This window comes from Ranitomeya imitator, chromosome 4 (assembly GCF_032444005.1).
Source record: "Ranitomeya imitator isolate aRanImi1 chromosome 4, aRanImi1.pri, whole genome shotgun sequence".
NCBI lineage: Eukaryota > Metazoa > Chordata > Amphibia > Anura > Dendrobatidae > Ranitomeya > Ranitomeya imitator.
In genome coordinates this window covers 66268493-66412671 of record NC_091285.1, presented here as the reverse complement: position 1 = coordinate 66412671, position 144179 = coordinate 66268493, and the positions used below count along the sequence as shown (strand labels likewise).

Sequence of the window (144179 nt, the reverse complement as noted above, 5' to 3'; positions counted from 1 at the left end):
GAAGTGAACTATAAAGTGTACCAGCCGGGTAAGAGAAAACCGGAACAGATTTATCATGTGAATCTGATAAAATCCTGGAAAGACCGCTCTGCCCTAACGGCGGATCTGCCCCGTCCGGTTTGTTCACCTACTGTACCAGAGGTGCAGGTTGCTGAGACTCTCTCAGAACAACAAAAATCTGAGGTTAAGCAATTTTTGTTACAGAACCGACAGTTTTTCTCCGAAAAACCTGGCCGGACGAAGTTGGTGAAACATGAGATTGTCACAGAGCCTGGCGTCACTGTTCATGTGAAGCCCTACCGGATTCCGGAAGCCCGCCGTGAAGCCGTCTCCCGGGAAGTGATGGCAATGTTGGACTTAGGAGTCATTGAGGAGTCACACAGCGCCTGGTCCAGTCCAATTGTGTTGATACCTAAACCGGATGGCTCCATCCGGTTTTGTAATGACTTTAGGAAACTGAATGCAGTTTCTAAATTTGATGCGTACCCTATGCCCCGGGTCGATGAGTTGATCGACCGGCTTGGTAAAGCCCGAAACATTACGACCCTGGATTTAACAAAGGGGTACTGGCAGATTCCTCTGGCCGAGGCGGCCAGAGAGAAGACGGCATTTGCTACACCGGAAGGTCTGTTCCAGTATGTCTATATGCCGTTTGGACTTCACGGAGCTCCCACAACGTTCCAGAGATTGATGGATCGAGTCTTGAGGCCTCACAGATAGTACGCTTCTGCCTACCTGGATGACATCGTAATTTACAGCATGGACTGGGAAACTCATCTCCAGAAGGTACAAGCCGTGATTGATGACCTGCGAGATGCAGGTTTAACGGCAAACCCCAAGAAATGCCACATCGGGCTTGAAGAAGCCCGATACTTGGGCTACGTGATTGGCCGAGGAGTGGTTAACCCCCAGATCGACAAAATACAGGCAATTCAGGGCTGGCCACAACCAGTGAACAAGAAACAAGTGCAGGCTTTCCTGGGGATTGCCGGCTATTATCGCCGGTTCATACCCAATTTTGCAGCCATGGCTACTCCCTTGACGGATCTTACCAAGGGGAAGGGTTCCGTCATGGTGAAATGGACCTCAGCTGCTGAAGAGGCCTTCCACAGCCTGAAACGGGCTTTGTGCTCTCAGCCCGTACTAGTGACTCCTGATTTCAGCAGCGAGTTTGTGGTACAAACTGATGCCTCTGATACTGGTGTCGGAGCTGTACTTTCCCAGGTGAGGGACGGAGTCGAACACCCGGTCCTCTATCTCAGTCGGAAACTGAATGTACATGAGCAGAGGTATGCCGTGGTTGAAAAAGAGTGCCTAGCCATTAAATGGGCTCTCGACTCCCTCAAGTATTACCTGGCTGGTAGGAAGTTTAGGCTGGTCACAGACCATGCCCCTCTCAAGTGGATGCACCTCCACAAGGACCGTAATAGTCGGGTAACCAGGTGGTTCCTTGCCCTGCAGGCTTACTCTTTTACGGTGGAGCACCGACCTGGGGTGCAGATGGGGAACGCCGATGCCCTATCCCGAGTGCACTGTTTCAAAAGTGTTCTTGCTCGACCGGAGTGGTCTGAGCAAGGGGGGGGGATATGTAAGACTCATGCTGGTGTGGTAGATGGAGGCAGGTATATCTCGCCCAGGTGTTTGTCCTATGTGAATTAGGCCACTCAGTATCTTCAGGGTGCTAATGGGTTAATGATTGCAGGAATAAAAGATGACCAGCTGGGTGTTTCCAGTGTCTGCCTGGGGCACACAGATTGCCTGCCTGTGTGAGACAAACGTGAGTGAAGAGCTCTGCTCAAGATCTGTATGATGTTAGCTGGGTGGGAGAAGCCCCCCCAGTTGTTGAGATAGCAACGTATTTGTTTAGTTAGTGCCGGACAGGCTAGGGTTTATTTTTATGTTTTGTTTTTTGTGTTGCTTTCACGTTAATAAATCTGACCTGAGGTCAGCCTGCTCAGAAACCTGCTGTACGCCTCAGATTCAATGCACAAACCACGTGTCCTTTGACCCCAGCAAAGGCGATCCCAGAGTGTTTTGTCACAATATATATATATACACACACATATATCTATATCCCTTTTTGGAAGTGCATTTGGACAGCAAGTTGGATTGCTGTTAAGGGAACTAGAGAAAAAAAAAAAATCTTCAGCAGAGCGAGTGTGAGCGAGCTGAGTGTGATCTGAGCGTAAGTGTGAACGGCGGTAAGTGTGACTTGTGATTCAGTGAGGAGGTATTTGGAAAGCCTTTAACAGATACCTGTGTGAGTTGCTGAATTGGGGGTAGCTATATTCATAAGGGGTTAACTTAGGGTGGGGGCTCATAATTAAGGGTTTATAAGGGGCAGCTGTTTGGGGCTTCAGTCCTTTTTGGAAGTGCATTTGGACAGCAAGTTGGATTGCCGTTAAGGGAACTAGAGAAAAAAAAAAAATCTTCAGCATAGCGAGTGTGAGCGAGCTGAGTGTGATCTGAGCGTAAGTGTGGACGGCGGTAAGTGTGACTTGTGATTCAGTGACTTTGGATTCAGGGAGTTTCTAAGGGAGGAATTACTGAATTGCTGTGTTTTTTTTTTTTTTTTTGTTAATACTTTGTATTTATTTTTTATTTTTTTTAACTTTTCTGTCTGGTGCAATCCCCATTAGGAAATGTGCTCCACTATTGCTAATGCCATCCAGTGCACATCTTGCCACATGTATGCAGTCCTTGAGCAGCCGATCGAGGGTGCATACTGCTGAGCGAGATGTGAGCACGTTGTGCATTTGGAAACCCAGATTCTGGATCTAAATGTGCAGCTGGCAACACTGAGATCCATAGACAATATGGAGAGGAGTCTTCTGCTCACGGAGCAGACGCTCAATGGGACAGATGAGGGGGGGGGGGGGGATGGTAGGATGGAGCTGCAGGACGGTGAAGTAGCAAGCTGGGTGACAGTTAGGAAGCGGGGTAGAGGGAAGAGTGCCAGGGAGGCTAGTCCTGATCTGGAACACCCCAATAAGTTTGCTAAGTTGGCAGATGAGGGGGGTGCCAGTACAGGGGTAGCACTGCTGCAGCCAGGCATGTCCTCTGAAAGCCGGGGGAGTGACTGCTCCAGTAAGGAGGGAAATAGGAGAGCAGGGCAGGCCAGACAGGTGCTGGTAGTGGGTGACTCAATTATTAGGGGAACAGATAGGGCGATCTGTCACAAAGACAGGGATCGTCGAACGGTGTGCTGCCTACCTGGCGCTCGAGTCCGACACATCGCTGATCGGGTGGACAGATTACTGGGAGAGGCTGGTGAGGACCCAGCGGTCATGGTGCACATAGGCACAAATGACAAAGTTAGAGGTAGGTGGAAGGTCCTTAAAGATGATTTCAGGGAATTAGGCTGCAAGCTGAAAGCAAGGACCTCCAACGTGGTATTTTCCGAAATACTGCCTGTACCACGTGCCACGCCAGAGAGGCAACGGGAGATTAGGGAGGTTAATAAGTGGCTCAAGAATTGGTGTAGGAAGGAGGGGTTTGGGTTCCTGCAGAACTGGGCCGACTTCTCAGTTGGCTACAGGCTCTACGCTAGGGGAGGGTGCAGCTGTGTTGGGGAAGAAAATGGCTAGAAGGTTGGAGGAGTGTTTAAACTAGGGATTGGGGGAGGGTATTCATTTTATAGGAGGGGAAGATAGTGCAGATAGAGACCTGGGCACAAATAAGGAAGTTGGGGGTGGCGGTGGCATGGGGGGTGGGGTTAGAACAGTTAATAATTTAAGAAAGAATAGAGGTGCAGAGAGATACATAAAATGTATGTATACTAATGCCAAAAGCCTCGCCAACAAAATGGACGAATTAGAACTAATGTTGTTGGAGCATAATTATGACATGGTGGGGATATCTGAGACATGGCTGGATGAGAGCCATGACTGGGCTGTTAACTTGCAGGGCTATAGTCTGTTCAGAAATGACCGTACAGATAAGCGAGGGGGTGGGGTGTGTCTATATGTAAAATCGTCCTTAAAAACCATCCTGCGTGATAATATAGGTGAATTTAATGAAAATGTAGAATCCCTGTGGGTGGAGATAAGGGGAGGGGGAAAAAATAATAAATTACTGATAGGGGTTTGTTATAAATCTACAAAAATAATGGAAGCAATGGAGAATATCCTCGTAAAGCAAATAGATGAAGCTGCAACTCAAGGAGAAGTCATTATTATGGGGGACTTCAACTACCCTGAAATAGATTGGGGAACAGAAACCTGCAGTTCCAGCAAAGGTAATCGGTTTTTGACAACTATGAGAGACAATTACCTTTCACAATTGGTTCAGGACCCAACAAGAAGGGGGGCACTGCTAGACCTAATATTAACCAACAGGCCAGACCGCATATCAAATATAAGGGTTGGGGGTCACTTGGGTAATAGCGATCACAAAATAATAAGTTTTCATGTATCCTTTAAAAAGCTGTGTAGTAGAGGGGTTACAAGGACACTAAACTTCAGGAGGGCAAATTTCCAACGGATGAGAGAGTATCTTGGTGCAATTAACTGGGACAATATCCTGAGACATAAAAATACACAAAGAAAATGGGAGACGTTTATTAGCATCCTGGATAGGACCTGTGCACAGTATATACCGTATGGGAATAAACATACTAGAAATAGGAGGAAACCAATATGGCTAAATAGAGCTGTAAGGAGCGCAATAAGTGATAAAAAGAAAGCATTTAGAGAATTAAAGGAAGTAGGTAGTGAGGAGGCATTAAATAAATACAAAAAATTAAATAAATTCTGTAAAAAGCAAATCAAGGCAGCAAAGACTGAGACAGAGAGACTCATTGCCAGAGAGAGTAAAAATAATCCTAAAATATTCTTTAACTACATAAATAGTAAGAAACTAAAAAATGATAGTGTTGGCCCCCTTAAAAATAGTCTGGGTGAAATGGTGGATGAGGATGAGGAAAAAGCCAATATGCTAAATGACTTTTTTTCATCAGTATTTACACAAGAAAATCCCCTGGCGGACAAAATGACTAGTGATAAAAATTCCCCATTAAATGTCACCTGCTTAACCCAGCAGGAAGTGCGGTGGCGTCTAAAAATCACTAAAATTGACAAATCTCCGGGCCCGGATGGGATACACCCTCGAGTACTGCAGGAACTAAGTACAGTCATTGATAGACCATTATTTTTAATCTTTAAAGACTCCATAATAACAGGGTCTGTACCACAGGACTGGCGTATAGCAAATGTGGTGCCAATATTCAAAAAGGGGACAAAAACTGAACTCGGAAATTATAGGCCAGTAAGCTTAACCTCTACTGTGGGTAAAATCCTGGAGGGCATTCTAAGGGATGCTATACTGGAGTATCTGAAGAGGAATAACCTCATGACCCAGTATCAGCACGGGTTTACTAGGGACCGTTCATGTCAGACTAATTTGATCAGTTTCTATGAAGAGGTAAGTTCTGGATTGGACCAAGGGAACCCAGTAGATGTAGTGTATATGGACTTTTCAAAAGCTTTTGATACGGTGCCACACAAAAGGTTGATACATAAAATGAGAATAATCGGGATAGGGGAAAATATGTGCAAGTGGGTTGAGAGCTGGCTCAGGGATAGGAAACAAAGGGTGGTTATTAATGGAGCACACTCGGACTGGGTAGCGGTTAGCAGTGGGGTACCACAGGGGTCAGTATTGGGCCCTCTTCTTTTCAACATATTTATTAATGACCTTGTAGGGGGCATTCAGAGTAGAATTTCAATATTTGCAGATGACACTAAACTCTGCAGGGTAATAAATACAGAAGAGGACAATTTTATATTACAGGATGATTTATGTAAACTAGAAGCTTGGGCTGATAAATGGCAAATGAGCTTTAATGGGGATAAATGTAAGGTCATGCACTTGGGTAGAAGTAATAAGATGTATAATTATGTGCTTAATTCTAAAACTCTGGGCAAAACCGTCAATGAAAAAGACCTGTGTGTATGGGTGGATGACAAACTCATATTCAGTGGCCAGTGTCAGGCAGCTGCTACAAAGGCAAATAAAATTATGGGATGCATTAAAAGAGGCATAGATGCTCATGAGGAGAACATAATTTTACCTCTATACAAGTCACTAGTTCGACACCACACTTAGAATACTGTGCACAGTTCTGGTCTCCGGTGTATAAGAAAGACATAGCTGAACTAGAGCGGGTGCAGAGAAGAGCGACCAAGGTTATTAGAGGACTGGGGGGTCTGCAATACCAAGATAGGTTATTACACTTGGGGCTATTTAGTTTGGAAAAACGAAGACTAAGGGTTGATCTTATGTTAATGTATAAATATATGAGGGGACAGTACAAAGACCTTTCTGATGATCTTTTTAATCATAGACCTGAAACCGGGACAAGGGGGCATCCTCTGCGTTTGGAGGAAAAAAGGTTTAAGCATAATAACAGACGAGGATTCTTTACTGTAAGAGCAGTGAGACTATGGAACTCTCTGCCGTATGATGTTGTAATGAGTGATTCATTACTTAAATTTAAGAGGGGACTGGATACCTTTCTGGAAAAGTATAGTGTTACAGGGTATATACACTAGCTTCCTTGATAGGGCGTTGATCCAGGGAACTAGTCTGACTGCCGTATGTGGAGTCGGGAAGGAATTTTCTTCCCCAATGTGGAGCTTACTCTTTGCCACATGGGTTTTTTTTGCCTTCCTCTGGATCAACATGTTAGGGCATGTTAGGTTAGGCTATGGGTTGAACTAGATGGACTTATAGTCTTCCTTCAACCATAATAACTATGTAACTATGTATATACACACATATATCTATATACATAATTGTCTAAGGGGTACTTCCGTCTGTCTGTCTGTCCTTCTGTCACGGATATTCATTGGTCCTGGCATCTGTCTATCATGGAAATCCAAGTCGCTGATTGGTCGCCGCAAAACAGCCACAACCAATCAGCGACTGGCACAGTCCGGAAGAAAATGGCCGCTCCATACTCCCCGCAGTCAGTGGCCGGTGCCCGCTCCCCGCAGTCACTGTCCCTGGCGCTCCGCAGTCAGTCCCTGGCGCTCCGCTCCCCGCAGTCAGTGGCCGGCGCCCGCTCCCCACAGTGTCCCCGGCGCTCCGCTCCCCGTAGTCAGTGTCCCCGGCGCTCCGCTCCCCGCACTGTGTCCCCGGCCCTCTGCTCCCCCCACGCTCCATACTCCCCTCCGGTCACCGCTAACACAGGGTTAATGCCGGCGGTAACGCATTCCGTTACCGCCGCTATTAACCCTGTGTGTCCCCAACCTTATACTATTGATGCTGCCTATGCGGCGACGAGAATGGTATGTTAAGAACTACAAGGGGCCCTCGGATCATTAGGTGAGTATGTTTATTTTTTGAACCTGTGACATACGTGGCTCAGTAATATAGTACGTCACTGGGCAATATACTACGTGGCTGGGCAATATACTACGTGACTGGGCAATATACTACGTGGCTGGGCAATATACTACATAGCTGGGCAATATACTACGTGACTGGGCAATATAGTATGTGGCTGGGCAATATACTACATAGCTGGGCAATATACTACGTGGCTGGGCAATATACTACGTGGCTGGGCAATATACTACGTGGCTGGGCAATAAACTACGTGGCTGGGCAATATACTATATATATATATAAACAGTACAGACCAAAAGTTTGGACACACCTCATTTAAAGATTTTTCAGTATTTTAATGACTGTGAAAAGGGTACATTCACACTGAAGGCATCAAAACTATGAATTAACACATGTGGAATTATATACTTAACAAAAAAGTGTAAAACAACTGAAATTATGTCTTATATTCTAGGTTCTTCAAAGTAGCCACCTTTTGCTTTGATGACTGCTTTGCACATTCTTGGCATTCTCTTGATGAGCTTCAAGAGGTAGTCACCGGAAATGGTTTTCACTTCACAGGTGTGCCCTGACAGGTTTAATAAGTGGGATTTCTTGCCTTATAAATGGGGTTGGGACCATCAGTTGTGTTGTGCATAAGTCTGGTGGATACACAGCTGATAGTCCTACTGAATAAACTGTTAGAATTTGTATTATGGCAAGAAAAAAGCAGCTAAGTTAAGAAAAACGAGTGGCTATCGTTACTTTAAGAAATGAAGGTCAGTCTGAAAAATTGGGAAAACTTTGAAAGTGTCCCCAAGTGCAGTTGCAAAAACCATCAAGCGCTACAAAGAAACTGGCTCACATGAGGACCGCCCCTGGAAAGGAAGACCAAGACTCATCTCTGCTTCTGAGGATAAGCTTATCTGAGTCACCAGCCTCAGACATCGCAGGTTATTAGCAGCTCAGATTAGAGACCAGGTCAATGCCACACAGAGTTCCAGCAGCAGACACATCTCTACAACAACTGTTAAGAGGAGACTTTGTGCAGCAGGCCTTCATGGTAAAATAGCTGCTAGGAAACCACTGCTAAAGACAGGCAACAAGCAGAAGAGACTTGTTTGGGCTAAAGAACACAAGGAATGGACATTAGACCAGTGGAAATCTGTGCTTTGGTCTGATTAGTCCAAATTTGAGATCTTTGGTTCCAACCACCATGTCTTTGTGCGACGCAGAAAAGGTGAACGCATGGACTCTACATGCCTGGTTCCCACCGTGAAGCATGGAGGAGAAGGTGTGATGGTGTGGGGGTGCTTTGATGGTGACACTGTTGGGGATTTATTCAAAATTGAAGGCATACTGAACCAGCATGGCTACCACAGCATCTTGCAGCGGCATGCTATTCCATCCGGTTTGCGTTTAGTTGGACCATCATTTATTTTTCAACAGGACAATGACCCCAAACACACCTCCAGGCTGTGTAAGGGCTATTTGACCAAGAAGGAGAGTGATGGGGTGCTACGCCAGATGACCTGACCTCCACAGTCACCAGACCTGAACCCAATGGTTTGGGGTGAGCTGGACCGCAGAGTGAAGGCAAAAGGGCCAACAAGTGCTAAGCATCTCTGGTAACTCCTTCAAGATTGTTGGAAAACCATTTTTGGTGACTACCTCTTGAAGCTCATCAAGAGAATGCCAAGAGTGTGCAAAGCAGTCATGAAAGCAAAAGCTGGCTACTTTGAAGAACCTAGAATATAAGACATATTTTCAGTTGTTTCACACTTTTTTGTTAAGTATATAATTCCACGTGTTAATTCATAGTTTTGATTCCTTCAGTGTGAATGTACAATTTTCATAGTCATGAAAATACAGGAAATCTTTAAATGAGAAGGTGTGTCCAAACTTTTGGTGTGTACTGTATATATATACGCAATCACTATATACATTACCACATTTTGAAATTCCTTTCAGGAATATGACTGATCACATGCTGTGAAAGGTCCGTCAGCTACATAGAACGTGCAGTATCCTTGCAGGTCCCAGCATCATTTTCTCCAGTACCGCACCGATCAGATAGATCAGTGTGGGAGAGGCACAGAAAAACAGCTCTCCCTGTGATCAGGGTTTTGAAACATGCACACACATATCTGCTACAGACTAGAGATGAGCGGTGTTCGAGTCGAACTGTTCGCCAATTTCAAATTCGAGCTGTTTTGGGCGGTGTTAGAGTCGTTCGAAGAACTCAAACAATTTGCTTAAAATTCAGCTGTTCGAGTTTCTGTTCGATAACTGTTCGTTCACCAAAAGCCTAAGTTGATTTGCACATTAAAACTGTTTATCATTGTTAATAGACTGTTTCAGTGTATAGTGGGGGGGGGGGGGGAACAGGGGATAGATCTGTGCTGAAATAACGCCGATCTCCATTTTTTTTTTCTTTCCCGCATTTACAGTGGGGCAGTGCAGTCTCTCAGCCTATCAGAGTAGCCCGCCTGTGAAACTAACTACACTGGCTGTGTATCTCTATTTTTACTGCATCTAATTCAGTTAATAGTTTTGGGCCTAGGAAAAGTGTCTGCACGTCAGCAGAGTAGCCTGTTATGGCTGGCAATCAGGCAACACAGCGTGCAGTAATCAGCGCACATACAGAGATCTGGCAATAACCAAAAACAATAGGACGAGCTCTGAGACGTGGAATCTCTGTAGACTGCAGTACCTGATCTATCCTCACACAACTATAAGCAGCAGTGGATTGCGCCTATCACTACCTATGCAACTCGGCACTGCCTGAGGAGCTGACTAGCCTGAAGATAGAAATACAAGCCTGACTTACCTCAGAGAAATACCCCAAAGGAATAGGCAGCCCCCCACATATAATGACTGTTAGCAAGATGAAAAGACAAACGTAGGAATGAAATAGATTCAGCAAAGTGAGGCCCGATATTCTAGACAGAGCGAGGATAGCAAAGAGAACTATGCAGTCTACAAAAAACCCTAAAACGAAAACCACGCAAAGGGGCAAAAAGACCCACCGTGCCGAACTAACAGCACGGCGGTGCACCCCTTTGCTTCTCAGAGCTTCCAGCAAAAGTTAATAGCAAGCTGGACAGAAAAAACAGAAAACAAACTAGAAGCACTTATCTAGCAGAGCAGCAGGCCCAAGGAAAGATGCAGTAGCTCAGATCCAACACTGGAAAACATTGACAAGGAGCAAGGAAGACAGACTCAGGTGGAGCTAAATAGCAAGGCAGCCAACGAGCTCACCAAAACACCTGAGGGAGGAAGCCCAGAGACTGCAATACCACTTGTGACCACAGAAGTGAATTCAGCCACAGAATTCACAACAGTACCCCCCCCTTGAGGAGGGGTCACCGAACCCTCACCAGAACCCCCAGGCCGACCAGGATGAGCCACATGAAAGGCACGAACAAGATCTGGGGCATGGACATCAGAGGCAAAAACCCAGGAATTATCTTCCTGAGCATAACCCTTCCATTTGACCAGATACTGGAGTTTCCGTCTAGAGACACGAGAATCCAAAATCTTCTCCACAATATACTCCAATTCCCCCTCCACCAAAACAGGGGCAGGAGGCTCCACAGATGGAACCATAGGTGCCACGTATCTCCTCAACAACGACCTATGGAATACATTATGTATGGAAAAGGAGTCTGGGAGGATCAGACGAAAAGACACCGGATTGAGAATCTCAGAAATCCTATACGGACCAATAAAACGAGGTTTAAATTTAGGAGAGGAAACCTTCATAGGAATATGACGAGAAGATAACCAAACCAGATCCCCAACACGAAGTCGGGGTCCCACACGGCGTCTGCGATTAGCGAAAAGCTGAGCCTTCTCCTGGGACAAGGTCAAATTGTCCACTACCTGAGTCCAGATCTGCTGCAACCTGTCCACCACAGAATCCACACCAGGACAGTCCGAAGACTCAACCTGTCCTGAAGAGAAACGAGGATGGAACCCAGAATTGCAGAAAAATGGAGAGACCAAGGTAGCCGAGCTGGCCCAATTATTAAGGGCGAACTCAGCCAACGGCAAAAATGACACCCAATCATCCTGGTCAGCGGAAACAAAACATCTCAGATATGTTTCCAAGGTCTGATTGGTTCGTTCGGTCTGGCCATTAGTCTGAGGATGGAAGGCCGAGGAGAAAGATAGGTCAATGCCCATCCTACCACAAAAGGCTCGCCAGAACCTCGAGACAAACTGGGAACCTCTGTCAGAAACAATATTCTCAGGAATGCCATGTAAACGAACAACATGCTGGAAGAACAAAGGCACCAAATCAGAGGAGGAAGGCAATTTAACCAAAGGCACCAGATGGACCATTTTAGAAAAGCGATCACAGACCACCCAAATGACCGACATTTTTTGAGAAACGGGAAGGTCAGAAATGAAATCCATCGAAATATGTGTCCAAGGCCTCTTCGGGACCGGCAAGGGCAAAAGCAACCCACTGGCACGTGAACAGCAGGGCTTAGCCCTAGCACAAATTCCACAGGACTGCACAAAAGCACGCACATCCCGCGACAGAGATGGCCACCAGAAGGATCTAGCAACCAACTCCCTGGTACCAAAGATTCCTGGATGACCGGCCAGCACCGAACAATGAAGTTCAGAGATAACTTTACTAGTCCACCTATCAGGGACGAACAGTTTCTCGGCCGGACAACGATCAGGTTTATTAGCCTGAAATTTCTGCAACACTCTCCGCAAATCAGGGGAGATGGCAGACACAATGACTCCTTCCTTGAGGATACTCGCCGGCTCAGATAACCCCGGAGAGTCGGGCACAAAACTCCTAGACAGAGCATCCGCCTTCACATTTTTAGAGCCCGGAAGGTATGAAATCACAAAATCAAAACGAGCAAAAAATAACGACCAACGGGCCTGTCTAGGATTCAAGCGCTTGGCAGACTCAAGATAAGTAAGGTTCTTATGATCAGTCAAAACCACCACGCGATGCTTAGCACCCTCAAGCCAATGACGCCACTCCTCGAATGCCCACTTCATGGCCAGCAACTCGCGGTTGCCCACATCATAATTACGCTCAGCAGCAGAAAATTTCCTGGAAAAGAAAGCACATGGTTTGAACACTGAGCAACCAGAACCTCTCTGTGACAAAACCGCCCCTGCACCAATCTCAGAAGCATCAACCTCGACCTGGAACGGAAGAGAAACATCAGGTTGACACAACACAGGGGCACAGCAAAAACGACGCTTCAACTCCTGAAAAGCTTCCACGGCAGCAGAAGACCAATTAACCAAATCAGCACCCTTCTTGGTCAAATCGGTCAATGGTCTGGCAATGCTAGAAAAATTACAGATGAAGCGACGATAAAAATTAGCAAAGCCCAGGAATTTCTGCAGACTTTTTAGAGATGTCGGCTGAGTCCAATCCTGGATGGCCTGAACCTTAACCGGATCCATCTCGATAGTAGAAGGGGAAAAGATGAACCCCAAAAATGAAACTTTCTGCACACCGAAGAGACACTTTGATCCCTTCACGAACAAGGAATTAGCACGCAGTACCTGGAAAACCATTCTGACTTGCTTCACATGAGACTCCCAATCATCTGAGAAGATCAAAATGTCATCCAAGTAAACAATCAAGAATTTATCCAGATACTCACGGAAAATGTCATGCATAAAAGACTGAAAAACAGATGGAGCATTGGCAAGTCCGAACGGCATCACCAGATACTCAAAATGACCCTCGGGCGTATTAAATGCCGTTTTCCATTCATCTCCCTGCCTGATTCTCACCAGATTATACGCACCACGAAGATCAATCTTAGTAAACCAACTAGCCCCCTTAATCCGAGCAAACAAGTCAGAAATCAATGGCAAGGGATACTGAAACTTAACAGTGATCTTATTAAGAAGGCGGTAATCAATACACGGTCTTAGCGAACCATCCTTCTTGGCTACAAAAAAGAACCCTGCTCCCAATGGTGACGAAGATGGGCGAATATGTCCCTTCTCCAGGGACTCCTTCACATAACTGCGCATAGCGGTGTGTTCAGGTACGGACAAATTAAATAAACGACCCTTAGGGAATTTACTACCAGGAATCAAATCGATAGCACAATCACAATTCCTATGCGGAGGTAGGGCATCAGACTTGGACTCTTCAAATACATCCTGAAAGTCCGACAAGAACTCTGGGATGTCAGAAGGAATGGATGACGAAATAGACAAGAATGGAACATCACCATGTACTCCCTGACAACCCCAGCTGGTTACCGACATAGAGTTCCAATCCAATACTGGATTATGGGTTTGTAGCCATGGCAACCCCAACACGACCACATCATGCAAATTATGCAGTACCAGAAAGCGAATAACTTCCTGATGTGCAGGAGCAATGCACATGGTCAGCTGGGCCCAGTACTGAGGCTTATTCTTGGCCAAAGGTGTAGCATCAATTCCTCTCAACGGAATAGGACACCGCAAAGGCTCCAAGAAAAATCCACAACGTTTAGCATAATCCAAATCCATCAGATTCAGGGCAGCGCCTGAATCCACAAACGCCATGACAGAATACGATGACAAAGAGCACATTAAGGTAATGGACAAAAGGAATTTGGACTGTACAGTACCAATAACGGCAGAGCTATCGAACCGCCTAGTGCGTTTAGGACAATTAGAAATAGCATGAGTAGAATCACCACAATAGAAACACAGTCTGTTCAGACGTCTGTGTTCTTGCCGTTCTACTTTAGTCATAGTCCTGTCGCACTGCATAGGCTCAGGTTTACTCTCAGACAATACCGCCAGATGGTGCACAGATTTACGCTCGCGCAAGCGACGACCGATCTGAATGGCCAAGGACATAGACTCATTCAAACCAGCAGGCATAGGAAATCCCACCATTACATCCTTAAGAGCTTCAGAGAGACCCTTTCTGAACAAAGCCGCTAGTGCAGATTCATTCCACAGAGTGAGTACTGACCACTTCCTAAATTTCTGACAATATACTTCTACATCATCCTGACCCTGGCATAAAGCCAGCAGATTTTTCGCAGCCTGATCCACTGAATTAGGCTCATCGTAAAGCAATCCCAGCGCCTGGAAAAATGCATCAACATTACTCAACGCAGAATCTCCTGGTGCAAGAGAAAACGCCCAGTCCTGTGGGTCGCCGCGCAAAAAAGAAATAATAATCAAAACCTGTTGAATAGGATTACCAGAAGAATGAGGTTTCAAGGCCAAAAATAGCTTACAATTATTTCTGAAGCTCAGGAATTTAGTTCTGTCACCAAAAAACAAATCAGGAATCGGAATTCTTGGTTCTAGCATCGATTTCTGATCAATAGTATCTTGAATCTTTTGTACATTTACAACGAGATTATCCATTGAGGAGCACAGAGCCTGAATATCCATGTCCACAGCTGTGTCCTGAAGCACTCTAATGTCTAGGGGAAAAAAAAGACTGAAGACAGAGCTAAGAAAAAAAAATGCTGTCAGGATTTCTTTTTTCCCTCTATTGGGAATCATTGGTGTGGCTCCTTGTACTGTTATGGCTGGCAATCAGGCAACACAGCGTGCAGTAATCAGCGCACATACAGAGATCTGGCAATAACCAAAAACAATAGGACGAGCTCTGAGACGTGGAATCTCTGTAGACTGCAGTACCTGATCTATCCTCACACAACTATAAGCAGCAGTGGATTGCGCCTATCACTACCTATGCAACTCGGCACTGCCTGAGGAGCTGACTAGCCTGAAGATAGAAATACAAGCCTGACTTACCTCAGAGAAATACCCCAAAGGAATAGGCAGCCCCCCACATATAATGACTGTTAGCAAGATGAAAAGACAAACGTAGGAATGAAATAGATTCAGCAAAGTGAGGCCCGATATTCTAGACAGAGCGAGGATAGCAAAGAGAACTATGCAGTCTACAAAAAACCCTAAAACGAAAACCACGCAAAGGGGCAAAAAGACCCACCGTGCCGAACTAACAGCACGGCGGTGCACCCCTTTGCTTCTCAGAGCTTCCAGCAAAAGTTAATAGCAAGCTGGACAGAAAAAACAGAAAACAAACTAGAAGCACTTATCTAGCAGAGCAGCAGGCCCAAGGAAAGATGCAGTAGCTCAGATCCAACACTGGAACATTGACAAGGAGCAAGGAAGACAGACTCAGGTGGAGCTAAATAGCAAGGCAGCCAACGAGCTCACCAAAACACCTGAGGGAGGAAGCCCAGAGACTGCAATACCACTTGTGACCACAGAAGTGAATTCAGCCACAGAATTCACAACAGTAGCCCGCCTGTGAAACTAACTACACCGCCCTTGTATCTAATTTTTTACTGCATCTAATCCAGTTAATAGTTTTGGGCCTAGGAGCATTGTCTGCACATCAGCAGAGTAGCCCGCCTGTGAAACTAACTACACTGCCTGTGTATCTCTATTTTTACTGCATCTAATCCGGTTAATAGTTTTGGGCCTAGGAGCAGTATCTGCACGTCAGCAGAGTAGCCTGCCTGTGAAACTAACTATACCGCCTGTGTATCTCTATTTTTACTGCATCTAACCCAGTTAATAGTTTTGGGCCTAGTACCACAGTTTGGCCACTCAGTTCTGCTCGGTTTTCATCCATCGGTTGTTGTGCCAACAACTACAGATACAGAGTTACCAATTAGTTAAGCACTAAAATGAGTGGCAAAAGGCCTCCTGCTGGTGGAAAGGGGAATAGGCATGTTGGAAAGGGAAAAAAAGGTTGTGTCCGTGGGGTAGGTGGTAAAGCAACAGTAACATCTGCAGAAGAAAGACCATCTTCCAGCCAAAGTAAGATGTCTACTTCTTTTCGTGGACAATCTGATATGATCCCTTTCTTACGACCATCGCTACAAGCATCGCCAAAAATTCCAGATGAGGCACAAAAACAGCAGGTGCTTGAACAGATATCAAGTGCTCGTTCAAGTGGGCTCTCCTCCATGTCAACTTCAACATCACAATTACTCCAGTCCTCAGAGTTGTCACCCCAATCGCACTTGCTTCCTAACAGCTCCCAAGTCTCCAGCCACCCGTCTGAGCATGGGGTAACACACACGGTTGAGTCTGTAGAGCTGTTTACTCATACTATAGCCTGGAAATGAGAGGTCTGCTCCAGTGCTTCTGTGAATCCAGATGAGGAAATGATCTGCACTGATGCCCAGAATCTTTGTGAGTCAGATCCAGGCCCAGATGAAGAAGGTTCTGAGCATAATGTAGACCCTCGTTCCCAAACTGTAACTCCTGCTGGTGGAGACAATGAGGAAGATGATGATGAGACTGAGGTACCTGATTGGAACGAAAACTTGCGTTTTCGGTCAGGGCAGGAAGAGGTTGGCTCTGAGGACGATGGGTGTGAGAACACACAGGATGATGATGACGAGGTTCTAGACCCCACTTACTGTCAACCCCAAGTCCGCCAGTCCATTAGGTAAGCAGAGGAGGTGGAGGAGGATGCTAGTGACGAGTCTGACGACGAGGTAACGTTGCGCCTTCCTGGATAGAGACGGAGTACTGGGAGCACGTCAACAACTGCATCCCCAACCCCAACTGTGCCTCAGACCAGAAGTCGTGGTGGCTCTTCAGGTCGCACGGGCTCTAAGCCTTGCATAGCCTGGGCATTTTTTGACATTGCAATGAATGACCCAACTCATGCTGTCTGTAAGATTTGTCAACAAAATCTCAGTAGAGGACAAAAAATGACTAGCTTGAGTACTTCATGCATGTACCGTCACATGGATATGAGGCATAAGTTGCAGTGGGAAGCTCACTGTGCTACAATGCTGCCTAGTGGGCCGGGTCAACCATCGTCTGCCCCATCAAGTGCATCCGCGTCCTCTTCATCCTCTGTGACTGTGAGGACAGCAGTCGCACATGGTTTTGGACGCAGACCTTACACCTTTTTACCCGAAACAGCCAGTGTGATTGGCAGGTCGTCAGGACATTTGCAAGTGGAAACACCTGCTGTTGTTGAGCGCTCTCCGACATCGACACCACATTTTGATCAAGGCAACATAACATCTGCACCTTCCTCACAGACAAGCAGTTTGCCGGGGACACCCTACTCAACTCCGTCTAAGCACGGCAGCCATCCCTCAGTCCCTCAGATGCAAACAAGTAAAAGACAATTTACTCCTAGCCATGACAAAGCCAAGCGGTTGAATTCTCCATCTGCAAGCTGTTGGCTACAGAAATGCTGCCTTTCCGCCTGGTGGACACAGAGGATTTTCAAGACCTTATGTCCGTCGCAGTGCCTGAGTACCAGATGCCCAGTCGCCACTACTTCTCAAAGAAAGCTGTGCCAGCGCTACACCAGCATGTCACACACAACATCACCGCTTCTTTGAGAAACTCTGTGTGTGACAGGATGCATTTCACCACAGACACTTGGGCGAGTAGACATGGACAGGGGCGTTACGTGTCGGTGACTGGGCACTGGGTAACTACGGCAACATCAAGAGAAGGGGCTGCTGTCCAAGTCTTGCCGTCCCCACGAGTTGCTCGTCAATCCTCTGTATCTAGAAGTTCCTCCACTGCTTCTGCCTCCTCAACCTCCTCTCGGTCCTCCACCTGCACCCAAAGCCTGTCTGGTAATGCCACCCACGTTGTAACTGCGCAGAAGGAATCCTGCACACCTCCTCACTATGCTGTCACCAGGGCTCAATGGCATCAGGCAGTGTTTACATTGAAATGTCTGGGAAATGTGAGTCACACAGCTGAGGAATTGTGGTCAGCTCTGGAGACCGAGTTCCATCAATGGTTGTCTCCACTCAACCTGCAGCCAGGGAAGACTGTGTGCGACAATGCTGCATACTTGGGTGCGGACCTTCGCCGGGGCAATGTCACACACGTGCCTTGCATGGCTCACGTGCCTTGCATGGCTCTCATGCTGGAGCACACCTTACACAGTGTTCGGAGTCAGGTGGTGGAACAAGAAGAGGAGGAGTCGTATGCGGAAGGGATAATATCTCCAAGGTCAAGAAGGTTGGCAGCACCAAGGCGGCTGGCATTGGAGGCTGGAGGAGAGGGATTACCGAGGGCGCATGGTAGCAGCCAAACTGTTGAGGAAGGTGCAGGAGGCGAGGAAGAAGTGAAGGACGAACTGGCGCTGGGCATGGAAGACTCATTAGATGAGGGAGACCTTGATCAAATTTCTGTTGTGCGAAGTTGGGGGGAGAGGGCAGAAGAAAGAAGCATGATTCTCACCTTGCCACCACCAAGACAACAAGGAATTGGTCGTCCTGGATGTGCAAGACATATGAGTGCCTTCTTGCTGCACTACCTGCAACATGACCCTCGGATTGTCAGAATCCGAAGTAATGCCGACTACTGGGTTGCCACACTCTTAGATCCCCGATACAAAAGCAAATTTGGCGAAATAATTCCTGCCATAGAAAGGGATTCACGCATGCAGGAGTATCAGCAGAGACTGTTACAGAATCTAACATCTGCTTTTCCACAAAACACCAGTGGTGCACGTAGTGAATCTCTGAGTTCTAACTTGCCAACCGTGGGACTATCGAGTCATCACTCAAAACGTAACAGTAACATCGTATCTGGTGGTAACAGCAATTTTTTCCAATAGTTTCAAGATTTTTTTAGACCATCCTTTGCAGGGCCACAGGTGACAAGAAGTCTGACGCACAGCCAACGCCTAGAGAGAATGGAACTAGAGTATCTCCAAGATAACATTGATGCAATGACTGTGGAACTGAATCCTTGCTCATTTTGGGCTTCCAATCTTGAAAAATCGCCTGAGCTCGCCACTCACGCCTTGGAGATCTTGTTGTGCCCCGCAGCCAGCGTTCTCTCTGAACGTGTGTTCAGCGCTGCTGGTGGTGTGCTGACAGATAAGCGCACGCGGCTGTCCAGTGACAATGTAGACAGACTAACGTTCATCAAGATGAACAAATCCTGGATCCGCAAGGACTTTTCTACCCCTGTGTTATCTTGGGGAGACAAAAAGCTTGATGATTTTTGAAAATCACCTCACCAACCGTTTTAAAAAACTCTGGCGAATTTGATGCCACTTAAGTGGTGTCTGTGGCCGAATTTTTGGAAAAAATGGAGACTCTTTTATTTAGTTCCCTTGCTGAGTTTTACATGACGTTGCAATTGTCAATTCCAGGTGGGTGGGGTCGTCTGCAGAGTTGTTTCCTCATGCTATGGCCTGGGATTCAGAGGTCTGCTCCAAAGCTTCAGTGTCTGCTAGTCAGCAGAGTAGCCCAGCCACCCAACGCCTGTTTACCTAAGTACTATTTTTAATGGCATCTGGACCAGGAAATCCTTTTGGGCCTAGTAGAATGTGGTGCTACTCAGCAGCGTACTTCACCTATGAAGCAAGCTACACCACCTGCTTACCTAATTACTATTTCGTAACGGCATCTGGCCCAGGAAATCCTTTAGGGCTTAGTAGAATTTAGTGCTACTCAGCAGTAGGGTTGAGCGAACTTGACCTTTTTAGAGTCGAGCCGTGTTTCGCGAAACCCGACTATCTTAAAAGTCGAGTCGAGTGGAATCGGCCGATTATCGCGAAAAGTCGGGTATCGACCGAAACACGAAACCCAATGCAAGTCAATGGGGGAGCATAGTCGGCAGTGGAGGCCAGGAAAACACCTACACTGCCCATTTTAATGGCAAAAACATCCATTCTTGTTACAGAAGCTTGTCAATCGTAATTTAGCTTATAATAATTGGAAGGCATTTGAAATTGGGGATAATTTGGCTAAAGTTGTGGGGGGTAGGGCTGGTTCAAGTAATTAGTGGGCCCAGTAAATCTGGACCACGTCACGGCAGTGGAGCAGGGAGAGGTAAGTATTTCAACTTTGCAAGTGCTGTGATCCTGAGCAAGCAGGGGGGGCCCACTCGTTGGCATTGGCACCGGCACAGGCCCCCTCAAAGTACAGCGGTGTGTTTGCACGGCGGGGGCGCCTCCCACCGGCAGCAACACTTTTGCATACTATGAGAGGCCCTGTGCCAGTGACATCGCCAACTAGTATTCCTCCCCCCACCTGATGAAGGAACCTGCACTTTCATCTGCACCTTCCTCTTTGTCCCCGTGTAAGGTGGTATGGTATGCGGGAATAGGAACCTGACTTTCAGCAGGGTCACAATCTTGCTGTGTAGCGTGCATGGGGAATGTTGCGTTATGGGTCAATGTACCAGCAGACTCATCTATCACTGGCTGGGCAATGGGCAGGATGAGGAGGAAACACAGATATAGGCCCAAAGAATAAAGTGGGCTAAATGCAGTTCAAAATTGGTAACACAGGACTAACCAGTCGGCATTGCAGTGGAGGACAACTGGAATTAGAGGCTGACACAGAGAGTAGGCCCAAATCAGTAAGTAGTCGAAATGCAGTTCAAAATTGGCAACAGTAGTAAACAGGCGGCACAGCTTTGTTCAGTGGAGGAGAACAGCAAGGAGTGGCAGACACCGATAGTAGGCCCCAACCCAACTAGTAGGCCAAATGCAGTCTAACATTAACAACTACTTAACGAGAGCCTGAAAATGGAATTTCAGGACAGGAAACCAGGAGAACAGCAAGGAGCGGCAGACACTGTTAGTAGGCCCCAAACCAACTAGTACGCCAAATGCAGTATATTCACGTCTCCTCGTTCCATGGGGCCATAATTAATGTTTCTGCTGCATTATATGGGGCAAATATCTTTACGGAGCATCTTATGCGGTCATAATCGACGTTTGGCAGCATTATATGGGGCAAATATCTTTATGGAGCATCTTATGGGGCCACTATTAACATTTGTGCAGCATTATATGGGGCAAGTGTCTGTATGGAGCATCTTATGGGGCTATAATTAACATTTGTGCAGCATTATATGGGGCAAGTGTCTGTATGGAGCATCCGCAGCTGCCACTGTTGCACACCAGTTGTCCCATTATGGGGCAGCTACTGGCAAGCGTCAGCAGGCTGTATTGGCTATGAAGTGTTTGGGCGACAACAGACACACCGCGGAAGTTCTGTCTGAGTTCTTGCAGAAAGAAACGCAGTCGTGGCTGGGCACAGTAGATCTTGAGGCAGGCAAGGTAGTGAGTGATAACGGAAGGAATTTCATGGCTGCCATCTCCCTTTCCCAACTGAAACACATTTCTTGCCTGGCTCACACCTTAAACCTGGTGGTGCAGTGCTTCCTGAAAAGTTATCCGGGGTTATCCGACCTGCTCCTCAAAGTGCGCGGACTTTGCTCACATATCCGCCGTTCGCCCGTACACTCCAGCCGTATGCAGACCTATCAGCGGTCTTTGAACCTTCCCCAGCTTCGCCTAATCATAGATGTTGCAACAAGGTGGAACTCAACACTGCACATGCTTTAGAGACTGTGCGAACAGAGGCGGGCTGTAATGTTTTTGTGGGAGGATACGCATACACGGGCAGGCAGTAGGATGGCAGACATGGAGTTGTCTGGTGTGCAGTGGTCGAAGATACAAGACATGTGTCAAGTCCTTCAGTGTTTTGAGAAATGCACACGGCTGGTTAGTGCAGACAACGCCATAATAAGCATGAGCATCCCCCTAATGCGTCTGCTGATGCAAAGATTGACGCACATAAAAAATCAGGCGTCTGCAGCAGAGGAAGGGGAAAGCCTTGATGACAGTCAGCCATTGTCTGGTCAGGGCAGTGTACAGGACGAGGTAGCGGGCGAAGAGGAGGAGGACGAGGAGGATGATGGGGATGAGTATATTTTTAATGATGAAGCTTTTCCGGGGCCACTGGAAATTGGTGGCGTGGCAAGGCCGGGTTCTGGTTTTTTGAGGGACACAAGTGACGTAGATTTGCCTGAAACTGCCCCTCAACCAAACTCAACCGCTGATTTGACAACTGGAAGTTTGGCCCACATGGCGGATTATGCCTTACGTATCCTCACAAGGGACACACGCATTACTAAAATGATGAACGATGACGATTACTGGTTGGCCTGCCTCCTTGATCCTCGCTATAAAGGCAAATTGCAAAATATTATGCCACATGAGAACTTGGAACTAATATTAGCAACCAAACAATCAACTCTTGTTGACCGTTTGCTTCAGGCATTCCCAGCACACAGCGCCAGTGATCGTTCTCACACGAGCAGCAGGGGGCAGCAGAACAGAAGTGTTAGAGGTGCAGAAATCCAAAGTGGCGTTGGACAGAGGGGTTTTCTGACCAGGTTGTGGAGTGATTTTGCTATGACCGCAGACAGGACAGGTACTGCTGCATCAATTTAAAGTGACAGGAGACAACATTTGTCCAGTATGGTTACTAACTATTTTTCATCACTTATCGATGTTCTACCTCAACAGTCATTCCCATTTGATTACTGGGCATCCAAATTAGACACCTGGCCAGAATTGGCAGAATATGCATTGCAGGAGCTTGCTTGCCCGGCAGCTAGTGTCCTATCAGAACGAGTATTCAGTGCTGCAGGTTCAATATTAACCGAAAAAAGGACTCGTCTGGCCACCCAAAATGTTGATGATCTAACCTTCATTAAAATGAACCACAACTGGATATCGAATTCTTTTGCCCCACCTTGCCCGGCCGACACCTAGCTTTCCTATGAAAAGGTATTGCCTGTGGACTACTCTGAATGACTTTACCAATCTCGTAATTTGCAGCAGCTGATTGTCCAGCATACGACATGTTTACACCTCCCTAAATGGCCAAACTCCCCACACGGGGCCGTGGTATCACCACTTGGCGCAAGCACCCGTGAGAGTGCTGTTTGTCTGAAGAGGTGGGTGTGCCCGCTTTTGGTCTACGGCACTGCCACTGGGTCCCTCATAGTACAATAAAGTGTCTCTGGCGGTGGTGGTGCGCACCCAACGTCAGACACACTGATGTAACATGAGGGGCCCTGGGCATGTACCGCCGGCCACAAGAGAGTTCACCCACCCCCAGCTCAAACATTGCTCTACCACTTGCACAATTATCTATCACAGTTACACCTATGTTTAGTCTATGCGCGGACATCCGTAAATTACTGCCACTGACAATACCATTGTGTTGACATGTATGATGGTACTTAACATAGTCAGGGGCAGTGTCCTATTTTTACCCAAGTAAATACTTTGTGCAAAATTACTAGGTCTGAAACGACGCAGAGGAGCCCAACCCTGTACCCAAGGGTACAAAGCAAAGCAGTCCCACGGGTGGGAAAAACAGACTTCCATCAGGTCAGAGGACTCACCACTGCCGCCTGCAAGATCCTTCTGCCTAGGCTGGCGTCCGCCGAAGCGTAGGTATGGACCTTGTAGAATTTGGCGAACGTATGGATGGAAGACCAAGTTGCTGCTTTGCAAAGCTGTAGGGCGGAAGCCCTGTGGTGCACCGCCCAGGAGGCGCCGACTGCCCGGGTAGAGTGAGCCTTAATCCCAGGAGGGGGCACTCTGTTCTTGACCCGGTAAGCCTCCAAAATTGCCATTCTGATCCAGCAAGCAATAGTCGCTTTAGAAACCGGTTGGCCTCTGCTCGTGCCATCAGGAATGACGAAAAAGGAATCCGTCTTCCGGAAAGTGGACGTTCTGTCCAGATAGATCCTCACTGCCCTGACAAGGTCCAGCTTGTTCAACGATCGCTCCAAAGGATGAGTCGGAGCTGGACAAAAGGAAGGTAGAACGATGTCCTCGTTGAGGTGGAAGGTGGAAACCACCTTAGGAAGAAAAGAAGGTGGGGGCCGGAAGACCACCTTGTCCTGGTGAATGACCAAAAACAGAGGACGGCAAGACAGGGCCGCCAGCTCGGGAACGCGGCGAATGGACGTGATGGCCACAAGAAAGGCCACCTTCCACGATAAAACTGATAGAGGACTCTCCCTAAGAGGTTCAAAGGGAGAAACCTTCAGAACGTCCAGTACCAGGTTTAAGTCCCATGCCTCCACAGGGGCCCTGTACGGCGGGACAGCGTGGGCTACCCCTTGAAAGAAGGTCTTAACCTGTGGCCGAGAGGCCAAGGTCTTCTTAAAGAGGATGGAAAGCGCAGAGACCTGACCCTTCAGGGAACTAAGAGCCAGGCCCGAATCCAGTCCTGCCTGAAGGAAGGCCAAAAGAGAAGGCAGGGAAAAAAACATAGACGGAACGCGGTTGGACTCGCACCAACGGAAGTAGGCCTTCCAGGTGCGGTAGTAGATCCTGGAAGACGAAGGCTTCCGAGCCTGAATCATGGTGTGAATCACCCGGTCCGAAAGGCCGGACGCTCTTAGAACCGCGGTCTCAACAGCCACGCCGTTAAACTGAGCGACCGAGAATTCGGGTGGCAGATCGGACCCTGGGACAGCAGATCGGGCCTGTCTGGAAGCCGCCAGGGAGCGTCCGTGAGAAGGTTGACGAGCTCCGCGAACCAAGCTCTCCTGGGCCAATCCGGGGCGATCAGGATGACCGCCACCCCTTCCGCTTTGATCTTCTTCAACAGTTTGGGAAGTAATGGAAGGGGTGGGAACAGGTAGGGCAGCTCGAACTGTGACCAAGGAATGGCCAGAGCTTCGACGCCCACTGCGAGAGGATCGCGGGACCTGGAGACGAACTGCGGAACCTTCCTGTTGATTCGAGACGCCGTGAGATCCACATCCGGAGTTCCCCATCGAAGACAAATCTGATGGAAGACCTCCGGATGCAAGGACCATTCCCCTACCGCGAGGCCCTCGTGGCTGAGGAAGTCGGCGGCCCAGTTGTCCACGCCGGGGATATGCACCGCAGATAACACCGGAACCGTTGCCTCTGCCCAAAGGAGGATCTTGGATACCTCGGCAAGGGCCAAGGAGCTCCGGGTCCCCCCCTGATGGTTGACATATGCCACAGCCGTGGCGTTGTCCGTCTGGATCCGGACTGGAAGGCCCCTGAGGATCCTTTCCCAGTGGCGGAGGGACAGAAAGATGGCCCGAATTTCGAGGACGTTGATTGGCAGAGAAGACTCCTGCGACGACCAACGGCCCTGAACCGTCAGGTGGCGAAAAACCGCACCCCAGCCGATCAGGCTGGCGTCCGTTGTCACCACCTGCCAGTTAACTGGACAGGCTTTCGTGGGCCTGAGCAAAGGACGGAGCCTTGATGAGGATGTCGTCGAGATATGGAAATAGGACCAAGCCTCTGACTCTCAAGATGGCCATCAGCGCCGCCATGATCTTCGTGAACACCCTTGGCGCGGTTGCGAGACCGAACGGCAGGGCGACGAACTGAAAATGATCTAGTTGCACTGCGAAGCACAGGAAACGGTGATGTCCGGGAAATATCGGGACATGGAGGTAGGTGTCCTGGATATCTATTGAGCATAGAAACTCCTGAGCCTCCATGGAAGCAATTACTGAACGAAGGGATTCCATCCTGAAGTGTCTCAGGCGAACTCTCCTGTTCAGCAATTTGAGGTCCAGAATGGGGCGAACCTTGCCGTCTTTTTTCGGTACCACAAAAAGATTCGAGTAGAAACCCGTGAAGCGTTCTTTTTCTGGGACGGGAACGATTACCCCGGATTTGAGCAGAGAAGCGATGGCTGTGAAGAAGCCCGGAACTAGAGCGGGATCTCTTGGAGGACGGGATTGCAAGAAACGATCCCGAGGTCGGGAAGCGAACTCTATTTTGTATCCCGAGGATACAACTTCCCTGACCCATGCATCCTCTACTGCGGAAATCCAGACGTCCCTGAAAAGGAGAAGACGGCCGCCCAATCTGGGAGTTGGGCTGGAGTCCTGCCGAGAGTCATGCCGAGGTGGATCTTCCAGGGCTTGGAGGATCTACCCTGGGGGAAGCGAAGACGCCAGGACGGAGTGGGCCTAAAAGACACCACCTTCTTCTCTTGACGTGCCTGTGGCCTCTGTTGCTGGGAAAAGGAGTTTGACGCAGCGAAGCGACGAAAAGGCCGAAAAGAACGAAACTGTCGTCTAGGAGGAGAGCGACGAGGCTTAGCCTGGGGGAGAAGAGAACTTGTACCCCCGGTGGCGTCCTTAATTATTTGGTCCAGCTGGGAACCAAAGAGACGAGAGCCCTGGAAGGGCAGACTAGTGAGGGACTTTTTGGAGGACAAGTCCGCCTGCCAGGCCTTGAGCCAAACGGTCCGGCGGATGGCAACGGCATTGCTGGAAGCTTGAGCCGCACAAGACGCGACATCCAGGGAGGCGGAAACCAGGTATTCACCAGCGTGGGAAATCTGGTTGGCAAGTTCCGCTAATTGCGCGGGAGGCGCCCCGTCCAGGATACCTCGCCGAAGATCCTTGGCCCATTTTGAGATAGATTTTGAAGCCCAAGTGGAAGCAAAGGCTGGACATAGAGCCGCTGAAGCCGCTTCAAAAGCAGATTTCGCGAAGGATTCTATAACTCTATCGTTAGAATCCTTCAGAGATGCTCCGCCGGACAGAGGAAGCACCGTGTTGGTGGACAGCCTGGACACAGGTGGATCCACCGAGGGAGAGACCGTCCAATTGGCGGTAAGTTCTGGAGAAAAAGGATATAGCACACCCAGTCGTTTTCCCCTCTGAAAACGCCTAGTGGGGTTCTCTCTCTCTCTGGACAAGATTTCCTCGAACTCAGGATGAGGAGCGAAAAATTTAGACGGTGGTTTGGCCCGTCTAAACGAAACCGCCTGATCTGTGGGTTCCGTAGAGGGATCCTTGATGCCACAGGTTTGGTTTATTGCCCCAATGAGGTTCTGGACTGTCTCACTCATGGTGGCGATTTGGTTAGGATCCAGCTCCGAAATATCCTCCGAGGGCGCATCAGATAATGCCTCGCCTGACTCAGGGGAGGAGGATCGGTGGGACGCCAACCGCGGGGGAGGGCCGAGCGGCGAGATGGAACGAGAAGAGGACTCAGACCGACGTTCCTGTCTGGACCTTTTGTGGCTTATCAAGGAGGGCTCGGGCGGCGGTTCCTGCGACCCGCTGACCACTGCAGGGGTCTGCAGGGGTAACCGATCCAGCGCGGACACCAGGGTTTGAGATACCCGTGTTAAATCGGCCACCGATTGTGACAGAGAGGCGGCCCAGCCTGGGATGGGGGGATCACTCTCGGGCGGAACAGCCGGGGGATCTTGGGCGGTGGGAACAATCGGGTTGCTGCAGGACTGACACAGCGGGGAGGACTGACCTGAGGGAAGTTTGCTGTTACAGGACGAACATGCAAAGTACGTGACTAAGGCAGTAGATGAAGAAGAAGTAGGGGGGCGAGAGCGGCCCCCTTTAGAGGTCGACATTTTGAGGGACCCTGAAGATGCCAGTGGGTTAGGGGACAGTGGGCAGAGGGGGGTGTCAGTCTGCAGTGCAGCTACTCACGGACCCGGTCCTGGAAGATGTCCCACTTGTCGATGGAGTGCCCTGAGAAGCTGTATTCAGCGCAGATAGAGCTGTGCCCACAGAAGATGCGTGCGAAGGTGCGGGTGCGCTTGCGAGAGCTGGTGCTGCTGCCGGTACAAAGCGGTGCGCACACCAGACGAGTGTCCCAGGAAGAAGGGGGCGGAGCCAGACACAGGGGCGCCGGTAGGCAGGGCACAGTAAGTCGGGCGGGAAAAAGCCCGCCCGCAGAACCGGAAGTGAGGGAGCCGAAAACCGGAAGTAGGCCCCGACTGAAGCCGGGGCCTAAATCAGGGGCCGGCGGCCGAGGAAAGGAGCCGCGGTGCCGGAATAGAGCGCCCTAAGAGAGAGCTAGCGGCGCGGTCGCCCACCAGGCTGCGCCGCTGAGGGGCGCCCAGAGAAAGACCTCCTGCGGCGCCAGAGCAGAGCGCCGCAGGGAGAAGCGGCGCGACAGCCTGCAGGGCTGCCGCGCTGTGGATGGTGCCCCATGAAGAGACGCAGCACAGAGTGGTGCGCCGCAGGGGAGAACGTATGGCAGCCCAACGTGCAGGCATACAGAAGAACGGCGCAGCAGCCTGTAAGGGCCCCGCGCCGGAAAGAAGGCAGAGGGCCCCGTATCTGAATAGGGGGAAGAGGTGCTGGGGGGAAGAAAGCGCACCTACGGATGTCGCAGCGCGACACAACAATCCCGGCCGCATCACTGTATGGACGCAGGAGATAAAAGGTATGAAAAGAGGCTGGGAGCCCCTAACAAGACCCCCCCCTATAAAAGATGTGGGATGGGAATGGGGGAAATACTCACCTAAAACATCCCACGCCGATACTAACCTGACAGGAAGGGTATGAGACGTCCAGGGAGCTGATGGACGTCCTCGTCTCCTCCAAACCGACAGGCTCTGGTGGGCGAGTGGGTGGGGGACGGAGCCAGGACCGGACTTCTAAGCACTCTTGTGTGCTAGGATCTTGGTCCTGGAGAGGGATCTATGAGGATACGGGGTGGCAGTACACGCCGTACTCATAGTCCGCTTGTGGGAATACAGGTGTGACTGCTCACCCTGTATCCCTCCGGAAAAACCTGAAAAGAAACGACGCACATTGAGGTAGATAAGGGTCTAATGAAAGACCCGTGTCCACCTCCTACTGACACTAAGCTAAACTGAAGAGTATAATGCCAGTCGGTGGGGTGTACACTGCAAAGGAGGAGCTAACTTTTTTATTTGCATAGTGTCAGCCTCCTAGTGGCAGCAGCATACACCCCATGGTTCTTGTGTCCCCCAATGAGAGCCGATAAAGAAAGCGACATTACTGTGACAACCAGGACCCTGGGGCGCCACACATATTGAGATGTACTTAATTACTTGGGGCCCATTAAATACCATTGATGGTGCCCAGTTCAGGAGATTGATGGATCGTAAAGGTAAAGGTCTCGTCATTACATACTAATACCTACTAACAGAATGAAACTGTGTAGTTCAGGCATAGAGAAAATGGAAGTTTCGTAAATACATATATTACACATTTTATAAAATATGTAGATCGCAAACTCTTTATTGCAGTTGTTGCTGCTAAGAGCAGCCCAAACCAAAAATTTATTAGATATGGGACAATCAGATTTTCTCACAGGGCCCTGTATGTTTCTTTTTCCCTTAATAATAAAGACCTTCACTTAAAAAAATGCTTTTTGTGTTTACGTGTGTCATCTTTGTCTAATATTTAAATTTATTTGGGGAGCTGAAACATGTCAGCGTGACAAACTTGCAAAAGAAAAGGAAATTGGGAAGGGGGCACTTTTTCACACACCTGTATGTGATTTGGTCATGGTATGGCGGTATTTGTCCCTTGTATGTGGTATTAGTTAAAGAAATTCCTTTTGAGAGAAGGCACCCTCCAAATATGAGACTTATGGAGCAGTTTGCAAAAGAAAAGTGGTCCCAAATTCCAGCTGAAGTTTGTGAGAAGCTTGTTGATGTTTGTAGGAAGCGAACGATTGCAGTGATTTATTCCAAGTGGTGTGCAATCAAATATTAATTTGAGTTTGCCAACAATTTTGTCTTGCGTATTTTTGGAGTGTTATGTGAAATTATGTCCAATTTGTGTTTTTTTTCTGTTTCTTTTATGGTGTTCCAATACACACAAATAAATTGAACTTGTATACGAAATGGCAGTATCCATGGCCACTTCCTAGGCTATTAATATTAGCCCGCATCTGTCTGCATAGCCTTTGCTGGTTACTGATTATAGGGGGATCGTACGTTATTTTTTTTTTATTATTTAAAGTCCCCCATTTTAACAGCCAGTAAAGCCTAAGAACACAGTTGTGAGCTGATATTAATAGCCTGGAAAAGCAGTGGAAAAAAGGAACGTCTTCCGCTGCTACAATAAGAATTTGCTACAGCTCTGGAGAAGCTTTAGATGGGGAAGATCTATCCCCTGAAGAGAATATGGTATCTTTTGTCATTTTATCTACGTTATTATATCGAGACATTTCTGACACATCCAACAAATGTTATTATTGAAATGGAGAACAAACCAGGCAGATTAGAGAAATCTGATATGGACAATGATGGTTATAACTGATAACAAGTACACATCACAAAATATTCACGCTTCCAACACACCAGTTACAAAATTATTTCCGAAAAAACAGGATTTTTGGTTGCTTACCGTAAAATCTGTTTCTCGGAGCCTTCATTGGGGGACACAGGAACCATGGGTGTATGCTGCTGCTACTAGGAGGCTGACACTATGCAAATAAAAAAAGTTAGCTCCTCCTCTGCAGTGTACACACTACCGACAGGAAGTAGGATATTCAGTTAGTGAAAAAGCAGTAGGAGAAGCAACGTGTAAACGAGAAAGAGTAATAATATAATAATAACAATAATAATCTTTATTTATATAGCGCCAACAAATTTAAGCAGCGCTTTACAGTTTAACAGTTTCAAACACTCAAAGAGCGTTCAAAGAACGCAAAACGTTAACAGTATAACACAATAAACAGAGCTGTTCAACTTGGGAGGGTGCTGTGTCCCCCAATGAAGGCTCCGAGAAACAGATTTTACGGTAAGCAACCAAAAATCCTGTTTTCTCTATCGCCTCTCATTGGGGGACACAGGAACCATGGGACGTCCCAAAGCAGTCCCTGGGGTGGGAACAGCAGAAAAAAACTCCATTCAGGTCGGAGGAATCACCACTGCCGCCTGCAAGATCCTTCTGCGTAGGCTAGCAACTGCCGAAGCGCAGGTATGGAGCTTATAACCTTTGGCAACAGAGTGAACGGAACACCAGGTTGCCACCTAGCAAAGTTGTAGGGCGGATGCACCATGGTGTACCGCCCAGAAGGCGCCCATTGCCCGGGGCAGAGTGAGTCTTAATACCAGGAGGAGTCACTCTGTTCTTGACCCGATGAGCCTCCAGAATGGCAGGTCTGATCCAGAGGACAATTGTAACCTTGGAGGCTGGCAGGCATCTTGGCGTACCGTCTGGAATGACAAAAGGACAGTCCATCTTCCTAAAGAAGGCGGTCCTAGACAAATAGATCCTCACTGCCCTGACCAGGTCTAGCCTGGTCAGCGAACGCCCCAGAGAATCGATCGGAGCAGGACAAAGGTGGAAAGGACGATCTTATCCAAGTAAAAGGAGGACACAACCCTAAGAAGAAAAGGCGACGAAGGCCGTAAAACTACCCTATCCTGGTGAAGAACCAAGAAATGGAGCGACAGGAGAGAGCCACCAACTCCGAGATGCGTGGAGATGGCCACCAAAAACGCCACCTTGCAGGACAGAACAGACAGTGAGGCTCAAGGGGGGAACTCCACTGAGCCTCCAGAACAAAGATTAAGGTCCCAAGGATCCACGGGAGTGTGGTACGGGAGAGCCGCATGCACCCTTGAAGGAAGTTCTGATCTGAGAACGGGACGGATATAAATCTTCGTACTGTGATAGCCAGTAGCTAGGGACCTCTGAAAGGGACTTCAGAAAAATAATGGAAAAGGTTGCTAACTGACCCTTCAGAGAACTAAGGGCAAGGCTAGCATCAAGCCCCGCCAAGAGAAAACAGCCAAAATGGAAGGTTTCAACAGCAAAGCTGTTACTTGAGCCACCAAGAACTCTGCGGCAGATGAATGATCTCAGCGAACCAGAACCTTCTGGGCCAACCTGGTGTGGTCAGAATGACCGGCACGCCCCCCAAATTGACCTTCAACAGCCTGGGAAGAAAGGGAAGGGATGAACAGAAAGGGAAGTACAAATTGCGACCCAGGAATGTTCAAAGTATCAGTATCCACAACAAGAGGATCGCAGACTTGGAAACAAACGGTGGAACCTTCTTACGTAGTCGGGCTGCCAGGAGATCCATGTCCGGAGTTCCTCATCAAAGGCAAATTTGAAGGACGACCTCCTGAAGCAGGGACCCTTGTCCTGCTGCACGGCCCTCGTGGCGGAGAAAACACTGTGGACTAGTTGTCCACACTGGGGATATGCACTGCGGATAGTGCCGAAAACTGTCGCCTCTGCCCAGAGGAGGATCTTGGATACCTCCGCTATTGTCAAGAGAGCGATTCCCTCCCTGGCGATTGACATAAGCCACAGCCGAGGCATTGGACGTTTGAATTCTGACTGGCAGACCTCTGAGAAGCCTTTCCCAGTGGCTCAGGGACAAAAGAAAGGCCCCTATCGGCGGAGAGGACTCTTGCTCCGACCAACGCCCCCTTCAATGACGGATGGTGAGAAAATGCACCGCAGCCGGAAAGGCTGGTGACCGTCGTCACCACCTGCAGTGGGAGGACGGGACCTGGGGAATGAGAGGGGATGACAGCCACCAGTTGAGAGGCTATTAGAATCGGACGGAAAGTCGGATCGAAGGATCCAGAAACAGCACAGATGTGTCCCACTGAGGAAGGATGGTCTGCTGAAGTGGTCTCAAGTGGAACAGCACAAAAGAGAACGCTTACGGAGCTGTCACCATGCATCACAGGACCGTTAAGCTGAACGGAAGGAAGGCAGCCGAGGACCCTGCAGAGATCGAACTCTGTGTGGATAATTGCCCGCTTCTCGAGAAGAAAAAAAAACCCCGGCGGTGTAGAACAACATGCCTAAGAGGACGAGACGCTGACTCGGAACAAGACAAGACATTGTTCCGTTGGCCAGCCACCAGAAACGGGACAGGGAGTCGAGGACAATGGTCAGACTCTCCTGGGCCTGAGAGAGGGGCAGAGGCTTGATGAGGATGACTTTAAGGTATGACATGAGTACTAGGCCCCTGATCCTCAGGGAAAATCAGGACATGGAGCAAGGCATCTTGGATATCCATGGAGCCCAGGAATTCCTGTGGATCCATGGAAGCCAGGACTGAACAGAGGAACTTCATCCTGAAATGCCGCAGGCGGAACCCTCTGTTCACTAACTTCAGAGACAGAATGGGTCGAACTGTGCCACTCTACTTCGGCACTACAAGCAGGTTTGAATAGAAACCTGTGAAGCGTACCTGCAGAGGAACGGAAACAATAACCTATGAACAAAGAAGAAAGGTAATGGACGCAAAGAAATCTGGGATCAGAGGAGAATCTTTAGAGGGCGGGATTCGAAGAAGCGATTACGGGCCGCGAAGTGAACGCTATCTTGTATCCAGAGGTTACAACCTCCCTAATCTAAGCGTCCTCCACCGAAGCCAGCCAAACAGCCCTGAAAAAGGCAGGAGATGCCCGCCCAAACTGGAAGAAACGTTGGTCCGTTAGCACGAGTTATGCCGAGGAAGATCTGCCAGGTCTAGGCCTAGTGGACCAACCATGGGAGTTGCGGAAACGCCGGGAAGGGGTAGGCTTAAAGGAAGCCTTTTCTCTAGCCAGACGAAATCGCAGTCTGTGTTAGCTAGAGGAATCTTCCGACGCCGCAAAACAGCGAAAGGACAAAGGGAACTCGTGCCTCCCGTGACGTCATTAATAATTTGTTTCAGCATGTAGCCAAAGAGACAGGCCCCCTGGAAGGGGAGGCCGGTAAGGGACTTCTTGAAGACAAGTCCGCCTGCTGTGTGAAGAGCCGAATATTCCGTCGGATGGCCACCATATTGCTGGACGCGTGAAATGAACGAGCCGCGCATCTAGGGAGGCAGATACCAAATATTTCCCTGCATAGGAAATCTGGTCCGTCAGGTCAGTTAGCTCCTCCGGAAGAGCTCCAGCCGGGGTGCTCTTACAGGGCTGTTTGGTCCATCTATCTATGGTCCTTGAGACCCAGGTAGAGGCAATGGCCGGGCGCAAAGTAGAAGCAGCTGTTTCAAAGGCTGATTTATCCAGCTATTCATAATTGTATCCTTGGAATCCATGCCAAGTTGGTAGACCGTTTGGGAACTGACAAGTCCAGAATTGCCCGCTTCCTGCCGAGGAATCAGTCCAATTAGCGATGAGCTCAGGGGAGAAGGAATATAGGATGCCGAGACGCTTCCCTGTCTGAAAGCATCCGGTATGGCTCACATTTCCCCTGGCAAGTACCACCACAAATTCAGTGTGTGGGGGCAAAGACCTTGGAAGGTGGTTTGACCATCTAAACGCAACCGCCTATTCTGCGGGTTCCGTAGAGGTATTCATGATGCTTAGGGTTTGGTTGATCGCGACAATAAGGTTATGTACCTGTAGTGAAAACCAGTCTGAAACTTCCTCTGCAAACATGACCGAGGAGGCCCGTCTCTCTCTCTGGAGAGAGGAGGATAGGAAGAGGGATCTCACCGGTACAGACCGGAGGGCAAGATGGAGCAGGAAAGAGAGGTGTCAGAAATCCATGGGGCTGATGGTGGACGTCCTCGTCTCCTCCAACCGACAGGCTCTGGAGGGCGAGTGGGTGGGGAATGGAGCTGGGACCGAACTTCTAAGCACGCTTGTGTGCTAGGATCATGGTCCTGCTGTTGGATCTATGAGGATACGGGGTGCAGTACATGCCGTACTCATAGTCCATAAAGTGGGATTACAGGTGTGACTGTTCACCCTGTATCCCTCCAAAAAAAGGGAACCTAGAATTTTGCTCTGTATCTCTTGTGACCTGAGTTGAACAAGGCTGGACGGAGAATCCTGTGGCCCACTAGCAACTGCGGTCAGGCACGGACACCAAGGACAATCATCCTGGTGAGGTCCGCTCCAGACTGAGACAGCAGGAAAACCCACTCAGGGATAGGGGTCTCGGTCTCACCCGGGGTAGGGACTCCTGGACAGGGAGTTGCTGCAGCTGACAAGAGGAAGCAGGAAGACGGGGACGCTCTCCTTATAGGGTTAGGCCTGGGAGCAGACCCACTAAATGATGCCCGAAGGTTAGGGGAACAGGAGAGGGGAGTAATAGGCTGCATGGCAGAGCTACTCACAGTAAGAAGAGTCCTGTAGACTGCTCCTGGCTGTAGCTGCGACCAGCATCATGGCACAGGTCCAGGGCACCAGCGATGAGATGGCAACATAAGGAGGATGCAGGGGACCCCGCCAGAGAAAGCGTGTGCTGGGGAAAAAAGGACCCGGCTGCAGTCTGGATGAACCACAGATGGGCGCTGGAACATGCGCCCTGCTGCGATGTGGCGCCAAGCAGCGACGTAGAAGTCATGGGCCCAGGAGCACCAATATGGCGCCGGTGGGCGGGGAGTAAAGAGATTGTCGGGCGGGAGAAAACCCGCCCGATGAAAGCGGAAGTGGACGGAGCGCGCACCGGAAGTAGGCCCGTGCAGAAGCCAGGGCCTAAATTACAGGCCAGCGACCGCCGGAGGAGAGAGCCGCGGCGCCGGAGAAGTGCGCCGCAGTTGGAAAAAAACGGCGCGGCAGCCTGCTCAAGGCTGTCACGCAGGAGAGGATGGAGCAGCCACCATGAAAACCCACGGCGCCAGAGCAGAGCACCGCAGGGAGAAGCTGCATGGCAGCCTGACAGGGCTGTCACGCTGGAGAAGGTAGTGCGGCCCTATGAAAACCGCGGCGCCAGCAGTGCGCCACAGGAAGAACCGGCACGACTGTCTCACTGGGGAGAGTGATGCGGCGTAGGAAGCGGCGCCGCAGCCTGTAAAGGCCCCGCGCCGGAATAGAAGGCAGAGGGACCGCAGATGCTGCATGGGAACAGTAATCCCGGGCCGTGCTGCGCAATCTGGGTGCAAGCGACGACCAGGTATTCTGGGAGCCCCTAGCAAGAACCCCCTTGAAAGATTTGGGATGGGAAATACTTGCCTCAACTTCCCATGCTGATACTAACCTGAAGAGGAATGAGATGTCCAAGCTGATGGACGTCCTCGTCTCCTCCAACCGACAGGCTCTGGTGGGCGAGTGGGTGGGGGACGGAGCCAGGACCGGACTTCTGAGCACGCTTGTGTGCCAGGATCATGGTCCTGCTGAGGGATCTATGAGGATACGGGGTGGCAGTACACGCCGTACTCATAGTCCGCATTGTGGGATTACAGGTGTGACTGTTCACCCTGTATCCCTTCCGGAAACCTGAAAAGAAACGACGCACACTGAGGTAGATAAGGGTCTAATGAAAGACCCATGTCCACCTCCTACTGACACTAAGCTAAACTGAATATCCTACTTCCTGTCGGTAGGGTGTACACTGCAGAGGAGGAGCTAACTTTTTTTATTTGCATAGTGTCAGCCTCCTAGTGGCAGCAGCATACACCCATGGTTCCTGTGTCCCCCAATGAGAGGCGATAGAGAAAAAAAAGTGAAATCCTTATATACAGTCATGGCCGAAAGTGTTGGCACCCTTGAAATTGTTCCAGAAAACTAAGTACTTCTTCCAGAAAATGACTGGAATTATACATTTTGTTATACACGTCTATTTCCCTTGTGTGTATTGGTAACACACACACACAAAGGCAAATTAGACAATTTCACACAAACTCCTCAATATAGCCAGTACAAAATTGCTGACACCCTCAATATTTGGTTGCACACCCTTTGGAAAAAAATAACTGCAATCAGTTGCTTCCCTTAACCATCCACAAGCTTCTTACACTTTTCACCTGGAATTTTGGACCACTCTTCCTTTGCAAACTGCTCCAAATCTCTCATATTGAAAGGGTGCCTTCTCCCAACAGCAATTGTAAGATGTACTCACAGGTGTTAAATGGGATTTAGATCGACTCATTGCTGGCCACTTCAGAACTCTTCAGCGCTTTGTTTCCTTCCATTAGTATGTTTGGGATCATTGTCCTGCTGGAAGATCCAAGACCTAAGACACGAGCTCAGCTTTCTGACACTGGACACTACATTGCGACTCAAAATCCTTTGCTAATCTTCAGATTTCATGAAGCCCTGCACACAGTCAAGGCACCGATTGCCTGAAGCAGCAAAACCCCAAAACATCTTTCAACCTCCACCACATCTGACTGTAGGTACAGTGTGCTTTTCTTTGTAGGCCTAATTGCATTTTTGGTAAGCAGTAGAATGTTGTGCTTTTCCAAAAGCTCTATCTTGGTGTCATCTATCCACAAGGCGCTTTCCCAGAAAGATTTTGGCCAACTCATGTAGATTTTGGCAAACTGCAGTCTGGTCTTAAGCCTCTAACAGCAGTGGGGTCCTCTTGAGTCTCCAACCAGGGTTTTATTTTATTCTAATGTCAGATAGTTCACATTGACACTGGGGCACTCCGAGCCTATAGGACAGCTTGAACATCTTTGGAGCTGCTTATCCACCATCTGGATTATCTTATACTGCAACCTTACAATTTTTCTCTGCGTTTCACATCCACGAAGATTAGTGACAGTGACACTAATTAATGGTTCTCCAGCCTTCTCTTTCTGTTCTCCATGCTTAATGTGGCACACAATGCAAAGATTGAGTCAATTTCTCCCCTTTTAAGGGTATGTGCACACGTTTCAGATTTCCTTCAAAACAGCAGCGTATTTTTACACGCAGAAACGCTGCAGATCTGCAAGTGATTTACAGTATAATGTAATTCAATGGCAAACAAAAAATGCTGTGCTAATGGTGCAGAAAAATCTGCACAGAAAACGCAGATTAAAAAAAGGACCATGTCAATTATTTGTGCAGATCTGCTGCGTTTCTGCACCCATTCCATGATAGAAATCTGCAGGGGTAAAAAAAAAAAAAGGAAGAAATCTGCACAAAAATCTGCAACGTGTGCACATACCAAAAAAAGGTGCAGATTCTGATCTGCGTTTTCTGACGAGAGGAAGAATCTGCACAGAAAATGCCACAGTCAAATCTGCAACGTGTGCATATAGCCTTAATCAGGTTTCAGGTGCAATTTTCACATTGCCCACCCCTGTTAAGGCCCCTTCACATTAAGCGACGCTGCAGCGATACCGACAACGATCCGGATCGCTGCAGCGTCGCTGTTTGGTCGCTGGAGAGCTGTCACACAGACCGCTCTCCAGCGACCAACGATGCCGGTAACCAGGGTAAACATCGAGTAACTAAGCGCAGGGCCGCGCTTAGTAACCCGATGTTTACCCTGGTTACCATCCTAAAAGTAAAAAAACAAACAAACAGTACATACTTACCTACAGCCGTCTGTCCTCCAGCGCTGTGCTCTGCACTCCTCCTGTACTGTCTGTGTGAGCACAGCGGCCGGAAAGCAGAGCGGTGACGTCACCGCTCTGCTTTCCGGCTGACCGACGCTCACAGCCAGTACAGGAGGAGTGCAGAGCACAGCGCTGGAGGACAGACGGCTGTAGGTAAGTATGTACTGTTTGTTTTTTTTTTACTTTTAGGATGGTAACCAGGGTAAACATCGGGTTACTAAGCGCAGCCCTGCGCTTAGTTACCCGATGTTTACCCTGGTTACCAGTGAAGACATCGCTGGATCGGTGTCACACACGCCGATCCAGCGACGAAATAAAGTTCTGGACTTTATTCAGCGACCAACGATCTCCCAGCAGGGGCCTGATCGTTGGTCGCTGTCACACATAACGATTTCATTAACGATATCGTTGCTACGTCACAAAAGGCAACGATATCGTTAACAATATCGTTATGTGTGAAGGTACCTTTACTTGCCCCAATCAAGATTGATCAGGCATCACATGCTTGAAAGAAAAGTTGTTTACACACAATTTGGAAAGGTGCCAACAATTTTGTCCAGCTCATTTTGGGGTTGTGTGTGAAATGTCCAATTTCACTTTCCAGTTTTATTTTTTTGGTTGTGCATTGTTCCAATACACACAGGAAATAAACATATGTATAACGAAACGTCTAATCGCAATAATTATCTGGAACAATTTGAAGGGTGCCAGCAATTTCAGCCATGACTAATAACATTTAGCCACCAGTCTATCCAGTATTCCAATACAGTTACGCTCTGCAGAAGAGCATGGAGACATGATTGCCCTGCACTTTTGGTCTTTGTTCTGTAGACCTCACGTTGCTATAGAAAAGGTCAAGGCGCTGATGCATGCACAGGAGCTCAGGGTCTTATAAAAGTGTTGGGCCATTATACAGTGTTGGGACCCTCATACATTGTAGGGATCCTCAGTGTGTGGGGGCCATTATAGTGTGAGGTCTGCTGTGGAGGTAAATGCTGTGCTTTTTGGGGAGCAGTAGAGACATCTATATAAGGGAGCTGTGGATCCACCACACTGTGTGTAGTGGAGCTGTGTGGGCATTATATTGTGTATAAAGGGAGCTGTGGGCCCAACTTACTGTGTATAGGAGCTGTACATTGTGTGAGGGGGATCTCAACATATAATAATGTACACCAAGTGGGCACTTAAAAGGGGTTGTCTACTACTAGGACAACCCCTTAAACGAAATAGCTGGCTGCAAAAAAACAAAAACCTACACCCTTCCCGGGTCAGCACTGTTCCCACGGTGTCCGCACGTGCTTGCCCCGGAGCTGTGGTGCCCAATCAACACTGGCGTCACCGTCTCCGTATGAAATGAACATTAAACGTATAGCCCTGGATTCCTCTTAGTTAGTAGTGATGAGAGAATATGCTTCGGGTTGTATTTGTGACTGCTCGGTGATTTCGTTTTCTTTGCCTCAGCTGCATGATTTACAGCTGCTAGCCAGCTTGATTACATGTGAGGATTCCCTAGCAACCCCCACATGTACTCAGGCTGGCTAGCAGCCGTAAATCATGCAGCTGCATCAACAAAAACACCAGGGTTACTTACTGGTAACAGGTTTTTCCGGAACCCATGACGGCACACCTGAGAGAGGGGATCCACCCAGCCAGGACAGGAAACCCTACTGAAAATAAAAGGGCGGTACCTCTCCCTCGCTTCAGTTGGTTTTCAGAGCATGAGAGGCCCCCCTGGTTAGTACACATGGCAATCCAACACCACATCATATTAACTAAAAAAGCACCCAAAACAATAGTGCACACCGAAAGGGTGATAAAGGGGGGGAATATACAGGTGCCGTCATGGGTTCCGGAAAAACCTGTTACCAGTAAGTAACCCTGGTGTTTTCCCTTCCCCCATGACGGCACACCTGAGAGACTTTTGTAGAATGAAACCTTAGGGAGGGACCACCGCTTGGAGTACCCTTCTACCAAAGGTTAGGTCAGCAGAGGAGGAAAGGTCTAGCCGATACTGCTTGAAAAAAGTTGAGGGTGAGGACCAGGTAGCGGCCTTGCAAATTTGATCAATTGATACCTCAGCCTTTTCCGCCCAGGAGGTAGCCATGGCTCTGGTAGAGTGAGCCTTGATGCCTTCAGGAACCGGAGTGCCACCCGCAGAGTAGGATAAACTAATGGCCTCCCTAATCCATCTAGCAATAGTACTTTTAGCTACCCCACACCCTTTTGCTACCCTGAAAGGCTATGAATAGGGTTTGGTCTTTCCTCCACTGACTAGTCATAGATATGTACTGTAACATAGATCTTCTCACATCTAGCATGTGGAACTTTTGTTCCCCTGGATTTTTGGGATTACTACAGAAAGATGGTAAGGTAATCTCTTGACTCCTATGGAACTTTTGAACCACCTTGGGGAGATAAGCCGGGTCCGGTCTTAGAACGATCCTGTCATCAAAAACCTGAGTATAAGGAGGGGATATTGACAGGGCTTGCAAATCACTTACCCTACGTGCCGATGTTAGGGCTACTAGAAGAACTGTTTTAAGGGTAAGTAATTTAGGTCATAACTCCTGTAAGGGCTCGAACGGGTGTTTAGTTAGAGCTTCTAAGACCAAATTTAGATCCCAAGGAGGGATTTTTGGGATAACGACCGGCCGAGATCTACTGCAAGATTTTATGAATCGTGAAACCCATCTATTTGAGGCAAGATTACAGTTATACAGGGCCCCCAAGGCTGAAACCTGAACTTTAAGGGTGCTGGTTGCTAACCCAAGATGTAATCCTGCTTGCAGATATTCTGGGATAGGACCCACTGGAGCCACCTCCCCCAATGGTTCACCCAGGAAGTCAAGAAATTTTTTCCATGTCCTACCATAGATTCTAGAAGTTATGGGTTTTCTGCTTTTCAACAGGGTGGAGATTAAACCTGGTGAGAATCCATGGCGACTTAGTAACGCCCTCTCAAATTCCAGGCTGCCAGATGGAAGCCCTTCACCTGAGAGTGGGTTACTGGGCCCTGGGTTAGTAGGTCCGGAATTTCTGGCAAAATCCATGGATCTGTTAACGACATCTGTCTTAGAAGGGAGAACCATGGTCTCCTTGGCCAAAATGGAGCTATGAGGATAATCCTCGCCTGATCCTCTCTGATCTTCCGGATCACAGCTGGGATCATCACTATCGGGGGGAATGCGTAGGCCAGAGAAAACTTCCAAGGTATTAGTAGGGCATCTACTGCGAAGGGATGTTCTCTTGGATTCAAGGAGCAGAATTTTCTGACTCTTTTGTTGTGAGAATTGGCAAACAAGTCTATTTCTGGTGAGCCCCAGGCTTGGACTATTTGCTGAAATATCTGGGGGTTTAAGGACCATTCCCCCTGTCTTAAGCCTCTGCGACTCAGGAAGTCTGCTTGAGTGTTTTCTATGCCCCTGATGTGTAGTGCCGACAGAGATAACAGGTGTTGTTCCGCCAGTTGGAAGAGGAGTTTTGACGCATTCATGAGGCCTTTGGACCTCGTTCCTCCCTGATGATTGACATACGCCACCACTGCTCGATTGTCTGTTAGGATTCGAGTATGGCGACCCTGGAGTAAAGGGAGAAAATGTCTTAGGGCTTTCTCCACTGCCCATAGCTCTTTTTCGTTTGATCCATAGTTTTTTTCTCTTATGGACTAGGTACCTTGTACAGAGTGAGATCTCAGATGAGCTCCCCAACCTGTACCGCTTGCGTCGGTCGTGATGATGTCTATGACCGGATTTTTCCACCGGACCCCCTTTGTCAGGTGGTGTTCTACAGTCCACCAAGCTAGGGAATCCCTTACGCTCAGGGAGAGACATAGATTTCCTTCTAAATGCCCTCTTAACAGTCTTTGAGCTGAGAGAACTTCCCACTGTAGTTGTCTTAGGTGGAATTGTGCCCATTCTACTGCCGGTATACACGATGTTAATGAGCCTAGAAGGGACATCGCCTTTCTGAGAGTCATATTGCGGGTTGACGTATTGCTGTACTGGTCAGGTTTATTATCTTGTCCACTTTGTTTTGTGGAAGGAGGCAGAGCTGACGCTCGGAGTCCAGTATTAACCCCAGGAAGGACTGTATTTTTACTGGCAGTAGTCTGGATTTGGGGATGTTTATTATCCAACCCAGCTCCATTAGAGTTGATGTTACCACTGATATTTGATGAGTGCAGTGGGACTCTGACCTTCCTATTACCAGGAAATCGTCCAGATATGGGACAATTACTACATCCCGGGACCGGAGGTAAGACATCACTTCCACCATCACTTTGGTGAAAACTCTGGGGGCTGTAGACAGGCCGAATGGAAGAGCTGTATATTGAAAATGCTTTACCTGATTTTGAATATAGAGAGCTACCCTCAAGTATTTCCGATATTCCTGATGTATTGGTATATGGTAGTAAGCATCCTTTAAGTCTATTACTGCCATGAAGCAGTGCTGGAAGAGAAGTTTTATGGTCGTGTTTATAGACTCCATCTTGAAAGTGTAGTTCTCTATGGATTGGTTGAGCTTTCTTAGATTTATAATAGTTCTCCAAGAACCATCCGGTTTTTGGATCAAGAAGAGGGGGGAGTAAAACCCCTCTCCTTCTTCCTGAACCGGGACCTCCTGAAGAACCTTTTTGTGGACAAGTCCCAAGATCTCGGTTTCTAGGGCAGATTGTTCCTGCTGAGACTTCCGTCGGGGAGTTATTATGAAGTTTCGTCTGGGAGGACAGACGAATTTTATTTTTAGGCCGTCTCTGATGATGTTCGTGATCCAGATACTGGGGGAGATATTTACCCAGGCCGGAAAGAAGAGGGAGAGTCTTCCTCCCACTTCTGGCGTAATGTCATTGGGGGGATTTTTTTGCCGATGTGGAGGGCCCTTTAAACATATAGCCCGATCCTCTTTTATCTCTAAAGTCCCAATTTTTCCTCTCCCCTGGGGGGCGACCTCTATTATATCTTCTCCTCCGAAAAAAAGGTTTTTTAGGATCTTTAGGGATGTTGGGAAAACCTTTCTTCTTATCTCCTGCATGTTCCAGGATGTCTTCAAGTTTTTTACCGAAGAGAAGTTGGCCGTCACATGGGATAGAACACAGTTTGTGTTTAGATGGCAAATCCCCCGGGCAACCTTTGAGCCAGAGGGCTCTTCTTGCCGCGTTGGACAAACCCGCGGCTCTAGCTGTTAGTCTTGCGGAATCCGCAGAAGAGTCTGCCAAAAAAGCTGCTGCTCCTTGTAGCAAAGAAATATTTGCAAGGATGTCAGTTCTGGGTACTTTGTTTTTCAGTTGATCTTCTACCTGATGTAGCCAGACCATTAGGGCACGGGCCGTACATGTTCCCGCAATCGCCGGCTTAAGGCCCCCCGCTGAGGCTTCCCAGATGTGTCTCAGGAAACTATCTGCTTTTTTATCAAGCGGGTCTTTGAGAACACCAGAGTCCTCTAACGGAAGGGATGATTTTTTTTAAACATTTGGCTACTGCCCCGTCAATCTTAGGGATTTTCTCCCAGGACTCAGAGTCTTTATCCTCAAAAGGATATCTCCTTTTGGATGAAGAGGGCAAGGAACCCATTTTTTCGGGCTTTTTCCACTCTTTGTCAATTAATGCTTTTATTTTTGCATTAACTGGAAACATGCGTTTCCTTTTCTCTTCTAGGCCACCAAACATGACATCTTCTAGTGACCTAGGTGTCTTCACCTCTTTAAGCCCCATTGCAGATCTAACTGCTTTGACCAGTTTATCTACGTCCTCAGTTGGGAAACATGGACGACCTCCTGAATCACTGTCCGAGAAGGAATCTGAAGACTGGACAGAGGCCGAGGAGGTAGAGGGAGACCGGGATGTTTTATGACTCCCCTGTTTCTGAGAGGCATCTGAGTCTGTGGACGCCTTACGGCTTCTCCTTCTTGGTTCGCTAAGGGCCAATTTTAAGGAGTCTTATTTCAGCCTGTATTATGGCTTTTAGGCTAGTGGCAAAATTAGGGGTCTCTTCTTGTATGGTTTTCGTAATGCAGTCAGCACAGAGATCCTTCTGCCACTGAACTGCAAGCGGGTTTCTACAAAGGGCACACTCTCGGTTCTTTGTTTTACCAACCGCTTTCCTGGACCCCTAGTGATCAAAACAGACAAAAATGGACCCTGTTACCATAAGGGTTACATTCACGTAGATCACTCACCACCACCGACAATCAAGGGTACTGATTTTGGAGGCTGGACAGATGCACGTGAAGCGTCCCTCCTGGACGCCGACGAATCCTGCCGGACAGAGCGACTGCTGTTCCTACCACTTGAGCGGCTGCTCTTGGTATGCTGGTGGCTCGGCAAGGCATCTGGTGAGAGCTCCATTTGCTGCTGCTGCTGTGAAGGCAGCTGCTGCTGCTGCTGCTCCTGTTGTCCTACTTCCATAGTGAAGTTTATGGACATGAGCGCGTCTTCTGTGGTCTAACCCCCTTTTATGGGGGGACCACTGCACTCCCCGCCTCCTTCGGTGCCCAAATTAACCCCCTCCCACTCTCTGCCGTGCCGCCGGAGTTCCCTCTCACCGGCCGGCGTTCTCATCATGGGCGCCGCTATCTTGGATCCGGCACCCGCCCCCGACGTCACGCGGGCATGCCCATTCCCAGCGTGCCTTGCGCGTGACGTCAGGCGAGCGACCCGGAAGCGGCCACCGCACCTGGACGCCGGCAGAGAGGGGAGGGCGGCGTGGCAGCCATGGAAGGGAACACAGCCCTCTGACCATGCTGCTCAACGCCCGCTCGGACGCAGACCCGGGGGACCTGCGGACGGCGCTTCCAGACTCCCGAACCCGACGCACAGGCGCTGCCTGATTCTTCCACGCCGGGACGGGACCTGGGTAAGTGAACCGCCGTGTTCAGTAAGAGGGTCCCTGTCAGGACAGGAAACCCAACTGAAGCGAGGGAGAGGTACCGCCCTTTTATTTTCAGTAGGGTTTCCTGTCCTGGCTGGGCGGATCCCCTCTCTCAGGTGTGCCGTCATGGGGGAAGGGAAAACAAAGTCTCCGAGCAGTCACAAATACTCGGAGACCACCCGAGCAACGACTATATTCACTCATCACTGTTCGTCTGTCTGAAGGCAGAGACCGTGACTCCAACGCTGATTGGGCAATCGGCATCACATGTCATTCCACCGCATCACAGTCCTGGGATTGCAAGTGCAGACACCGCTGGAGCAGAGTTGGCACGGGAGGAGTGTAAGCTTTATTTTATCGTGGCGAACATTTAATTTAACAAGGGAGTTGTCCTAGCAGTGGATAACCCCTTGGAGCAGCATTGTTATAGGGGCATTAAGACTATTGTGGCGAACCTCAGCAGATGACAATTAGGTTGTACCACCATAGTTGCAATCAGGGTTACCAGTTAGGGTCTCACTCCGATGTTTTGCCAACTGACCAGAACCCCTAGCTATTCCTCTGGTGTAGATGAAGTATGTGGGAAGGTGCACTGAACAGTTTGGCCATGCCAATGGCGCATCTGTGTATGACGTGAACAGTCTTTGCGCTGATCAACTCGAGCACATGATGGAAGTCTTGATTTCATAATTGCTGGCATAACCACCTATGGCCATTATGCTAAAGCTAATTATCCTGACATGGGGAGAACAAACTCTGCAGATGTTGGTCCTGGTGGGATATGAACCAAGGACCACAGCGCTGTAAGACTAATGACTGAACCAATGCATTGCCCACAAGCTTTCTGGTCACATACAAGTTACTAGATATAAAAAAGGTTGCACTGCCATCTACACGGTGTTAATTGAGCAAAATCTAAAATCTGGTCAATGGTGCAGTACAGCAGCTGTTTTAAATTAGAGTCCGAGCACACAGAAGTGTTCCCGCTGTTAGATAGCCCAGTGTGTACGGTTTTTGAAAGTTTGTGGAGTTTTCACAGACCACATTGATGGCTGATTTGTAGTCTTTCATTCCTTGGAACATTGGGTCTTACACTGGAGAAGCTCCACTTTTGACAGGTTCTGATACCAGAGAGCTTCCTCCCCCTTACTTTCCATCATTAATAGAATGAAGGGGGCTGGCTGCCTGGCTCACTTCTTTAGTGAAGCCCTTTTATTCATCACAGACTGCACAGATATAGAAGGGGCTGGCTTCAGGTAACCCCTTTAACCAGTTTTCTATATCCATTTATCGCTTAGGCCATTCCCTTTAAAAAGGCCATTTTGTTCAATTGTGGACAAGCATCTATGAAGAGGTTATTGCTGTACAGAAAACAGTAATATGGACTTGGACCACTGGTGGAAAGTTTAGAGGGGGGATCAGGAGAGCCTTCATATACACAAGTGTTAGACGCACATCCAGGACAATCAGACATCAGGAATACAGAAATAAAATTTTATTAAAAGAAAAAAAAAAGGATTATTGTATAGGTATTCTATGCTCATTTCACGATTTATTAGTCATTATTGCATTTTATGTGACAATATACAGTACCACATTTAAAAAGATAAAAATACATATTGTACATGTAGAAATGGCTCCTCAGCACTTTTTTCTGTTTCCTGTAAAGAAGCAGAGAATAATGTTAACCTGAATCCAGTTGGACCAGTAAAAACACAATGTACATCACCGAAAGACTTTGATTCCAATGCTTAACACCGACCAAATCTAAGGGACCAAATCTTTCTTAGATGACTTAAGGTGGGAACCTCAGGCCCGTGGGCCGTTTAGGACCTTTTAGCCAGCTCTCAGGCAGATTCCTGGGGACCACAGTGCTTGGGCTAGCAGCTGTATTTTGATGGCCGCCATCCCAGCCTTAGTTTCTTCTTGCTCGGTGAGCACATGCACGCAGTGTTCACTACTGAACGGTGAGGCACAAGCAATGAAAGATTATGTTCTGACACCTGTGCCAGCCTCAGGACGTAATTGTGGGTGGAGATAGCGTGCAATTTGTATGGCCCTCGAAGGATGGAATAAATATCCAAATGGCTCTTGGAAAGAAGAGGATACCTCACCTCTGAGATAAAACAGCAGCTGCATTAGCACGTTGGCCAAGTGTCATGCATGGCCATGTATATAGCGCCATGACGCTCCCATATGGTTTCAGAGTCCTGCAGGCCCTTCAGTCAATCTTCTGACAAGCATTAAGGACACAAAAATCTTGTAAGGAAACCGTGCAATCATAACCCGTTCCCATTGTTTTATTGGAAATGGTTTTTGTCATATATTGTGTGTGGTCAAAAGTACGTGGCAAGATTATTTATCAGTCTGATTACAGTAATATAAAACAAGTGTGACTGACAGCCAGCTCCAATGCAGGGAGAGTCAGTCAGGGTTGGGGCGCAGTTACCGCGGCAGCTCTACACTCCGAGCAGTAACATCTTTTCGGAAGACATTACCTTAGGCCGGGGTCACACTTGCAACTGCAATGAGAGAAACTCACGCGTCTCACCTCAATACCCGGCACTGCCGCCGGCACTGGGGACAGGAGTGTTCAGCTGTAAAGAAATACATGTAGGCGCACACTCCGGGCCCAAGTGCCGGGTACTGAGGAGAGAGACTAGTGCGAGATTCTCGCATTGCAGTTACAAGTGTGACACTGGCCTTGCTTGTAGTTCTTCCTGTGAGACATACATACCCCCGTGACAATCACTTCAAATAGATCACACTACGCCACAAGTTTAATAAACCAAGCCTCATTAATAAAAGCTGACATGTCGTCAATTTATGAGGTAATAACACTGGAACGCTTCAATATATCCCAGTAATTCGGAGACAGTTTCATGACTAGGCTACAGTCAAATTTGGTTGATACGATTGTGAATATTTTTGATTTTTTCAGAAATAAACGCAAATCTTTAAAACTGAATTTTTGTGCCCTTAACCACTTAGTGACCGAGCCAATTTTTACAATTACACTTTGAGGTAATAGCTCTGGAACTCTTCAACGTATCCCACCGAATCGGAGGTTGTTTTTTTCGGGACATTATACTTCACGATAGTGGTAAAATCTTTGATAAGACTTGCGTTTTATTTTTCAAAGTTTCAATTTTTGTACTCTAAAATCAGAGGGTTATGTTACACTAAATGGTTAAACATTTCCCACAGGTCAACTTTATATCAGTACAATTTAGGAAACAATTTATTTTTTGTTATAAAGTTAAGGGTTAAAAGTTGACCAGTGATTTCTAAATTTTTTCTCAACAAAATTTACATTTTTTTTTTTTTTTTTTTTAAAGGGACCACATCACATTTGAAGTGACCGAGGGGCCTACATGACAGAAACTACCAGAAAGTGACACCATTCTAAACCCTGCATCCCTCAGGACGCGCAAAACCACATTCAAGAAGTTTATTAACCCTTCAGGTGCTTCACGAGAACTAAAGGAATGTGGAAGTAAAAAACTACCATTTTACTTTTTTCATACAAAATTTACTTTAGACCCAAACTTTAGTTTCACAAGGGTATTAGGAGAAATTTCACAATGAATTTTATGGTCCATTTTCTCCTGAGTACATCAATACCCCATATGTGGGGAAATCCAGTGTTTGGGCGCATGTCAGGGCTCAGAAGGAAGGGAGCACTGTTTGACTTTTTGAACACAAAATTGCCTGGAATCGATTGTGGTCACGATGTCCGTTTGGAGAGCCCCTGATGTGCCCAACAGTGGAAATCCCTCAATTCTTACTCCAGCACTAACCGCATAGAATAGAAACATACATCAAAAGTTTGGACACCTTCTCATTTAAAGATTATTTTTTTTTCTGTTTTCATGACTATGAAAATTGTACATTCACACTGAAGGCATCAAAACTATGAATTAACATGTGGAATTATATACTTAACAAAAAACTGTGAAGCAACTGAAAGTATGTCTTATATTTTAGGTTCTTCAAAGTAGCCACCTTTTGCTTTGATGACTGCTTTGCACACTCTTGGCATTCTCTTGATGAGCTTCAAGAGGTAGTCACCGGGAATGGTCTTCCAACAATCTTGAAGGAGTTCCCAGAGATGCTTAGCACTTGTTGGCCCTTTTGCCTTCGCTCTGCGGTCCAGCTCACCCCATACCATCTTGATTGGGTTCAGGTCTGGTGACTGGAGGCCAGGTCATTTGGCGTAGCACCCCATCACTCTCCTTCTTGGTCAAATAGCCCTTACACAGCCTGAAGGTGTGTTTGGGGTCATTGTCCTGTTGAAAAATTAATGATGGTCCAACTAAATGCAAACCGGATGGAATAGCATGCCGCTGCAAGATGCTGTGGTAGCCATGCTGGTTCAGTATGCCTTCAATGTCGAATAAATCCCCAACAGTGTCACCAGCAAAACACTCCCACACCACCTCCTCCATGCTTCACGGTGGGAACCAGGCATGTAGAATCCATCCATTCACCTTTTCTGCATCGCACAAAGACACGGTGGTTGGAACCAAAGATCTCAAACTTTGACTCATCAGACCAAAGCACAGATTTCCACTGGTCTAATGTCCATTCCTTTTGTTCTTTGGCCCAAACAAGTCTTCTGCTTGTTGCCTGTCCTTAGCAGTGGTTTCCTAGCAGCTATTTTACCATGAAGGCCTTCTGCACAAAGTCTCCTCTTAACAGTTGTAGAGATGTTTCTGCTAATAGAACTGTGTGGCATTTACCTGGTCTCAGAAACTTATCCTCAGAAGCAGAGGTGACTCTTGGTCTTCCTTTCCTGGGGCGGTCCTCATGTGAGCCAGTTTCTTTGTAGCGCTTGATGGTTTTTGCAACTGCACTTGAGGACACTTTCAAAGTTTTCCCAATTTTTCAGACTGACTGACCTTAATTTCTTAAAGTAATGATGGCCACTCGTTTTTCTTTACTTAGCTGCTTTTTTTCTTGCTATAAAACAAATTCTAACAGTCTATTGAGTAGGACTATCAGCTGTGTATCCACCAGACTTCTGCTCAACACAACTGATGGTCCCAAACCCATTTACAAGGCAAGAAATCCCACTTATTAAACCTGACAGGGCACACCTGTGAAGTGAAAACCATTTCCGGTGACTACCTCTTGAAGCTCATCAAGAGAATGCCAAGAGTGTGCAAAGCAGTCATCAAAGCAAAAGGTGGCTACTTTGAAGAACCTAGAATATAAGACATATTTTCAGTTGCTTTACAGTTTGTTAAGTATATAATTCCACATGTTAATTCATAGTTTTGATGCCTTCAGTGTGAATGTACAATTTTCATAGTCATGAAAATACAGAAAAAAAAATATCTAAATGAGAAGATGTGTCCAAACTTTTGGTCTGTACTATATAGATCGATCTATCTACAGGACATGTGACGTGACAGGTGCTATATATGAAAAAAAAAAAAAGGCAGAAAATACCCAAAAGTGACACCATTTTAAAAACTGCACACCTCAATGTGCTCAAAATCTGATTTAATAAAATTAAATTCCTCTTATGCATCTAAAGGGTTAAAACAATGTGGAAAGACATGAAAAATAAATTATATTCCCCCCCCCCCCCAAAAAAAAAAAATAAAAATATTACTTTGCCCCCAATTTCTTAATTTTCACAAAGGAAATAGGACAACAGACAACGTCCCACTTTCTCACGTACACCAATAACCCATTTGTGGTGGAAAACTACTGTTTGGGTGCATGGCAGGGCTTTGAAGGGAAGGAGCATGGTTTAACATTTGGAGTGCAGAATTGGCTGAAATCGATAGCTTATGCAATATCGCATTTACAGAGCTCCTGATGTGCCTGAACAGCGGAAATCCCCCCCAATTTCTCTCATAAAAGTGTTGCTTTAGACCCAAATTTTTCATTTTCATAAGGGTAAAAGGAGAAAGTTGTGTAAAGGGTCCCCCATGTGTGTCAAGACACTATTGTTTGGTCACATGACAGCTTGAAAGAAGAAGCGCCATTTGATTTTTGGAGGGCAAAATGGTCTGGAATAAGAATGGATACTATGTCGCATTTGGAAAGGCGCCAAGGTTCCGAAACCCCCAACAAGTGACCCCATTTTGGAAATACCTCCACAATGATTCCTCTAGGGGTATAGGGAGCATTTTAAACCCACAGGTATTTCACAGAATTGTACAACACTGGGCTGTGAAAAGAATACTAAAGTTTTTTTCAATAGTTGAAAGTTATCTATAAAAATACTAACTAGTTAATGCAAAAATTCTGAAATTTTTCTCACTTAAAGTAGCACTTCAAAAAAACACGAAAAGATGAGGAACCAGCGGGCCATAGTGCTGTTCACTGATTAAAGTCAATTCACGCTGAACAGAAATGATGACTGCCAACAATGTTGGAGAGCACTATGCATCAGCCACTGTTGTAACCAGATGAACCTTTGGAGGTGTTACAGTTGGCATGTGTGTAACATCATTACTCCAAAGTGTGGGGCGGTTCTCTAGCGACTAAAATAGTAGGGGCTTGTTACTATATCATTCACAGTCATTGTGCCTTTGCATGAACACAGGCCCAATGTCATCTTCGTTGACAACAATGCTCTAAGATCACCAAGGTCACATCATTAGGGAACAGCTGCTAGAGACTGGGGTACCTAAAATGTAGTGGCCTGCACCGACTCCTATAGAAAATCTATGGGATCAGCTGAATCGCTGTGTAGAGGCTCACAACTCTGTACCTCAATGACCTGAGGGCCATCTTTCAATTAGAGAGGAATACCATGCCTCAGCAGACAACAACTCGACTTCCAAACAGCATGAGAAGTCTGTCCAGATGTAATTGATGCTCAGGGACAAATGATAAGTTATTGAGACATTTACATTTTTAGGGTGAGTGTTCTTGGCTTTCGTGTCAATAAATGGAGATGAAGAAATCACCATTGCATGCTCCTACTTAACCCCTTCATGACCGGGGGATTTTTCGTTTTTCCGTGTTAGTTTTTCGCTCCTCTCCTTCCCAGAGCCATAACTTTTTTATTTTTCCATCAATTTGGCCATGTGAGGGCTTATTTTTTGCACGACGCGTTGTACTTTTGAACGACATCATTGGTTTTAGCATGTCGTGTACTAGAAAACGGGAAAAAAATTCCAAGTGCGGTGAAATTGCAAAAAAAGTGCAATCCCACACTTGTTTTTTGTTTGGCTTTTTTGCTAGGTTCACTAAATGCTAAAACTGACCTGCCATTATGATTCTCCAGGTCATTACGAGTTCATAGACACCAAACATGACTAGGTTATTTTTTATCTAAGTGGTGAAAAAAAATTCCAAACTTTGCTTAAAAAAAAAAAAAAAATTTGCGCCATTTTCCGATACTCGTAGCGTCTCCATTTTTCATCATCTGGGGTCGGTTGAGGGCTTATTTTTTGTGTGCCGAGATGACGTTTTTAATGATAGCATTTCGGTGCAGATACGTTCTTTTGATCGCCCGTTATTGCATTTTAATGCAATGTCGCGGCGACCAAAAAAACGTAATTCTGGCGTTTCAAATTTTTTTCCCGCTACGCTGTTTAGCGATCAGGTTAATACTTTTTTTTAATTGATAGATCGGGCGATTCTGAGCGCGGCGATACCAAATATGCGTAGATTTGATATTTTTTTCATTGATTTATTTTGATTGGGGCGAAAGGGGGGTGATTTAAACTTATGATTTTTTTATTTTTTTCACATTTTTTTTAACTTTTTTTTTTTTTACTTTTGCCATGCTTCAATAGCCTCCATGGGAGGCTAGAAGCAGGCACAGCCCGATCGGCTCTGCTACATAGTAGCGATCTGCTGATCGCTGCTATGTAGCAGAATTGCACGTGTGCTGTGAGCGCCGACCACAGGGTGGCGCTCACAGCGACGGGCAATCAGTAACCATAGAGGTCTCAAGGACCTCTATGGTTACCATTCACAAGCATCGCCGACCCCCGATCATGTGACGGGGGTCGGCGATGACGTCATTTCCGGCCGCCCGGCCGGAAGCGGTAGTTAAATGCCGCTGTCTGCGTTTGACAGCGGCATTTAACTAGTTAATAGGTGCGGGCAGATCGCGATTCTGCCCGCGCCTATTACGGGCACATGTCAGCTGTTCAAAACAGCTGACATGTCCCGGCTTTGGTGCGGGCTCACCGCGGAGCCCTGCATCAAAGCAGGGGAGCCGGCATCGGACGGTATAGTACGTCCGATGCCGGTAAGGGGTTAAATGCCCAACTTTCACGATAAATTGACACTGGTGCAAGCTAAGTTTTCTATAAAATTTTGCCAGAAAGCCATATTCTATATATTAAAACACACACAAAGGCCTGATAAAAAAAAAAAAAAAAAAAAAAAAAAAGATATATATCTTGGTACCGTGTTAGACAGTAGATAGAAAAATATTTAGAATTGAGAGTCCTCACTGGTTGATACCTTTTAATGGCTGACTGATGGGCAACATCTTTTAGGTTATGGTGAATGACTTTTTTTGCCTAAAGTACAAATGAAGAGTCCTTCACTTCTTGTTTGAGGGATTTTCATCCATTCTTCCTTGGAAAATTCTTCCAGTTCTGTGAGATTTTTGGGTAGTCTTGCATGCACTGATATTTGAGGTTTAGCCACAGATTTTCAGATCAGGGGACGGAGGGCCATTGTAAAACCTTCAGCTTGCCCTTTTGAGGGTGTCTACAGTCATGGCCAAAATTTTTGAGAATGACACCAAAATTATATTTTCACATGATCTGCTGCCCTCTGGTTTTTATTAGTGTTTGTCTGATGTTTATATCACATACAGAAATATAATTGCAATCATATTATGAGAACCAATAGGTTATATTGACAGTTAGAATGAGTTAATGCAGCAAGTCAATATTTGCAGTGTTGACCCTTCTTCTTCAAGACCTCTGCAATTCTCCCTGGCATGCTCTCAATCAACTTCTGGACCAAATCCTGACTGATAGCAGTCCATTCTTGCATAATCAATGCTTGCATTTTGCCAGAATTTGTTGGTTTTTGTTTGTCCACCCGTCTCTTGATGATTGACCACAAGTTCTCAATGGGATTAAGATCTGGGGAGTTTCCAGGCCATGGACCCAAAATCTCTATGTTTTGTTCCATGATCCATTTAGTTATCACCTTTGCTTTATGGCAAGGTGCTCCATCATGCTGGAAAAGGCATTGTTGGGCGCCAAACTGCTCTTGGAAGGTTGGGAGAAGTTGCTCTGGAAGGACATTCTGGTACCATTCTTTATTCATGGCTGTGTTTTTAGGCAAGACTGAGTGAGCCGATTCCCTTGGCTGAGAAGCAACCCCACACATGAATGGTTTCAGGATGCTTTACAGTTGGCATGAGACAAGACTGGTGGTAGCGCTCACCTCTTCTTCTCCGAATAAGCCGTTTTCCAGATGTCCCAAACAATCGAAAAGGGGATTCATCAGAGAAAATGACTTTGCCCCAGTCCTCAGCAGTCCACTCCCTGTACCTTTTGCAGAATATCAGTCGGTCCCTGATGTTTTTTTCTGGAGAGAAGTGGCTTCTTTGCTGCCCTCCTTGAAACCAGGCCTTGCTCAAAGAGTCTCCGCCTCAGTGTGTGTACCAGCCTGCTGCCATTCCTGAGCAAGCTCGGCACTGCTGGTAGTCCGATCCCGCAGCTGAAACAGTTTTAAGATACGGTCCTGGCGCTTGCTGGTCTTTCTTGGGCGCCCTGGAGCCTTTTTGACAACAATGGAAGCTCTCTCCTTGAAGTTCTTGATGATGCAATAGATTGTTGACTGAGGTGCAATCTTTGTAGATGCGATACTCTTCCCTGTTAGGCCATTTTTGTGCAGTGCGATGATGGCTGCACGTGTTTCTTTAGAGATAACCATGGTTAACTGAAGAGAAACAATGATACCAAGCACCAGCCTCCTTTTAAAGTGTCCAGTGATGTCATTCTTACTTAATCATGACTGATTGATCGCCAGCCCTGTCCTCATCAACACCCACACCTGTGTTAATGGATCAATCACTAAAACGGTGTTAGCTGCTCCTTTTAAGGCAGGACTGCAATGATGTTGAAATGTGTTTTGGGGGTTAAAGTTCATTTTCTGGGCAAATATTGACTTTGCAAGTACAGTAATTGCTGTTAAGCTGATCACTCTGACATTCAGGAGTATATGCAAATTGTCATTAGAAAAAATAAAGCAGTAGACTTTGGAAAAATTAATATTTGTCTCATTCTCAAAATTTTTGTCCATGACTGTATTATGGATAATGATCCTAAACACTAGTCAAAATCCACTTCTAGAAGCCATCTTCTTTTCAACTTCAGCTTTTTAACAAATGGTGTTCTGTTTGCATCAAGAATTTGTTGCAATTTAATTGAATTCATTCTTCCCTCTACCAGAGAAACATTCCCCGTGCTATTGGTTGCATCCCAGAGCACGATTGATCCACCCCCATGCTTAATTTTTGGCAAGTTATTTTCCTGAAATTCTGTGCATTTTTTGACACAGCCTTTGACCATTGTGGCCAAAAAGTTCTATTTTAACCTCATCTGTTCAAAAGATTTCATTCCATAAAGCATCAGGCTTGTTTAGATGTTAATTTGCATACTTTGGACGTGGAGTCTGTTAGTGAGGATGCAGAAGAGGTTTTCTTATGATGACTCGTCAAGAAGGCCAGATTTGTGCAGATGTCTCTGCAGTTGTGTTACGTTTTTCTGTTCAAAATCTGCTAAATCTTTATGAAGATCTTTTCCCAGGGGGTTCTGATTTGCCTCTCTAAGCAAACTTTGTGTGAGCTGCTCATAGGCTTGCTAGTCTTCCAGACTATCTTAACTTTCACTGTTCCTGTTAAATGCCATATCGTAATTACATTTTGAACTGAGGAAAGGGCAACTTGAAAATGCTTTCCCATCTTATAGGCTTCTCCTGGTTTGTGGACCTGCACCATTTCCAGAGTGCGAGACAGCTGCTCAAAAGAACCCATTGCTGCTGTTTTTTGGCACAAGGTTAGAGGAGGCTGGGTTTTTATAATGCTAGAAATGTGCATCACTTGGCCTTTCCTAACCATGATTGTGAACAAACCATAACCCCAAGACTATTTATGGTCTGAAAAATTGGTCAAAGTAATCTGAACACACATCTCAAAGGGTGCCCAATCTTTTCCCCATCTGTCCATTTTCCTTTTTGTAATTTTTTTTTTTTTTAAACGTAAAAAAAAACCTGCCCAAAAATACAAAGGAAATGTGTCCTCTAAACTTTAGCCCTTTTAGAGATAATCTCATCTTCAACTTAACTGTTACAATAATAGTAATTTTCACCAGGAGTGCCCAAACTTACATGCCACTGCACATATACATACTTTCATGGTTTTAATTTCTAACCTAGTCCCACTGTGGCACAACATAATTTTTTTTATTTTAACTTCATCGCTGGTCACATACACTGAAGACTCCTCCCGGTGCGATGGCAACCATCAGCACCCACAATTCTGATCAAGGGGGGCAGATTATGTTAAAGGGGGTGTTTTAACCCCCTTTTAACCACTAAAATGCCACCATTGTGATTGAAAGTAGCATTTAAGGGGTTAATCAGTTCAAAAACCAGTTCAGGCAGATGCTGCAGGGCGTCAGCTGTTAAATACAGAGAGCACCCACGAGATTTTCCTCTGCAGGGCAGCACTATACTCTTATTACGCAGCGCCAGGAAAAAGTGCAGCTGAGGAATAAGGCTCATTATCGGCCAGCCTGTAAAGGCAAACCAGGGGTTAGGGAGCTACAAAACTGGGCACTCTGATGTGAAGTTATTTTTGCCTCTATATTCCCATGAAGTTTGGGGAGTGATTTGTACTATTTTCTTACATATATTGCTTGATATAAACAAAAAAAAAAAAAAAAATGAGCATGAAGACAACAAGCAAAATGCATGTCCACTGAAATTCATTTTTAGATTTGTTCCCCTTCATGTAATAGAGATAATACATACACCATATACACACATCTATATCCATCTCAAACACCCCCACACAGGTTAAGCGGTCGCAATTTTTAGCAAACTGAATTGGTAGTGCTTTTTTTGCTTATTTCACAAATTGTGCCCCCCAGGAAGTGGAAAAAAATAAAATAAAAATGAATGTCTTAGGACCCAGAATCTCCTATTCCCTCCCTACACTAGCAAAAATAATTGGTCTGGAGGAGGGAGTGTAGTTCGTGCATTGTATATTACTGTATATACAGCAGCGGCATATCGCCAGTGGCAGCAGGCCACATAATTGCCATCGAGCCTTGGGGGGGCGGTTCTGGGGTTATCCCCTCCCCTCAGGCAACGCGATCAATGATGGAGGGAGGGTCAGCGGACTCCTCCACCCCCAGTTATTTTGCCTCGACGTCTGACGAGTTACAGCGATGGGCGCAATGACAGGATTACAGTCGCCCACTGTCCTAAGATGTGCTGTGCTTCACAACGCTCAGGAGACGGGGCATCGGGTGGAACGAGGAGAGGTGAGAATTGTATTTATTTAGTTTTTTTTTTTTTGTATAAATCATTTTTATTGGTCACAGCAGTAAAGAATAAAGGTAAACCGTACAAACTTATAAATCAGTGCAATGATAGGCAATAATTTTAAGTCAAACAAGAAGAGCATAGTTACATTTATCTCTTGCGATATACTTTTCTTATTAATAATGCTATTGACTATCCCGAAATTATGAATTATTAACATTAAAGAACTAAGATAAGTAAGATAGAGGGAAGAAAAGAGGGTAGAAAGAAGAAGAAGAGAAGGGTAATTGAGGGGGTGAGGAATTCAGGGAAGGAGTGTGGCTACCCCCGTAGCCCAGCGGACAGGATACATGCCGAGATACGGCCCGAAGGCATACGACAATAAGCTACATAGTGTGTCGGGTTCTGGAAACCCAGAGATCCAGTTCAGGAGCTTCCCTAAAAGCGATCCAAGGGGCCCATATGTTGTAGGTTTTCTCTACGTTACCTGGTGACTGGTTTATCAACTGCTCCATTCTATAGATGCTATTAAGTTCTGCCACAAATTCTGTACGGGTAGGAAATTTTTCTTGTTTCCAAAACCTAGGGATTAGATTTCTGACTGCGGTAAGAAAGTGTCTGAGGATACCCCTCTTGAACCTAGATATTGATAGGTCGCATAGAGACAGCAATGCTAGACCTGCTGAAGGTTGGATCTGTGTGATAGACAACTTATTATGAAGTTCAAAGACGGCCAACCACAGATCCTTTATGGGGGGGCAATCCCACCAGATATGCATGTAAGAGCCTATTTCCTTTAAACATCTCCAGCAAGTGTCAGGGGTCGTGGGGAACACCACATGCACCATGGAGGGGCATCTATACCATCTTGCTAGAATCTCATAGCTCCTCTCCTGTGATACCGCGCATAATGACGATCTGGAAGAGAAGAAGAATTTTTCCCCTGTCTTCAGATGACAAGGGCCTTCCCAGAGTATTTATTTAGTTTTTGTTTTAAAATCAGTGACTGATGGCTTTATAGTGTATGGAGGACCACAAGGGGCCCATTATCCTATATGGAAGGCTATGTGCGGCCATTATATTTGAAGAGCTATGTAGGAGGACATTCATATTGTATAATTGCTTGCATAAAGTAAGTTTGTGTGTGGTCCATGATACTGCATGGAGGGCTGTATGGGGGCCATTATACTGTATGCAGGCCCATGATACTGCATGGAGGGCTGTATGGGGCCATTATACTGTATGCAGGCCCATGATACTGCATGGAGGGCTCTATGGGGGCCATTATACTGTATGCAGGCCCATGATACTGCATGGAGGGCTGTATGGGGGCCATTATACTGTATGCAGGCCCATGATACTGCATGGAGGGCTGTATGGCGGCCATTATACTGTATGCAGGCCCATGATACTGCATGGAGGGCTGTATGGGCCATTATACTGTATGCAGGCCCATGATACCGCATGGAGGGCTGTATGGGGCCATTATGCTGTATGCAGGCCCATGATACAGCATGGAGGGCTGTATGGGGGCCATTATACTGTATGCAGGCCCATGATACTGCATGGAGGGCTGTATGGGGCCATTATACTGTATGCAGGCCCATGATACCGCATGGAGGGCTGTATGGGGCCATTATACTGTATGCAGGCCCATGATACAGCATGGAGGGCTGTATGGGGGCCATTATACTGTATGCAGGCCCATGATACTGCATGGAGGGCTGTGTGGGGGATCATATGGTGTTGGGGGTTACCATACTTTGCCTTGGAAGTTGAGGTTGGGTGCAGTAGGGTCATTATACTTGTCCATGTGGAGGAATTCACCATGGGGATATCATGCGGTGTTTCAAATGCACTTTTCTTGGCATACTTTATGGGGCAATGAAAAGAGGAATGTAGGACTTCAGCAGGAGAATTATTAATGTAAAGGCTGGAAAGTAGTGAGATCTGCTCTTCTGTGACCGACTTTGTGGGGGTGGTCCCAATTAGAACTTCTGCTATGGGGCCCCATGATTATTATGTATGCCTGTGATACACAGTGCTTGTTTAGCACCGTCTATACAGCGAGTGGAAGGCAGAGATTGCCACAGACTCCACTTTCTCTATAGGGAGTCTGGCCGTGTCTGACAGCCACATGATTGTGTGCAGCTGCTCTACTATGTAGTGACGTTTACAAGTCAGTGCCATCTGCACTCAAAGTAATTGGTCACTATGCTTTATAAAGGCTTCAGGTCTGGAGCTGAAAATATTCTTGGGTAGCTTAAACCATTGAATGCTACATTTTTCTTTCCACATTTGGAGGGACTTTGAACATCTGGGAGAACTTTTGCGCCCTATACTATTTAAAGGTGCTGCCATTCTTTATTTGCATACTAAACTATCAAATGTATATAAAATGTAGGTCTGACATTGCTACATGAAGTTTTACAGAAGGTCATAAGTCTACTTGTAATTTACAAATGCAGCATTCATTCCTTAGCTCGTCAGTGGTGCTACAGACTGCAGCAAACTAGGTTATAATCCCAACTAGTAACATAAGGTGGTCCCGACTAGGAGTTTTGGCTTACCATCTCTTAAAGGGACCTTTGGATAAACGTTCTCCTTGACATCATGCTGGAACGCTTTGGATGGATCAAATCTCCTTGCACCTTGCAGATCATTTAAGTGGGATTGAAGCTGCCTTTCTGTTTGTTTCTCCTTGGAAAGTTGCGTTTTAAGTTTGGTCACCTCCTTCAAGAAAAGGGGGAAAAAAAAAACAAAAAAACAAACACCCTAGAAAGTTAAGCAGTGGCAAAACAGAAGTCCAGCAGTACATGATCAGTCCATTCTTCCACTACTGAAGAACTATCGCTTGGATGGATATTGAAATGAGGCAGTAGATTTGAAGCCTCTGTCACTCCAGCTCCATTATTCACCCAGCGCCACCTTCTGCTTTACCGACAGCCTAAGGCTACTTTCACACTTGCGTCGCCAAGAGTCGGCGCGACGTACCGACGAACGTTGTGAAAATTTGGCACAACGTGGGCAGCGGATGCAGTTTTTCAACGCGCCCACTGTATAGTCCCGGGGAGGAGGGGGCGGAGTTCGGGCCGCGCATGCGCGGTAGGAAATGGCGGATCCGACGTACGAAAAAAACGTTTCATTGAACGTTTTTCACGCCGACGGTGCGCCAAAACACAACGCATCCAGTGCACAACAGACACGACGGATGGCCATCCGTCACTAATACAAGTCTATGGGAAAATGCAGGATCCTGCATTCTCAAAACGACGGATTGTGACGGAAGCTGAAAAACGCAAGTGTGAAAGTAGCCTAAATGCTGTGTGACTTGAGGCAAAAGGAGTCGTTATTCAAGCAAGATGCGGCTATCCTGGGTGGGAATAGAGCTGGAGTGACCACACATGCAACTTTATGAAAACAAAATTACATTTCACTTCCCTTGTAATTTCATAGCTGATATTCAGAAAAGTGCTTTGATGCCGGCAATTAGGGCATTCAGTCTAGAAGTGTGAGCAGCAGCACAGTTTTCAGTTAAAGCCTACTGGCAGATAGACAACACTGAAATGGTTAATAGCTCATCTCCAGCCACATCAGGGACCGATGGCGGCCAATTAATATCGCAGTATGGGCCGCGTGGAGAGAATCCCGCTCCCGTATAGGACATGGTTAGGGTCTTACAGACAGTACCTGCTTCAGCTGACAGTTCTCCGCTTTCAGCTTCATTACATGCTTAATCTTCTGCCTTTGGTTCTGATGCCCCAGCAGCTTGGCATACGCGTCACTAAGCTTGTTCAGTTCATCCTGAGCGGCGCCATGTTCATTAAGTAAGGCCGATTTTTCAGCTTCAAATGCATCCAATTGTTCCTGCAGGGAATTAACAGAAAATGTGAGCAGCAGCACAAAGCATGGAGCTTCAGTAACACGTGCATCTGGTCGCGTGAAATAACCGGGGTTTGTATGCCGCAGAGTCCAGGGGTCGGTCTTATTCAGCGGGAAACTGTCAATCACTGCATCGCTTATAAAATAAAGAATCTATAAAGAAAGGGTTTGGGGGAGATTTCCCATTCAGCACCTTGGAGCTACATCATTTTTTGTACATTTCTGCAAGAGGGTAAAATATTACAGAAATGCATTGTCATCAAGTTCTCCAAAATCCTTCCACTTACCTTAAATGGACGAACTTTATTCTGCAACTCCTCAAACATTGTGCGCCATTTGTTTGCTTCCAATAAAATTGCTTCATTAGATTCAGATTCTTTACTGTAGAAAGAAACAATTGTTTATAGATGCAAGTCTCAAGGTGTGCGATTAAAGGGGATATCCGGGACTTTGGGGAAAAAAGCAAAAAATGTGCCCGAGCACCAACAAGCAGGTAGTTCCTACCTACCTGTCGCCATTCATTGCTGGCACAGAGTGCTCCTGCTGGGAAATCAGATGTCTACTGACATGTCGACAGAGCGGCGGCTTCTGATGTTGTTCTGATTGACAGTCGGCTCCTCCAGTTACATCCAACACTGCGGAGACACCATCACGTGTTTCTCAACGCAGTGATTCCAGAACACTGCCCCCATCCCTTATGGGAAATATGCAGATGCATGTAAAGAAGCTGCGGAGACACCATCACGTGTTTCTCGACGCAAGCAGTGAATAGCCAGGCCTTTCCCCGGGAAGGAACAACCACGGGAAGGGCAGCATCCTATGAAGGAAAGCCACCTATGCCAAGCATGGTATCCATCCACAGACAGCTGTTTCGGGGTTTTGCCCCTCATCAGTGTGGAGTAGGAATCTGGCTATTAGGAGCAGTGCCTAGTAAAAAGGCTATAAAGGCACAGATGATTGGCCTCGGGGAGACCAAAACATCCAACACTGCGGAGACACCATCACGTGTTTCTCAACGCAGTGATTCCAGAACACTGCCCCCATCCCTTTCCTTCATAGGATGCTGCCCTTCCCGTGGTTGTTCCTTCCCGGGGAAAGGCCTGGCTATTCACTGCTTGCGTCGAGAAACACGTGATGGTGTCTCCGCAGTGTTGGATGTTTTGGTCTCCCCGAGGCCAATCATCTGTGCCTTTATGGCTCCTCCAGTTAGGCATTGGGAATCCAGCTGTCAATCAGAATGACATCGAATTCCTGCACCACCAACAGAGCAGAGCGAAAAAGAAGCCGACACTCAGCACAGGCAGCAGAGTCGCAGGCAGGAGCGGTCTGATGGCAATCAACAGCGGCGTGTACAACAGGCAGGTAGGTAGCAGCTGCTGCCTGTTAGTGCTTCGCCACATGTTTTACCTTTTCTCCAAGTCCTAGCTATCACCTTTAATTACCGAGAGCTCTGAACTAAAAAGGAGGATCTCTGTCAGAAGGAAACCTCCTGCACCAAACTGTTTATGTGGTCATATTAAAGGGAACCTGTCACCCCCAAAATCGAGGGTGAGCCAAGCCCACCGGCATCAGGGGCTTATCTACAGCATTCTGGAATGTTGTAGATAAGCCCCCGATGTATCCTGAAAGATGAGAAAAAGAGGTTATATTATACTCACCCAGGGGCGTTCCCGCTGCGGTCCGGGGCCTCCCATCTTCTTACGATGACATCCTCTTCTTGTATTCACGCAGCGGCTCCAGCGTACTCTTTCTGCCCTGTTGAGGGCAGAGCAAAGTACTGAAGTGCGCAGGTGCCGGGAAAGGTCAGAGAGGCCCAGCGCACCGCAGTACTTTGCTCTGCCCTCAACAGGACATACAAAGTACGCCTGCTCCAGAGCCACAGTGTGAAGACAAGAAGAGGACATCATCGTAAGATGGGAGGCCCCGGACCAAACCACGACGCCCATCGAACCGGACTGCCCCCCGGTGAATATAAGGCTGGCGTCATACTAGGCGTAAGTAAATACGGTCCATTTTTTATGGCCGTAATACGCAGTAATTGTCCCAAAGCACTGTTCCATATCCAATGCGAGGATGCGATTTTTACACACAAATTTATCCGTGTGTCATCCGTATGGCTTCCGTACAGCGATTTTCTCTCGCAGGCTTGCAAAATGGACATATCATGGATCCATATACTATATAATTGTTTAAGGGTCACTTCTGTCTGTCTTTCTTTCTGTCACGGTTATTCAATCGCTGATAGGTCTCGCCAGCTGCCCATCATGGCTGCCGCGACCAATCAGTGACGGGCAGAGTCCGGAAGAAAATGGCCGCTCCTTACTCCCTGCAGTCAGTCTTTGTCGCCCGCATACTCCCCTCCGGTCACCGCTAACACAGGGTTAATGCCGGCAGTAACGGACCGCGTTATGCCACGGGTAATGCACTCCGTTACCGCCACTATTAACCCTGTGTGTCCCCAACTTTTTTACTATTGACGCTGCCTATGCGGCATCAATAGTAAAAAATGTAATGTTAAAAAAAATTAAATAAATAAACCTGCTATACTCACCCTCCGTAGTCCGCTGAGCCGCTCCCGCCGGCCGCCATCTTCCGTTGCAGTTTCCGGTGGCAAAGATGGTATGGCAGAAGGACCTGCCATGACGTCACGGTCATGTGACTGAGACGTCATCACAGGTCCTGCGCTCTGATACCAACCCTGGGACCGCAAGCTGCCGTGGACTACAACAGGCCCTTGGAAAGAGGAGTATATGTTTATTTTTTATTTTTTCACCTGTGAAAAACCTGGCTGGGCAATATACTACGTAGCTGGGCAATATAATACGTGGCTCTGTGCTGTATACAATGTCACTCGGCAATATACTATGTGGACATGCATATTCTAGAATACCCGATGCGTTAGGATCAGGTATGTATGTATGTATGTATGTATGTATGTATGTATGTATGTATGTATACACACACATATATACATACATACACTGTGTACACATTTATTCTACCTATTCTAACCTGTCAGTGTGATTTTACTGTACACCGCACTGAATTGCCGGCTTTTCTATAGAACACCGCTGCGTATTTCTCGCAAGTCACATGCATGGTCTGTAATTTTCTCGCCCCCATAGACTTTCATTAGCTTATTTTTTGCGCAATACGCTGATAAAAGCAGCATGCTGCGATTTTCTACGCCCGTAACATACCGTATATTACGGATGCGTAATATACGGCCGATAGGAGCTGCCCCATAGAGAATCATTGGGCCGTGCGCAATGCGTATTTTCTGGACGTATTTTCTGCGCTCATACGTCCATAAAACTCGCTAGTGTGACGCCGGCCTAATCTAACCCTTTTCTCATCTTTCAGGATACATCGGGGGCTTATCTACAACATTCCAGAATGTTGTAGCTAAGCCCGTTGCCGGTGGGCTTAGCTAATCAGCGATTTTGGGGGTGACAGGTTCCCTTTAATAGCAACGAGGTCATCCACAATGTTACTTCATTGGGGGGAAAAAAAAAAAAAAAAAGTCTGGACAGGGACTAGAGCAGGGGTGGGGAACCTCAGGCCCCAGGGCCATTTACAACCCTCAATGGCCTTTTATCAGGCCCCCAAGCAGATTCTCAGGGATCGCATTCTTGGGCAGGGAGCTGTATTTTGATTGTTATCGGCTCATTAATTTCTTCTTGCTCTGTTAGCACACACACGCAGTGTTCACTACTGAACACTGAAGGGCATGCAATGAAAGATTACGTCCTGAAACCAGTGCCAGAGTCAGGATGCACTTTGTGGGTGGAGGTTGTACGGCCCCTGAAGGATGGAGTAAATATCCAAATGGCCCTTGATAGAAAAAAAAAAAAAAAAAAAAAAAAAGATTACCCGCCCCTGGACTACAGCCAGCAACTTGGGAAGGGCTTCGACAATCCTACAGCACTTTAGCTTTATGTTCATCTGAATTAACACAGCGAGCTTTCTGACGGAGCGACAGATTGCATAAGTAGTACAGGTAAAGAAGGCATGTTCCAGAGAATATTATGACTTAACATTTTGTGTGGGGGTGAATTGTAATCTGAGGGAAACATGAGGTATAAGTCAAGACACTGATTTCAGCGATGTGTCACTTAAAGGGAGTGTCCTATTTCCATACTGCACAATGAGTGTTTTATCAGCAGGTGATCATTACCAGGACTGATGGGCACATGAGCCCTGGTCCAAGCCTGCCCTTCAGAAGTGCTTAGCAGCTTGCTACCAACATACAATGTACACAGAAAGCTGTGGTGGGGGCAGGGTCAGCATTCTGAGCTCGGATACATATGTTTTCCTACATTACATTGCTCTCAGAGGAGGCAGCAAAGACACAGATTCCCTTAACACATAGATCTTTAAAGATATTACATCTAATAAATACCTTGTGTGTTCATCTTTGAACTCCTGAAGTTGGGATTTAAGACTTTCAAGTTCACCATTTTGCTCATCGGCTTCTTGTTTGGCCATCAGCAGGGACTTCTGTAGATCAGTAACTTGCTCCTCTAACCGTTCACGCGCCTTGTGTGAAGATTCTTGCAGCTCATGAAGCTGCTGCTCCAGTTCTTTCCGGATTATATCAGACACAATGCGCAGGTCATTGGTTTCCTTCTCCAGCGTTTCCATATTTTTTCTTGTCGTTTGCTCAAGTTGCAGAGCCATTTCATTGCGAGTTTTGGAGGATTCTTTCTGAAGCTCAAGGACTTGAAGCTCTAACTCAAACACAGTTTTGCTTGACGACACTTGCAGATCGAACAGTTGCTTTTCCAATATCTCCTTGGTTTTTATTGAGCTTTCCTGGAGGTCATAAAGTTGTTTCTCCAACATGTCTTTAGTGGTCTCTGCAACGTGCTGAACCTGCAACTGCTTTCTGGAGGTCTCTTGAAGCCCATACACCTGCTGCTCCAATATCTCCTTCGTGCCTTCCAGGACAGTAATCTGTTGTACTAACTCTTTACTCTTGGAAGCGGATTCTTGGAGCTCAAGGATCAGCTTCTCCAACTCCCCCTTCTTCCTGGCAGAAGACTCCTGGACCTCCAGAAGTTGCTGTTTGAGCCCATTCTCGGTTTCTGAGGCCTGTTGGATCTGTATTAGCTGTTTATTTAATCTGGTTTCCATGATGCTCAGTGACTCCTGAAGCTCAAGTAATTGGTTTTCTAGTGCGGCCTTTGTTTGGGTGGATTCGGCCTGCTGATGACAGCTTTGCACTTCTAACTCCTGCAGGACTTTTACTTTAGTCTCAAGGTGTTGCTGCAGAAGTTTCCGATCATCTTCTGCCAGAGAGAGTTTCTCCAGTAAGCAAGCGTTTGTGGATTTCAGTGAATCAATTTCTGTGGTTGCGGAAAACTGGATACTACAAAAAAAAAAAAAAAAAAAAAAAAAAAAAAAAAAGCATATATATAATTTTTTTTTTTTAAAGGAACTACACTGACCCAATTTCCGAACGCTTAATTGCTGTAGTCACGTTTGACAATTGCATCTAAAGGGTTAAAGTGCAGCTCTGCTCAGGTGCCAATTGCTGTGCTTAGGAGCAGCTACCTCCATGTATAATATGCAAAACAAATTTGCACTCCATCGTGCTAAAGCATGTCAATGTGAAATCTGAAATATGAATAGCAATATGGCTTCTGAAAACTACGAAAAAAATGGAGACGCTTTGTACACAATTTGGCCAAGTTATGTCTACCCATCAACCAACGTCAAGGTGGTCTCAGAAAAACTGATGTGTCCCTATCCATGCGAATACCTTTCTTAGGCTGATGACTGAATTCCTAGGTGAATGTGGACCTCTCAGCAATGCCTGCATTTATTGGTAGGTAGGAACCTGCTGTGATTAAAAATCACATGTTGAAGGGCGGAGTGCTCGGTCAGAGTTAACAAATAAAAATCTGAATGGCACACCCAAGCTAGTGTGAATAGGTGCTCTCTGACCAAGCACTCTGCCCTTCAATATGTGGTGATTTTAATTACAGAAGGGTCCTACCTACCCATAAATGCAGGCATTGCTGACAGGTGTCCACATTCACCTAGGAATTCAGACATCAGCCTAAGAGGTATTCACATGGATAGGGATTCAGTTTTTCTGAGACCACCTTGACGTTGGTTGATGGGCAGACATAACTTGGCTAAATTGTGTGCAAAGCGTGTCATTTTTTTTAGTATTCAGAAGCAATATAGCTATTAAATATTGACATGCTTTAGCATACTATACAAAAAAGTTGACCATTATACATGCTGTGCTGTATGGGGCAGTCGCAGATCTAGAGCACCCTCCATCCATGCAGTGTAAACATCGACCGGACACTTGGGGCAGATGTCACAGAAGTGTTCATGTTGCGCACCATTTCCCTTTCCCAGAAAAGTTGCACGATGGGCAACACGGCTTTCCTTTTGGAGGAGATCGTATTAGTATTGATTTATAATAAAACTAATGCAGGTACCTTTCATATTCAGAAAGCTTGCACAAGGTGCTCTTGTGTTCTCCTTCAAGCTGTGAAAGTTCTATTTTGTGCTTTTCTTTAGCTTTTTGTAGCTCTTGACTTTTCCTGTTAAATACATGGAAAGATTAGCATGAGGAAGGGCTATGGAATAAATACCAAAGTTATACAGGACGGACTACGAGTAGCAGATAGGAAGAGGACTGAAGCCATTACACCCTAGAGCAGGTGTGTCAAACTCAAATACACTGCCAACATTTTAAACTTGGAAAAAGTCAAGGGCCAACCTCCATATTTAAAAAAACAAAAGCAGTAAAGAGTAAATGGCCCAATCTAAATGTAATTGAAAAAACAAACAAAAAAACCTTTAATTAATAAATACAGGTAAAGTATGATGCCAACAAATGTGACCCCCCCAAAGTACGATATCCCCACACACTGTATAATGACCCTACTGTACCTCTGAACCCCAACTCAGTATGATGCTCCAACTGTGATCCCCACAGAGTTCTCCACACAGTATAAATGGGCCCCACAGAGTCCTCCACACAGTATAAATGGGCCCCACAGAGTCCTCCACACAGTATAAATGGGCCCCAGAGTCCTCCACACAGTATAAATGGGCCCCACAGAGTCCTCCACACAGTATAAATGGGCCCCACAGAGTCCTCCACACAGTATAAATGGGCCCCACAGAGTCCTCCACACAGTATAAATGGGCCCCACAGAGTCCTCCACACAGTATAAATGGGCCCCACAGAGTCCTCCACACAGTATAAATGGGCCCCACAGAGTCCTCCACACAGTATAAATGGGCCCCACAGAGTCCTCCACACAGTATAAATGGGCCCCACAGAGTCCTCAACACAGTATAAATGGGCCCCAGAGTCCTCCACACAGTATAAATGGGCCCCACAGAGTCCTCCACACAGTATAAATGGGCCCCAGAGTCCTCCACACAGTATAAATGGGCCCCACAGAGTCCTCCACACAGTATAAATGGGCCCCACAGAGTCCTCCACACAGTATAAATGGGCCCCACAGAGTCCTCCACACAGTATAAATGGGCCCCACAGAGTCCTCCACACAGTATAAATGGGCCCCACAGAGTCCTCCACACAGTATAAATGGGCCCCACAGAGTCCTCCACACAGTATAAATGGGCCCCACAGAGTCCTCCACACAGTATAAATGGGCCCCACAGAGTCCTCAACACAGTATAAATGGGCCCCAGAGTCCTCCACACAGTATAAATGGGCCCCACAGAGTCCTCCACACAGTATAAATGGGCCCCACAGAGTCCTCCACACAGTATAAATGGGCCCCAGAGTCCTCCACACAGTATAAATGGGCCCCACAGAGTCCTCCACACGGTATAAATGGGCCCCACAGAGTCCTCCACACAGTATAAATGGGCCCCAGAGTCCTCCACACAGTATAAATGGGCCCCAGCGTCCTCCACACAGTATAAATGGGCCCCACAGAGTCCTCCACACAGTATAAATGGGCCCCAGAGTCCTCCACACAGTATAAATGGGCCCCACAGAGTCCTCCACACAGTATAAATGGGCCCCACAGAGTCCTCCACACAGTATAAATGGGCCCCACAGAGTCCTCCACACAGTATAAATGGGCCCCAGAGTCCTCCACACAGTATAAATGGGCCCCAGCGTCCTCCACACAGTATAAATGGGCCCCACAGAGTCCTCCACACAATGTAAATGGGGCCCACACCGTACTGTGAAGCTCTGCATTGCTCGGTGCAAAACAGTGACATCATTTTCCCTTTTAACCTGATGCCTCAGTGCAATGGGCACAATGAAGGGAGGAGTGGTCCACTCCCTTCATCATTGCTTGCAACTATAACTGGCATCCAGGATGCAGATACATTGGAAAGTGCGATGCTGGGAGGTGCAGGTGTCGCAGGACAAGTATAATCACCCTGCGGGCCAGAGGTTCACATGGGTGCCCTATGGGGAGGAGGAGGAACAAGGAGAGAATGATAACTGCAGCATGCACCATTTGGGCCCTTTTGTTAGGTAGGTGCTGCACCCATCCATGATGGGGGAGAGTGCACAGCAACTTACAGCTGTAACCAATTCAATAATTTCAACGTTAGCATGAAGCAGGGCTTTCTTATGAGGCATCACCTTTCCAACAGAAGAGGCCATCAAAAACTGGTTAGGTCTGCCAAAATTTGTCATAGATAGGCCAATATTTTAAATAAAGTAAAGTTACATATTTGCTTCACATTTACTTTGAAAATTTGTGAAAAAGATCTGCAGCGCAATACAGTACCTGCTAAATGGAGGAGATTAAACAGAACTCATCAACATGAGAATTCTGTAGAAACCCCTACATGCTTCCATTTCATTCAGAAGGGTCAATCTGCCAGGAATTCTGCAGTTCACCAGTGGACAAAATACGAAATGGATTTTAAGGGCAACTCACCCTCGTAAAGTTTCTTCTAGACGGATCAGCTCCACAGCCCGTGCCTTGTTTGCTTGCTCTAGATGGAGGATCATTTTCTCGGCCTCCTCCTCCTGCTGTTGCAGTCTATCCAGCTCATCCAGAGCCCCCTCCAGCTCATCTTCCAGAAGGCTCCTCTCTTTCATCATTTCTTCTTGCACTTTCTGCAGTTCCATCTTGAGCACGCCGGAGGTCTCCTGAGGTGAATGAGGGGGACAACTTATGGTAGTAAGCAGATTTACATTTAAAAGGGGTTGTGTCAAGGGAAAAAAAAAGTAACATTGCAAAGACAAAATTCTGCAATTGACCCTTTTTAAAATCCCTACATTTGTAAGTGATTATGTATAAACTCTAAAATTAAAAATTCTTCCATTCTCATGTTACCATTACAGCCTTTAGTCCCAACCTGGTCGGTTACCTAGGCAATAAAAGAGCAAGCATGCAGCCTATGCTCTAGAGCGCCTACTCACCACCCAGAGTCTAGCGGGATCACTGGATTCAGTTCTCCTGTACTTCGCCCTAGCTGCAGAGACCAAGCTGCTTCTCGGCTGACAGCCCGGTTCGTACCAGTGCCGACTATCTTCTAAAACAGTGTTCCCCAAGTCCGGTCCTCAAGAGCCACCAACAGGTCATATTTTCAGTATTTCCTTAGTATTGCACAGGTGATAATTGCATCACCTGTGCAATACCAAGGAAATACTGAAAACATGACCTGTTGGTGGCTCTTGAGGACCGGACTTGGGGAACACTGTTTTAGAATGTCACAACCCAAAGCAAAGCAAGAAACTGGGGGCAGCAAGTTCCTGAAGTTGCATCTTTGACAAATTCAAGAACAAGGGCAGTGGTGCAGATCGGTTACCATTTCCTTCTGCAGGAGCATTTCCAGTTCTTCTCCTTGCTTCTGTAGGGTGTGACGCGCACCATCTCCTTGGCTCACATTCTGCTTCAGGGCTTCCAATTCTGCAGACAGACTGCTCTCTCGCCTGTTGCTTTCTGCCAAGAGACCTTCTGTAACATATGGAACAAGTCATCTTAGCACTGGCTTCCATATAAACAAGTCTTGGACACCATAGTCGGATGCTTACCCTTTTCCTGCAGCAGTTCAGTATACTTGGCCTCCAGCCCGCTCATTTTGCCCAATAGCTCCTCTTCCTTTTGGCTGAAGCTTTTCTGCTCCACCTCTTTCTGCTTTAATTCTTCTTCAGCTTTGTCTAGAAGCAGCTTGTAGTTTTCAGCTTGGAACATTATACCACTGAAAATAAGAGTTGCACGTTTGCTCCACAGTAGTAAACATTCTAGAAACTTCGTGACATCCTCCAAAAGCCCAACCTACCCTGAATCCAACCATGTAGTCACTTAGTTTACTGAGTGCAGCCATTCTGAGTTTAGATTTAGCAATGTGCTAGAGCTGAGAAAGCTAACCCTGCCCCCACCAGGCTCTCCATGTCTATAGACAATGAGATGCTTATCAAAGGAGGAGGCGGAGTTAGACAAGTGCCTGCAGGCTAGCTAGTCACAGCAATGATAATTACAAGGTGATAAAGCCTTTAGTGTTCGTGAACAGCACCTAGCTTCTCACAATGTTGAATTCTGCGTTTTAACATTTATATCATGCGGTCCTCAAATTACGCAGCAAAAACCTGCTGTCAGATTCCCATGTTTTGCTTCAAATAGACCTAGAGTGCATTGCCATGGTTTGGGCTCATTCACATTTTCGGTCTGATTGTCTTGTTTTTTTCACGGACAGCAGACTGGATGGCATATGGGCCCACAGTATAGCACCTGATTTTTACAGATACATTGTAAGGCTAGGTTCACATTACGTTATGTGAACCCGTTAAACGGACTACGTTACACCGTGGCATAACGTAGTCCGTTAACGCCGCTATTGCTTGTAATGGCGAACGCATCCCTAGCGCATGCCCACATTGGGCGTGCGGTAGCGATGTGCTGTCATTTGAGTGACAGACCTCGAACGCTGCTTGCAGCGTTCGCGGTCCGTTCCTCACTAGTGCAGATTGGACATCTGCGCTAGCGGGATCGGCACACGCGATCCCTTTTGGGACATTGCATTAGCGCAGTCCGTAGCGTTATGCGCTATTACTCTTCCTTAACATAGGAAACTGAAAATGGTCCGGTAAAAGGTTAATAGCTGCTGCAAAAAATCGTATTATACATGGATGACAAGTGTGAAAAAAAAAAAAAAAACTTTTCTGGATGAGACAGGATTTTTTTTGACTAATGTTAACTTACCCTTATAGCAAGATTCTCTCTTGATTTCCAAAAAGTGATTAATTTTTTTTTTTTAAATGCAAAGTTCAATTGTGTCACCACTTTCCAAGACCCATAACGGTTTTCATTTTTCAGGATCTGGGGTCTATGCGATGGCTTATTTTTTGCACTCTAAGCTAACAGTTTTATTGATACCATTTTGGGGTAGATCTGAGGTTTTGATCGCCCTTTAATGTTACAGCGAGGAAAAAAAAAAAAAAAAAAGTTATCTTGTAGTTTTAACTTTTTTTGTTATGCCGTTTATTAATAGGAGGAGTAATTTATTTTAAATATTGATCAGACTTATGAACGCAGCGATACTAAATGTGTATTTTTTTATGGTTTTATTTCTAATGTTTTAATGGGGCAAATGGGGATTGATTTGAAGAGGTTTTTTTTTTTTTTTTTTTTAAACACACTGAACAGAAATCACAATATCATTAGCAGACCCCCAGCAGTGATAACAACCCATCGGTGCACCCTGATCACGTGATCGGCGGAATGAATGACAGGTTTCAGGCCAGCGCTTGTTAAATCCCACTGTCTGATTGACAGGGGAATTTAACAGGTTAACAGCTGCAGGCAGAGAACTACTCCACCCATTGCTGTTAAAGGCACATGATGACTGATCAATTAAATCATTTGCTGGGAAAGTGTGGGCTTGGTATGCCCACAGCAAACACAGGGACAAGACCTTTGATGTAAATATATGTCAAAAGGTTCTGTAGGGGTTAAAAGGCGGCTGGTGTAGTATTCACAGAATACTTGTTTTGTCTACTGTTGTAGCAGAGCCAAGTCCTCTGCTCTGTATACACCTCCCCCCCCCCCCCCAAACCTTGACTCCCCGCATACACAGCTGCTGATCAGTAGTGGGGGCGGAGTAACAATGATTAGCTGGACCGCTGCTCCCGTGAGCTGCAGTCCGGCAGTGATAATCTACAGATAAACACTGTCTGCACTGAAACTACAGCACACATCTTGACAAGTGACATCCCTGAAATTCAGGCCATGTATTATGCTACTCTCCCATTAATAGATAAAACCTGCTGATCGTAGTAGATGGTATTAAAGGGAATCTAACAGGAGAGTTTGTAACTAGTTTCTTTAATGCTAGGACTATATGGAGACGTGTAGCACGACAGATTGCAGTGTTTGGTCGAGAGATCAAGTCTAGTCATTTCCTAAATCCATGCATTAATTTAGTTCTAAAGGTTTCCAATTCCATCTTTCTGTTGCACGTTGACCACAACTAACCTGCCACAGACAAAAAAAAAAAAAGGCCATTTTTATTTAACAAAAAGTTAGTTCTAATTTAGACATGCACCAGAAAAGTCACAATCAAGCTGGTGTCGCACAACACAGGCCACGGTGCAGCCATAGTCTAATACCGACTGCAGAAACTGACGTAACGAGCAATACGCAATATTAAGACCGTTCTACAGACCATGCACCGGCTATGGAAGGCGACAGTCCCTGCTCCCAGGGTTCCAGCTATTCTGATATTAACCTCATTTGCTCCAGCATATCGGAGAGCTTCTTCTCCGTCTCAGCTTTCTCTTGCACCAACTTCATCCTTTCCTCTTCGGCTTTGGCACTGGGTGAGGGAACATAAAACATGACTGATGTGAACGGAACCAAAAGACCATTAACATGTAGAAACATCTCCAATACCAAGTGCAAGACAAAAAATACTGAAGCTCTGAAATAGGAGGTTAGGGTGGAGTGGAGGGGGAACCCAAAGGAGTGAAGGGGGGGGGGGAACCCAAGAGGAGTGGATGGGGGGGGAACCCAAGAGGAGTGGAGGGGGACCCAAGAGGAGTGGAGTGGGGGGGAACCCCAGAGCTAGGACGGGAACTGAAGCAGTGGATGGGACAGTAGAGCCATTCCCTCCACATCTTAAGACGTTGCATCGACTAGAGATGTGGCATCACTGGCAGATTACATTGCACAAGTCTACTAATGTTACTGGCTCTACTTATTTGCAAGGCTTTGCACATATACAGATTTATCCCCTACATGGGGAGGTGGACACAACTTACAGCTGCACTTCCAGCTGGGTAACTTTCTGTAGAGCTTCTTCTAGCTTTGTTTGAGCCTCCAGGAGTTTATGTTCAATGTCTTCAAGTCTGGTGAGGGCCTGAAAGAGTTGAAGATATTTGGTTTAGAATATAAATCTGACAGTAGTGTGGACCAGGCATAGACCTGTGTGTGCACGGGTGACTTCATTCAGGCTCATCAATATCCAACACTAAATGGTTTACTTCTCTAAAGACCAGTGGCCATTGAGGAACACGTGCATTTGCTTACACAACTATGTATTTTTATAAAGTTGCAGTAATAAAGTCTCCATAGATAGCACTATGAGATGAGCAAAACTATAGGCAGGACCAAGATTTAGCAGCCAGGTTGGTAGCCTATGGTAGCCGGCCAGAGCCCTGCAAACCTCCCATGGACAGTATGCTCCATCATGGGAGGTGTGGGGCAACCTAATCAGAAGAGGTGCCCAGGATGCCAGCGGGTGGTAGTTAACCATGCTCTAGTCCAGCTGCCACAGAGGAACAACGTGGACATTGGATCAGGGTCCTACAAATCTGCTCAGCTCTAATTAGAATTAAGCATTTCACATTGATGGGGATGGACAGCTAGAAAAAATCAACCAAAAATTGATGCGCCAAGGGCTATGCATATTTAAGGGGGTTAGCCACCATTTCTAAAGATGTGTTAGGGGACATGTGGCAATTACTAATATACAAGTATTACAGATTTGTCTTTCTACCAATTAATGCAGATTTGGTCACACTGCACAGCCCTCTTGGCCATAGAATGGTGTCTGCTGACAGACCTTGATCACATACTGCTCCACGAAGACTGCACTGCTCTCGTGTCCATAAAATGGCTAAGGAGGAAAACGTGTAAATGCCAGAAAATCATGTCCAACCTGTTATCACAAATGACAACATACAAATGGTGAAGTGAGAACTGAACCCATCACTAATTTTCTAAAGGCGCTATTGACTTGAAATCACCAGATGTCAGTACCAACCCGTACAATCCACAAAGGCAAATAACTCAAAACCATAGAGATCCATAAATGTGTAATTAAAAATGACACCGTGAAAAAAAACCACGTATTGACCACATGAAGAAAGGTTCAGAACGTCATGACACTAGCTGAAATCAATCAGTAATTAGAAATCAATCCTGCCACAAACATATAATGGGTAAAACCAGTGAGCTGTAACAAGAGCTTTGCAACCTTATTGTTGCAAAACATGCTGATGGGGTGGACAGATGTGAGTTCTAAACTACTGAAGCTTCAGTAACAATTTTCAGGGGCCATTATACAGACGTGGAAAGAACATAATGTCACCATAAACCGGCCACCAGCAGGTGCTCCCTGAAAGATTTCAGACAGAAGATTGAAAGGAATCAGAAGAGTTGTCCAAGATGCAAGAACCATGTGGAGAGATACAGTAAGACCTGGAATAAGCAGGTACAATTGTTTCAAGACAAAACATGCTCAACCTCCATTGCCCATAAGCACGCTCACTACTCAAGACTCCATCGCTGAACAAAAAGCATGTTCAAGTACGTTTAGAGCAGGGCTGTGGAGTCAGAGTCCATGTTGGTGGAGTCGAAGTCTCTGTCGTGGAAATTGAAGACTCAGGGTTGGCTTACCGACTCCACAGCCCTGGTTTAGAGTTTGCTCAACAACAATTTTGGTCTCATCTGACCAGTCTGAACTCTGGATGCAATACTATGCATCATATTAAAAACAGTGAAGATTGGAGGTGGGAACATCATGTGGGTTTTTTTCCCCAGCATACAGCACTGGCAAGCTTCATATAATTAAAGGAAGGATCAAAGGACAAAAACTTAATAAAAGTCTGCTGCCATCTACCTGGATGATGAAGATGAAACGAGGGTGGACATTTCAGCAAGACAATTATCCAAACACAGAGGCAAGGAAACAATTGGTTTCAGAGAAATAAATGGCCAGACCAATCATTTGTCCTGAATCCAACAGAAAATTTATGGAAGGAACTAAAGCACAAAGTTCAAAGAAGGAGTCCACGGAACCTTCTGGATTTGAAGAGGCCAAAAATCACACCTGTGCAATGTCTGCGACTAGTTACTCCACACAGAAGGCATCTTGAAGTGGTCATCACCAACAAAGGCTTTTGTAAGAAGTATTAACCTCTTCACCCCAAAGCCTGTTTTCAACTTCCTGACCAGGCCATTTTTTTCCAATTCTGACCATTGTCACTTTATGACATAACTCTGGAACGTTTCAACGGATCCTGGTGATTCTAAGATTGTTTTCTCGTGACATATTGTACTTTATGATAGTGGTTACATTTCTTTGGTATGACTTGCGTTTGTGAAAAAAACAAATTTGGCGAAAATTTTAAAAATGTTGCAATTTTTAAACTTAGTTTTTAGGCCCTTAAAGAAGATGCCAACTAAAATAACTTTATTTCATAAATCTTGCTTTTATGTGCTACTGAAAAACATCCACTGTTTAATTTAGCAATATTACCTTTTATCATGCTGTAGCAGCACATCCTCAGTGCTGGATCCAGCTCTCATGGGGTTAATCGACAACTTCCTTTCTCCTGAGTTATTGTGCTCTAATACTACAAGTTCCATGATGCATTGCACTGGCCACTAAGCCTGAACCTACCACAGCCACTCCAAAAACACACCCAAACCTCTCCCTCCTCTCTCTTCAAAAAGATTTGTGGTGTCATTTCTGTCCAACCTCCTCTTTTACATTTGTCCAACCCACACTCCATTACACACAGAGATAGATAGATGGAATTAAATAGATAGATCTGTATGTATCTATCCCACATCTGTCTATTTCCATATATATGTCCATATCCATGTTCCTAAACCCCTTCACCCCTGGAGCTTTTCCGTTTATCGCTCCCCTTCTTTCCAGAGCCATAATGTTTCCGTCAATATGGCCATGTGGGGGCTTATCTTTTGTGGGACAAGTTCTACTTTTGAACGACACCATTGGTTTTACCATGTCGTGTAACAGAAAATGTGAAAAAAATTCAAAGTGCGATGAAATTGCAAAAAAAGTGCAATCCCACACTTGTTTTTTGCTTGGTGTTTTTGCTAGGTTCACTAAATGCTAAGGCTGTGTGCACACATTGGGGATTTGATTGCAGATCCGCAGCGTTTTTTGCCGCACAGAATTCCATCAAATCCGCAGTGTAGTGCACAACCAATGTAAGTCTATAGGAGACGCAGACTTGTTGTGCACATGCTGCGGAAAAACCCGCACAGAAAGGCAGCTTTTTTTTCCGCAGCATGTCACTTTTGTGCCAAACTGCAGCGTTTCTGCACCCATAGACTTACATTGACAGACACCCCACGTGTTTGCATATTGGCTGAAAAAGGATACCGCACTTGCAGACGCTTCTGTCCAGTGAATCACTTATCCGGACGTTCCCTGTCCGGGTGAGTGGCAAATGCTCTACGAGGGAGTTTAGTCTCCTTATGAGGGACACTGCGTGATCTAGAGTAGAACCAAAGTCCTCGTCAATTTACAGAGATTGGTTTGATATAAATCGGTGAATCCATCCTCTTCTGAAGTTCTAGTGAGTCCAGAACCAAGGCAATATCCGATCCATATTCAGAGTCTTGTTCTCAGCAAATCATTGGTGAGGGATCAGGAAATGAAACTTCGGTTTTCTAGGCGGTTTCTAGACGCCTGTACGTTTCTAGAATACTTGCGGCTCCTGCTAGCCGACAGCTCGCATGAAGGAAGGTGACTATATATCGGTCCTGCGAGCACTCCGAGCCACAGAGGTATTCAATCTCTTGGTCAGAGAATCCATGGGTTGCAGCAGTGACAAAGCCCACTCAGGGAACTAGGTACTCTGGGGGTCGGCGGCGGAGGGCTCCTGAGCTCATTTAGGGTGACCGGTTTCGGACTGGTCATGTGCCTTTAAGACCAGGGAATGCTGGCCATTGTGCCTTTAAGCACAGGGGAAAGCAATACTTTCTTACCTAGTTGAATGTGCCCCTTCAATGCAAAACCATCACCCCTGTGACTTCCATGAATAGGCCAAAGCCGGGGCCTAAAATTCTGCAGCCGGCGGGAGCAATACCAGGGGTAGAATAGAGGGACGTTGGTTGGTTGAGAAAAGCAATCGCTCCTGTGCCAGGTGAGAAGCGCCAGAAAAGATGGACGGAGCCGCCTTAGCGCCATAGTGCGGGCGCGGCTTTTGGAATGCGGCCTACACATCGGCCGAAGCCAGGGGCTAAATTTTTGCGGCCGGATCGTTACCTCAGGGAAGTGGGCCACAGGGAAGCTGAGGCTGCCTGTCAGCATGTGAATATCCCACTGCGGATGCCCACCGCTGACTGGATGCACTCACCATGGGTGCGTGCCCCGGCATGGAGCCGCAGCGGATGACTGGGTCTCAGCGCAGAGGAAAGCACGTGCACTCTACTGTTCTGCTGCAGGTCAGGTATTGCCGTGTGGACGGTGCAGGGATAAAGGTGTAAGCCTCAATCGACCATCCCTTTGTTAGGGAGGTGGAGAGGAACCGTCCGCCTCCTTGTGCCATCTGCTTTAACAGTGGTGGGACAGTGGGGGCTGCTTGGACGCCATAGAGATGGGCCTCTACATCCACGGAGTTCAGTCCCCGGGTGGACAGGGCCAGTTGTCCGGCAATAGGCCTGACTGGGGAAGAGGGAACGTGGAGGCGACACTCCATGTGCTCGTCCGTTCAGGGTGTGAGGAGGTTGGTGCCCTTGAAGGGACCCGTCACCCCTAAGTATCAGCCCAGGCGTGGCACGTCGCAGGAGAGGATACGGAGAGGCGACACTCTCCATGCTCGCCTGTTGATGGTTTGGGGAGACTGAAGCCTTGAAAGGATCAGTCGCCGCTTCGTTGTAAAAAGTAAAATCAAAAGTGTAAAAGGTAAAAATAAAATAAAAAGAGTTTTGGGTCTGAATAGCTGACCCGTCCGTGTGCCTCCTACAGACACTAAGCAAGAACTGGTTAGCTGGGAGCCAGCAGGAGGGTGTATACTGCAGGGAGGAGAGAACTTTCTGTGTATCACTTCGTGTCAGCCTCCTAGTGGCAGCAGCAGCAGCATACACCACGGTCTGTGTCCCCCAATGAGGCGAAGGAGAAAATTGTTTTTGCATCGCTTTATTCTGAGAGCTGTAACTTTATTTTTCTGCTGATGATGTATGGCGGCTTTTTTTGTGGGACAAAATTACATTTTCAGCGGTACCATGGTTATTTAGATCTGTCTTTTTTAATCACATTTTATTGCACTTTTTGCTCGGCAGTATGATAAAGCATTGTTTTGGTTTTTTTTTGCGGTGTTCACTGAAGGGATTAACTAGTGGGACAGTTTTACAGAGCTGGTCGTTACGAACGCGGCGATACCAGATGTGTACTTTTGTTTTGTTTGTTTTTTTATTTACATGAATGGATTTATTGGAAAATATTTTTTTTTTCTTTATTTGGGGATTTTTTTTAATTTTTATACACATTCTATTTTTTTTTTTTTTTTATAACATTGTCCCAGGGTGGGACATCACTGTTATATCAGATCGCTGATCTGACACTTTGCATAGCACGATCTCAGATCTGACAGGCAGTGCAGGTGGCTGTTCTCAGCAGGCGAAGGGAAGCCACCTCACTTCAGGACCCGGACGGAGTCCCACGGCCATCTTGGATCCGGGGACTCCTTGGAGAACACCGAAACGACGCGATCGCATCGCGTTGTTCCGGTGGGAGAGCGGAGGGAGCCCCCGTCCCTGCGTAATGCCCCTGTATGTCGCGGTCATTACTGACAGCGGCATCAGAGGGGTTAAATGTCCACGACTGGCACCAGTGCCGCTCGTGGGCATTGCTGCGGGGCGTCAGCTGTCACATACAGCTGACACCCGCATGCAATTGCCATGGTGCTCACCGTCAGACCGCACAGCCGTACTAGTATCGAGTTCCCGCAGAGCAGTACTAGTACGGCGCATTTCAAGAAGGGGTTAAATACATTTCAGTAAGCGTGTTCAAAACGTTTTCCCTGTGTCATTTCTCATTATTACACAACTTCTTTGGTTCGAAACATTTTCTCTGAATTTTTTATTTTGCAAACTGAAGTCCCACCAATCAGCGGCTTGTGCACATCCAGCCTCTGGGGTAGCAGCGGGGTACAGAGCCGGAGAGGTGCAGCTCCGAACACTGACTGCAGCTCCCACAGAAGGGACTGGAGGCAGAGCTGCCATTGCTGCAGGGTCGAGTGAGGAGGAAGCCGGCCACCACTGATCTACCAACATGCCATCAATATTCATTCTGAGCCTCGTCATTTCCACACTAAATAATAAAAATCTATGATGGCGTGTACTATACGGATATACGCAGACCTGCCTAGAAAACGAACTGTCTTCCTCCAAATAAGCATTTATGTAGTTAAAGACGAACTTCTAATAAATAATAACGTCGTCTGTGCCCTCACCAGACTCTGCTCAGATATCCGAGACGTTGCGACTTGTAATTTGCCTTCATATTCTTGTTCTTGAGCGCTCATCTGCTGTCCGAGATCCTGGAAAGGAAGTTGCAAGATTTAATTCAACGATTAAGTGACTGACGATCATCAGAGCCACTGATTGGCTGCAGCGTTGTCGACGTGGCATCACTGCTGTAAATGGAGGAAGCGTACCGGCTGTTTGTATCTATAGCAGAAAGCTAAAGAAGAAAACCCTTTTAAAAAATTACCTGCATCTTCTCATGGGCATGTGATAGGTACGCCTCAAGATTCTGATTTTCTCCTTTCAATTCTTGAATTAAGACTGAAAAAGAAGGAATATAAGCTCAGCCTTACAGAATAGCATTAAAAACAGGGATGGTGGCACGGTGACTGCTTAACGTACTAATTCGGTGGCTGTTTAAGAGCCGGCTTACACGGACAGACCAAAGTCAACGATCCGCAGAGCGAGTGAATAGGCCGCCGTCGTTCTCGGCAGCACGAGTTCTGCTTACACGACAACGCACCACTGAACCATGATCTTTGCCTCACGCGTGCGTGTATATACGGGGTACGTCATAGTAATTTTGCAGGCACAGGAGCTCTGCGTGATCGCCACTGGGTGCTTAGCTAACATAGCAGACACCCGATTCTGGCAGGTGCCTGCATCGCTCCCGACAGTTTAACCCCCTAAATACTGCTATTGATTGCAGGGTTTAGAAGGCAGGGAGAGGGAGGGGGCACCCTATCCCCTCCAAATTAGCATTCCCTATGACATGGCAAGGGCCGGATTGTTGCCATGGTGACCCAATGTCCTTGTGACGACATCCAGGTCACGGCTATTCCCTTAGACCATGCTCTGCAAAAAAAAAAAAAAAAAAACCCGCTCTGCAAAAGCAAAATTGCTTCTTGTCCCCCAAAAGAAATTCAGCGCACCAAATCCAAATGCCCCCCTCCCTTCTGAGCCCACAGTGTCTAACCCACACTTAGCGTCCACATGTTTGGCATTTCTATAGCCATGACAGCCAGCCTAATTTATCTGTGCGTGTCTCCAGAGGCATAAGCTGGGCATTACAACAGATTTGCAGTTTTCACTCAACAACATCCTCTATTACTTGTTTCTGGAAAACACCCATGGAGTCAAAATAATCACTACACCTGTAGATAAATTCCCAAAACGGGGGTCACTTGAGGGGTGGGTGAGGGGAAATTCTGCTTTTCTAACACTTCGGGGCTCTGTATATGGAGTCTGCAAACCATTATAAGAAATTCTGCGTTCCAGGAGGCAAATAAAGCTCCATCTCTCCCGAGTCTCACCATGTGGCTAAGCAGTACTGTACAGCCATACCTAGGGTGTGTCTACATTCAGCAGAAGTTGTAGGACAAATTTTGGTGCCATTTTTACTCATTTCCCAGAACAACAATTTAAAATTTGTCACATAGGCAAGTCACTTCAAATCGGTTGTGTTCAGTATCACATGTACCTGCGCCTGAGAAGAGCCGATACGGTTTGCACTGTTCTCAGACGCCGTGCTGAAGACCGCTCATATCATTGTCCCCTGCTCGGACCACAGAGAGAGTAGGGGACAATCTTGAGAGCTGCATTCAGGTGCAAAATTAAGAAGAAAACAATATCCCTCACCTTTCTGAAGTAGAAAGAACCCATAGTGTCCCACATTTGCTCATCAGCATCTCCGGTGGCTGGAGGAGACAGCGCATGCTGAAGAGCGGGGGCAGCAGTGAGAGCAGGCCTCAGTCAACTGCGGTGACCTCAAATGAGATCATGTCTAGTACTGTGAGAAAAAAAAAGGCTGGTAATGCAGAGCTCATTGAGGTCACCACAGATCAGGGGCCCCACTGGGAGTGCAGCCTCGGTGAGCTGCGATAACCTCAAAGCCAACGCCGGTCACTGAGGCTGCACTTGCAGAAGCTTTCTCCCGGTGGTGATCAGCCTGGATGGTCACATCTTGGCACCGTCCAGGTAGAAAGCTATTTATCATATATATATATATATATATATATATATATTGACTACACCAGACAGAAAGGAGAAATTAGGGATATGGTTGTTTTTTTTTTTACTGCTTCAATGGAAAGGGCATTAGGAGAGTATAACTTATTTTTAAATAAAAAGGAAAACTGTCTATATTTAAAATAAAGGACTATTCTTGCCGTGTGCTTATTTACAATAGAACTATAGGATTAGTAATGGAAAGGTGTGTGTTATAGACGCCTCTCCATTACCAACCTGTGGGCTTCATGTCACGGGACAATACAGAAGCTGACATTAACCCACAAATATGAACCCCACTTGCCACCACTACAGGGCAAAGCGCCAGAATTGTCTAATAGATTAGGCTTTTGTGGGGAGGATGTGGGCTGCTGTTTAGGCTGGGGGAGCCCATATCCATGGACCCTTACCAGCCAGGGAATACAAGCCCCCAGCTGTCTGCTTTAGCATGGCTGGTTGTCAAAGTGTGTGTGGGAAGGACCCCAACAACGTTTTTATTTCTTCATTTACCGTAAATAAACCCCTCTATTCTTGATAGCCAGCCTTACTAAAGCTGACAGCTGAGGGTTGCAGCCCACAGCTGTCAGTTTTGCCTGGCTGGTTATACAGGGGAACCCATGTCATTTTATTATCTGTTTAACATTTTTTTTTTTTTAAATTTATTTATACCGCAGTCACCAGTTGTTGAAAACACTCCGATCAGCAGATGCCTGCTCTCGTTGTTAGTGGCTGCAGGCTGATGGGATTAATAGTGCCATCAGCCCACACCTGTAACCAGAGGGAAATTGCCAGCTTCGGAGAGGTGAGGGATATGTGTTTTTTGTTTACTTTGGATTGTTTACAGGGGGATTAGGAGTATAGTGTGATTTTTTTTTTTAAATTATATTCTTAATTTTACACTTTAATATAACTCTCACCATCATCCCAAACTTGCGCTGATCGCCGGTAGAGGAGGGGACAATCATGCAATCGTGCAAGACATCTTCGGCACCGGGGAACAGCGTGAACTGTACAGCCGATTCCCAAGCGCCATTACGTGTCACATGGATGTCATCTGTGTCAGTGCATGGGACATTATGGAGCCATGCTGCACATGTCAGCTTGTTTTGCCCACGGATACACGGTCTGTGGAAACACACCGACATGTGCACAGACCCATTCACTTGAATGGGTATACGTGTGAAATCTGTCTCCACACGTACCAGACACGGACGTGTGAAAGAGCCCTTAAACAGGGTCCATCAGCAGTGGGATACCCACCAGATTTTGTGGCCTGGGAGCAATTCTTTGGTGAAGCCTGTGACTGACTGCTAATCTTGTGTCTTACCCTCTAGGCGTCGGGGATCCGGTGCTACTGCACTTTAAATCGGCTCCACGTGCCCCCCACGCCTCACCTACACTCCCCAGGCAATCTTAACTGAAGGTCTTGCCACAGCCATCGGTTGCCCAGGCATGTCCGCAGGGATCTTGCTTGTGACTGGTCTCACAACCCTTAGACATTTTGCAGGGTGGCTTCTCCAGTGATCACAGGAGAAACCGGAAGATCCTGCAATCCAGACACCTGTGCTGGGCTTCCTCCTACAGATTGTCATACGCCAGAGGGCCTGCATGGCATGGTATGTAATCAATGCCCCGAGATGGCTGATCCCACCCTTACTGCTGTACCTGCCGGCAGCCATTTTGTATCGTATCTGTCCATTTGCCGTCACAGAGGCCCTGAACAGCTGGTGCTTCTGCACTGGACTTTTGGTTTTTAACCCCTTCTGAGAGTGGGACAGGGCTGTCTGCTTATCCCACGGCACAGGGTAAATGGAGGATTTCCATTACCAGGTCTCTAGTGTACTGTCTACAAAGTCCAGAAAGTGACCAGCACCTAACCTGATGCGCCACACTTTGGCCATCACCAGTGTGTACACAGGCCCGGCCTTAATGTTTTGAGAAAGGGAGAAATGGGTTTCAGGCTTTTATGTACAGTAGTAAGGGACATCTACTATACTCTACTGCCATCTGCTGGAGAATCTCAGTAGTGCAAATACCAGAAGGTCTCTGGGCAAGTGTGCACAGTAGGTTTCACCCAGCTCACCGCTGCCTCCACAAGCTGGGATCTTCAGTAGGATAATTTCCAGGATTTTCAAATTCCGCAAGGGAAGAGTGGTCCACAAAATTAGACAGGACCTCCATGTCATATCCCTTGCAGGCAGGGTCCTCTCCTCCTGGACCAGTCGGTGACTCGTTTTGAACAACACCACCACCTCTCATCATGGGGGGGAAGGGAGGGAGCAAGAATGGAGGCACCAAAACTCCTGAAGCCATATATTACTCAAGGAGACCTGAAGGAACGGACATCTTCAGCTCTGCACAAGTCTGCGATATGCACACTCCTCGCCACAGACAGACAGACTCGCTCAATGCAAGGGTATCGAGCAAGGTAAGAAACACCCGAGAAGCCTCACAGCGTGCAGTGCATGTGATGGGAATAACGGAGGCATGCACACACTCTCACAAGGGGGTAATTACACAAGAAGTCCATTATCCTTCCAGCAAGAGATAAGGAGCCCTTCTCTGGTAAACAGAAGTCATAGGACCGTGATGGAGACATGGCCAGGGTCCTTCCTAGACAACCCACCCACATGGCCACTGGCTAGGACTCCCCAGGGCTGTATGTGGTCAGCTTCTGGCAGTGACCAACATACCCGAGAGGCTTCACTTCTACTCCCAGACCCTTTAATATCAGATGCCAGGCCTAGATTACATAGGATGGAAAAAAGACCTAGGTCCATAAAGCTCAACCTTTCTCCACCAGTTGTACATGTCATCACTAATGTAGCTAGAGCCCGCAATGTTCTGTGTACGGAGGAAACCATCCAGCTTTTTTTAAAGGCTGTTATAGTGTCGGCCATTACTATCTGCATCGGCATTGCACAGTGACTGCTCTAACTAAAACTTATGTAGCTGCCAGAAAAGCCTTTCCTCCACCCATAACGAGTGACCCCTAGTCCTCAGTAAGGTCTTTGGAAGAAATAAGTCATGTGCCAGTCCTTAGTACTGACCATACATTTATACATAGAAAAGTAAGACGCCTCTAATGGAAGAAACACTGCTTGTTAACATCCTAATATTAATACTACTATTAACCCCTACTGTTCCCTCTACCGTAAGCGCCTTTAGACTGCCATTTTGAGCACATTTTGTTGGAGTATCCGCACTCTTGGCAGCAGCGTGTACGAGGTTGGAGCGGTGATAGCTCAGCTGTATTGGGTGCAGGCTGTATAACACAGCCACTTCTTGTGATAATGGCACAGGCTCTGCTCCTGAGCCCGCACAATATAGTGAGGTCACCAAGAACTTCATTTAGGGCTCCTTCTCACTTGTGTGAAATACGGCCGAGTCTCGCATGGTAACACCCGGCTCTGCCGCCAGCACTTAGGAGCGGAGCGTGCAGCTCCATGTATTGCTGTGTGGCTGCACGCTCCGCTCTGGAGTGACGGTGGCAGAGCCGGTGTAACCATGCGAGACTCGGCCGGATTTCACGCAAGTGAGAAGGAGCCTCCATCACAGAAGCCACAGTATAGGTTTTAAGACACATGGCAGCAGATACAGCAATAATAGCCTAAAACTTCACCATTTTAGTGAACATTCAGCAATGTGATCAGTCATACATTGGAACCAAAGACTGCAAATGGCATTTTTAATATAGGCCATGACTTAAAGGGAATCGGTCCCCAGTTTCTACCCCATCTGAGTGCATCATAATGAAGGGGCAGAGACCCCCAGCTCCAGCAATATATCTCTTGATGGGCCGCTGGTCATTTTGATAAAATTAGTTTTCAGCTGCAGATCCAGAAGTTCTCTGAATGCTGAGCTCTGTATAGCTCCGCCCAGCCCGCTGATTGGCTGCCTTCTGCTCATGTACGGGGTACATTATCAGAAAGCAGCCAATCAGTGGTGGGGGCGGGGTTATACAGAGATCATGAATATGCGTGGCTACCTGGCAGTAGGTTTACTAGTCCACCAATGATTATCTGCTAATAAACAGGATTTTAGCAAAACTACAGTAAGCAATACATGGCTGGAATAGGGACCACCATGGTATTAGGTGATAAAACCTGGCGACATACCATTTAACACCGTGAGGTCAGAGACACCATTTTAAATAGTGGCGGCACGATGACTTGTGGCTCCAAGAACGGCAATAGATGGCTTGACCAACAGTTTGCATAAAATGTATTTATGACCACAACAGTGATGTTACCTTGTGCTTGGTCAAGCTCCTTCTCCAAGAATTTCGTGTGCATGGCGGCTTCTTGTTGCCCCTCATCTGGAGTGCAGAGAAAAAAAAAAAAGAAAGGCCGTTTGCCATTAATGACACATTGCACTGTATGTAGGAGTCACCAGCTCCTTCCACCGGCTGTAAAGCAGACTCCGCCAACCGTCCTCCAGGTAAGTGACAGGGAAGATAAGCAGCGGGCATTGAGGCACCCCGCAGAAGGGGACTGTACACTAGTGACGTCTCAGGGGTGCAGTTTGTCTGAATCGCAGCTACTGCCGCCCTACAGACATGGAGAGCTGTACAACAGGGACAGGCCGTCAGTGGCACCCCCTATACAAATGCACCAACCCACGTACCTAGAAGGGCATGCTTTCCTTTCAGAGACTCCACATCAGCCTTGGACTCCGCCAATCTTGCCTGCAGCATCTGGATTTGGCCTTCTAAATTTGCCTGAAGACCAGTAATTTCCTTAAAACAAAGAAAAACCTTTAAAAGTCATTGGATTTTTTGGGATTGATGGGTGCGCCGGGCCGGGCCCCAGACTCTCGTAACAGATAATGCTGCCCCTTTAGTGATGTGGATCACAGGTATCCTCTGCTGCAGTGGTTGAGGGAATCGGTCAGCAGGATTCTGCAATGTTATCTGAGAGCAGCGCGATTTAGGGGCCAAGACCCTGATGCATCACTAACTGAGCTGCATGCAGTCATGCCAATCAGTGATGGGGGAGGGGATACACAGAGCAGAACTATATGACATAGGTGGACCAGGCCTCTAATTTCCTGCTGAGAAAACAGGTTATTGACACAGCAACCAGCAGTTTAGTAAGTGGCTTGTCATAGTCCCCTCATGCTGCTCTGATTACATCTCAAAAACCTGCTGGCTCATTCCCTTTAATTCAGCATACATTTGGGGAGATGCCCAAGTAGAACAGGGATTTAGAAGAGAAACCAGATGCCCAGCTCCCTATATAAAGAAAAGCCATCACATCCAGAGATGCCATTACCTGCAGATATATGGATTACCTGCAGGTTAAATGGCATTTAAAGCAAGCCTTGCAACTTACTGCACTGGAACCAACACTCCCCCGACACCACCCCACCCTCCCCCAGAATGCGCTTACAGCCAACGCTCACTGATTGCCCTGGGCACACCTGCATGACTGAAAGTTGGCGGCTCCTGGAAGAAAAATTCATTTTCTCCCAGAAGCTGAACTCCCAGGCAGCAACTGATGCAATTTACCTACAGACTAACCCTACATCTGCAGGTATAGAGCGCTTTCCCCCCCCCCCCCAAGGTGATAGGTTCCCTTTAAACTATATTTTGTATTATAGATCTCAAAAAGGGATGTCTTAAAATAGTGGACAACCCCGTGACTACCATGTTCCCAAATTGAAAATAAAATCCCAAATACCCAGCCTCCAGCAGCGATCTCAGGATGGGTCTCCCATTGATCGCATGACATTACATCAACCAACTGCTGCAGCCCCGTGATCGTGGGACATTGGTGGAGAGGTGCCGTTGCAGGAGGTGAGTATATGGCACAATATTGTATTTAACTAGGGGTTGTCCAGGTAGTGGACAACCCCTTTAATGCTAAAATAGGCTATTTCATAATGATCCCTGAAACGCCGGACCTCTAGGATCAGCAACAATCCTAAAAATGAAGAGGTCAGTGCTACACAGCAGTTTCATGCACAGTTAGGCCAATGTTCCCACAATGAGTTTATGGTGACTTGTGTTGTGCATTTTTTTTTTTCCTTCAAAAAGGATTTTCTGCACCGATGTATATTATGTAGTTGATGCAGAAAATCAGCAACATCAAAAGATCATCATGGGAACGTGGCCTAAAGCTCCCAAAATAAGCAGGTACCTGGCCAACGATGCAGTGGCACCCTGCAATATGCCACTACTTCGTGATGGGAACATCCCTTTAAAATTAAGTACTTTATATATCAAGTAGAACCAGAGTGCGATGCGACCAGGACAGGTCACGTATTCAGGTCTAGACCAGGGATGGAGGCAACGTACAAACACAAACCTTGTCTTTTGCATCCACTTTAGTTTTTGCTTCCATTAGTTCCGCACACAGACTGGTAATTTTTCGCTTTGAGCTGTCATCAGAAAACTAGAAGTGGGAGAATATCACACGTTATTCACAGGCTCATTGATTAAGACATGTCACGAATTATGACCCACGGAGGAAGGTAGTTGCAGTGCCACTAAAGCTGGCTGCCACACTCATAACATCAGCCACCAGCTTAGTTATGGTCACCGTACAGCACCGTGTCTATTAAATAGAAGAGTTATAGTATGGCAGAGCCATCGAAGTTACTGTATCTGCGAAAAGCCATTTAGGTCCCGTGGTCTTACCCAACACCCATACCTCTATGCCATGGCAGCTCAGAATTGGGACAGTTAAACCACTCCAATTCAAAGAGCAAATCGCTTGTAAAGTCAAAAAATAGGGATTTTTGTGTACTCACCGTAAAATCCTTTTCTCCGAGCCATTCATTGGGGGACAGACCATGGGGTGTATGCTGCTGCCACCAGGAGGCTGACACTAAGTAACACAAAGAAAGTTAGCTCCTCCCCTGCAGTATACACCCTCCTGCTGGCCCCCAGCTAACCAGTTCGGTGCAAAAGCAGTAGGAGATCAATAACAATATATGAGCGTATAGCATGTCACATTATATAAGAGAGTATAAAAATATCAAAAGATAAAAACAAAGCATAAGCTAAGGGTGGGAGCTGTGTCCCCCAATGAATGGCTCGGAGAAAAGGATTTTACGGTGAGTACACAAAAATCCCTATTTCTCCTTCGCCTCATTGGGGGACACAGACCATGGGACGTCCCAAAGCAGTCCCTGGGTGGGGACATCATCAGATCAGGCCGTGTAACCGCTACTTACAAGTGCGCCACCTCGGCCTTCAAGGTCCGCCTGCCCCGACTCACATCTGTGGAAGTATGTGAATAAAAGTGCTTCAAGAATGTATGCGGACTGGAGGAGTTCACAAGCTTGCGGTCGTGCTTGCCGAAGTCGAACCTAGAGCCCTCAGACAGGGAGATAGGCTGACATCTAGCTCGGAAGGACTCCTGGATGGAGAAAACAATCCACCAGGCTAACCTGGCCGAAGAGACGGCTAGACCCTTCCTGCGACTGTCAGGAAGCCTACTTACCATCGAGAAAGCCAAGTAAAGCGTCCAACCCTTGGCAGGACGCCATTCTCGATACATACCCACTCGAAGCACTCACTCCATCCAGGTTATAGAGGATCCCTTCCGAGGTGTGTGGATCGGAGCCGAAAGAGATGAGAGAACGATTCCCCTGCAACAGTGGGAATACAATACCACCTTGGCAATGAAGGAAGGGGATGTCCTGAGGGCAACCCTGCCTTGAGGTAATAAGGAAAAAAGACAAAGGACAGAACGTCGAGTTCCGAAGACTCATCAGGAGTACAAGAACGCAAAGAAAGAAGGGAAGGGACCTTCCCTGATAGTGAAGGCTGTCCGGGTCCAAAAAAAGGAGTCCACTGTAAAATGCCGAGGATCATTAGGGTCCCACGGATCTAACGGTACGCGGTAGGGAAGAACTACAGGATAAGGCTCCCTGCAAGAAAGTCCATCTTCCCAGATTTGTCGCAATAAGACGGAAAACTAGAAGAACAGCGAGCGAGAAAACCCTGACATGGCCAGTGCGGTTCTCCTGGGATCCCTGGAGCCCTTCCTGCTTCCGAAAAGATCTCAGAAGAAGTAGAAGAGGAGTTATAGAAAATTGGTCCCATGGAAGAACAGAGCATGCACTGCGATGGTCTTGAAAGTCAAGGCCAAACCATGAACCGGAGCACATAGGCGTTCAGCTTGGACGCCATCTGACCTACATCTGGAGAAGTCTAGAGAAGGCAGATCCGATGGAAGACTTCCGAATGAAGTTCCCACTCACTAGAGGAGGAACCCTGACGGCTGAACATGTGTGCTGCCCAGAGCACTACTCCAGGGATATGTACTGTTGAGATCCCCGAATGAAAGATCTCGGCTCGTCAGAGAGAGAGAGGTGCCTGGGCCATGGCGCTTGACTGTGGGTAAACCGAAGACCCGCCTAAAGTCATTGGGCTTGCTGCAGGATTAGACGTACCGTTCAGAACTCCAGGGAAAAGATCAGAAGAAGACTGGCCTTGGAATTCCCCAATGACCATTGGACCAGGAGAAGACTCTGGGAGAGGAAGGAGCTCAGAGAATACTCTTTGAAAGCCTGATAGATCTGCAGGAAAAAAGGGGTGCAGCGAAGGAAACTGCTTACATTGTGGTCCTTTTCCTCAGAACCCTCCTAGCGAATTGAATGAACTGAGGGAATGAGATATGAAGTGCGCAAGCTCTGTTGAAGAACCACGAGCTTGACTCGAGAGAAAAAACCATCCTGCAGGGCAGGATCATTCTGAAAAAAGGATCTGCTGAACTGGGAAAGAGGAAAAGAAACTTGTCTAAGTTTTAGCTGCTAGCCCAGAGAAAGGGTATTGCAAGAGATATAGACGACTCAGCGTAGTCCTAGAAGAGCAGCTATAAAGTCGACCAAAAAGAGCAGGACGACCATGCTTCTACGATGCAAGAAGTACACGACAACCGACATGACCCTTGCGACCACACTGGTGTGGTAGCCAGGCCGGAGGACAAGGTCGTGACTAGAAAATGCTGTTCGCAAATGGAAAGGAAGAAATTTACTTTCACTGGGGATAGAACCCATGTTTCCCACTCAATAGACAAAGACCTTAACCACTCAGCCATCAGCTGACCTTGAAGAGATTGCTGTAGCGGGGAGAAATAGGCATGTGAGGGTAAGACTCCTGAAAGACTAAGGATGCCAGAAAAGTCCACCTCTTTCCGATGAAGTAATGGCTGAGCGGAGAAACTCCATCGGAAAAAGGGGAGGACCTTGACAAAGGTTGTTAGAAGTTTGAAGTCCAGGAATGGGAAACTTTACATTCCCTCCAATTTGGAACCAAAATCCCTAGATCTAGACTATCCTGGACAATGCTTCCACTGCTGGTTGGGTCTGTAGAGGAGATACGATCCCTGCTAGTCTCCCGCTCAGAAAATTAGATTGGCCAGCTATACTGTAGAGAACAAAGTAGCTAAGGTCTCTGACCAGGAGACCATTGGTCAAGCCACCCATGTGGTGGCTAAGGAAGGGAAAAAGCGCTGAACCCGAAACCACAAGACGGAACGAGCTAGGTTTGCTATCCGACCGTCTGTGGTATTTTAAAGAATGATACATCGGGCAGGAATACCAGTAGGTATACCACAAGAAATACAACCCGGATAGTCTGCCAAGAGACAGAATACGGGACTGCGACCAGCAGGTCTCTAGCCATCGACGTGCAGAGTAGAAAAAAAGGAACCCTCAATCAACCGTCCTCTTAACAGGGGCGTGGAGAGGAATCGTCCGCTTTCTTGCATCATCCGCTAAATAGTGATGATACAAAGTGAGGGGTGCTTGGACGCCAAAAACACCAAGGTTACTTACTGGTAGCCGGTTTTTCCGGAGCCCATGACAGCACACCTGAGAGAGGGATCCGCCCAGTCGGGACAGGAAACCTACCGAAACAAAAGGGCGGTACCTCTCCCTCGCTTCAGTTGGTTTTCAGAGCATGAGAGGCCTCCTTGGTTAGTACACATGGTAATCCATCACCACATTATAATAATAACAAAAACACCCAACTAAAAGTGCACACCAAAGGGTGAAAAAAGAAGGGAGGGAATATACAGGTGCTGTCATGGGCTCCGGAAAAACCGGCTACCAGTAAGTAACCTTGGTGTTTTCCCGTCTCCCATGACAGCACACCTGAGAGATTTCTGGAGAAAGGAACACCTTAGGGAGGGACCACCGCTTGCAGCACCCTTCTACCAAAGGTAAGGTCAGTTGAGGAGGATAGATCTAGCCGGTAGTGTCTAAAGAAGGTAGACGGTGAGGACCAGGTAGCGGCCTTACAGATCTGATCAATCGATACCTCTGCTTTTTCTGCCCAGGAAGTAGCCACGGCTCTGGTGGAGTGAGCCTTGATGCCTTCAGGGATCGGTGCACCACGAGAAGCATAGGATAAGGAAATGGCCTCCCTAATCCACCTAGCAATAGTACCCTTGGATACCCCATATCCCTTTCTGCTACCCTGGAAAGCTATAAATAGTGATTGATCCTTCCTCCACTGACTAGTCAGAGACATATACTGTAAAATAGCTCTTCTTACGTCAAGCGTATGAAATTTCTCTTCCCCTGGGTTCTTAGGATTATTACAGAAAGAGGGCAACACAATCTCTTGACTCCTATGGAATTTAAGAACTACTTTCGGCAGATATGCCGGCCTGAGCACTACTCTGTCCTCAAATATCTGTGTGTAAGGAGGAGAGATGGACAGGGCTTGCAAGTCACTCACCCTACGGGCTGATGTCAACGCTACCAGGAGTACTGTCTTAAGTGTAAGTATTTTTATTGATGACTCCTGCAAGGGTTCAAACGGAACACTAGTCAGAGCTTCTAACACCAGATTTAAATCCCATGGAGGAACCCTCTGAATTACCACCGGTCTAGATCTACTACACGATTTAATAAAGCGGGACACCCATCTATTGGAGGCCAGATTACAGTTATACAAAGCTCCTAATGCTAACACCTGTACCTTGAGCGTATTAGTTGCTAATCCCAACTGCAACCCCGCCTGTAAAAATTCTAAAATGGTACCCACAGGAGCTTTGTCCCCCAAAGGTTGCCCAGAAAAATCTAGAAACTTTTTCCATGTCCTGCCATATATCCTTGATGTAACTGGTTTTCTACTTTTCAACAGGGTGGAGACTAACCCAGGTGAAAACCCCTGCCTACTCAGTAATGCCCTCTCAAATTCCAGGCTGCAAGATGGAAGCCCTTCACTTGAGAGTGGCATATTGGACCCTGAGTAAGCAGGTCCGGAATTTCTGGCAGGATCCATGGATCGGTCACTGACATTTGTCTCAGGAGGGAGAACCAAGGTCTTTTTGGCCAGAATGGAGCAATCAAAATTACTCTCGCCTGCTCCATTCTGATTTTCCTCACTACCGTCGGAATCATCGCTATTGGTGGAAATACATATGCGAGACTGAAATTCCATTGTATGTGGAGGGCATCTACTGCAAAGGGTTTTTCTCTTGGGTCTAGTGAACAGAAGTTCTCTACCTTCCTGTTTAGGGTGGCAAACAAATCTATCACAGGTAGACCCCAAGCCTGTACTATCTGTTGAAACACTCGGGAATTCAAGGACCACTCTCCTTGTTTCAGTGTATTGCGACTTAGGAAGTCTGCTTGCGTGTTCTCGACTCCTTTTATATGGAGAGCTGAGAGGGAGAGAAGGTGGCGCTCCGCCAGTTGTAGGAGGACAGATGCTGACTTCATCAGGGAATGGGGATCTCGTCCCCCCTTGGTGGTTGATATATGCGACTACAGCGCGATTGTCTGACATGACCCTGGTGTGATGACCCTGGAGGATGGGTAGGAAATGTTTCACAGCTCTTTCTACTGCCCATAATTCTCTTAGGTTTGACGCTTGTTGTGATTCCGATTGGGACCAAGACCCCTGAACTGAGAGAGTCCCCAAATGAGCTCCCCATCCTGAACCGCTTGCATCTGTGGTTATAATTTGATCTATCGGAGTTATCCACTGTACCCCTGATATCAAATGGTCTCTTACCGCCCACCATCTTAGGGAATCTGTTACCTCTAATGAAAGGCATAGTTTCCCCTCTAAACGCCCTTTTAACCACCTCTGCGCTGACAGGACCTCCCATTGTAATTGTCTTAAATGGAACTGTGTCCACCTTACTGCCGGTATACATGAAGTCAGAGAATCCAACAGGGACATTGCCCTTCTCAATGTCATTACGGGGTGATGAATCGCTGACTACCAGATTTTGAATTTTGACCAGTTTGTTTTCTGGCAAAAGGCAAAGCTGACGCCTGGAATCCAGGATTAAACCCAGAAAAGATTGTACTAGCTCCGGCGTCAACCTTGACTTGGCAAGATTTATCTTCCACCCCAACCGCTGTAGCGTTGATATGACTTGTTCTATTTGTGTTTGGCAATGTACCGATGAGTTCCCTATTATGAGGAAGTCGTCCAGATACGGAACTATGACTATATCCTGAGAGCGGAGGAAAGACATGACCTCTGACATTAATTTTGTGAAAATTCTCGGTGCTATTGACAGGCCGAATGGTAGGGCAGCATACTGATAGTGTCTGAGACAGCCCTGTACATAAACCGCCACCCTTAGGTATTTCTGATGGTCCTGATGAATTGGGACGTGGTAATAGGCGTCCTTTAGGTCTATGGCTGCCATAAAGCAACCCGGGAATAAGAGTTTTATGGCCGTATTTACAGACTCCATTTTGAAGGAGCAGTTTGCTATTGACCGGTTTAGATTTTTTAGATTGATAATAGTTCTCAGGGACCCGTCTGGTTTTCGTATGAGAAAAAGGAGTGTAAAAGCCTTTTCCCCGCTCTTCCCCCGGGACCTCCACCAGAACCCGTTTTGATACGAGCTCCAGTACCTCTGCCTCCAAGGCTAGCTGCTCTTCTAGAGTCTTTCTTTGGGGCGTTAAAACAAAAGTTTGTCGCGGTGGAAAAACAAAGTCTATTCTCAGGCCGTGTTCGACGACCTCTAAAGTCCAATGACTGGGGGAGATATCTACCCAGGCTGGGAGAAAAGATGAAAGCCTTCCCCCCACCTCTGGCCTGGCGTCATTGGGAGGGCTTTTTTGCAGACGTTGAGGGACCTTTAAACATGTATCCAGATCCTTTTCTGTCCCTGGAGTCCCAATTCCTTCTATCTCCCGGGGGACGGCCCCTACTAAATTTGCCCCTCCGAAAGTAAGGCCTTCTAAAGTCCACAGGAAAACGAGGAAATCCCTTTTTCCCATCTCCTGCTTTCTCTAAAATGTCTTCCAATTTTTTACCAAAGAGGAAATGGCCGTGACAAGGTATAGAACAAAGTCTATTTTTTGAAGGCAGATCTCCCGGACATCCCTTCAACCAGAGAGCACGTCTAGCTGCATTGGATAAACTTGCAGCTCTAGCTGCCAGCCTTACAGAGTCTGCAGAGGAATCCGCTATGAAAGCAGCTGCCCCTTTAGCTAAAGTTACGTTGGGTAGAATTTCATCCCTCGGGGCTTTAGAGTTCAGTTGCTCCTCTATCTGCTGCAGCCAGACAATAAGAGAGCGAGAGACACAGGTTCCCGCGATTGCTGGTTTCAAGCCTCCTGCGGTTGCTTCCCAGGTGTGTCTTAGGAACCCATCCGCTTTTTTATCTAAGGGATCCCTTAGTACACCAGAATCTTCTAAGGGAAGGGATAATCTTTTAGATGATCTAGCCACCGCACCATCGATTTTCGGAACCTTATCCCAAGTCTCGGAATCTTTATCCTCAAAGGGGTAACGTCTTTTAGAGGCCGAGGGAAGATTACCCGATTTTTCCGGTTTCTTCCACTCTTTCTATCAGGGCTTTAATTTTGGAATTGACTGGGAAAGTGCGTTTTCTCTTTTCCTCCAAACCCCCAAACATTATATCCTCTAAAGATTTGGCCGCTTTCTCATCTTTAAGGCCCATAGAAGCTCTAACGGCTTTTACTAGCTTGTCCGTGTTCTCAGTGAGAAAGCACGGACGGCCCCCAACATCACTATCAGAAGAGGAGCCAGAGGACTTAGGGGAAGAGGAGCAGGGAGATAACGGTTCCTCCAGACCTTCATCATCAGAAGGAGATACCTCAGAACCCGAAACTGGTTCAGGGTGTTTACAACCCTTTCTTTTAAGGGCTGCTTTAACAGAGTCTTGTACTTCAGCTCTGATTATTGCTCTAAGGCTAGAAGCAAAGTCAGGGGTCTCTTCCTGGATAGTCTTTTGAATACAATCTATACAAAGACTTTTCTGCCACTGAACTGCCAAAGGGACATTACAGAGGGCACATTCTTTATTCTTGGTCTTGGAACTAGCCTTCCTCGGCGCCTGCCAAGTAAACAGAAAATGTAGCCCATTACCACCAGGGTGACATTCACGTAGATCACTCACCACCCGCTGACCATAAAAGGTACCGGATTCCGAGGCGGACTGTGAGCACGGGGAACATTCCTCCTGGATGTTGAAGAGTCCTGAGACGTCCGACTAGGATAATTGCTGCTCCTTCCACTTGAGCGGCTACCCTTCTTAGGGTGATGACGAGCAGAAATATCGCCTGATAAGGGCTCTTGCTGCTGCTCCATACCCTCCATGTCTGGAAACAGTATGGGAATGAGCAGCGATCTATTGCAGCCCCCCCCCCTAATAAGGGGTCGTTCCACAGCGCTCCCCGCCTCCTTCGGTAACCCTTTCTGCTCCTCTCCCCCTTCCGAACACCGCCGGAGAGTCCAAATAGTTACCGGCGTTTTCATCACTGGGCGCCGCCATCTTGGATCCGGCGCGGCCTTCTGACGTCATGCAGGCACGCCCCTACCCAGCGTGCTCTGCACCGAAACGCCGCCCGCCCGGAAATAGCTCCAGCAGAGGGGGAGAGAGCGGCGTGGCAGCCGCAGAAGGCTCCAAGGATCCGGACTGCGCTGGACCGACGCCCGCACGTGCGCGAGAGCCCGAGGGATCTGCGGACGGCGCTGCCAGCGTCCCGAAGGCCGACATACAGGCGTTCTGCCTGCTCTTCAAGTGCCGGGACGGGAGTGGGTAAGTGGATTCCATCCACGAGAGAAGAAAAAAAAAAAAAGCACACAAAAGTAAAATTCAAAGTAAAAAACCAAAAGTACCGCCGTGATTCGAGCACAAGGGTCCCCGTCAGGACAGGAAACCCAACTGAAGCGAGGGAGAGGTACCGCCCTTTTGTTTCGGTAGGTTTCCTGTCCCGACTGGGCGGATCCCTCTCTCAGGTGTGCTGTCAAGGGAGACGGGAAAATGTGTGCCTCCGTACATCCTCAGAGTAGAAGTCCCCGAGTGGACAGGGCAGAAGTCTGGCAATAGGCCTAAATGCATAAGAGGATACACGGAGGCGACAATCCATATGCCCGTCTGTTGAAGGTGTGGGCGGAAATCGGAGCCCCTTAAAGGACCCGTTAACAAAAATCCGACCCGGTATGGCATCCAGCTTAGAGGCTTCTGTCCAATGCATCGCCCGTCCCACTGTTGATGATATAAAGAGAGAGACAGAGTCCCTCTTTCTCAGAAGCTCTGGCAAATCAAGGCAATATCCGATCCATATTTCGCATTGTTCTCACCAAACATGGGGGAGAGATCAGGAAAAGAAAACTTCCATTCTGTAGAACCTGTACGTTATTCAAGGATACTTGCGGCCCCTGCTAGCCGGCGACTCCTGATGTAGAAGAGGGAGCATGTTGAGTGCTCCAGAGTTCAGTTAGGGAGACCAGTTTAGGATTGCTGATGTGCTCTTAGGGCCAGTCAATACTGGTCATGCGCCTTTAAGACCAGGGAATACTGGTCCTGTGCCTTTAAGAGGAGGACATACTGTTCATGTGCGTCATGTGCCATCAAGAACCAAGGCCTGCTGGTCATGTGCCTTTAAGAAACAGGACGTACTTGACATGCACCTTTAAGTCCAAGACATACTGGTCATGAGCCCTTAAAACCAGGACCTACTGGTCATTTGCGTTTAAGACCAGGGCATACTGGACATGTGCCTTTAAGACCAGGGCATACTGGACATGTGCCTTTAAGACCAGGGCATACTGGACATGTGCCTTTAAGACCAGGGCATACTGGACATGTGCCTTTAAGACCAGGGCATACTGGTCATGTGTTGATAAGACCAGAGCATACTGGACATGTGCCTTTAAGTCCAGGGTATAATGGTCACGTGTCTCTAAGACCAGGGCATACTGGTCGAGTACCTTTAAAAGCAGGAGAGTAGAAGTCCCCGTGTACTGGTCACCTTTAAAAACCACGGCATGCTGGACAAACGCCTTAAGACCAGGGCATACTGGTCATGTGCCTTTAAGACCAGAGCATACTGGTCATGAGCGTACTGGTCATGGGAGATTAAGACCAGGGCATACTGGTCACTAGCGTTTAAGACCGAAGAGTACTGGTCACGTGCCTTTAAGACCAGGACATACTGGTCATGAGTCATTAAGACCAGGAAATACTGGTAACGTGTTTTGAAGGCCAGGGCATACTAGTCACGTGCCTTTAAGACCAGGGCATGCTGGTCACGTGCCCTTAAGGCCAGGGCATACTTGTCATGTGTGGTCGTGTGCCTTTAAAACCGGGAATGCTGGTCATGCTCCTTTAAGACCAGGAATGCTGGACAAGACCGGGGCATCTTTTAAAAGGAATGCTGGACAAGACCGGGGCATCTTTTAAAAAGATAATGCCAGAGATGGAATCCTGGGAAAGGTGACCGGCTCTGCTGGTAATGTGCCCCACCAGGGAAATGAGAAAAACCATGGAAAAAGACTGGGGATGCACCTATAAGCCCAGCGGCTACTGGGCATGAGACTTAAAGACCAGGGGACCTGATCCCCAGAGAATGCGGGTCCCAAGTATTTAAAAACCGTGATGTTAGTCCCTTTATGCTGCTGGACGTGCGGATTTGCGGGGGAGGGGAGCGATTCACCTTACCGGGATTCTGAGTCCCCCGTCTGGAATAGCGCTGACTTCAGCGCTGAAAACCGCCAGCAACAGCCCCTCCCAGAAGAACTAGGGGCCGGAAACTCCGCAGCCCCTTCCTGGGGTCAGGGAGAAGATGGCCGCCGAGATCTCGTCCTGCACGAGAAGCGCCAGAATAGGGGGGCGGAGCCACTAGAGTGAAGCCGGCGGGGGGCGGGGCTTCCCGGAATGCGGCCTAAACAGGGCCGAAGCCGGGGACTAAATTTATAGAGTCGGCCGGCGCGCACCCGCGGACTGAAGGGAAAGGGACCGCAAAGCTCTGTGGGGACCCTGCCGCTATGTAGCCCACCTATGACCGCAAAAAAAGTCAATTATTAACGTGCACTTACCCCGTAAAGGTAGGAGCTGTGCCCGGGAAGATAGGACGGTATAGGGGTGGGGAGCCTCCATCCACCATACCTGCAGAAGAGGGGTGGAGAGGAACCGTCTGCCTCCTTCCATCATCCGCTTTTTCAGTGGTGATGCAGTGGGGGCTGCTCGGACGCCACGTTGGAAGGTGCCTCTGTACAGCCGAGGGTAAAACCTGGTGGACAGGGCTGAATGTCCGGCAATAGGCCTGGCTGCAGAGGAGGATACTGAAGGTGAAACTCCAGTGCTCGTCTGATAAGGGAGGGGGGAGATCGGTGCCCATGAAGAGGCCAGTCGCCCCTAAAATCAGCTCAGGCAGTGGCTTCCCACGTCGCAGGAGAGGATACGGAGAGGTGAAACTCCCGTGCTCGCCTGTTGTTGGTTCGGGGGAGATCGGACCATGAAAGAATCAGTCGCCCCCTTCGTCCGTTGTAAAAGGTAAAAAGGTAAAAACTTTGGATCTGAATAGCAGACCCGTCCGTGTGCCTCCTACGGACACTAAGCAAGAACTGGTTAGCTGGGGGCCAGCAGGAGGGTGTATACTGCAGGGGAGGAGCTAACTTTCTTTGTGTTACTTAGTGTCAGCCTCCTGGTGGCAGCAGCATACACCCCATGGTCTGTGTCCCCCAATGAGGCGAAGGAGAAAGTAGGATTTGCTGAGTTTTTCAGGGTACATTTGTCTCTTTTGCAGGCTGGTAGAGTTTAGTGCAAAAAAAAAAACAAAACAAAACAAAAAAAAAAACAAACAAAAAAAACAGCTGATGCCTGCGTTTTTTTTTTTTTGTTTTTTTTTTTTACACTAACCATTGCTGTATAACTAACTAATGGTTATAACTAACCATTCTACAATAACCATTGAAGAAAAAAAATAAAAATAAATAAAAAGTAGTGTGTGAGGGAGGTTCAATTTTGGATTATAGGACATCTCTGTCCACTCCAGGAATGTGCGCCCACCCTTGGGTCCCGCAAGGCAATAAAAAGCCATGCAGTGTTGATCTTTAGTTAAAAACCAGGAACAGACCCTGTGAATCTCTCAACACAATGGTGTTAAATCCTCTGCAGCAAACTGGCTCCTTTTGTCTGACCACGCACATGAAGATACCATGGCACAAAAAGTCACAGCAGGCTCTGAGGTATTGAATCTGGAAAATTACCTATAATACCAGAATGCAATATCCCCGAGACTAGCCGAGCTCATAACCCGAATCGGTGTGCCTTTCCCCACACGCCCATATTTGCCACCTCCCAAACCCTGCCTTATGGCGTTATGAAGCATAGCTCCCAGGAATTACATACGGTAGGCATATTTAGTCTCTCTGCACAGATAAAATCCAGCAGAACCCCGTGACCGCACCACCGACCCATTCAGAGAGTCAGGTGGAAAGTTATGGTCCATCCACGGTTCTGGACAGAAATCATATTCTCAGAGATGGGAGGAGAGAGGCTGCACCACCCATGGGTGGGAGCAGATGTGTGAGGGAACAGCCTAGGAGATATAAGGCAGCCCCTCATTTTGGACTGAGTTTTCCCTACGGGCATGAGGATACGTTTGCTGACGCAGCCCAGAAAGCCTCTATCTAAGGTTTGAACCTGTGATCCATCAGCGCCTCCCTGTGGTCACATGCTACATGACAGTAATCGCAACCTATCTATACCCAATCTTTGTACTGCACTCCTGACTGTATACCTGTATATTGTTCTTGTAAATATATACCCATATATTTCTAGTGCGCATTTTCGGCGATTAAATATAAAATTAACCTTGGGCTGCTCTTTTATCTAGATTCATGAATCCCCATGCTCGGTTGGTTACATTATACGCTACCCCAGGGTCGGTTTCTGACCTGATATAAGCCTGCTGTCGGACGGAGTGCGTGTCAAAACGAGGAACTGGTGGCAGCCTGGATTGGTGATATAAATCCCCCTCACTGGGAGCGCCTCACTAACTCGTACCCATAAGGGAAGCCTTTCCGGCGACTATTTGCCCTCGGAGCAGTTCCCTGACTGACCTGAAGCAAGTGGTGGGGTCAGAGCCGATCCCTGCTAGGTCCTTCTCCCCTCCCCCGAGGTGAGCGAAGTTGACGTCCCCTTCCCCTGTGAGATCCGTCACAGAGTGCATGAGATTTCTGAAATCTCAGACTTTGCTGGTATTGTGACAGGCAGCTGAATATTTGCATTAAAAAAAAAAAAACAATGTGTGCACATGGCCTTTAGGTGTCTATTCCTTCACCTTTGTTTTTAACAGGTCATTTGCTTTGTTCAAGTCAACAATTTGCCTTTCCAAGGATGCGATGCTTGCAGCTAGGGAAGTTTTCTCTCGCAAAGCGCTGACTAGTTTAAGCTCCGTCTTTTTGAGTTCTTCTTCCAAAAGTTGAAGTCTCTTATCCTGTTCAGCACGTTCCTTTAAGAGAGCACGGATCTAAAGGTGGGGGGAGGGTTGAAAATACATTATAATATATATTACATAGTGTTATAAAAAATTTATATTTGGTTTTTAATGGAGTAAAATATGAAAAGTAATTTAAAGAAAGTTTTGACATTTTTCACTGTTAAACACTAGGGGGAGCAGTGGCTGAAATTTGTACAACTAGCTTGCATTACGACTGCAGTAAAAGTGGGCGGGGTCTGCTGATGTGTGAGGTCACGCCTCCACTTCCTTATGGGGGTTTGCTAAAGGATAAGGGATTTACTAGTGACCGCGGTGAGACCAAGCAGTCATACGGCACCAAGTAACAGTTCTGCCTGCGCCCAGCCACATTCCAACTAGACGTTTGCAGCCTTGCTCAATAAAGGTGAAATGAGTGAGACGCACAAGTCTAGTGCTGCCGGCACCGGAGAGTCCGCTCAGGGAGCGATCCTAGGATTCACAAGTCTGCAGTCACAGAAGGACTGCAGATTCTCGGGAAAAACTTTGACATCCCCTTGAAAGGTTTTCCTCTCGTGTATTTGCCCTTTTATAGTAGCAGATTATCTCATCATGGTCCCGTCACCTCTTTTTCCATGTCCTTCTGTTTCTTCATCTCCCGGATGAATTCGGTGTCCCTCTCAGGTTTCTGTCTCAGGTTTGGCTGTGAAAAAAAAAAAAAAAAAAAAAAACATTTCCATGTCAATGACAGATACACCATCTTGACCAGTCTAGGAAAGCACTTAACCCTTTAAGCAAGGCCACCGTTTCAGATATGAGGTCTAAACCAGGGGTCACCAACTCCAGTCCTCAAGGCCCACCAACAGGTCATGTTTTCAGGATTTCCTTTGCATTGCACAGGTGATGCAATTATTACCTGGGCAAGACTAAGGAAATCCTGAAAACATGACATGTTGGTGGGCCTTGAGGACTGGAGTTGGGGACCCCTGGTCTAAACCATGGCTGCAGTGATGAAGGAAATAACAGCGCCTCTGAAGAGCACAAATCTGGGAGATTACCAAAGGAACCCGAAACCTGTCACTCAGCTCCACTTTGGCCTACATAAGTTGGTTGGTCCAGGAGATAGTCCTACAGAAGTGATCCCAGACCCTCAGACTCCAGCTTCCACATGGTTAGCAGTAAATTGGCACACAAGATGCTCATGTCCTACAATGGTTATACTTCAAGAATCACCTTTTCCCTTTAAAAAGGGGTTGTCCGGTATAAAACCATGTCTGCAGTCACTCAGGTGGAGCCTCAGAGCACACCGACAATTCTCCAGTGACAGCAATCAAGTGACCGCAAGTACAAATATGCATACGCCGGGCCACAATCCGACTAGACCGCGCCGGGCCACAATCCGACTAGACCGCGCCGGGCCACAATCCGACTAGACCGCGCCGGGCCATGCTCAATATATTTGCATTGAGAGAGGCCACAACCATCTAGTCAGACTGTGGCCAGGAGCATGCTTTTATAGCTGCGGTAACGTGACCAGCGTTGACACCGGAAGAGTTTGTGAGTTCTGTGGATTCACAAGTCTGCAGAATTATAGTTTCAGACCAGACAGCCGCTTTAAGGATCAGATCTTGGGAGCTTTTTCAATCCAATTACAAACCTTAAGGTACCGTCACACTGAGCAACTTTTGAATGAGAACGATAGCGATCAGTGACGTTGCAGCGTCCTGGATAGCGATCTCGTTGTGTTTGACATGCAGCAGCGATCAGGATCCTGCTGTGACATCACTGGTCGGAGCTAGAAGTCCAGAACGTTATTTTGTCGACAGGTCACCCGCTGTCATCTCTGGATCGGCGTGTGTGACGCCAATCCAGCGATGACTCCCCGGGTAACCAGGGTAAACATCGGGTTACTAAGCGCAGGGCCGTGCTTAGTAACCCGATATTTACCATGGTTACCATTGTAAAAGTAAAAAAAAAACAAAAAAAAAAAAAAAACACACTACATACTCACATTCCAGTGAGCGCCAGCCGTAAAGCACAGTGGTGACGTCACCACTGTACTCTGTTTTATGTCCGGCGCTCAGTCAGTGCGGGAAGCTGACGGCAAGGGACGTGAGACACCGGAATGGGAGTATGTAGTGTTTTTTTTTACTTTTACAATGGTAACCAGGGTAAATATCGGGTTACTAAGCGCAGCCCTGCACTTAGTAACCTGATGTTTACCCTGGTTACCCGGGGACTTCGGCATCGTTGGTCGCTGGAGACCTGTGTGTGACAGCTCTCCAGCGACCACACAAGGACTTTCCAACGATCACGGCCAGGTCGTATCACTGGTCGTGATCGTTGGAAAGTTGATCAGTGTGAAGGTACCTTTACTTCTAAGCCTACAGATCTTAATTTACTCATAAGGCATCTACAGTGAACATAAGTCTACACGCTCCTATAATGGTCCTGTAAAAAAAAAAAACTCATACCAAGAATTATTTCAAAACCACCGGTAAAGTCCCTATAATCTGTACAAATCCACAGAGAAGTCGTTTTGAGTTGGAAAATAAATCTGAAATAATGTGGTTGCCCCAGTGTGAACACCCTCTTACTTGACAACAGTAGTCAGTATACAGCTGCCATCATTCACAGCGATTCCCATTAACCCCAGCAGTACTAGGAGGATTTTCCTGATATTTTTTACAGTAAAGTCCATGATAAACTGTTTATAACACAGCAAAAAGATCTCATTATTAAAAGTTATAAGGATGCAAAAAAAATTCTCTCAAAGCATTAGATATTCCATCGATGAATGATGGAGGCATCTAGTTCATGACTAAGGGTGCAGACACCAGAAACCCATAGATGTCAGCACTACCATGACGATTTTATCTGTGATCCTCTGTACTATATTCACCTAAATAAAGAAACACTGTTTGCCCGGGAGCTGGATCCCTCCTTCATTCATCAGTCGTTTATCTACAGTTTCTCCATGCTCCAGGTAATAGGGACACATTAATTTCAATTATCTACAACTGGATCACTCAAAAATTGATGAAGACTAGAAAAAAAAAAAATTGGCCTGGGAGGCTCCTTTAATGTTGCATCCAGCAACATTAAGGGAGCTGCAGGAATTTCTGCCATGTACTGCACGTATCAAAAGTCTCCCAGATTCTTCATGTCTGGAAAGATCTAAAATTATTTTTCTTGTAAAATTTTTTTTTTTTTTTGCCAACATGACATTTTAACCAGGGGTGTGTAAACTTTTCTATCCACTGTATGAGGGACTGTCACAAACTCTAGACTCACAGGGCTCCCTCTGTCCAGGTCTCTACTCGCCTCAAAACTAATTAGGTTATTTTAACAACTTCTGTCCTTTGTAAAACTAGGCTGCCCATCACTTAAAGGGAAACTGTCAGCAGGATCAACCCACCTGAGCCATATATGTGGGCATTAAAGGGTGCATCTGGGACCTTAGGGGGTTGCTGCTGCCTACCTGCCTGTTGCCTTTATTCCCCAGCACAGAGCGGTCACAGACTGCTCTTGCCAGAAATTCAGCTGACTCTGCTGAGGTCAGAGCGACCGAGCAGAGCCAAGCTCCTTAACCCCTTGCAGTCATCCACCGTACATGTACAGTAAGTCGGAAGCGGTTATATATGGAGCAGACTCACGGGGTGAGCTCACCCCATACTCCGCAGATGGAGGCAGGTGCTGGCTGTAGCACCGCCACCATCAGCAGGCAGCATGGAGCACCGCCACCATTATTAACCTGTTAAATACCACTCTTAGACAGTGGCAATAACAGCGCCGTGGCAAGGGGGCAGCCATCGGTGCACCAGTGACAGGCATCGGGCGAGGGCTGGAAAGACTTCTTCACTTACTGTTGACCCAAGAGACGTCTGCTTGCGGAGCCGTGCTGGGGACGTGGGCTCGTCATCTCGGTCCGCACCGTGACCATCACCACACGAGTCTGAGGGGTAAAGGGGAACGTTTTAGAGGATTTTATTGCAAAAGAAATCACACCTGTACACCAACACATGGTACATACATTCCTTATCCTGGCCCTAGTCACACACCATTATCGCCAGCAGAGATACTGCCCCCAAACACCCAGTACACAGACATATGGCGGCCGGCAGGCACCGGTGGAGGGGTCCCCTCTAGAATGAAGCCGGATCGTAACTACCCAGTATCAGTTTTTTTGAGGCTTTTAAAACTAATAATGCACCAGCCCTTGGCCCCGACGTACAGCAGCATATGCAGGAGACATATTGCCTAGAGGATCCGGATTACCAACCTTTCTTTGCTCTAAACCGCTGGGATTTTTCAAACGACACTGGTCCCTTGAGGCCGTCCGTCACCTTCACATCATAGGATCCTGGAGCCGGGGCACAGCCTTTACATAAAATGTATACGTTAAGTGTATAGATTTGCCTTTACAGTATGATGCAGTACACCCCATTTCTGCCTTCGTGTCAGTAAAGATCTGCACTATTGAGCCAATGCTGCAATACCCTGCAGTGCAGCTAGATGGAGCAATGCAAACAAAGCGGCAGCACTCAAGTATCACGGATGGATTGAACAAGTCAGGCTACTTTCACACTAGCGTTTTCTGCAATCCGTCACAATGCGTCGTTTTGCAGAAAAAACGCATCCTGCAAAAGTGCTTGCAGGATGCGTTTTTTTCCCCATAGACTTGCATTGACGACGCATTTGCGACGGATTGCCACACGTCGCATCCGTCGAGCGACGGATGCGTCGTGCTTTGGCGGACCGCCGGGAGCAAAAAAACACTACATCTAACGTTTTTTGCTCCTGACGGACCGCTTTTTCCGACCGCGCATGCGCGGCCGGAACTCCACCCCCACCTCCCCGCACCTTACAATGGGGCAGCGGATGTGCCGGAAAAATGCATCCGCTGCCTCCGTTGTGCAATGCAGCAAACGCTAGCGTCTGAATCTCTCCCCGACGCATTGCGACGGGGAGATTCCGACGCTAGTGTGAAAGAAGCCTCAGGCATTGGGGGCCTATTCTAACCACATGTTTCAACGCTGGAAGCTTGGACAGAGGTGACTAGCAGCCAGTCAGCAGCTCTGAGGAGGGCATGCCATATACTGGCAGAGGCACTAAAGTCTCAGATGGACTGTCGACTGCAGGTATCACATCGACAGCCAGCGAGCTCAAAGGATCTCAGTAGAAAGAACGCTCCCTTCAGAGCTGCCGAGTTCTCAACACATCAGCGCCAATGCCAGAAGACAAGGCAAAGGTGGAGTCACTGTTGGATCCATGGACGGCAAGAACAAACCCTTTAATTACATGTGGGCCGTCCATTACCTAAATATCCATGCAGTCTGTACTATACTCTGCCCTGAAGACGTCACTGCAGAGTAAGCAGCGACAGGAGACACTGCAGCCAGCAGGTGTCAGACACAGCCAGACTCCCCATAAAGAAGGGAAAATGTAGTCAGATTTCAAAGTCACTGACCCTAAAGATCTTTTCAAGGGGTATTTTAATGTTATTAAAGGTGTCGCCCAGACTTCCTAGTCTGCAGTCTCTATATAGCATGCACGCCGCACTCTGTCAGGTTTCCGCAGTATTGCTGACGAGAGTGGGAGGTCATGGTCAATTCACTTGCATTGAGTAAGGCCAAGGATGTCTGGACGACACACGATTGTATGAATGCGAACTACATACTTGCGATCACATGAATGACCGGTCTCACTGGTAATACCGAAGGGTCCTGACAGCACACAGATACTGTAAGGATTCATTACATTGTATTTACATAGTGACTGCAGACTTACCACAGGACCAGACGATACTTTTAAATAAAGTTTTCAATGGATTTAATTTTTTCCATCTGCGGTCAATCTCCTAATAGGAGCTTTTCTCTTACATAGAGTAAAGCTGGATTCCAAGGAGATCACCACCAGGAAATCAATGAAAGTTTAGCAGGCTCACCTCTGCTTCATTCAGTCTCTACAGGACTGCCAGAGATGCCACAGTACAGCACTCATCTACAGCAGGTACCAAAGAACATGAGCGAGTACATAAGAGCACAACTATGCCAGACACGATCATTAAGGCGGGGAGCCTCACACAGTACATTGATGGAGTACCCTACCATCTTTCTTCACTGCTTCCTGAAAAATACTGATGCAATCCACACACAACAGCTTGTAATAAACACTCTTCAAACCACAGGTGGGGAATCTTTTTCTGCCAAGGGCCATTTGGATATTTACACCATCCTTCGGGGGCTGTACAAACTCCACCCACACAGAACATCCCGACTCTGGCACTGGTGTCAGGACGTACGCTTTCATTGCATGCCCTTCAGTGTTCAGTAGTGAACACTGCATGTGTGTGCTAACAGAGCAAGAAGAAATTAATGAGCCGATAATCAAAATACAGCTCCCTGCCCAAGAATACGATCCCTGAGAACCTGCTCGGGGGGCCTGATAAAAGGTCATCAAGGGCCGTAAATGGCCCTGGGGCCTGAGGTCCCCCACCCCTGATTTAAATGATGTCTCATCCGGTTTATGTTGGCCGTTCTGAGAGCATCATTAAGTAGGGGCAGAAATTACAAAGCTAATGCTGGACTCCTTGTAGCTTTGAAGAAAAAAAAAAATAAAAAAAATAAAAGATTGGCCTAGGGCAACCTACACCCCCCCCCCCCCCCCCCCCACCACCCTGCTCCAACAGCAGCCCAATGCCACCTCCACGCCCCACCCTTGCCAGCAGCCCAGAGCCTCCTGGCGCCCCCACCCTTGCCAGCAGCAGCCCAGAGCCTTCTTGCGCCCCCCACCCTTACCATCAGCAGCCCAGAGCCTCCTTGCACCCCCCACCCTTACCATCAGCAGCCCAGAGCCTCCTTGCGCCCCCACCCTTGCCAGCAGCAGCCCAGAGCCTCCTTGCACCCCCCACCCTTACCATCAGCAGCCCAGAGCCTCCTTGCACCCCCCACCCTTACCATCAGCAGCCCAGAGCCTCCTTGCGCCCCCCACCCTTGCCAGCAGCAGCCCAGAGCCTTCTTGCGCCCCCACTCTTGCCAGCAGCAGCCCAGAGCCTCCTTGCGCCCCCCACCCTTACCATCAGCAGCCCAGAGCCTCCTTGCACCCCCCACCCTTACCATCAGCAGCCCAGAGCCTCCTTGCGCCCCCCACCCTTGCCAGCAGCAGCCCAGAGCCTTCTTGCGCCCCCACTCTTGCCAGCAGCAGCCCAGAGCCTCCTTGCACCCCCCACCCTTACCATCAGCAGCCCAGAGCCTCCTTGCGCCCCCCACCCTTGCCAGCAGCAGCCCAAAGACTCCTTGCGCCCCCACCCTTGCCAGCAGCAGCCCAGAGCCTCCTTGCACCCCCCACCCTTTCCATCAGCAGCCCAGAGCCTCCTTGCGCCCCCCACCCTTACCATCAGCAGCCCAGAGCCTCCTTGCGCCCCCCACCCTTACCATCAGCAGCCCAGAGCCTCCTTGCGCCCCCCACCCTTGCCAGCAGCAGCCCAGAGCCTCCTTGCGCCCCCCCCCACCCTTGCCAGCAGCAGCCCAGAGCCTCCTTGCGCCCCCCACCCTTGCCAGCAGCAGCCCAGAGCCTCCTTGCGCCCCCCACCCTTGCCAGCAGCAGCCCAGAGCCTCCTTGCGCCCCCCACCCTTGCCAGCAGCAGCCCAGAGCCTCGTTGCGCCCCCCACCCTTGCCAGCAGCAGCCCAGAGCCTCCTTGCGTCCCTCACCCTTGCCAGCAGCAGCCCAGAGCCTCCTTGCGCCCCCCACCCTTGCCAGCAGCAGCCCAGAGCCTCCTTGCGCCCCCCACCCTTGCCAGCAGCAGCCCAGAGCCTCCTTGCGCCCCCCACCCTTGCCAGCAGCAGCCCAGAGCCTCCTTGCGCCCCCCACCCTTGCCAGCAGCAGCCCAGAGCCTCCTTGCGTCCCTCACCCTTGCCAGCAGCAGCCCAGAGCCTCCTTGCGCCCCCCACCCTTGCCAGCAGCAGCCCAGAGCCTCCTTGCGCCCCCCACCCTTGCCAGCAGCAGCCCAGAGCCTCCTTGCGCCCCCCACCCTTGCCAGCAGCAGCCCAGAGCCTCCTTGCGCCCCCCACCCTTGCCAGCAAAGCCCAGAGCCTCCTTGCGCCCCCCACCCTTGCCAGCAGCAGCCCAGAGCCTCCTTGCGCCCCCACCCTTGCCAGCAAAGCCCAGAGCCTCCTTGCGCCCCCCACCCTTGCCAGCAGCAGCCCAGAGCCTCCTTGCGCCCCCCACCCTTGCCAGCAGCAGCCCAGAGCCTCCTTGCGCCCCCCACCCTTGCCAGCAAAGCCCAGAGCCACCTTGCCCCGCCACTCACTAACAAAGCTAGGACCACCTTTTTTCCCCCCCTCACCAGTGGCTGCCCAGGACCACCTTCTCCCCCACCGGCCACATAATCCCTCCCTCCTAGAATCCTGATCCTGGTGGATTACAGCTATGGGCAGAACCAGGTTCAGGATCCATAACAGTAGGGCCGGGCGCCCCGCTACCATCACTAAGGTCCACAGTGGGAACATCACCTTACAGGGGTCTCTGACCCCAGAACCCCTCTAGTTTCTCATCTCTGTGCGGTGACCCTACAGAAGGGCTTGGTCTGCCTTGTGTCCCCCGCAGCCAGTGTGCACAGGCTCCTACCGGCTCAGCGGGGTCCGTATGCCCGTCACCAGAGGCCTGCGCCCGTACATACCGACGTGCTCGTTAAACCGCCTCAGCGGAGCCTTGGGAAAAGACATGTTCGCGGACTCCGGTCCCGGCCAATCGCCACCACAACCAGCAATTACCGGCTTCCCTGCTCTCTCTCCTCTTTAAAAACAGCGCAGAGAACAGTCCACCAATAGGAGACCTACTCCCGACTAGCAACGGGCGCTGCAGCCAATCAGGAATGTCTATCGGCCGTCCAATCACACGTTAGACCCAGCACTAAGTGGGTGTAGACTGATGCGCCTCAGGGGGCGCGGCGGGAAGTGAACTCTATGGGGCTGTATTACATTAGATTAGTCCGGAAGATTCGCGCTTCTATTGGTTGGACCTATGACAGACATCTTTCTTAACCAATAGGAGACGCAGTAATAAGCGTCGCCGTGACAGCAGAGGGCATCGCCCCTCCTCAGTGTATAATATGGTGTATCTGGCTATAAAGCTTTCCTCCTACATAAACATAGAACGGTCATTCGGTATACACGGTGTATCACGTAATTCTCGGTTCATTTGACGTTTCAACGGGTAGTGCAGTGATAGGACGCGCATGCGCACATGGTCTCCCTGCGCTGACTGCATGGGATGGCGGTGAATTTCGAGGAGCGGAGCGGGGTGGTGCCGTGCCAGACTCCGTGGGGCTGCTGGTACCAGACCATGGAGGAGGTGCACATAGAGGTGCAGGTGCCCCCCGGGACCCAGAGCCGGGACGTGCGCTGTAAGCTGGGGATCCGGGAGCTGGCGCTGGCCGTGCGGGACACCGTCTTCCTCCAGGTGCGGACCCTCCGGCACTAGTTGGTGCGGTTTTTTCCGCAGCATGTGAGTGCCCTCAGGCTCAGTCACACATGCGGCTTCCCCTGTACTGTAGACAGATGACACATTTCACACAACCTGTTATTTGTAAGCAGTTTCTGTACTGGCAAGAAAAAATGGCTGCAGTAAAAGAAACGCTGCAAAAACGCATCATGTGAACATGGTCGTATAGTGTTATGTCCTCCTTCAGTCTGGAGAACAAAGTGTCGCCATTGTCTGAGACGTAGCTCTGCTCCTTTGGTCGATGGAGCCGTGTGTTCCCAGCTGATATTTTTACTGGAACCATTGTGAGGTACGAACGACGTTTTGATCACTTTTTATTGTACTTTTTGTGAGTCGGGTGGTGACTGAAAAATGCCCTTTTTTCACTGTTCAACACGTCCCATCCGCTGTAGATGTCGCAGCTGCTGTGGAACATGTGCCCTAAAATATGTCCAAATAGGGAGGACACCCCGGGTGCCCTCACCCCAGCCCATTGTTATCTTACCAGGGGCATCATATTGAACACCTGCTAGCGTCTTCCTCACATAATGTGGAACATTCTGAGACGTTGTGCCTGTTCCAATGAAATTGTAAAATCCAAATACGTGCACGAAGGAGCCACGCTGACACACTGAGCATCATAGATCTTTCTTTATTGCCTCATTCGGTCAGCCTTTATATAGGTTGTTAGTATTCATACGCTAACAATGTGATATTCTGGATTCCCAGCAGGGGTCTTTGTCAGGCCCCCAGCTGCCACCCTCCTGTCATGGGGAGCCGATTGGCCCTACTGCACCAGTCCCTGTAGATGCCAGTGTTGGTGATTGAGCCGGCTCTGTACGCACCACCCCGACTGTGCGATTTGTGCCAACGCGCCAGACTTCAGCGCATATTTTCCCACTGCAGCCTTGGAAATAAAGCTGAACTTTGCACATCTGTGGTGGCCATTTTGATACCTGAGGAACACCAATAATTCTGAAACAAGGGCGTGATTCATCAAAGCTTTTATGAATTTAGTCGTAAAAACCTTTAAAAAATTTGGCGCAACTTAATGCGCCAAAATCACGCCAAGGAAACTCAAGAGCACCACTTTCCGGGAGGATTTTGACGGCCTTTCCATTGCCCAGGGAAAAAGCCTCCCAGACTACTGGGAACGTTGGCCAGGATGGCACAAACCCAAGTAAACGGGCACACTTCACCATCTGTTTCTGTGACTCCCGTACCTTCTCCTGTTCATTGTAGACATGTAATAAGTTCTTTATAATGGGGTCCAGAAGATCCACAAAGTAAGAGGGGCCTTGTGACCCCATTAGCGCTCACTGCACAGATATGTAATAATCAGCATCCCCCCAGTCAGGATGTGTAATTCCTAGAAGTGTCACACGGGGCTTGGATGTAGGGCTGGGCGATTAAACTGATTAATTTGAATAATTCACCATTGGATGCCTGCATGATTTTTTTATTTTTTACAAAATTGACAATTAGATTTTTAGCTCCACCCCCTCTTCTGTCGTTGGCGGAACAGGCAATTTAGGCGGGAAAACAGTAGCCCACACTACAGTTTTTTGTGTATATTGACAGTAAGCTGCTAATCAGTGCTGGTGGTATGGATGGACCAGAGAGCACATGAGCACCAGTCCGGGCAGTGATGATCTCCTGCTGATAAAACACTCATTGTATGAAAACGGCACGCAGCCTAGTAAGTGACACATTGCTCATATCAGTGTCTCAGCCTCTACCTCGTTCTGCCCTCAGATTACATAGCAGAATTCTGTCAGATTCCCTTTAAAGCCCCATGTGAAATTATTCTAAGTATGTGTCTATTATACTTATTTTGGTCTTTTTTACTCCTTTTTGTGTATTTGGACCATTATTAAGTGGCTTCTTTTCATGTCATATCTAAAAAATACTATAATTTTATGATGTGATTTTTGGGGGGTTATTGGACTTGTCTACAAAAGGAGCATGACATTTCCTTGTAAAATGGGAAAGAAGATACAACACAATTACTTTGGCACAATCCTGGTATTGATCGAAGTAAATTACGAACTATAAGAGGTTTTCTGGGATTTTTTCAAAAATTGCGATAGAGCAGGAGAATGTTCTAAACTCCTGAAACAGCTATTATTTTTTGTCCTTGGATCAATCTCGCTCCGGGCTAAAGAGCTAAAGTCTAACTTCAACCTTAAAAACTATCTTACTACGTTACTCCGGTCTTGCAGTGGTGAAGACCCATCCATTAGTCATGTGACCATTGCAGCCAGTCACTGCGCTGTGCAAACGACACTGCTGAAGCTATTGATTGGCTGCAGCGGTGATGTGACTGATGGACTGGTGGGGGCCTCTAGAGAGCCTATTTTATGACTTCTGTACATTCGTAACTTTCCCTGTAAATCCAGTAATAAGGAGCAATTGTCTGCCTTCCCCTGAAACCACTCGTCATTGTGCTCGGAGCTAGTACATCACGGCTTCTTGTTTTTCAGGGCCGGCTGTATGACGCCACCATCAGTGATGAAAGCACTTGGACATTGGGTAAGAGCAGAGCTCACTTTCTTACATGGATAGATGAAAAGTGAAGGAGTTGAAAAAGGTTTTAGAGAACTTGGTAAATGTGACCGAATACATTGTGATTTACAAAAAATCAATATCCAATGCTTTATTTTCTGTGCTTATTGCAAGTGAAATTGAGAACTGCTCTAGTAAGTGCATTAAAGGGTTAATCTGAAAGCCAAAAGTAAATTTAAATTATTAAATGAATTAAATTAAAGAATAACTTTTGTAATTTAGGTCATGGTTACTGACATCTGCCGTACATGTACGTCACAGGTTGGTAGCGGGTATATGGAGTGGGCTCACGGGGGGTACTCGCCCCAATGGACCTGCCTCTAACAATCGGGGGTGGTGTGAAGATCCGCCCCGTGTTTGTTAACCTGTTAAATGCCACTGTTAAACTCTTAAAGCAGCAGCGTTAGCAGCTCCCCGGCTTGGGGGCGCATTGAATCTACACGTCCTTAACGTAATCACGGGTGACTGATCGGTTACTGTGACAGCCAGGGGCCTGTTGAAGATCTCTATGCTTGTCATTACTAAGCCCCCTAGAAACCCTACCTGCGGCCAGGTCAACCCTGAGATGACTTACTGTAGAATACCCCGGGCAGAATGCTATATAGGTATGAAGGGAAAATACACCTGTATACGGACCATACCCATATAATAATGCTGAACACATATCATCCGATCGCACATGCCCAATGGCCTCAAGGAGGTAAGAATCTTTTCTACACCCTGAGAATGCAGACTATGTACTGGAGGATAAGGTGGACCCAGAGTTCTTGTTATGTAGTAAACCTATAGTGATTGATAATATGTCAGGGAGTTGGACATACGCTCACAATACAGCCTCCATACGGATAATACAGAGACACAGGAACATCTTAAGGAATGATAGCCCAAAAATAAGACATGAAACATAATATCTAAAGAGTACTTACAGTGCCTACAAGTAGTATTCAACCCCCTGCAGATTTAGCAGGTTTACACATTTGGAATTTACTTGGCATTGTGACATTTGGACTGTAGATCAGCCTGGAAGTGTGAAATGCACTGCAGCAAAAAAGAATGTTATTTCTTTGTTTATTTTTTTTTTTTTAAATTGTGAAAAGTCTTTTCAGAGGGTCATTTATTATTCAACCCCTCAACCCACCAGAATTCTGTTTGGTTCCCCTAAAGTATTAAGAAGTAGTTCAGGCACAAAGAACAATGAGCTTCACATGTTTGGATTAATTATCTCTTTTTCCAGCCTTTTCTGACTATTTAAGACCCTCCCCAAACTTGTGAACAGCACTAACATGGTCAACATGAGAAAGACAAAGGAGCATTTCATGTCCATCAGAGACAAGATCGTGGAGGGTCACAAGGCTGGCAAGGGGTACAAAACCCTTTCCAAGGAGTTGGGCCTACCTGTCTCCACTGTTGGGAGCATCATCCGGAAGTGGAAGGCTTATGGAACTACTGTTAGCCTTCCACAGCCTGGACAGCCTTTGAAAGTTTCCTCCTGTGCCGAGGCCAGGCTTGTCCGAAGAGTCAAGGCTAACCCAAGGACAACAAGGAAGGAGCTCCGGGAAGATCTCATGGCAGTGGGGACATTGGTTTCAGTCAATACCATAAGTAACATACTCCACCGCAATGGTCTCCATTCCAGACGAGCCCGTAAGGTACCTTTACTTTCAAAGCGTCATGTCAAGGCTCGTCTACAGTTTGCTCATGATCACTTGGAGGACTCTGAGACTGACTGGTTAAAGGTTCTCTGGTCTGATGAGACCAAGATCGAGATCTTTGGTGCCAACCACACACGTTACGTTTGGAGACTGGATGGCACTGCATACGACCCCAAGAATACCATCCCTACAGTCAAGCATGGTGGTGGCAGCATCATGCTGTGGGGCTGTTTCTCAGCCAAGGGGCCTGGCCATCTGGTCCGCATCCATGGGAAGATGGATAGCACGGCCTACCTGGAGATTTTGGCCAAGAACCTCCGCTCCTCCATCAAGGATCTTAAGATGGGTCGTCATTTCATCTTCCAACAAGACAACGACCCAAAGCACACAGCCAAGAAAACCAAGGCCTGGTTCAAGAGGCAAAATATCAAGGTGTTGCAGTGGCCTAGTCAGTCTCCTGACCTTAACCCAATTGAAAACTTGTGGAAGGAGCTCAAGATTAAAGTCCACATGAGACACCCAAAGAACCTAGATAACTTGGAGAAGATCTGCATGGAGGAGTGGGCCAAGATAACTCCAGAGACCTGTGCCGGCCTGATCAGGTCTTATAAAAGACGATTATTAGCTGTAATTGCAAACAAAGGTTATTCCACAAAATATTAAACCTAGGGGTTGAATAATAAATGACCCACACTTTTATGTTTAAAAGTTATAAAAATTTAACTGAGCAACAAAACTTTTTGGTTTGTAAGATTTATGCATCTGTTAATAAATCCTGCTCTTGTTTGAAGTTTGAAGGCTCTAACTTATTTGCATCGTATTAAACCTGCTAAATCTGCAGGGGGTTGAATACTACTTGTAGGCACTGTATCCTCATTAATGATCTCGTTTTCATCCCTACGTATTTCCCCCCTCTAATGATAGGGGTTCATCAGAGGATCCAGACAAGTAGAGGAAGTTTCACAACAGTGCATTCTTCCCAGTGGAGGTGAGGATGTGACCTATACCAGGGGTGGGCAATTAATTTTCCCGAGGGGCCACATATGAGACCATGACTGTTGCCCTCACATAGCCTCCTGTGTAGAGTATGTACCCCCGCATAGCCTCCTGTGTAGAGTATGTACCCCCTCATAGCCTCCTGTGTACAGTATGTGCCCCTGCATAGCCTCCTGTGTACAGTATGTGCCCTCACATAGCCTCCCGTGTACAGTATGTGCCCCCGCATAGCCTCCCGTGTACAGTATGTGCCCCCGCATAGCCTCCCGTGTACAGTATGTGCCCCCGCATAGCCTCCCGTGTACAGTATGTGCCCCCGCATAGCCTCCCGTGTACAGTATGTGCCCTCGCATAGCCTCCCGTGTACAGTATGTGCCCCCTCATAGCCTCCCGTGTACAGTATGTGCCCCCGCATAGCCTCCCGTGTACAGTATGTGCCCTCGCATAGCCTCCCGTGTACAGTATGTGCCCCCTCATAGCCTTCCGTGTACAGTATGTGCCCCCGCATAGCCTCCCGTGTACAGTATGTGCCCCCGCATAGCCTCCCGTGTACAGTATGTGCCCCCGCATAGCCTCCAGTGTACAGTATGTGCCCCTGCATAGCCTCCCGTGTACAGTATGAGCCCCTCATAGTCTCCCGTGCACAGTGTGAGCCTCATGTACAGCATGTGCCATATGTAGCCTCCCATTTACAGCATGAGCCCCACGCAGCCTCTGATATACAGCATGTGCCCCACATAGCCCCCCATTATACATCACGTGCCCCACGTAGCCCCCCTAATACAGCATGTGCTTCATGTAGTCACCGTTATGCAGCATGTGTCCCACGTAGCCCATCGTAACACAGCATGTGCTTCACGTAGACCCCTATATACAACATTTACCCCACACAGCCTCCTATACACAGTATGCGCTTCACATAGTGCCCTAAATACAGCATGTGTCCAAGTAGCCCCCTATGTAAGGTATGAGCCTATATAGCCTCTTATATACAACATAAGCCCCACATAGCCCCCTATATACAGTATGAGCCCCCCTTTATACAGTATGAGCCTCACACAGCCTCCTATATACATAGAAAAATCCCATATACATGGGGAAAAACCCAACACATGCTCTGCTCTCTCCTATGCACGTGACTCCGCCGTGCACAGCTGACACGATCCGACATTGTCATCACTACTGGCTCACAGGCTGAATGGTGGAGGATGGAGCCAGCGGCCCTGTCCTCCACCATTGTATTCATCCAGAGGACGCGGAGAACGGTGACCATGAGGGGCAGATAGACGGAGGGCACGGTGCGGTCTGTGGGGCCCCTGTTTCAGCCATTCATCTGTGAGGGCCAGACTGAAACGGCCCGAGGGCCGGATGTGGCCCGCGGGGAGCACTTTGCTCAGGTCTGGTCTATACAGATTGTAGGTAACTTTAAAGGCAGAAATAGTTCTGGAATTCTTGGTATGATTTTTCATATCACAAACGCCTGGCGTTTACCAGGGATGTGTAGATTTTTACTTCTGCTGTATGAGAAACAGAAGGCTTGTATGTCGGGCTTTAGAAATACATTTTACATTTTATGAAAGTTTTTATATATTTTTTCTTGCATAGATTGATGAGCATGCTTTAGGGTATGTGCACACGTCAGAATTTCTTGCAGAAATTTTCCTGACAAAAAACGGACATTTCTGCCAGAAATCCGCATGTGTTTTTTTCGCGTTTTTGACGTGTTTTTTGTGTGTTTTTTTCCCAAATGCATAGAATAGCGGGAAAAACGCAGAAAATATGCAAAATTAATGAACATGCTGCTTTTTTTTTACCGCAATGCGTTTTTTTTCGCGGAAAAAACGCATCATGTGCACAAAACATGCAGAATGCATTCTAAATGATAGGATGCATAATGTATGCATTTTTAATGAGCTTTATCGCGAAAAAATACAAAAAAAAAAAACGCAAAAAAACCTGAACGTGTGCACATAGCCTTACTGTCCAGTGGAAATAACTGCAAACATACTCACCAGGCAAACACTCCCATTCTGTTTAGTGTCATTAATTATTTATTTTCTCTCTTTTTTTGATGAAGAGGACAAGAAACTTATTCGAATAGTTCTAGCCAAGTCTAACCGGGATGCTGGCAATTGTTGGCCGTCGTTACTAGAAGGAGAGTACTCGGCTGATCCGTGGGTTCAAGAGGAGATGCAGAAAAAGCTGACGCTGGAGAGATTCCAGAGAGAGGTAATGATCCTGGAGAACAGTTACTCACAGTAACACTCGCAGCTTTCTATACTGCGACACTGTGCTGTGTATGTGGCCAACAAAGAGGAGTGTGTCCGTGGGATTCTGTGTGAGCATTTCTCCATCTTAGCTGTACGAATTAAAGGGGCTGTTCAGCAGCACACATTTCTACACCACACCTGTCTATCACTATGGGGGGACACAGGCACCACACCTGTCTATCACTATGGGGGGACACAGGCACCACACCTGTCTATCACTATGGGGGGACACAGGCACCACACCTGTCTATCACTATGGGGGGACACGGGCACCACACCTGTCTATCACTATGGGGGAACACGGGCACCACACCTGTCTATCACTATGGGGGGACACGGGCACCACACCTGTCTATCACTATGGGGGAACACGGGCACCACACCTGTCTATCACTATGGGGGAACACGGGCACCACACCTGTCTATCACTATGGGGGGACACGGGCACCACACCTGTCTATCACTATGGGGGAACACGGGCACCACACCTGTCTATCACTATGGGGGAACACGGGCACCACACCTGTCTATCACTATGGGGGGACACGGGCACCACACCTGTCTATCACTATGGGGGGACACGGGCACCACATCTGTCTATCACTATGGGGGGACACGGGCACCACACCTGTCTATCACTATGAGGGGACACGGGCACCACACCTGTCTATCACTATGGGGGGACACAGGCACCACACCTGTCTATCACTATGGGGGACACGGGCACCACACCTGTCTATCACTATGGGGGGACACGGGCACCACATCTGTCTATCACTATGGGGGGACACGGGCACCACACCTGTCTATCACTATGAGGGGACACGGGCACCACATCTGTCTATCACTATGGGGGGACACGGGCACCACATCTGTCTATCACTATGGGGGGACACGGGCACCACACCTGTCTATCACTATGGGGGGACACGGGCACCACACCTGTCTATCACTATGGGGGGACACAGGCACCACACCTGTCTATCACTATGGGGGGACACGGGCACCACACCTGTCTATCACTATGAGGGGACACGGGCACCACACCTGTCTATCACTATGGGGGGACACGGGCACCACACCTGTCTATCACTATGGGGGACACGGGCACCACACCTGTCTATCACTATGGGGGGACACGGGCACCACATCTGTCTATCACTATGGGGGGACAGAGGCACCACACCTGTCTATCACTATGGGGGGACACGGGCACCACATCTGTCTATCACTATGGGGGGACACGGGCACCACACCTGTCTATCACTATGGGGGACATGGGCACCACACCTGTCTATCACTATGGGGGGACACGGGCACCACACCTGTCTATCACTATGGGGGGACACGGGCACCACACCTGTCTATCACTATGGGGGGACACGGGCACCACACGTTTCTATCACTATGAGGGGACACGGGCACCACACCTGTCTATCACTATGAGGGGACACGGTGCAGGGGGAATGCGGAGTCCGTTGTGTAGTTATTACTGTCAGACAGCTGTCGTCACATCACCATCGTGCATTACCAATAACTGATTAGATACACCATGATTGTTAATTTTACATTTGGTGTTATATCTGTTTGTTAACTCTTTCTCTTAGGGTCATAGTAGTTCTTCCTACATACTGGATTCCACATGAACAATCCATTTACCAAAATAGGAGGACAACAGGAGCGTTTTAATAAAAATTACAAAATTTATTAGAAAAATACATTAAAATTATAACACACTTAAAAACCACCAAGTGAAAACACCATGAGATAGCCACGATACCCATGTCCTTGCTAATAACCATTACTATAGCACAGGATGATTACATATAATAGTGTTTAAGTACGGTACATGAGCTATGAACTTCCAAAGTCCCCCCAAAAAGAACCAAGCCGTAAAGTTAGCAATTGTAACCCATCTATAACAATCATGCCTAAACCGGCTTATTTCAATGTGGTTGTAACACTACAGCGGCCCAGAAATGGGGGATAGCACTAAGGAAGGTACCTAGGGAGACATGCGTGCGGAGCCAACTGGCGTGACAAAAGCACTCCCCATCTGGGTAACACCCATAGCCCCGATCTTACCAGGTACTGGATATCCCTGAATTAGGCGCAGCCCCCGACGCGCGTTTCGCTATTCATGTGATCGCTTCTTCAAGGGGAGGTGTTCCTTCCTACCAAGCTAGGACCTTTTATGCCAAAATTCCCTGATCACCTGGTGATCACATGATCAGGCAGCTCTCAGGAGCCATGTGTGAGCGGCGCATGCACCCGCGGCTACCGACCTCGCCGCCACCCAGCCCGGCCAGCGTCCGGAGCCCAGCGAGCAGGAGCACAATGATTGCCATGACAACCCAGTCGCTAACCACAGACGCCGAGCATGGGAGGCGCAGGGAAGGGAGAAAGCGGATGCATGCACACCACAGCCCCAGCTTACAGAGGATTCTGCACCAGGCATTCGAGGACGGCATAATAAATTAAAAAAGTACTTGATGGCCTGTTGGTGGAATTTCCTAAGGTTCCGACATTTTACCTCCTTCCAAAAATCCACAAGGACCCTGTCAACCCTCCTGGACGTTCGATTGTGTCAGGGATTCAGGGGTTATGTGACCCCATTTGTAAGTTTATAGATTTCTATTTGAAAACATTGGTGGAAACTTTGCCATCCTTTGTTAAGGACACAACGGACGTCCTAACCAGGGTTGATGGGGTCTTTGTGGAGAGGGGGACTTTACTTGTAACAGCGGATGTAGAGGCCCTTTATACCTGTATCGACCACGCCGATGGCCTGCAAGCGGTCCATACCTGGTAAGATCGGGGCTCTGGGTGTTACCCAGATGGGGAGTGCTTTTGTCACGCCAGTTGGCTCCGCACGCATGTCTCCCTAGGTACCTTCCTTAGTGCTATCCCCCATTTCTGGGCCGCTGTAGTGTTACAACCACATTGAAATAAGCCGGTTTAGGCATGATTGTTATAGATGGGTTACAATTGCTAACTTTACGGCTTGGTTCTTTTTGGGGGGACTTTGGAAGTTCATAGCTCATGTACCGTACTTAAACACTATTATATGTAATCATCCTGTGCTATAGTAATGGTTATTAGCAAGGACATGGGTATCGTGGCTATCTCATGGTGTTTTCACTTGGTGGTTTTTAAGTGTGTTATAATTTTAATGTAATGTTCTAATAAATTTTGTAATTTTTATTAAAACGCTCCTGTTGTCCTCCTATTTTGGTACATGTGTATTGGGAGTGGTATAACATAGGGGCCGGGATATATGTCTCGATCACTGTTCATTATGAGTCTGGGTTTATGTGCAGTCATGAATAATCCATTGCATAAATAACAAAATTGCTCCCTCAATTTTAAAAAATGTTTAATTTGAAAAAAATCCCCTGCATTGTTACACTTAACTGTTTTTTTGTCTGTGGGTGATCACTTCACATCTGTCAAACTTTTCTTTCCCGCATTTATAAACCCCTTATATATTTAACCAATTATTTTTAGTACGATTAATGACCAGGTTTGGCCGATGCGAGTTACAGCCACCACCTTTCAGGGCTGATATACTGCATTCTATAATGCTGTATATCTGCCCCCGATCCAGCCTGCACAAAAAGAAAAATAACTTTTATTATACTCACCTGGGGGACGGTCCGATCCGATGGGTGTCACAGGTCCTGGTCCGGCACCTCCCATCTTCTTGTCATGCCGTCCTCCTGCTTGCTTCATGGCTCCCCGGCATCGAGCTCCTGCGCAGGCATACTTATCTGCCCTGTTGAGGGCAGAGCAAATTTCTGCAGTGCGCAGGCGCTGGGCCTCTCTGACCTTTCCCGGCGCCTGCGCACTGTAGTACTTTGCTCTGCCCTCAACAGGGCAGATAAGAACGCCTGCACAGGAGCACGATGCCATAGAACCTGTATTAATGATTCGTGTCGCATCATGTACATGAAGCAAGCAGGATGGCGGCATCACAAGAAGATGAGAGGCGCTGGACCAGGACCTGCGACACCCATTGGACCGGACTGCCCCCCAGGTGAATATAATAAAAGTTATTCTTCTCTTTCAGGTCGGATCTGGGCTTATATACAGCATTATAGAATACTGTAGATAAGCCCTGAAAGGCAGTGGCCGTATCTCGTATTAGCCAAACCTGGTGACAGGTCTGACACACAGTCTGCGGGCACCACTGCTTTTTCCATCTGATGGTTGTTGCTGCCATTGATTGTATCTTGTTGTGATGATCCATGAAGACTATGCACAATTTCTCCATATGGACTCATACTTACCTTAAAGCTTTTTGGATTATTTATTGAGCACTTGGCAAATATTGCTTTTCCATTTATACTTGCCAGTGATTTACCGTAATTTGGCAGTAAATCCCTTTTTTTTACTCTGGTTTTATATTTTGTTTATTTCAATACCTGTTTAATAAAAATGTCTGATTTTTATTGTTAATGGGAGTACCCTCTTTTTCAGTTCAATGTTTTATTTCTACTCCCATGGACTTCTAGGTTCCTTTTAGGCTATAAGATTTGAAATTTTGCATATTTAAAAAAGTTATTTTCCTTAAAAAAAAAATTGTAAATAATTAGTACACCCGAATGAAAGTCTTAGGAGCAAAACTGAAGTTTAGACTTAAAAAATTCTACTCAACAAGAAGTCAGCCACAGGTAAAACTAATTATTCATTAAACAGATGACTGTCACAGAGTGTTCCTAAATAGTGAATATCAAACGTGCTCGGATACCGTCTTATCCTAGTATCTTGGGCGTGCTCGGATAATATATTCGAGTTCCTGCAGCTGCATGTTTTGTGACTGTAGACAGCTGCAACACATACAGGGATTGCTCCCGCTTGTGTTATGGCTGTCCACCTTCACAAAACATGCAGCCTCAGGGACTCGAATATAATATCTGAACATGCCCAAGATACTAGGATAAGACGGTGTCCAAGGACGTTCGCTTATCACCACTATTCCTTAACAAAGAAAACCGCTTCACATTTCATGCTATCAGTAATGGTACCATGTAGAAGAGAAATGTCACAAGATCTGAAAAAGGAACTCATTTCTTTAAACAAGGAAGGTGACGGCTACAAGATTAGCAAAGTAAAGCTTAGCAAATGTGATACAAAAATGTAACAACGATAGAACTACAGCCATCTCCCAGAAGTTAACACCTAAGCAGCACCGTCTTCTGATGAGAAGGTTGACATTAGCGGTTTTACCCAGAGTTTTTCTACCTAGTACAGAATTGTACATTTTGTTTCCTCAGCTGACATAGGTAAATGGCTGTGGGAAGAAATTCTATAGTGCTTTGAGTCTTCTAGGAAACTTCAGGATGTTTTGTCAGCCTCCATGCTGGATCTCGTTGAAGTTCTTCCTCCCTTATGATGCCTATAATTGTGTAAGGCCGGGATCACACATGCAAGAAACATGTCCGTGTCTCGCATGTGAAACCCAAGCTCTGGCACCGGCACTGTGGAGCGGAGCGTGCGGCCGCATAGGAACACATGGAGCCGCACGCTCCGCTCCACAGTGCCAGCGCCAGAGCTTGGATTTCACATGCGAGACACGGACGTGTTTCTCGCATGTGTGATCCCGGTCTAAGAGACATGGCTTAGATTAGTAATGAAACCCCCATAATTCCTCATAGGAACTCTGCATTTCCATTGATACAGCTGCACATGTTTCCTGTTTTGTGGATTGAAAACAATGTTTGGAAGCACAGCAGATAACGGCACAGTGATAAGTCCCATTGTGTGTGACTAAAGGTACCGTTACACTAAACGACTTACCAACGATCACGAACAGCGATATGACCTGGCCGTGATCGTTGGTAAGTCGTTGTGTGGTCGCTGGGGAGCTGTCACACAGACAGCTCTCTCCAGCGACCAACGATCCGGGGAACGACTTTGGCATCGTTGAAACTGTCTTCAACGATGCCGAAGTCCCCGGGTAACCAGGGTAAACATCGGGTTACTAAGTGCAGGGCCGCGCTTAGTAACCCGATATTTACCCTGGTTACCATTGTAAAAGTTAAAAAAAACACTACATACTCACATTTCGAGGTGTGTCACGTCCCCCGCCGTCAGCTTCCCGCACTGACTGTGTCAGCGGCGCCGGCCGTAAAGCAGAGCACAGCGGTGACGTCACCGCTGTGCTCTGCTTTACGGCCAGCGCTGACACAGTTAGTGCGGGAAGCTGACGGCGGGGGACATGACAGACATCAGAATGTAAGTATGTACTGTTTTTTTTTTTTTTTTTACTTTTACAATGGTAACCAGGGTAAATATCGGGTTACTAAGCGCGGCCCTGCGCTTAGTAACCAGATATTTACCCTGGTTACAAGTGAACACCTCGCTGGATCGGTGTCACACATGCTGATCCAGCGATGACAGCGGGTGATCAGCGACCAAAAAAAGGTCCTGATCATTCCCCACGACCAACGATCTCCCAGCAGGGGCCTGATCGTTGGTCGCTGTCACACAATAACGAGATCGTTAGCAAGATAGTTGCTACGTCACAAAAAGCATGACGTTGCAACGATATCGTTAACAATATCGTTATGTGTGAAGGTACCTTAAGCTACCTCGTAGTTCAAGCTGCAAATTCGCAAAGTGCTTTCTCAAGAACCTTTGGGGTCAGCCTCGAATTATTGCTTCAGATTCCACTTAAAATCCACTTTGAATATTTTCACAGGAGCAGTCTACTCGCACCTACTCATAACAGGTTATTAAATCAGTAACCCATTGTTCTTGTGTCTCTTTCAGAATCCTGGATTTGACTTCAGTGGAGCAGAAATTTCAGGAAACTACAGCAAAGGAGGGCCAGACTTCTCCAATTTACAAAAATAAACTCATTTCTTAAAGGGAACCTGTCACCCCGTTTTTTCAGATTGAGATAAAAATACTGTTAAATAGGGCCTGCGCTGTGCGTTACAATAGTGTATGTAGTGTACCCTGATTCCCCACCTATGCTGCGAAATACATTACCAAAGTCGCCGTTTTCGCCTGTCAATCAGGCTGGTCAGGTGGGCGTGGTGACATCGCTGTTTCTTCCCCAGATTTCCGTTGGTGGCGTAGTGGTGTGCGCATGTCCAAGTTCCGAATCCACTGCGCGCAGGTGAAGAAAAAGCGCGCGATCTGCGCTATTACCCTTGTCATCGGTGGGGGCGGCCATTTTCCTGAGGCCGCGCGTGCGCAGATGGAGTGCTCTGCTGCACGGGGCTTCAGGAAAATGGCCGCGGGATGCCGCGCGTGCGCAGATGGAGATCACGTCGGCCATTTTCCCAAAGCCGAGTTTGCATCTCGGCTTCAGGAAAATGGCCGCCGCGATCTCCATCTGCGCACGCGCGGCACCCCGCGGCCATTTTCCTGAAGCCCCGTGCAGCAGAGCACTCCATCTGCGCACGCGCGGCCTCAGGAAGATGGCCGCCCCCACCGATGACAAGGGTAATAGCGCAGATCGCGCGCTTTTTCTTCACCTGCGCGCAGTGGATTTGGAACTTGGATATGCGCACACCACTACGCCACCAACGGAAAGCTGGGGAAGAAACAGCGATGTCACCACACCCACCTGACCTGACCAGCCTGATTGACAGGCGAAAACGGCGACTTTGGTAATGTATTTCGCAGCATAGGTGGGGAATCAGGGTACACTATTGTAACGCACAGCGCAGGCCCTATTTAACAGTATTTTTATCTCAATCTGAAAAAACGGGGTGACAGGTTCCCTTTAAGCTATGTGCACGCATTTAGGAATTTTCGCGTTTTTTCGCTATAAAAACGCGATATAACCGTGAACAAACACATACATTAAGCATCCTATTATTAGAATGCATTCCGCATTTTTTGTGCACATGCTGCGTTTTTTTCCGCGGCAGAATCGTATTCCGGAAAAAAACGCAGCATGTTCATTAAAGTACAGAATCGCGGCGATTCCACACACATAGGGTGGAGGAGAGGAGACTCTCCTCCAGGCCCTGGGAACCATATAATTGTAAAAAAAAAAAAAAAAGAATTAAAATAAAAAAATCATGATTCCGGCGTCCCGGCAGTCTTCGCACTCCTCGCGACGCTCCCAATCCCAGTAATGCTTTGCGAAAATGACCTGTGACCTCGCGAGACCGCTACGTCATCTGGGGTCATGCCGCAAAGCATTACTGGGACCGGGGCATCGCGAGGAACGGGAAATGCTGTCGGGGATGCCGGAAGGTGAGAATATCATGATTTGTTTTTTTTTATTATTATTTTTAACATTCTGTCTTTTTACTATTGATGCTGCATAGGCAGCATCAATAGTAAAACGTTGGTCACACTTGTCAAACACTATGTGTGACAAGTGTGACCAACCTGTCAATCAGTTTTCCAAGCCATGCTACAGAAACGCTAATTACGCTTGCAAAACGCTAGTGTTTAGCGGGAATACGCATGCCAATTCCGCATGCGATATACCCGCGGCAGGAGTTGCGGACATTTCTGCGGCAATTCTGCAACGTGTGCACTTAGCCTAAATGGACTATTTATATTTTTTTTACAATTGCAGGATAGAAATAAAATGAAAAACAATATATTTGTGTAAAATAAGTCATAAAATTGGGATAACCTTATTACGTAAATAAAAGAAAAGATGAACTGCTATGTAAGTTTCCAAGTGTTTTATTTCAGACCAAATGGAGAGCTTTAATGTGCGGTAGTCATTCATTATGACAAATATTTAACACCTTTGCCCCCAAGGTGGTTTGCACATTAATGACCATTTTTTAGAAATCCACTGTCACATTATGAGGTGATTACTCTGGAACGCTTTAGCGGATTCTCAGTGTTTTTTCGTACTTCATGATAGTGGTAAAATTTATTTGCTATGACTTGTGTTTGTCTAAAAACGGAAATTTGATAAATTTTTAAAATGTTGCAATTTTCTAACTTTGAATTCTAATGCCCTTAACTAGCAGAGATGTGTCAAACAAAATAGGTCATAAATAACATTTTCCACATGTCTACTTTACAACAGCAACATTTTTTATTGTTAGGAAGTTATAAGGGTTAAAAGTTGACAAATGATTTCTCATTTTTGCAACAAAATTTACAAAATGCATTTTTTTACGGACCACAGAACATTTGAAATGAATTTCATTAGTCTATATGATAAAAAAATACCCGAGTGTGACACCATTCTAAAAACTTCCCCCCTCAAGGTGCTCAAAATCACATTCAAGACGTATATTAACCCTTCAGGTGCTTCACAGGAATTAATGGAGTGTGTGAAAGGAAAAAATGAAAATTTAACTTTTTTTCACTAAAATGTAACTTTAGACCCAATTTTATTCATTTTCACAAGGGTAACAAGAAAAAATTTGTAATGCAATTTCTCCTGAACATGGCAATACCGCATATATGGGGGAAAAATCACTATTCGGGTGCACGGCAGAGTTCAGAAGGGAAGGAGCAACATTTATCTTTTTAAATGTAAATTTTGCTGGAATTATTAGCGGACGCAATGTTGTGTTTGGAGAGCCACTGATGTGCCTAGTGGAAACCACCCATAAGTGACTCCATTTTGGAAACTAGGCCCTTTAAGGAACTCATCTAGCTGTGTGGTGAGCACTTTGAACTCCCAAGTGTTTCACAGGAAATTTATAACGTAGAGCCGTGAAAATAAAACACCTTTTTCCACAAAATGATCTTTTAGCCCACAATTTTTTATTTTCACAATATTAACTGGAGAAATTGGACCACAAGAGTTGTTGTGCAATTTGTCTTGAGTACGCTTATACCCCATATATGGGGGTAAAACCACTGTTTGGGTGCACGGCAGAGCTCGGAAGGGAAGGAGCTCAATTTGACTTTTTCCAAAGCAAAACTGGCTGAAATTGAGATTGGACACCATGTCGCATTTGGAGAGCACCTGATGTATCTAAACAGTGGAATCCCTAACAAAGTGACCCCATTTTGGAAACCGTGAAAGTAAAAAATCATATTTTACCCTTCGCCACGACAGCACCCACTAGAGAGAGGGGATCTGCCCATAGGAACAGGAAAACTACAGAAATAAAAGGGCGGTCGACCTCTCTTCAGTTGGTTTCGTGTTCCTATGGGAACCGAAGTGGACACCTATGGAAGGAAAAGAAGAGTTACCTGTGCCAATGCATGCCGTCTGTGCGGTTTCTGTGAGAACGGCAGGGGCTGTGGTCCAGAGGCATCGGGGGAGCTCTGTCTACCAGCCTCCCCCCTTGTCTGGTAAGGCATCCGTGGGTCCGGGAAAGGCCGCCCGTTACCATGTGGATCCACGGTGCGTGGTTGGGGTCCGGGTGAGGCCGCCACCGCTATTTGTGGAATCCAGGGAGTGAGCGGGGCGGCCGGGGAACAGCGATGAGATGCCGGAGATCGCTCCTGCCCCGGATGTGTGGATTCATCCGGAGCAAACCGGAAGGGGCGGGGTCGGCCGACTAGAACAGCGGCAAATTCAAATATAAGGAAGGAAAACCGAGGCAGAACGGCATGCTAGAATGTCATCCCCATGGGAGAACGTGGACCCTCAGGCGCAGAGTGCTGCATCCAGGCACTCCAGCAGAAGTTACACAGGCCGAAGTCGGAAAGGTGATACGGCAGTTGCACCTGGGACTCGGACTATACTTCATCCTTCAGAACTGGTATTGTATATCTTCACTGGGTGAGTGTATAGGACTCTACCTATTAGGCTGACTTTCTCCTCTCGCTATATAACCCTTTCAGACTAAGAAGAGACAGAAAACTAAACACAAAGAGTGTACCCTATGTAGCCAACCCCTTCCTGACTCCTATCCCAAAAGATTGTGTCGAGAAACTATTGGTAAAACAATGAAGGAGGCGGCGGTGTCATCAGTAGACATCCATACAATGATACGGGAAGAGCTGCAGGCCTTGAGTCAGACCAGTATAACCCAGAGGCACAGGAACAAGAGGAAGGAAGTATTCCCCATCCTCAGTTGAGATTCTGTCAGTGACATTAAGGGAGCCTTCGACTCCTCACATTCATCTTCGTCACCCCTTCCGTCAGACATAGAAGGACGCTCGTGCTTCCCTATAGACAATATCGACAACTTGGTTAGATCTGTCAGGAATACTATAGGGTGCGCAGATACCAAGGAAGCTCAAACTCCACAAGAAATAATGTTTGCAGGACTAGCAGAAAGGAAAGGAAGTGCCTTTCCAGTAATGCCAGCAGTAAAAACTCTAATCAAGAGGGAATGGGACAAACAGAATCAGCGGAGCTTCCTTCCCTCAGCATCTAAAAGGAAGTATCCATTTAGTGACGAGGAGCTTTTGAATTGGTCTAAGGTCCCTAAGGTATACAGCGGTAGCTTCTACTTCCAGACAGTCATTACAACCAGTAGAAGATGCCGGTATGTTAGCAGATACACTTGATCTCAAAGCGGAATCTTCACTTAAAAGATCGTGGGATACCACCACAGGAGTGTTTATACCAGCCATAGCCAGTACATATACGGCTAGATCCATGCTGGTATGGATTGATCAGCTGGAGCAGCATGTTCTGCAGAAAGTATCTAGAGACAAATTGCTATAGGCCATTCTGTTAAATAGAGGGGCCTCAGCATTTATGGCCTATGCTTCGGCTGACTCTTTACGCCTGGCAGCCAGGTCGGCGGGCCTGATAAATAATGCAAGACGCACCCTGGGGCTCAAAAGCTGGATGGGGGACACACAGTCTAAATCAAAACTCTGCGCTACCCCGTGTCAGGGTGAGTCTCACCAAGGCAAAAGAAAGGTTTTCCGAATCCATGTCTTCCATTCTATAGGAGAACATTCAGGAGATATCCATTTAATAAAAGGGGGATGCCAGAGAGACTGAGCCATTGGACTGTAGGGGAAGACAAACAAAAAGGTGCCATATTTAAGGGATCTTCCTTTCGGAAAGGTGACGGATATAGATAATCCGGGTCCTCCAGTAGGAGGCAAACAAATATTTTTCCCAAAAATGGGAAACAATAACGGCAAGTACCTGGATCTTGGACATAGTTAAAAAAGGACCAAGAATAGAATTCCATCAGATTCCCCTGGAATCGTTTTTAGTTACATCTCTCAGGTCGCCAATACAACAGGCGGCTCTTGAGTCAGAAATTTCCAGCCTTTAGTCTAAGGGAGTTCTGATACAGGTTCCGGAGGACCAGGAGGGTCCCCTTTATTCCTGGCCTCTAAACCAGATGGCTCCTTTAGGACAATTATTAATTTAAAAAAATTAAACACGTTCATCTGCAATCATAAGTTTAAAATGTAATCAATTAAATCTACCATAAAACTTCTGTCCCCTATATGTATGATGGCTGGCCTAGATCTGAGAGATGCGTACTATCATCTACCCATACATGGCGAACATCAGAAGTACCTCAGAGTGGTGGTGTCCTTTGCGGGAAAGATCTACCACTTCCAGTTCATGGCGATGCCCTTTGGTCTCTCTATGGCTCCCCGAGTGTTCACAAAGGTGATGTTGGAAGTTATGGCTTTCTTATCTCAGAAGGACACATTAACCCCTTTACCCCCAAGGGTGGTTTGCACGTTAATGACCGGGCCAATTTTTACAATTCTGACCACTGTCCCTTTATGAGGTTATAACTCTGGAACGCTTCAATGGATCCTGGTGATTCTGACATTGTTTTCTCGTGACATATTGTACTTCATGACAATGGTAAAAATTATTTGATAGTACCTGCGTTTATTTGTGAAAAAAACGGAAATTTGGCGAAAATTATGAAAATTTCGCAATTTTCCAACTTTGAATTTTTATGCAATTAAATCACAGAGATATGTCACACAAAATACTTAATAAGTAACATTTCCCACATGTCTACTTTACATCAGCACAATTTTGGAACCAAAATTTTTTTTTGTTAGGGAGTTATAAGGGTTAAAAGTTGACCAGCAATTTCTCATTTCTACAACACCATTTTATTTTAGGGACCACATCTCATTTGAAGTCATTTTGAGGGGTCTATATGATAGAAAATACCCAAGTGTGACACCATTCTAAAAACTACACCCCTCAAGGTGCTCAAAACCATATTCAAGAAGTTTATTAACCCTTCTGGTGCTTCACAGGAATTTTTTGAATGTTTAAATAAAAATGAACATTTAACTTTTTTTCACAAAAAATGTAATTCAGCTCCAATTTGTTTTATTTTACCAAGGGTAACAGGAGAAAATGGACCCCAAACATTGTTGTACAATTTGTCCTGAGTATGCCAATACCCCACATGTGGGGGTAAACCACTGTTTGGGCGCATGGCAGAGCTCGGAAGCGAAGGAGTGCCATTTGACTTTTCAATGCAAAATTGACTGGAATTGAGATGGGACGCCATGTTTCGTTTGGAGAGCCCCTGATGTGGCTAAACATTGAAACCCCCCACAAGTGACACCATTTTGGAAAGTAGACCCCCTAAGGAACTTATCTAGAGGTGTGGTGAGCACTTTGACCCAACAAGTGCTTCACAGAAGTTTATAATGTAGAACCGTAAAAATAAAAAATCATATTTTTTCACAAAAATTATCTTTTCGCCCCCAATTTTTTATTTTCCCAAGGGTAAGAGAAGAAATTGGACCCCAAAAGTTGTTGTACAATTTGTCCTGAGTACGCTGATAGCCCATATGTGGGGGTAAACCACTGTTTGGGCGGATGGGAGAGCTCGGAAGGGAAGGAGCGCCGTTTGACTTTTCAATGCAAAATTGACAGGAATTGAGATGGGACGTCATGTTGCGTTTGAAGAGCCACTGATGTGCCTAAACATTGAAACCCCCCACAAGTGACACCATTTTGGAAAGTAGACCCCCTAAGGAACTTATCTAGAGGTGTGGTGAGCACTTTGACCCACCAAGTGCTTCACAGAAGTTTATAATGTAGAACCGTAAAAATAAAAAATCATATTTTTTCACAAAAATTATCTTTTTGCCCCCAATTTTTTATTTTCCCAAGGGTAAGAGAAGAAATTGGACCCCAAAAGTTGTTGTACAATTTGTCCTGAGTACGCGGATACCCCATATGTGGGGGTAAACCACTGTTTGGGTGGATGGGAGAGCTCGGAAGGGAAGGAGCGCCGTTTGACTTTTCAAAGCAAAATTGACAGGAATTGAGATGGGACGCCATGTTGCGTTTGAAGAGCCACTGATGTGCCTAAACATTGAAACCCCCCACAAATGACACCATTTTGGAAAGTAGACCCCCTAAGGAACTTATCTAGAGGTGTGGTGAGCACTTTGACCCACCAAGTGCTTCACAGAAGTTTATAATGCAGAGCCGTAAAAATAAAACAAAATTTTTTTCCCACAAAAATTATTTTTTTAGCCCCCAGTTTTGTATTTTCCTGAGGGTAACAGGAGAAATTGGACCCCAAAATTTGTTGCCCAATTTGTCCTGAGTGCGATGATACACCATATGTGGGGGGAACCACTGTTTGGGCACATGGGAGGGCTCAGAAGGGAAGGAGTGCCATTTGAATGCAGACTTAGATGGAATGGTCTGCAGGTGTCACATTGCGTTTGCAGAGCCCCTAATGTACCTAAACAGTAGAAACCCCCCACAAGTGACACCATTTTGGAAAGTAGACCCCCTTAGGAACTTATCTAGATGTGTGCTGAGCGCTTTGACCCACCAAGGGCTTCACAGAAGTTTATAATGGAGAGCCGTAAAAATAAAACAAAAATTTTTTCCCACAAAAATTATTTTTTAGCCCCCAGTTTTGTATTTTCCCGAGGGTAAAAGGAGAAATTCGACCCCACAATTTGTTGTCCAATTTGTCCTGAGTGCGCTGATACCCCATATGTGGGGGGAAACCACTGTTTGGGCGCATGGGAGGGCTCGGAAGGGAAGGAGCTCCATTTGGAATGAGGACTTAGATGGAATGGTCTGCAGGTGTCACATTGCATTTGCAGAGCCCCTAATGTACCTAAACAGTAGAAACCTCCCACAAGTGACACCATTTTGGAAACTAGACCCCCTAAGGAACTCATCTAGATGTGTTGTGATAGCTTTGAACCCCCAAGTGTTTCACTACAGTTTGTAACGCAGAGCCGTGAAAATTAAAAAAAAAAATCTTTCCCCCCAAAATTATTTTTTAGCCCCCAGTTTTGTATTTTCCCGAGGGTAAGAGGAGAAATTCGACCCCAAAAGTTGTTGTCCAATTTGTCCTGAGTACGCTGATACCCCGTATGTTGGGGGAAACCAACGTTTGAGCGCATGGCAGAGCTCGGAAGAGAAGGAGCGCCATTTGGAATGCAGACTTAGATGGAATGGTCTGCAGACGTCACATTGCGTTTGCAGAACCCCTAATGTACCTAAACAGTAGAAACCCCCCACAAGTGACCCCATATTGGAAACTAGACCCCCCAGGGAACTAATCTAGATGTGTTGTGAGAACTTTGAACCCCCAAGTGTTTCACTACAGTTTATAACGCAGAGCCGTGAAAATAAAAAATCTTTTTTTTTCCCACAAAAATATGTTTTAGCCCCGAGTTTTGTATTTTCCCAAGGGTAGCAGGAGAAATTGGACCCCAAAAGTTGTTGTCCAATTTGTCCTGAGTACGCTGATACCCCGTATGTTGGGGGAAACCAACGTTTGAGCGCATGGCAGAGCTCGGAAGAGAAGGAGCGCCATTTGGAATGCAGACTTAGATGGAATGGTCTGCAGACGTCACATTGCGTTTGCAGAACCCCTAATGTACCTAAACAGTAGAAACCCCCCACAAGTGACCCCATATTGGAAACTAGACCCCCCAGGGAACTAATCTAGATGTGTTGTGAGAACTTTGAACCCCCAAGTGTTTCACTACAGTTTATAACGCAGAGCCGTGAAAATAAAAAATCTTTTTTTTCCCACAAAAAATATGTTTTAGCCCCGAGTTTTGTATTTTCCCAAGGGTAGCAGGAGAAATTGGACCCCAAAAGTTGGTGTCCTATTTGTCCTGAGTACGCTGATACCCCATATGTTGGGGTAAACCCCTGTTTGGGCACACGGGAGAGCTCGGAAGGGAAGAAGCACTGTTTTACTTTTTCAACGCAGAATTGGCTGGAATTGAGATCGGACGCCATGTCGCGTTTGGAGAGCCCCTGATGTGCCTAAACAGTGGAAACCCCCCAATTATAACTGAAACCCTAATCCAAACACATCCCTAACCCTAATCCCAACAGTAACCCTAACCACACCTCTAACCCTGACACACCCCTAACCCTAATCCCAACCCTATTCCCAACTGTAAATGTAATCTAAACCCTAACTGTAACTTTAGCCCCAACCCAAACTGTAGCCCTAGCCCTAACCCTAGCCCTAACCCTAATCCTAACCCTAGCCCTAACCCTAGCCCTAACCCTAGCCCTAACCCTAGCCCTAACCCTAACCCTAGCCCTAACCCTAGCCCTAACCCTAACCCTAGCCCTAACCCTAGCCCTAACCCTAGCCCTAACCCTAGCCCTAACTCTAACCCTAGCCCTAATGGGAAAATGGAAATAAATACATTTTTTTAATTTTTCCCTAACTAAGGGGGTGATGAAGGGGGGTTTGATTTACTTTTATAGCGGGTTTTCTAGCGGATTTTTATGATTGGCAGCCGTCACACACTGAAAGACGCTTTTTATTGCAAAAAATATTTTTTGCGTTACCACATTTTGAGAGCTATAATTTTTCTATATTCTGGTCCACAGAGTCATGTGAGGTCTTGGTTTTTGCGGGACGAGTTGATGTTTTTATTGGTAACATTTTCGGGCACGTGACATTTTTTGATCGCTTTTTATTCCGATTTTTGTGAGGCAGAATGACCAAAAACCAGCTATTCATGAATTTCTTTTGGGGGAGGCGTTTATACCGTTCCGCGTTTGGTAAAATTGATGAAGCAGTTTTATTCTTCGGGTCAGTACGATTACAGCGACACCTCATTTATATCATTTTATAATGTTTTGGCGCTTTTATACGATAAAAACTATTTTATAGAAAAAATAATTATTTTTGCATCGCTTTATTCTCAGGACTATAACTTTTTTATTTTTTTGCTGATGATGCTGTATGGCGGCTCGTTTTTTGCGGGACAAGATGACGTTTTCAGCGGTACCATGGTTAGTTATATCTGTCTTTTTGATCGCGTGTTATTCCACTTTTTGTTCGGCGGTATGATAATAAAGCGTTGTTTTTTGCCTCGTTTTTTTTTTTTTTTTTCTTACGGTGTTTACTGAAGGGGTTAACTAGTGGGCCAGTTTTATAGGTCGGGCCGTTACGGACGCGGCGATACTAAATATGTGTACTTTTATTGTTTTTTTTTTTTTTATTTAGATAAAGAAATGTATTTATGGGAATAATATTTTTTTTTTTTTTTCATTATTTTGGAATTTTTTTTTAATTTTTTTTTACACATTTGAAATTTTTTTTTTTACTTTTTTACTTTGTCCCAGGGGGGGACATCACAGATCAGTGATCTGACAGTTTGCACAGCACTCTGTCAGATCACTGATCTGATAGGAGTGCAGGCTGCTTCACAGTGCCTGCTCTGAGCAGGCTCTGTGAAGCCACCTCCCTCCCTGCAGGACCCGGATCCGCGGCCATCTTGGATCCGGGGCTGGAGGGAGCAGGGAGGGAGGTGAGACCCTCGCAGCAACGCGATCACATCGCGTTGCTGCGGGGGGCTCAGGGAAGCCCGCAGGGAGCCCCCTCCCTGCGCGGTGCTTCCCTGTATCGCCGGCACATCGCGATCATCTTTGATCGCGGTGTGCCGGGGGTTAATGTGCCGGGGGCGGTCCGTGACCGCTCCTGGCACATAGTGCCGGATGTCAGCTGCGATAAACAGCTGACACCCGGCCGCGATCGGCAGCGCTCCCCCCGTGAGCGCTGCCGATCGCATATGACGTACTATTGCGTCCTTGGGAAGTAAAGCCCACCCCACATGGACGCAATAGTACGTCTAATGGCAGAAAGGGGTTAATTATACCATATCTTGATGACTTCCTCATAGTAGGAAATTCGGCCACCCAATGCAATGATCGTCTAGCTGCCACCATTTCGTTCTTACAGGGTTAGCGTGGATCAATTTCGAAAAATCCAGGCTGGTACCACAAACCCTCCAATCTTTTTTGGGTCTCTACCTAGGCTCAATGAGTCAGAGATGCCTTCTCCCAGAGGTAAAAATTCTACGCGTTAAAGAAAAAATTAGAGCAGCAATGGACAAACCCCGGATGTCTCTAAGGGAGGCAATGTCCCTATTAGGTTCCCTTTCGTCTTGTATTCCAGCGGTCCAATGGGCCCAGTATCATATTCGAAAGCTGCAGCATGAGATCCTCTTTGAAGGGCGAAGTTTGCAAGGTCACCTTGAGGGAGTAATAATTCTGAGGAAGTCTTATCGTCTCTAGTCTGGTGGTTAGATGATGCCCATCTATCTAGGGGTGTCCCTTGGGTAGTAAAACCTTCATGTACAGTCATGGCCAAAAGTTTTGAGAATGACACCAAAATTATATTTTCACATGATCTGCTGCCCTCTGGTTTTTATTAGTGTTTGTCTTTTGTTTACATCACATACAGAAATATAATTGCAATCATATTATGAGTACCAATAGGTTATATTGACAGTTAGAATGAGTTAATGCAGCAAGTCAATATTTGCAGTGTTGACCCTTCTTCTTCAAGACCTCTGCAATTCTCCCTGGCATGCTCTCAATCAACTTCTGGACCAAATCCTGACTGATAGCAGTCCATTCTTGCATAATCAATGCTTGCATTTTGCCAGAATTTGTTGGTTTTTGTTTGTCCACCCGTCTCTTGATGATTGACCACAAGTTCTCAATGGGATTAAGATCTGGGGAGTTTCCAGGCCATGGACCCAAAATCTCTATGTTTTGTTCCATGAACCATTTAGTTATCACCTTTGCTTTATGGCAAGGTGCTCCATCATGCTGGAAAAGGCATTGTTGGGCGCCAAACTGCTCTTGGACGGTTGGGAGAAGTTGCTCTTGGAGGACATTCTGGTACCATTCTTTATTCATGGCTGTGTTTTTAGGCAAGACTGTGAGTGAGCCGATTCCCTTGGCTGAGAAGCAACCCCACACATGAATGGTTTCAGGATGCTTTACAGTTGGCATGAGACAAGACTGGTGGTAGCGCTCACCTCTTCTTCTCCGAATAAGCTGTTTTCCAGATGTCCCAAACAATCGAAAAGGGGATTCATCAGAGAAAATGACTTTGCCCCAGTTCTCTGCAGTCCACTCCCTGTACCTTTTGCAGAATATCAGTCGGTCCCTGATGTTTTTTCTGGAGAGAAGTGGCTTCTTTGCTGCCCTCCTTGAAACCAGGCCTTGCTCAAAGCGTCTCCGCCTCACAGTGCGTGCAGAAGCACTCACACCAGCTTGCTGCCATTCCTGAGCAAGCTCGGCACTGCTGGTAGTCCGATCCCGCAGCTGAAACAGCTTTAAGATACCGTCCTGGCGCTTGCTGGTCTTTCTTGGGTGCCCTGGAGCCTTTTTGACAACAATGGAAGCTCTCTCCTTGAAGTTCTTGATGCGATAGATTGTTGACTGAGGTGCAATCTTTGTAGCTGCGATACTCTTCCCTGTTAGGCCATTTTTGTGCAGTGCAATGATGGCTGCACGTGTTTCTTTAGAGATAACCATGGTTAACTGAAGAGAAACAATGATACCAAGCACCAGCCTCCTTTTAAAGTATCCAGTGATGTAATTCTTACTTAATCATGACTGATTGATCACCAGCCCTGTCCTCATCAACACCCACACCTGTGTTAATGGATCAATCACTAAAACGATGTTAGCTGCTCCTTTTAAGGCAGGACTGCAATGATGTTGAAATGTGTTTTGGGGGTTAAAGTTCATTTTCTGGGCAAATATTGACTTTGCAAGTACAGTAATTGCTGTTAAGCTGATCACTCTGACATTCAGGAGTGTATGCAAATTGCCATTAGAAAAAATGAAGCAGTAGACTTTGGAAAAATTAATATTCGTCTCATTCTCAAAATTTTTGGCCATGACTGTACAATCACTACGGAATCTAGCCCTACGGGAAGGGGACCTATATGGGAAACAATGTCTCACAGGGTAAGTGAAATATAAGATAATTACAGAGGTCGTCAAACTAAAAGGAATTAGATGCGGTTAGTTATGCTCCGCACCATTATCTCCCACAGCTTCAAGGAAAACACGTAAGAGTCATGTCAGCCAACACCACAGCATTCGCCTATGTGAACAGGCAAGGCGGAACCAGATCAGAAAGCCTGATGTCTTTCACAGAAGAAATTTTCAATTTAGCCTAAGGTCATTTACTATCCCTCTCCGCTGTTCATATTAAGGGCAAGGACAATAAAAAAGCAGATTTCCTAAGCCGCCATACGTTGAGGCAAGGAGAATGGTTTCTGAACCACCAGATATTCAGGAAAATCGTGGGAATGTGGAGTCTTGCTCAAATAGACCTTTTCGCCACAAGAAACAACAAACGAGTACAGAGATTTGCCTCCCTGAATATAACAGACCATCCAGAAATAGTGGATGCCCTTCAAGCTCCTTGGCATTTCAAACTAGCGTATGCCTTTCCACCAATAATTTTGTTACCGCTGGTCATCAGGGACGAGAAAACAAGAATAATCTTGATAGCACCATTCTGGCCCAGGAGACCGTGGTTCTCCTGTCTGCAGGCCAAGTCGATATCAGACCCTTGGGTCCTTCCTTCAGTCCCCAATCTGCTCTCTCAGGGCCCATTCTTCCATCCTCAAGTAGACCGTCTACACTTGACGGCCTGGAACTTGAGAGGCAGTTATTAAGATCAAGGGGGTTCTCAGAGGGGCTAATTAATACGCTCCTACAGAGCAGAAAACCCTCAACAACAAAGATCTACACTAAAATATGGCGAAAATTCTTAGATTTCTACACAGACACCTGGTCCAGGGATGTTCCGATAAAACCTATCTTACAATTTTTACAGAAAGGTAGAGATTTAGGACTATCCGTTACCACATTAAAGGTCCAAATTTCTGCCCTAGGAGTTCTCTACGGTCATAATATAGCAGGAGATAGATGGATATCTCGGTTCATCAGGACATGTGAACGTATAAATCCGGTTCACATATCTCGTATTCCCCCTTGGGACTTGAATATGGTCCTGGAGGCCCTGACAGGATCACCATTTGAACCATTAGACTCGGTTCCACTAAAATATTTATCCCTAAAGATGGCCCTTCTAGTGGCACTGACATCAGCCAGAAGGGTTAGTGATATCCAGGCGCTATCCATAGACCGACCTTTTTATTAATATCCCAGGATAGTTTAATACTAAAACCAGATCCCTCGTATCTCCCTAAAGTGGCAACAAAATTTCATAGATCTCAAGAAATCTTTCTTCCCTCCTTCTTTAGTGACCCCACTACTCCAGAAGAAGAAAAATTTCATACCCTAGACGTGAAAAGAGCAGTCATGAAATACATAGATAGATCTAGGGACTGGAGACAGTGCAGGGCTCTGTTTATATCCTTTCAGGGCCGCAAAAAAGGGTATGGAGTCACGAGGGGCATCTTATCTCGTTGGATCAGGGATGCGATTTACCTGGCATACTCCATAAAAAATGAAGATCCTCTGCAGGGTATAAGGGCATATTCAGCTCGAGCCATGGCATCTTCCTGGGCTGAGAGAGCAGACATTCCAATTGAATCTATATGTAAGGCTGCTACATGGTCGACTCCGTCTACTTTCTATAATCATTACAGACTTGATCTCTCATCCTCCTCTGACTTAGCCTTTGGCAGAGCTGTACTCAGCATGGTGGTCCCACCCAGGTGATGAATCTCTAGAAATCTCTCTAGTGGGTGCTGTTGTGGCGAAGGGTAAAAAGCCGGATTAGTTACCGGTAATGCTCTTTTTATGAGTCCACGACAGCACCCACTCACTTCCCTCCCTAAGTTAGGCTACTTTCACACTAGCGTCGGTACGGGGCCGTCGCCATGCGTCGGCCCGACGTACCGACGCAAACTGAAAAAAAAAAAAAAAGAATGTGGGCAGCGGATGCAGTTTTACAACGCATCCATTGCCCCACTGTAGGGTCCGGGGAGGAGGGGGCGGAGTTCCGGCCGCGCTTGCGTGGTCAGAAATGGCGGACTCGACGCACCAAAAAACGTTCCTTGGAACTTTTTTTGTGCCGACGGTCCGCCAAAACAAGACGCATCCGTCGCACGACGGATGCGACATGTGGCGATATGTCGCAATGCGTCGCTAATGAAAGCCTATGGAGAAAAAACGCATCTTGCGGGCAACTTTGCAGGATGCGTTTTTACTCCAAAACGACGCATTGTGACGTACGTCAAAAAATGCTAGAGTGAAAGTAGCCCAAGTTGTAAATAGTGCATGCTAAAAAATTATGAATGATTAGATAGCAAAATAGTTTTTTTTTTAATATATAACTTTATATTGTATATACCTAATACTGGGCGGTTCTCCTGGTACTCTGAAATCCAACTGAGGAGGAGAGGTCAACCGCCCCTTTTATTTCTGTAGGTTTCCTGTTCCTATTGGCGGATCCCCTCTCTCAAGTGGGTGCTGTCATGGACTCATTAAAAGAGCATTACCGGTAAGTAATCTGTTTTTTTTTCCATAAAAATTATCTTTTAGCCTCCAATTTTTTATTTTTACAGGAGAAAATAGACCTCAAAATTTTTTGAGCAAATTCTCCTGAGAACTCGGATACCTCATGTGTGGGAGACCATTATTGTTTGGGCGCACATCGGAGCTCGGGAGAGAAGGAGCGACGTTTTGGAATGCAGACTTTGACAGAATGGTCTGCGGGCGTCATGTCACGTTTGCAGAATTCCTGATGAGGCTGAACAGTAGAAACCTCCCCACAAGTGACTCCATTTTGGAAATTAGACCTCCCCAAGGAATTTATCTAGATGTGTGGTGAGCACCTTGAACCTTCAGGTGCTTCAAGAAAATTATAACATTGAGTTGTAAAAATCTAAAAAATTACATTTTTTCCTCAAAAATGATCTTTATCCCCCAATTTTTTATTTTCACAAGGTTAACAGGAGAAAATGGACCTCAAAATAAATTGTGCAAATTCTCCCGAGTATGCGGATGTTTGTCGGGGCATGTGTCGCATTAATAAGTCGTGTCCTTGCATATCCCCCCTCTGTAACACATTTGGCACCTCTTTTGCAACCTTCCTTTTTTTGTGCTTTGAGGGACCTCCCCTGGGAAATGTTGACCTGGTACGATACGAGCACCTTCCGGACGTACTGGGTCCTGCTCCTTCCTGATATTCAAAGATTAGGGCCCTAATCACTACCTCCTGTAACTGAAGGAATGACATAACGGTCTTTTTTGTGCTTTGAGGGACCTCCCCTGGGAAATGTTGACCTGGTACAATACGAACACCTTTCAGACGTACTGGGACCTGCGCCTTCCTGATGTCCAAAGATTAGGGCCTTAATTACTACCTCCAGGAACTGAAGGTATGACGTAGCAGTCTGGCCTGCACATCGTGATAGCATGTAGGCATTGTACTTTGCGTCCTGTACGATGTGCATGGCCAGGTTCTTGTACCACACCTTGGCCTATCTCATGGCAAAGTACTGCTGGAGGACTTGATATGAGAGGAGATCAACTCCCTCCCCCCCTTCATTTTCTTGTACCCTAGTACACAGTCCGGTTTGGAGACCTGTATAGAGGTACCTTGTACAGTGCTTGGGGTGCTGCCGTATGGTGGTCAAGAAAAGGACCTCAATCTTGTACTTGACCACCATCATATTGTTGCTACATTTGGCTATGCTTTCACCTTTTCTGAGCAGTTGCCCAATTAGCATCTTAGGAAGGCCTCTCTCATTTTTGCAGACCGTATCATAGGCTACGGAAGCTCACTCATAAAGGGACTTGAACAATGGGATGCTGGTATAAACGTTATTTACATAGAGGTGATAACCTTGACCCAGCAGTGGGTGCACCAAATCCCACACAAATCTCACGCAGGTGGACATTCAGGGGTTTGAATCCGGGTATCCTTCCCTTCATAAACTCTAAACCTGTGTGTGTACCCTGAGATACTTTCACAAAGTTTGTAGAGCTTAATTCCGCACCTGGCCCTCTTATTGGGCAGGTATTGCTGGAATTTGAGCCTCCCCTTGTAATGGATTAAGGACTCATTCATGCAGATGTCCCTTTGGGACATGTACACCTCAGCAAACTTGTTGCTGAGATGCTAAATGACCGGCGAAACTTTAAAACAACTGTCAAAGTTGGGGTCACCTCGGGGAAGACACCGTGCATTATCATTATAATGCAGGAATTTGGATGACCTCAAATCATTTCCGGTTATGGCCATTCGGAACACTGGAGTGTTATACAAAATGTCAACACTCCAAAATTGCTGAAGTTGTGGCTTCTTCACTAACCCCATGTGAAGAATCAGGCCCCAAAACGTCATAATTTCTGCTGCGTCTACAAGAGTCCAGTTAGAAAATGATGATGGG

At 47.0% G+C, this 144179-nt stretch overlaps 2 protein-coding genes across 2 annotated transcripts; one reads left to right on the top strand and one right to left on the bottom strand.

Moving 5' to 3' along the window:
- Positions 1–46466: 46466 nt before the first annotated feature.
- HMMR (hyaluronan mediated motility receptor) lies at positions 46467–111541 on the bottom strand. Its single transcript, XM_069763796.1, has 21 exons — positions 111411–111541; positions 107012–107110; positions 106596–106684; positions 103355–103432; positions 102595–102783; positions 89376–89462; positions 87694–87805; positions 87320–87385; positions 81308–81381; positions 81048–81134; positions 74595–74692; positions 74063–74149; positions 71370–71536; positions 71144–71292; positions 70267–70481; positions 67819–67923; positions 65763–66731; positions 61648–61741; positions 61169–61345; positions 60049–60211; positions 46467–46647 (listed from the first exon to the last, which is right to left on the bottom strand). Exons 1-21 carry the CDS (start codon positions 111454–111456, stop codon positions 46628–46630), a joined length of 3171 nt encoding a protein of 1056 aa, XP_069619897.1. The 5' UTR covers positions 111457–111541; the 3' UTR covers positions 46467–46627.
- A 339-nt stretch (positions 111542–111880) lies between these two features.
- Positions 111881–126573, top strand: NUDCD2 (NudC domain containing 2). The gene is made up of 4 exons (XM_069763795.1): positions 111881–112192; positions 114697–114745; positions 119504–119655; positions 126471–126573. The coding sequence occupies exons 1-4, from the start codon at positions 112004–112006 to the stop codon at positions 126552–126554; spliced, it is 474 nt and encodes a 157-aa protein (XP_069619896.1). The 5' UTR covers positions 111881–112003; the 3' UTR covers positions 126555–126573.
- Positions 126574–144179: the final 17606 nt, after the last annotated feature.

Excerpts from the sequence above, each read along its gene's own strand:
- HMMR (XM_069763796.1), bottom strand. The coding sequence starts at position 111,456 with ATGTCTTTTCCCAAGGCTCCGCTGAGGCGGTTTAACGAGCACGTCG. Across the intron at positions 106,685-107,011 it reads GCGGTTTAGAGCAAAGAAAG|ACTCGTGTGGTGATGGTCAC; the intron begins GTTGGTAATCCG and ends TTTACCCCTCAG. Across the intron at positions 66,732-67,818 it reads AAGCTTTCTGAATATGAAAG|TATCCAGTTTTCCGCAACCA; the intron begins GTACCTGCATTA and ends TTTTTTTTGTAG.
- NUDCD2 (XM_069763795.1), top strand. The coding sequence starts at position 112,004 with ATGGCGGTGAATTTCGAGGAGCGGAGCGGGGTGGTGCCGTGCCAGACT. Across the intron at positions 112,193-114,696 it reads GGGACACCGTCTTCCTCCAG|GGCCGGCTGTATGACGCCAC; the intron begins GTGCGGACCCTC and ends CTTGTTTTTCAG. Across the intron at positions 114,746-119,503 it reads TGAAAGCACTTGGACATTGG|AGGACAAGAAACTTATTCGA; the intron begins GTAAGAGCAGAG and ends TTTTTGATGAAG.